Source organism: Pipistrellus hanaki (assembly GCF_964339955.1).
Source record: "Pipistrellus hanaki genome assembly, chromosome: 18".
Classification (NCBI taxonomy): Eukaryota; Metazoa; Chordata; class Mammalia; order Chiroptera; family Vespertilionidae; genus Pipistrellus; species Pipistrellus hanaki.
In genome coordinates, this window is record NC_140520.1 from 11,903,938 (window position 1) to 12,012,671 (window position 108,734).

General features: G+C 45.0%; 9 protein-coding genes and 2 pseudogenes across 17 annotated transcripts; 2 read left to right on the forward strand and 9 right to left on the reverse strand.

The window, feature by feature from the left end:
- Positions 1-3,274: 3,274 nt before the first annotated feature.
- PRPF3 (pre-mRNA processing factor 3) lies at positions 3,275-26,180 on the reverse strand. The gene is made up of 16 exons (XM_084866116.1): positions 26,050-26,180; positions 21,996-22,185; positions 21,010-21,140; positions 18,926-19,072; positions 16,814-16,897; positions 16,410-16,630; positions 15,451-15,757; positions 14,696-14,862; positions 13,580-13,659; positions 11,618-11,761; positions 10,743-10,842; positions 10,460-10,573; positions 9,141-9,259; positions 8,776-8,859; positions 5,886-5,947; positions 3,275-3,638 (listed from the first exon to the last, which is right to left on the reverse strand). The coding sequence occupies exons 2-16, from the start codon at positions 22,138-22,140 to the stop codon at positions 3,492-3,494; spliced, it is 2,052 nt and encodes a 683-aa protein (XP_084722242.1). The 5' UTR covers positions 22,141-22,185; positions 26,050-26,180; the 3' UTR covers positions 3,275-3,491.
- On the reverse strand, positions 22,829-23,814 carry LOC311612833 (large ribosomal subunit protein uL6-like; annotated as a pseudogene). Its single transcript has one exon. The product of its transcript is annotated as a large ribosomal subunit protein uL6-like (transcript).
- A 3,509-nt stretch (positions 26,181-29,689) lies between the features above and the next one.
- Positions 29,690-36,394, reverse strand: MRPS21 (mitochondrial ribosomal protein S21). 2 transcript variants are annotated; one of them, XM_084866661.1, is made up of 3 exons: positions 36,248-36,394; positions 34,986-35,107; positions 29,690-29,985 (listed from the first exon to the last, which is right to left on the reverse strand). In XM_084866661.1, the coding sequence occupies exons 2-3, from the start codon at positions 35,066-35,068 to the stop codon at positions 29,805-29,807; spliced, it is 264 nt and encodes an 87-aa protein (XP_084722787.1). In that variant the 5' UTR covers positions 35,069-35,107; positions 36,248-36,394; the 3' UTR covers positions 29,690-29,804. The 2 variants fall into 2 exon arrangements, with proteins under 2 accessions (XP_084722787.1, XP_084722788.1); XM_084866662.1 differs by lacking the exon at positions 36,248-36,394 and adding an exon at positions 35,575-35,598.
- A 3,352-nt stretch (positions 36,395-39,746) lies between these two features.
- Positions 39,747-44,664, reverse strand: CIART (circadian associated repressor of transcription). 3 transcript variants are annotated; one of them, XM_084865437.1, is made up of 6 exons: positions 44,324-44,664; positions 42,860-43,290; positions 42,614-42,689; positions 42,291-42,369; positions 42,064-42,172; positions 39,747-40,391 (listed from the first exon to the last, which is right to left on the reverse strand). In XM_084865437.1, the coding sequence occupies exons 2-6, from the start codon at positions 43,226-43,228 to the stop codon at positions 39,867-39,869; spliced, it is 1,158 nt and encodes a 385-aa protein (XP_084721563.1). In that variant the 5' UTR covers positions 43,229-43,290; positions 44,324-44,664; the 3' UTR covers positions 39,747-39,866. The 3 variants fall into 3 exon arrangements, with proteins under 3 accessions (XP_084721563.1, XP_084721562.1, XP_084721561.1); XM_084865436.1 differs by lacking the exon at positions 44,324-44,664 and adding an exon at positions 43,917-44,021; XM_084865435.1 differs by lacking the exon at positions 44,324-44,664 and adding an exon at positions 43,560-43,920.
- A 1,325-nt stretch (positions 44,665-45,989) lies between these two features.
- Positions 45,990-52,386, reverse strand: LOC311613150 (uncharacterized protein C1orf54 homolog). Of its 2 annotated transcripts, none has more exons than XM_084866650.1 (6): positions 52,255-52,386; positions 50,942-51,028; positions 50,218-50,276; positions 49,638-49,823; positions 46,766-46,867; positions 45,990-46,085 (listed from the first exon to the last, which is right to left on the reverse strand). In XM_084866650.1, the coding sequence occupies exons 1-5, from the start codon at positions 52,298-52,300 to the stop codon at positions 46,769-46,771; spliced, it is 477 nt and encodes a 158-aa protein (XP_084722776.1). In that variant the 5' UTR covers positions 52,301-52,386; the 3' UTR covers positions 45,990-46,085; positions 46,766-46,768. The 2 variants fall into 2 exon arrangements, with proteins under 2 accessions (XP_084722776.1, XP_084722777.1); XM_084866651.1 differs by having other exon boundaries at positions 49,623-49,823; positions 52,255-52,385.
- Positions 52,387-54,752: 2,366 nt separating this feature from the next.
- On the forward strand, positions 54,753-57,931 carry APH1A (aph-1 homolog A, gamma-secretase subunit). Its single transcript, XM_084866649.1, has 7 exons — positions 54,753-55,106; positions 55,660-55,830; positions 56,002-56,075; positions 56,311-56,433; positions 56,586-56,713; positions 57,119-57,242; positions 57,573-57,931. The coding sequence occupies exons 1-7, from the start codon at positions 54,994-54,996 to the stop codon at positions 57,635-57,637; spliced, it is 798 nt and encodes a 265-aa protein (XP_084722775.1). The 5' UTR covers positions 54,753-54,993; the 3' UTR covers positions 57,638-57,931.
- On the reverse strand, positions 57,910-70,053 carry CA14 (carbonic anhydrase 14). Its single transcript, XM_084866648.1, has 11 exons — positions 64,717-70,053; positions 62,803-62,823; positions 61,512-61,691; positions 60,994-61,136; positions 60,677-60,772; positions 60,432-60,498; positions 60,073-60,230; positions 59,860-59,980; positions 59,616-59,636; positions 59,438-59,522; positions 57,910-59,113 (listed from the first exon to the last, which is right to left on the reverse strand). Exons 1-11 carry the CDS (start codon positions 64,766-64,768, stop codon positions 59,050-59,052), a joined length of 1,008 nt encoding a protein of 335 aa, XP_084722774.1. The 5' UTR covers positions 64,769-70,053; the 3' UTR covers positions 57,910-59,049.
- Positions 70,054-71,326: 1,273 nt separating this feature from the next.
- Positions 71,327-72,092, reverse strand: LOC311613152 (large ribosomal subunit protein P1-like). Its single transcript, XM_084866653.1, has one exon. The coding sequence runs from the start codon at positions 71,744-71,746 to the stop codon at positions 71,402-71,404; it is 345 nt and encodes a 114-aa protein (XP_084722779.1). The 5' UTR covers positions 71,747-72,092; the 3' UTR covers positions 71,327-71,401.
- Positions 72,093-75,978: 3,886 nt separating this feature from the next.
- ANP32E (acidic nuclear phosphoprotein 32 family member E) lies at positions 75,979-96,106 on the forward strand. Of its 3 annotated transcripts, none has more exons than XM_084866646.1 (7): positions 75,979-76,395; positions 83,397-83,546; positions 84,994-85,116; positions 86,181-86,346; positions 87,034-87,197; positions 90,945-91,014; positions 93,808-96,106. In XM_084866646.1, the coding sequence occupies exons 1-7, from the start codon at positions 76,342-76,344 to the stop codon at positions 93,873-93,875; spliced, it is 795 nt and encodes a 264-aa protein (XP_084722772.1). In that variant the 5' UTR covers positions 75,979-76,341; the 3' UTR covers positions 93,876-96,106. The 3 variants fall into 3 exon arrangements, with proteins under 3 accessions (XP_084722772.1, XP_084722771.1, XP_084722770.1); XM_084866645.1 differs by lacking the exon at positions 75,979-76,395 and adding an exon at positions 77,353-77,698 and having other exon boundaries at positions 93,811-96,106; XM_084866644.1 differs by lacking the exon at positions 75,979-76,395 and adding an exon at positions 77,361-77,698.
- Positions 96,107-104,450: 8,344 nt separating this feature from the next.
- Positions 104,451-105,030, reverse strand: LOC311613139 (small ribosomal subunit protein eS25-like; annotated as a pseudogene). The gene has a single exon. The product of its transcript is annotated as a small ribosomal subunit protein eS25-like (transcript).
- A 1,937-nt stretch (positions 105,031-106,967) lies between these two features.
- On the reverse strand, positions 106,968-107,941 carry LOC311612507 (14-3-3 protein theta-like). Its single transcript, XM_084865495.1, has one exon. It carries the CDS (start codon positions 107,898-107,900, stop codon positions 107,166-107,168), a length of 735 nt encoding a protein of 244 aa, XP_084721621.1. The 5' UTR covers positions 107,901-107,941; the 3' UTR covers positions 106,968-107,165.
- Positions 107,942-108,734: the final 793 nt, after the last annotated feature.

Here is a 108,734-nt window from a genome sequence, read left to right on the forward strand (position 1 = left end):
GAAAGAAAAAAACATCAATGATGAAAGAGAATCATGATCGGCTTCTTCCTGCATGTCCCACAGTGGGGATGGAATTGGCAACCCAGGCATCTTCACCAGGAATGAGCTGTGACCTTTTTTAAAATATATATATTTTTTGATTTTTTTACAGAGAGGAAGGGAAGAAAGGGATAGGAAGTTAGAAACATGGGGATGTGCCCGCAACCAAGGTACATGCCCTTGACTGGAATTGAAGCTGGGACCCTTCAGTCTGCAGGTCAACACTCTATCCACTGAGCCAAACTGGTCAGGGCGAGCTGTGACCTTCTGGTTATATAGATCTATGCTCAACCATTGAGCCACGTGGGCCAGGCTCCCCGTAAAATTTTCAAGACCAGGAAAGGTTAACTTATCTCACCTTGGTCAGTTAAGACAACCTCACAATTGCATAGTACATTATAATTTACAGGAGCCTTGGATAACTAGTACATTGATTAGCACCACCTAGATTAACCATTCTATCTCATCTGCCATGTAAGTCCTCTGAGCAGATTTGGAGGCTTCTGTGTCCTACTGAACAAACACAATTATTATATTTTAATTATTTTATGTCTCCCTAGTAGACTTAGGTTTCTTGATGCAGGGAACCTATTTTGTCAAACTCATATCTAGTATTCATTAATTCAACAAAAAGTTGTTGAACATGTGGAATGAATAATTCTAGATGTTAGAGAGTAACAGCAAAACAGACAAAAATTCCTTCCCTCTGGGGCTTAATGTCAGGATACCACAAGCAAATATGTATCAGGGGGTAGTAAGAAGTTCTAAGAAGTATGAAGCAGGTAAAGAGAGGCAGAGGGTATAGAATGAGTGATCCTGTAGGGCACAGGAATGGTGGTTTGATGAGTCAGGAAGGAAGTGACCCTTGCTCTTGTTAAACAAATATTTTAACTTTCACAACTGAAAGTCTTTAAAATAAAAGGTTGATTAGGCCATTGCCACAAAAAAGAAGACTAATTCTTGGGGTGTGAGCCTAACCACCACCACCATGTAAGAAAAACATGTCTAATGTCCTTTGGTTTTGCAAGCATTTTTTTTTTTATCCTTACCTGAGGACATGCTTATTAATTTTAGAGAGGAAGGGAGAAAGAGAAAAACATCGATGTGAGAGAAACATCAATCAGTTGCCTTCCCATAGGCACCCGACCAGGCATGAAACCTGCAACCTAGGTATGTACCGTGACTGGAAATCAAATCCAAAGTGTATGGGACAACACTCCAATCAACTGGCCCACACTGGCCAGGTATGCAAGCATTATACAGTACAGGAAGTAGGGGGAGTAGGATACATATCCTTCTTAAATAGTTTATGTTATTTAAGAAGGATATGTATGGGAGGTGAAGCTGGGATAGGAGCAGCAGTCCATAAGAATCTGTAAAACTCATGTGTAAACAAGAAGCAGACACTCCTAGGGTTCAAAATTGGGGAGGGGAAGGTAAGAAATTGGTCAAACTAGCTGTTCTCTCTTTTTAGATAATCTGGAAATAGTCACCTGGAAGTTAATAAGTCCCAAATACACTGAGTGCAAGCAGTCTTTTGTTAGTTTTGCACTACTGATGTTAACTGCTTAACCTCTGATTGTCTCTTCCTTCCACCCTCTGGCCTCCTGGAGTTTAATTTAGGTTACCTCATAATTTTCTCCTTGTAAATATGAACATTGAGAACAAGATAACAAAGCAGATATGGGGGGAGGGCAGAAAGAACAGCAAGTGCAGAGGCACTAAAATAGGAATGTCTTGACATATTAGAGAAAGAACAAGAAGGCTAGAAAAGGGTAGGAGAAGGGATAAGTGGTAGTGGTCTAAGAGGTCACTGTTGGGCCCTAGCCGATTTGGCTCAGTGGATAGAGCAGCCTGCCACTGAAGGGTCCTGGGTTCAATTCCAGTCAAGGGCATGTACCTCAATTGCAAGCTCCTCCCTGGCCTGGGCCCTGGATGGAGCAAGAGCAGGAGGCAACCAATTGATGTGTCTCTCTCATGTCGATGTTTCTCTATCTATCCCCCTCCCACCCTCCAAAAAAAAAAAAAAAAAAAAATCACATTGGTTGCTGTTAAAAATAGACTTCAGAAGAAAAAGAAAATAGATCTCAGAGCCCTGGTCAGCATGGCTCAATGGTTAGAGTGTCTGCCTGTGCACCAGATGCTCATGGGTTCAATCCCAGGTCAAGGGCAAGTGCTTGAGTTGCAGGTTCGTTCCCTGATCCCTGCCCTCAGTGGGGGCAAATGGGTGAGGCAACCAATCAACGTATTTCTCTCACAATGATGTTTCTTTCTCTCTTCATCCCAAATGAATCTTCCATTCCTCTCTCTAAGAATCAATGGAAAAAATATCTGCACTCCTTGGGTGAGGATTAAAAAAACAAGACTTCATAAACATTTAGTTAAGGAGGCTGTTGGAATAATCCAGATAAGGAAATGATGGAGGAGAAGCCACAGGCCCTGGAGGGGAAAAGCGGGGGTAGTCATAGGCCCACTAGAGAGAAACAAAAACAGAAGAGCTTTCAGGGCAAATGCTGGAATCGAAGAACACTGCAAATGAGTTTGAAGTTCATGCTAGTCAAGGGGAGAATAATGAGCTATAAATCTTGAAGATGTAGGTTTGTACTCCTAGAAGTCTTAGAACATAAGCCCCAAAGGGTGCGGTGTGTATACTGGGACAAGGACCACCACCTCCGTGTTACCTTCTTGGTCCCAGTAGGTGATAGGTCTTTGTGTGCAGCTCAGGAAGACCTAAGCTGAAGGGCAGCTATAGGGCCCAGACAACCAATAAAGAACTGAATGAACTTAGAGAAAATATGTATGAACTAGAAGAATGAAGTGGCCATTTTCTCACATGAACCAGGGGAGGAAAAAGGGAAAGGAGCAGTCATATGAAAAACGAGTAGGAATCAGGATTTCAGGTATGGACATCTTGAGTTTGAGGTATCAGACATAAATGACATTAAATATGTAAGTATGAAATTCATGAGAGGTCTAGGTAGAAAATATCAATTTAAAATTTTTCAATATATAGATGATCTTAAAATGATGAGATGGATGAGGTTGCCCAGGAAGTGAGGTTCTAGACAGAACTGTTGTGGAGATATATCTCTGACCAGAAATCGAATCCACAACCTAAAGCTTCAAGGATAAAATTTTCTTTTTTCGAAGCAATTGCTAGGAGTCTGGAGAAAAGATCACCTGAAGAGCCAAACTCCAATCAACACCTATGAGTGTATGAAAAAAATCATACAAATTTTAAAAATAACTCTTTAATCATATACACATAAGGGCAGTAAAGGGCAGCACCAGGCCGACAGGGAAGAGAGCAATGTGTTCTCCCTTTGTCCCGATGTCAGCTGGGCACAGTTCTGCGATCACACACACACAAATGGGCTGGGCTGGGAAGTAAAATAAGGGAGAGGACTGAAGAGACATAGGCAAGAGGGTGGAGGCAAGGGCTTGCAGTAGTCTCAGTCAGCAGACTCCAACACAGATTCACTTAGCGCAAGGTCCCAGTAGTGTTCAGCCCCATGCTTTTTGAAATGCTCCCGGGCCATGTTCTCTGTAGGGCACTGTTTGAACTTCATATCCCCAAAGCTCCGGTCTTTGGCTGTACCCTGAGAAAGAGACAAAATATGGAATGACACTGCAATTTCTAGTTTAAATCAGATATTCTTTTATAAAACCTAGTAACACTTGTGTAGCAATGTGCTTAGCTGAATATGATTTTATGGTAAAAAGGAATTCTAATCTCCACCTCCTTGGATGTTGCATGAGTTTTCATGAATTTACGCATAAGGCTTTGTTGGTCTTTTTTTACTGAGTGAAAAAAGAGGAGTTCTGTGCTCTGGTGCCTGGGTGGAAGAGCAAGACTGGAAGGACTATGGATGGTGAGATGGGTGAACTTGTCTCCCACCAGGCCTCAAAGACTAAATTTGGTCTTTTCAGGAGAAAGGTGTTAGAGAACCAGAGGCTGAAAAGACTCTTTTCACAAGACTTAGTGAGACCCTGTGTACAAGGAGGCTTTGGGGCGCAGTGACGAAGAATACAGGGACAAGGGGGAGAGGGAAATGGGAGCCAGGGGGACGACCTCCAGAACTGCAATAGAAAGAGATACTAGGTGGAAGCGCCTTCTCAAAAAAGGCACCAGCAGCTACAACAGCCATAAAGTGCTACCTCAAGAGGCTTCCAGGGATCAGACTCCAATAAGGAGGCTAGAGCAGAAATTGGCTTGTTTTTGAACCTGAGATATAATTCCGGAGGACATTAGATAAATGGAAGAGATGAAGAGGCTGGGATATTAAATATGCAGGTGGGGACTTATGAGACAAAAACAAAAAACAAGAAAGAAGTATACATAAAAAAACAATTGCCTATAAGAGTGGTCTTAAAGAATCAGGGAATCAAAAGAGAACTATTTCAGTAAATGCTTTTCTTTGTTGTTAGAATTTATTTTAGTAAGCATTCACTGCTTTTATAGAACATTACTTTTATAATGAACTAGTTACTAAACATGAGCACATTTTAAAAATTGCAACAGCTCAGTGGATAGAGTGTTGGCCTGCAGACAGAAGGGTCCCAAGTTTAATTCCAGTCAAGGGCACATGCCAGATTGCAGGCTTGATCCCCATTGTGGGGCATGCAGGAGGCAGCCAATCAATGATTCTCTCTAGTGGTTGATGTTTCCAGCTTTCTCTCCCTCTCCCTTCTTCTTTGAAATCAATAAAAATATATTAAAAAATAAAAATAAAATAAAAAATAGAAGGTACACATGAACTCAATACAGAAAAACAAAATGAAAACAATAATCGCAAAGGTAAAAATATTTACAATGTATAAAGTGTATGCTGGAGTGGGAATAAAAGGATTATTGTACTATATCAGGACACAGATAGCTACTGAGAAAAAAAACTTTCAATGTTTCCTAGAGAAATCGGGTATTTTATGCTTCAAAAAGGGAGAACAATGCTTACTTCACAAATTGGTCTGAACAAGCATATCCATTCATTCATTCATTCATTCATTCTTCGGAATACTACTTCATTAAGATTTCAGGAATGAAAAAATTATATAATCATAAGAAAGTTCCATTTGAAGAGTGATTTCATTACACTGTACAAAGTACAATTACACAATAATCTAATTAGTTTACCAAACAAAAAAAAAACCTGACAAAAGGGAGGGAAAATTATATTTACATTTTATAGACAAAACAAGAGTATTGGATGTTAAACATGCCTCGCCCATTTGCACAGTTAATAAGTAGTACTGCCCAGATTCCCAACTTTATATTAAGTTTAGTATTTCTCTTACTATATCCAGACAAAGAAAAATCCAACAATTAATTTCCCTCTTTACAGGCCTCATCTATGACTATGAAATAGCTCAATCAAGAATTTGTGATCTTGCCACCAGTTTTCCATATTCTTTTTCCAGATGGCAGATACTAACATGCTCTTTAATTTAACTGAAATCTAATGAGGAAGAATTTGCTGCCAAACATTTAATAATAAATTCCCTCCCCCTCACGCCTCCTAAAAGCAAGAAACCACAAATTACTTAAGGCTTGCAGGGGTCTTCAAACTACGGCCCTCGGGCCACATGCGGCCCGCAGAGGAGTCTGATCCTGCCCGCCAGGTTTTTTGGGCAGTGAGCGCAGCCGAGGTGTTACAGTAGGAATTAGTTCATATAGTCCGGCCCTCCAGCTCTCTGAGGGACCGTGATCTGGCCCCCACTTTAAAAAGTTTGAGGACCCCTGGCTTAAGGGATTAGTCATTGTTTAGTTTTACCAGTCCATCACTTCATTTGAATAGTATAAACAATCAGAATTATTCTACTTCAGTGATTAATGAGGAATCACCTACCTCCCAGACTAGTACACATTTGTTGGTTTTCTTCACAGCTTCCTCATCGGATTCCTCATCATCTGGAAAAGACAATATAGCTAAATCTTTCTCTAGATATAAACTAGAGACCAAAATTTAGGCTCTACACAATGTTCAAATCTACCCAAATTATTTTAAATGTTGTCAATCATGAGTTGAGATAAAATATCTTCTGTTTCTCTTTACCCCAAATTAGACTGAAAGCTTTAAATAGGCAGGAAAATTTGTTAATTCAACAAACATTTATTGAGCACCTACTATGTGTCAAGAGTTGTGCCAGATACTGGGAATAAGTAGATAAATAAAACCATTAAAAATAAAAACTTGATATGAGCACTTTGAGAGCCAGGCTTCATATGCCAACATAAGAGTCCATTCTCAAGGAGGTTTTAGTCTAATGGAGGAGGAGGGCAGATATATCAAATGAAAATAGGAACACAAAACAAAATATAGGTAAATTATAGTAAAAAATATACTTTGTGCCCCGCCACCATGGCTCAATGATTGAGAATCGACCTATGAATCAGCAGGTCATGGTTCAATTCCCAGTCAGGGCACATGCCAGGTTGCAGGCTCAGTCCCCAATAGGGGCTGTGTAGGAGGCAGCAGAACCATGATTTTCTCTCATTATTGATGTTTCTTTTTTTTCTTTTTTTCTTTTTTTTATAGAAAGAGAGAGAGAGAGAGAAGTAAAAACATCGATGAGAGAGAAACATCGACCAGCTGCCTCCCGCACACCCCCCCACTGGGGATGTGCCCGCAACCAAGGAACATGCCCTTGACCGGAATCGAACCTGGGACCTTTCAGTCTGCAGGCCAACGCTCTATCCACTGAGCCAAACAGGCTTTGGCTCTCATTATTGATGTTTCTCTCTCTCTCCCACTCCTTCTGTAAAACCAATAAAAATATATTTTTTAAAAATGTTTGTAAGGATAAAAAATACTTTAAGACCAAAATATTAGGTAAAATTAAGTAAAAAAAAAAAATAAAAATAAAAATAAGGCTCCCAGTATATGTTAAATGCCAACAGAAGTTTTCAAAGAAAATACTGAATACTGATGGAAGAATGGTGGCCAGGAGGATTTCAAATATTTGATAATATATTTAATAAGATAAAATTGAGCAAATAAATGAAAAGTACATTTTCTTAAAGCAGGAAGTTAATTTAATCTGAAAATCTTTTGTGTGTTTTTTTACCTTCAACCCCTTAAAAATTTTTTATCAAAAAATAATACATGCCAGCCGAAACTGGTTTGGCTCAGTGGATAGAGCGTCGGCTTGGGGACTGAAGGGACCCGGGTTCGATTCCGGTCAAGGGCATGTACCTTCGTTGCGGGCACATCCCCAGTGGGGGGTATGCAGGGGGCAGCTGATCGATGACTCTCTCTCATCGATGTTTCTAGCTCTCTATCTCTCTCCCTTCCTCTCTGTACAAAATTAATTAAAAAAAAAAAGATATAAAAAAATAATAATAATACATGCCAAAACTGGTTTGCTCAGTGGATAGAGCATCAGCCTGCGGACTGAAAGGTCCTAGGTTCGATTCCAGTCAAGGGCATGTACCTTGGTTGTGGGCACATCCCCAGTAGCGGGTGTGTAGGAGGCAGCTGATCGATGTTTCTAACTCTCTATCCCTCTCCCTTCCTCTCTGTATAAAATCAATAAAAAATATATTAAAAAAAAAAAAAATACAGCCATAGCTGGGTGGCTCAGTTGGTTGGAGCATTGTCCCATATACCAAAAAGTTCCAAGTTCAATTCCTGGTTAGGGCATGTAAGAAAGGCAACTGATCAGAAATATTGATTGAATATTTCTTTCACATTGATGTTTCTCTCTCAAATTAAAAACACACACACAAAAAAACCAAAACAAACAAACAAAAAAAAACACACACACACAGATAAGGCCCTGGCTGGGCAGCTTAGTAGGTTAGAGCATCATTCAAGGTTACAGGTTTGATCCCTAGTCAGGGCACATACAAAAATCAACCAATGAATGCATAAATAAATGGAACAAGAAATCAATGTTTCTCTCTCTTCCTCCCTCTCGCTTTTCTCCCCCCTCTTAAAAAAAAAAAAAAAAAAAAATTTAAAAAAAGCCCTGGCTGAGTGGCTCAGTCAGTTGAGCATGGTCCCACACACCAAAAGGTTGTGGGTTTGACTTCTAGTCAGGGCACATGCCTAAATGTTGGTTCAGTCTCAAACAGGAGCAACCAATGGATGTTTCTTCCTCTCTATAAAATCAATAATAAATCCTTAGGTGAGGCCCTGGCTGGTTTGGCTCAATGGACAGAGCGTCTGCCTGTGGACTGAAGGGTCCCAGGTTCGATTCTGGCCAGGGGCACATACCTGGGTTGCGGGCTTGATCCCCAGTAGGGGGCGTGCAGGAGGCAGCCGATTGATGATTTTCTCTCATCATTGATGTTTCTCCCATCCAAGTACTAACCAGGCCCGACCCTGCTTAGCTTCCGAGATCAGACGAGATCGGGCGCGTTCAGGGTGGTATGGCCATAGACTCATCATTGATGTTTCTATCTCTCTCTCCCTTCCTCTCTAAAATCAATAAAATATTTTTCAAAAAAAATCCTCACATGAGGATTTAAAGAAAAAGGGTAATATAGACAATGCACACATGACAGGGAAACTGGTAGAAAGAGGTAAAAAGGCTTAATGGACAGGTAGAATAACTAACACTCATGCACATGACCATGCCATAAATACTGTATGAGTGTCTAGCATATTCATAGTCCAAATGGGCCTTTCTAAAATTCCTGAACATTATCCAGTATTAGCAAGAATTTCAGGAGACTTGATGAATGGACACAATACCAGCCCACCTCCCACTTAATTCCCTCTAACCCCCATTCACCATCTCCTTTTGTGTTGGATGTCTGTTCATCCCACTTTATCCGATGCAGCATAAGACGCTTAAATTTCTTCTGGGATTTGGGGCCTGGAAACAGAAAAGGAGAACTTTGCCAGAATTGTGGAAGGCGGTGGGGTAGAAAATAACCTTTGAGCTCATTCAATGCTGACATTAATATGGTAGCTGAAGCAATCCCAGGAACCATATCTTAGGTCCTTTTACTCCAATAAACACGAAGCAGAGGCCCAGGATATCATAGCCAGGTATGGTTTTAAAATAGTATCTTTTTCTCCTTTCTCCCACCACGCTAATCACTTCAAGGCATAGGGTTGCCTGGGGACAACCTCCCTCAATTTTTTCAGACTCACCCCCTTCCACTACTACCACGTTGACATCCTTGTGCAGTACCACCACCCCTGTCAGGTACAGCTGCCCAGCATTGGCCTCAATCTTGAACTTCTTGGCTGGGTTGCTCAAATTTCGAACTCTGGAGAAGGGAAAGTTTAGTTATGGCTTTCATTTTAGCTTCGGTAGCTGCCTGAATGGAATGGCAAATAAAAAAGATGAATCCAAAATGATTTTCTGTCTAAAAACGAAGGTCTTTGGAGTAAGCAAATATACTAATGCCTAAAAGCAAATATACTAATGCCTAAAAGGTAGAGATGATGAGTTTAGATATATTTCTACTGTTTCACACTTCTCCAAAGTCTAGCACTCCACCTTAAAACAAATAACAGGTAATCAAATTTACTCTAGATGCTTAGGATGTAGTTACAATGCTATCCATAAAAAGTTTCTAGGACACCTGAAAAACTGTTAATATCAATGAGCTATAGTGAGTGGTCCTACGGGATAGAGAACAGCAAGGAGACTTCCCCTTAAGTGCCTTTCTGTATTGTTAGAATCTTTTTTCTAATCTTAACAAAGATTCACTACTGTTAATAAATGTATCACTTTTATAATAAAGAACTAGTTACTACATTTAAAAAATAGAAGACACACAGGTACTCAACATAAGAGAATAAAAACATTAAATCAACACAAAGTTAAAAAATATTTACACTATATAAATTGCATTTTGGAGTGGGAACACCGGTAAAAGGTTACTGCAATACATCAGGATATAATTACTGAAGAAACTTTTAATGCTTCCTGGAGAAATAGGATATTTTATGCTTCAAAAATCATAGATGATCTTTAGTTCACATCTTGGCCTGAACAAATATACGCATTCATTCATTCTTCAGAACTATTACTGGTTCACTAAGAAGCCTCAGACATAGAAGAGTAAGCCTTTAGCCGAAACCGGTTTGGCTCAGTGGCTAGAGCATCGGCCTGCGGACTGAAGGGTCCCAGGTTCAGTTCTGGTTAAGGGCATGTACCTTGGTTGTGGGCACATCCCCAGTAGGGGGTGTGCAGGAGGCAGCTGATTGATGTTTCTAACTCTCTACCTCTCTCTCTTTCTCTCTGTAAAAAAAAAAAAAAAAGCTATAAAATATATTTAAAAAGAAAGAAGAGTAAGCCTTTAACCCTCACCATTGTAAAATATTTACTAACTCCTCTTTACACTTAGGTCATTTAAGGAGAGTAGGGGCTGATGTTAGTTAGGTATGCTTTTGGACTACAGTGATTCTGCCTCAAGGACTTAGAAAATGTTCTGGGAAAGGCTGCCAGTTTGAACACCTACCTATATACAGATATGTGTACCCCCTGAGAAATGTCTTCTTTAAGCTTTTTAATTTTCTTGACCTTTCTCTGTTCTGCTGTAAGTTTCCGGGCAGCGTTGGCCTCTTCATGCGCTCTGTCGTGACAGGAAGGACATCCACAAGTGAGAAAGGCATTGAAGATCAGAGGCAGGGCTGAGGGAGAGAGAGAGCAACGGAGGACTCTCCCCTCCCTTCAATGTGGGTCCCCCAGAATGCTGGGGAAAATACTTGCCCTGGGTTTCCCCCCACTCCCATGGCACTTACTTCTGTCTTTTTGCCATCTGAGCTCTGACATGGGCTTCTACCTTCGTGGGGTCTTGAACAGCTTCTGTTCCTAATACTCGCATCAAATTAGAAATTCTCACTGCAATGAAAAAGAGGACAGAAATCAATCTCCCAAATCACTTCTCCAGCTGAGATAACCTATCCTTTCTTCTCTACCAACTCATATTGTTTACATATTTCAAATCTGCTGAAAACTAACTTCTTCTAGGAACTTTTACCTTGAAAAGACCATACAATTAACTCAGTATTTGTGGATGTTCACACAGTTAATCTACATAGTTGACATACATTAAATTTATAAAAGGTAAGGAATTTAATTTTTTTAAATGTAATTATTATTTTTATTTATTACTATTTTATTTTTAAAGAAACTTACAGGGAATCGAACCCGAAACCTTGGCTTATCAGGACAACACTCTACCAACTGAGCTACCCAGCCAGTTTCTGTCTCACTGTCCCTCTCTCCCTTCTTCTCTGAAATCCATAAAATATTTTTTAAAATTACATAGGTTTCAAGTGTACAATTCTACAATACATTATCTGCACACTGTATTGTGCACTCATCATCCAAAGTCTAGTTAAGTCTCCTTCCATCACCATTTATCCCCCATTAACTCTCTTTCACTTTGGGAACTTAATTTCTTTGGTAATTTCACTCTGATAACAGCATTTAGTGAAAGATCCTATACATAACAGTGCTCTATTTAAATAAGGAAAGATGACAGAAATTTTGGAAAAGAAAGAAGAGCCAATAAATGATTCTCAGAAACAGAATACAGAGAGATGCTAAAGTTCCTCTGGAATTGCAGAGATCAACATTGCCACCCTTTCATCCCTGCTTTTCAAAGATGTACCTTTGGGTTCCGGAGGAGGCATCAGGCCCAGCCTGACTTTCTCTTGTAGCTCCTTCTGTGCTTCCCTCCTTGTTTGCCTTCGAAGTTTCTTCTGTTCCTTCTTTGTAAGATATACTCCCAGAGTAACTGGTGTGTCGTTGTCGACTGTTAGAGAAATGAATTTACTAAAGCAATAAGCATGTTAGAGGAACATAGGTGTTATATCAATCACATTAAAAGAATCTTTAGTTTACCCCTAGATGGTTTGGGTCAGTGGATAGAACATTGGCACGTAGACTGAAGGGTTTAACTCCAGTCAAGGGCATTTACCTAGGTTGCAGTCAGTATGCATGCGGGAGGCAACCAATCGATGTGAGAGACACATCAAAGTTTCTCTCTGTCTCTCCCCCTCCCTTCCACTCTCTAAAAATCAATGGAAAAATGTCCTTAGGTAAAGATTATAAACAAAAACAACAAACAAATCAGAACCTTTAATTGTTTTGGTTACTTTTAGGTAGTAAGGTTATATTTTTTAAGAGCATTCTTAACAGCATAGTGTTCTAACATGATTTTTTTTTTTTTTTTTTAAAGCAATTGAACCCTTTAGCAACTGAAATGCAGCAAATAGAGAAAACAAAATTAGAGCTACTCTGGTCCCTGCTTGAGGATTTTGAGTAGGTGGGGGGTATCTAGAATCCCATTTGGATACCACCTGATGAACCTCAATGTTTCTATGTAATACAATTTGAAAACCACTGCCCAAGATGATAAAACTTATAATTTTAGAGTTATAGGGACTGGAAAAAAATCATCTGGATCCCCGAATCAGGTTTAAATAACTTTTTAAAACAATGCCCCCCACACACACATTTTTCTAATGATTCACATTGATGACAGCTAAGTAGAGTAGATTTTGATAAAATAAAATTCAATATTATATCTTGTTTTAGAGCTCAATCTTTTTTTCTGAATTTACTAGAGATACTGACAGGCAAATTTACTGACTGAGGTATTATCTCTTCTGTTCATCTCTAACCTGGTGAAAACATTAAAGTCTTTTATAATCCACACTAGAGGCCTGATGCACAAAATTCATGCAAGAGGCTGTCTTCACAGCCCTGGCTGCCTCGGCCTGCCCTTACAGCCCCGGCTGACCCTCGCAGCCCCAGCTTTGTCTGGAAGGTCATCCGGATGGTCATTCTACTGTTTGGTCTAATTAGCATATTAGCTCTTTATTATATAGGATAACTTTTTTTGTTGTTAATCCTCACTTGAGGATATTTTTTCCATTGACTTTTACAGCAGTGGAAGGAGGAAGGGAGAAAGGGAAGGGAAGGAATAGAGGAGGGAGGGAGGGAGAAAGAAAAGGAAACATCAATGTGAAGGAGACATATTGATTGGTGGCCTCCTGCACAATTGGTAGCCTCCCACACATGCCCCCACTGGGGCCTGGGATCAAACCTATAATCCAGGTATGTGCCCTTGATTGGGAATGGAATCCACAACTCTGCGGTCCAGGGGCTGATGCTCTAACCACTGAGAAACTGGCCAGGGCTGAGCTAATAAAACCTTTGCTACAATAATGATAAAAAGAAAGGCTAAAGACAAAAATTGAAGGTCAGGAATTTAGAGTTGCTGTACAAGACTGGAGTTGGGAGTCAACACTATGGCAAAAGCCCAACTTGTATTATACATCAGTAAGGTTCTCTTTAGATTAGGCCTCAGTGCTCTAAAGCTGCAGTAATACTGTAGCTACTAGCCACATGTGCCATTTAAATGTAAACTAATTAAAACAGAATAAAATTAAAAATTCAATCTCTTAGTTACTTTAGTGCAACTCAGTTTTCAAGTGCTCAACAGTCACATGTGGACAGTGGCTACTATACAGACAATACAGATAGAGAACATGTCCATTATCACATAAAGCATAAAGTTCTATTGGTTAGTACTTCTTTAGTCTTGACTGAGAAACCTATATATTACCTGGAGGGTTGAGCTGGGCTGGGTGTTCAACAAGATTTGTGATTCCAAAATAATCTTCCCTCTTGGGATTTTGCTCTGTACTAAAATTGGAGGAAGAAGGGAAAACAGGATATGTGGGTAGAGATGATTCCGAGAGGGGGAGTTTTTTTCAGAAACACAATTAAAAATCCCACTCTCTATAATGCACTCAAGCACTTTTTAGCATTTGCATATCTATATAATATGTAATTACATTACACATAATTTTCATGATGAGAAAACTGGGTTCCACTAAGGTTTGATGCACTCTCCATACCAGTTATTCTCGACCTTTTTTCTACTCTAACACCCTGATAGATACCACATACTCTCATTAGTAACAGTAATTGGTGGACAAGTAAAGGGTAAGGAAAGGCTGAAATACAGTCTCCTAAAGCCATGAATCAGGATGATGAAGCAGATATAATTAATGCTCTCCATTTTTATTAATGCTCTCCAAATTTTATTTCCCAGCATGTCTCTGCCGCTGGGAAGGGGCAATTGAAACTCAGGGGTCAAAAAAGATATTGCATTCCATGTCTTCTGATGGCTTTTCTTTAAGCCGTTGCTTGAATTGTTCCCTTAAATTTATTGGGGCGACACTGGTTAATAAGATTCTATAGGTTTCAAGTGTGTATCTCCATAACACACAATTTGCATATAGCATTGTGTGCCCCCCATCCAGTCAAATCATCCTGTTACTATAATATATATTTGGCTCCCTTTTCCATTTTCCAAATGTTCCTCTATGCTTTATTTACCATTCTCTCTCCCGTCAACTAAGAATCCTTGCTCTACTCTAGAACTGGATCTATTATAAGCAACAAAAATATAAGAAATAAATATGCTAAAAACAAGTAGCAATATATAACAAAAGCAAATAATTTATAGATCTGCTCTTTTAGATTGATTGTGCCCATTTCTCCTACATTAACAAAAACACACACACAAAAATAACTCATATAACATATTCTTTACAAGTATATGAGCTTGTATACAGTTACCTATTTCTCTTGTATTTTAAATATTTACTTAATGCATAAGAGTCATCTCTCCCATTAAAACTACAGTCTTATTAAAAGGAACTAACAAACTCACAGGTCGAAGCCATTGGGGATGATATAAGAATCCCACCACTCAATTTCAGGAATATCTCCTTCCCTTAACTCCTTCTTAGGAGCAATGAGAGCCAGCCTCGTTGAAGTATGGATGCCTGTTTTTCGAGCTGCTTGTGAGATCTCTGCCTGCAGCTTTTCCAGTTGAGCCTAAGGACAAGATAAACCGAGAAAGGAAGATAAAACATGGAGTGGTAGAATCCCAAGTTTTAAAATACTTCCCTGTTAAACTCTTTATACTTGATGTAACTAGTTCATAATTTCTGAAAGCTTAGGAAAAAGAGCTGTCCTGCTTTATTTTATCTTTTACTTAATACATCTCACCCTCATCATTACTCTTTTACCCAATGTGTGCCTGCAGCAGATGTGCAGAAATTGAATGTTATGAAAACCTCGTCTGAGAAGATAAAAACAAGGCAAAAGTCATTGAATATACAGTCAATTCAACTCTCCAAGTGTGCAGATTGTCTGCAGCAAATTTTAACACCAGGATAGCTTTCCTCAATCACCCAAATGGTTTTCTGAATTGTCTCCCTGTTATTTGGATGTGGAGAATTTTCAACTCAATTTTATTTCCACCTAAATAGAATGTAATTAAGAAGACAAATCAGCTAAAAATCAAGTCTAATTGCCTAAAACACAGAGAAATGAGGTGACAGTATTTTAAGACTCTATTCAATGTCCTTTGTCGCCTTTCTAACTTTTTGGAAATTCTAGGTTATATTCTTATCCAGATACCTTTGTCCGTAACCGCTGGGCAATCTTCTCAAATTTGCCCTTGTCATGGAATTTAAAAGTGCGTCTCTGCCGCTGGGAAGGGGCAATTGAAACTCGGGGATCAAAAAAGGTATTGGATTCCAAGTCTTCTGATGGCTTTTCTTTAAGCTGTTGTTTGAATTGTTCCCTCTTCACCGCACGAATATTGGCCTTTAGAGTAGGCATTCGGTGTGTCAGCTCAATCTCCTTGCCTGTTGCATCTACAGTGCGACCTTGCTCATCGAGAATGAGTGGTGTAGGTTTAGTTTGATCTTTTAATTCAACCTTCCTGAAAAATAGCCCACAAAGAAATAAATTGCATATGGAACAGTAAGGCAAACAAAAAACAAACAAAAAATAAAACAAATCAAAACCTAATAAATACAACCAGGTTACCCAATTCTAGGGAACATAAACCCATAGGTGAGTAATAATATTTTGATTGACTTTTTCAAGTAATTTATTTGACTATAAAGTATAATCAGATTAAACAAACTGATAGATTACATTGATATGAATTTGCAATCCTATCTTTCTTTACTCCTGAATTCTTCGGTTAGTAAGGGATGCCATACCAATCGTAGATGCTAAAGATGACGTTTATCATCTTTCCCCAGTTATAGAGAACTCTCAGATATGGTCTCACCTAATGTGGTTTATTGGATAGAGCTGAGTTAGGAACCAGGAGATCTGATTCTATTTCTAGCTTCAATATTAGATGAATAATCTTAACCTTAGTCCTACCAATTATAGAAATATTATAAACTCTGCAACAGGGAAGCCAAAAGAATAAATTCAACTGGTATTTACTGAGTTTATTAAGAAATATTTAACTGTGAGAAATAATTTAGGTTCCTTTGAAGAAGAGGATTAATAACATGCAAAGACATTTATTGCTTCTCAAGCTTCAGAATGAAGGAATCCATGAAATAGATACTCACGGGGGAGCAATGCCCATGGCATGAAGATTGGCCAGGCCCACCATATTGGCATTGCCAATGAGCCCAGGTTTCAGTGCCAGCTGGGCTTGGATACGGGCTTGTAGTTCAGCTGCTTTCCTTGCCTTCTCAATGGCATCATTCATGAAAGTGGCAGCCTGGGAGGGCTGAATAGTGTTGCCAATTGGAAGTCGCTCTGGTTGGGAGGAAGAAGGAGTCTTTGGCTGTGAGATGGGTAAAAAGAAGTCAGAATTAGATGGATTAGGCAGGCAGGTAGGTACGTGCGCGCAGGCGTGCGCACAAACACACACACAGTGGTAGACTGGAATGAAACATGCAGTCACTTCTAGACTCATTTGAATGGATGACAAGAAATTACTTTTTTCAGAGTAATCTGGATATAATACCTGAGGTGTAGGGGGGCTGATGAAACTCAGTTGTTTTTTCCTCTCCTCGATTTGTCGTGTTGCTGCCTCCATCATCTGTTTGATCTGCTCTCGGGAATAGGGGAGAGTTGAAAAGCTGTTAATGTCTCTTTTATTTCTCCCATACAGGCTCCTAAATCCAAAGGGCTTTCAGGTCTAGAGGCTAAACATTTTTTGAATGACATCACATTCTGCCTGTATCATAGGATAGAAAATTTAGTGAAGATGAACCTACATAGCTAAGCACTAGAATTTTTCAACGTATCTTCCCAAGGCAGGACTGGTATGTTAGGTAATAACACAGCTTGATGACTAAGACTTTGGAGTCAGAGAAACATGAGTTTGAATCTTAACTCTGTTACTTAACGCTGTGTGACCTTGGACATCGTATTTAATCCCTAAACCTCCAAGTGGCTAAAAGGGATAAAACAGTAGCATCTACCTTACCAAAGCTATTGTGAGCATTTAAATAACATATGCAAAACTCATAACAGAACTTCTACTCCTAGAATAGAAATCATTAGGTTTTGTTTTGTTTTTTAATCATGTTAATGGTCCCTGAATTATTTGTTTGGGTAACCAGAGATGACAATACAAAGACCTGCTTCGTAGTCTCTGTAAACTCCTTGAGGATACAATCAAATAAACTCTTCTTGCCGAGGCCGGTTTGGCTCAGTGGTAGAGCGTCGGTCTGCGGACTGAAAGGTCCCGGGTTCGATTCCGGTCAAGGGCATGTACCTTGGTTGCAGGCACATCCCCGGTGGGGGGTGTGCAGGAGGCAGCTGGTCGATGTTTCTCTCTCATCGATGTTTCTAGCTCTCTATCTCTCTCCCTTTCTCTCTGTTGAAAATGAATAAAATATATTTTTTTAAAAACTAAAAAATAAAAAAATAAAAATAAACTCTTCTTAAATTTTCCAAGAGAACTGGTGTCAAGGGGCTCAAGATACATACATACATACATACATACATACATATATATATATATATGTGTGTGTGTGTGTGTGTGTGTGTGTGTATGTATAAGTGTATGTGTGTATGTGTATATGTATATGTATATATTTGTGTGTGTATATAGAATTTTATTGATTTATATTCAGAGAGAGAAGGAAGGGTGGAATGAGGGGACTGGGGAGGGGGGAAGAGAGAGAAACTGACTTGTTGTTCCACTTATTTATGCATTCATCAGTTGCTTCTTATTATGTGTCCTGACAGGAGATCAAACCTGCAACCTTGGAGTATTGGAACAACTTTCTAACCAATTGAGCTATCTGGCCAGGATGCTCCATGATATTTTTAAAAATTTATTTTTAGCCAAAACCGGTTTGGCGCAGTGGTAGAACTTCGGTCTGCGGACTGAAAGGTCCCAGGTTCAATTCTGATCAGGGGCATGTACATTGGTTGCGGGCACATCCCCAATGGGGGGTGTTCAAGAGGCAGCTGGTCGATGTTTCTCTCTCATCGTCGTTTCTAGCTCTCAATCTCTCTCCCTTCCTCCTCTCTGTAAAATAAAAAAATAAAACTATTTTTAAAATTTTTTGTTGTTAATCCTTACCCAAGGACATTCTCACCCGCCTCCCCAACCCCCTGTCTCGTCCCCACCTAGCCAATTGATTTTTAGAGAAAGTGGAAAGGCGGGGGAGAGACAAAAAAACAAAACAAAACAAAAAAACACATCAATGTGAGAGAGACATATTGATTGGTTGCCTCCCACAGGAGCCCAGACTGGGGCCAGGTACTGAAGCTGCAACCGAGGTACATGCCCTTGCCCGGGAATCAAACCAAGACTTTGGTTCTCTGGCTGACGCTCTAACCACTGAGCAAACAGGCCAGGGGTGTTTCCATTTTAAAAATATATATATATTTTATTGATATTTTACAGAGAGGAAGGGAAAGGGATAGAGAGTTAGAAACATTGATGAGAGAGAAAGAAACATGGATCAGCTGCCTCCTGTACACCCCCTTCTAGGGATGTGCCCTCAACCAAGATACATGCTCTTGACCGGAATCAAACCTGGGACCTTTCAGTCCGCAGGCCAATGCTCTATCCACTGAGCCAAACCGGTTAGGGCTCTTTCCATTTCTTAATACAAACCTGGAGCTTAGTCAGCATGCCAGGGCTCTCTGAAGGAGGCCCAGGGATCACTTCTGGCTCCTCTTCTACCTCCTCAAAACGGGGTATCCGTCGCTTCTTTACTCCTGATGATTCCTTGGAGATCTCAGAGTCATCACCAAACACTTCCTAAGGGAACCCAAGATGAAAGAAGAGTTGTTTCCCTGCCCATGGGAGAAGAGAAGAATCATCCTAGTTCCTATCGACATTTTGTGGCATTTCCCAGAGTCTTCTAGACCCTCCACCAAATGGACCATCTCACCCAACTTCATCATTCACCCAATCCAGTCAAGCAAATGTCATCCCGTGTCCTTATCAACATGCTCCTCTCAAGGTCTTTGCAAATGCTACTGCCCATATGTGTAATGATCTCCCTCAACTTTTCCACAACCCCTGTTCCAAATCCTGCCTAAAACTCACCTCTCCCAGCAAGTTTTCCTCATTAATAATCTCATCCCTACTGATCAAACTGTTGTTTCACCTCCTCTTAGCACGTAATAGTTTGGTTTATACTATGTAAAATTACATTCTTCTTGCCAAGTGTTACATCTTTCAATGTTAGTTCTTTCTCCCAACTAGAATCTAAGCTCTTCCAGGACAGGGGCTTTCTCTTTCTTCTTCAGTACTCCCCAGTAACACTTTGTTCTTATCAAACAATGGGAACTCATTGATGACTAACTTACAAGGTGAATTTAACAGGACCAAGAATGGCCAACTGGAAGGGACAATGGGAAAAAGCAAATGTACACACCGGTGGTAGGCTTTGGGTGACATCCCCTCTTCACTAGGAGGGCTCGTGTTTTGCAAGGACATATCCTCGGCCAGGGGTGAGCGCTTCCTGGAACTCCTACAGTTCAAGAAAAAGGACTCTCCCATAATATATAGTGTGGGGTTGGGACGTGAATGGACCAAAAAAGGACCCTTATCCCAAGGCTATCTAGATACCTTCTTCAAGAATCCCACCTAAGCACTTTAACAGCATCATGCCCTGTCATAACTAATGTTCACTCTACATATATGTGTATACTGTATATCAAGCATTCCCCTTTTAGCATAAAATTCTACAGTCAACCCTAAAATTTACATGAAATTGCTACTCATACTTTATAATTTGTGATTATTTAGTTTGCTCCCCCAACCCTCAACCCTTAAATAGAAAATTCCTTTAAGGCAAGGACTAGCTCTCATTCCGCTGATCACCCTCCAATGCCCTAAACACAGAGTGCACGAATGTTTGTTTCTCTTAGCTCCACAGCCTGGCCAGGGACCAAGCAGTCATTGCTTATTTTCCCTTTGTGCCTCAGGAAAAGCAGTAAGATAGCCAAAGTATCAAAAGCACTTTGGAAGGTTTGATAGAAGTCACAGAAAGATTTTCTTTAAAGATAGAGACAGAGAGCAAAGATATGTAGAGATCAGCTACTTGATACTGCAAATATTCAAAGAGGCCATGACCAATCAGCAATCACAGAATAAAAAGTGAAGTAGGTAAGGGAGTAATGATGGTCCCATTAAGCACTCTACTCATGGGGCCAGATGGCCAGTAAGAAGCTATATAGAAAAATGGCAGGCTCTCCAGACAAATAGTAACTATTGTTAGGTCCACTGCAGAGAAACCTCTAAAAAGGAGCAACAAAGAGGTCTACACTCAGTAGCAGTGGAATCACATTCTGAAGCAATCTATTAGGCATCAAGCAAATCGAAACATAAAATCTTAGATCAATCAATTTTTAGGTAGTGGTAGAGGTGGGGGGAGGAGGAGAAAGAAACAGAGAAACATGAGAACCAAAATCCTTAACTGTATATGAAAATAGGACAAATTTATCAATTGTTTCCTTGGAATATTTTTCAACTCATGAACTTAGGTATTTCATTACCATAAGATGTGATAATTCAAGTTCACTCCCTCCACTTTAAGGTCTAAGTAAGTACCTCTCTTGAATATAGGTGTTCTAATAGTGGATATCTATTAGAATAGTGGATATCTATTACACGACCCACGTAAGCTCAGCAACTTTGTTACCATTCAAAATACTCCCAAGTTCATCAGATAGTTAACTGTAACCTACCTTTAGCTCTCGTTTTCTGCTCCTGTCACTGCTAGACTTGGAATGTCTAGAGCTTCGGCCTTCCTCTACAGCCTCAAACAGTTTGTCCACAAATCGGAGAGTAGAATCATCAAGAAAAGGTTTCAGATGATCTGAAAGGAAAAAAAGAGGTGGCAGGGTTGAAAAGGTAAGAGTACTTACTTTAGTGTAATACTAGGCATATAACAGACACCAACACTGGAAATTTATCTAGGGGGAGGAAAATATTTCCAGTTCTTTGTAGGATTCCCATAAATCCTCTTACACCGGGTAACTTAGCCCTGTGAGGTAAAATTACTGTTATAATTCTTTAGAGTAGAAAGTAGCATAGACAGAGTAAGCTACTTAAGTTGAGCATCAAACTTTGGGATGAAAAAAATCTCCCTAACTCTTCCCCAAATAGTAGAGATCATTAACAAAATCTACCTCCCTCAACTTTTTCATAACAACTTCTATATATTTAGATGTCAACTTGAATCAATGTATCCACCTCACTTTAACATATTTCCTAAGTAAATTTAACTTAGGTAACTCAGGAGAGTGGTCAAGGGAAGTCAGTATGAGATTCAAAATGTCATAAAAATAAAAAATAAGAGAAAAATGCCAAAACCGGTTTGGCTCAGTGGATAGAGCATTGGCTTGCGGACTGAAAAGTCCCGGGTTCGATTCTGGTCAAGGGCATGTACCTTGGTTGCAGGCACATCCTCAGTAGGGGGTGTGCAAGAGGCAGCTGATCGATGATTCTCTCTCATCGATGTTTCTAACTCTCTATCCCTCTCTCTTCCTCTCTGTAAAAAAATCAATAAAATATATTAAAAATAAATAAATAAGAGAAAAAGCAAAACCAGTTATTTGAGGTATTTTCATTATAATGCAAGAAAAAAAATGTAGCCCGATCCTTTTGGGAAAGTTCAAAGCAGTCTTTGGGGCCCTCTCATGGTAAGTCAGAAGAGTCAGAAAGTACATACCAGCTGCTTTCTTCTTGTCCATGCCCTTCCCCACACAGTTCAGTGCTGCTGTGACCACTGTGGGCTCTGAGAAACCCAGGACCCTCTTCACTGTCTTCTCTACCCATGGTTTTAGCTCGTCCAGCTCCCTCTTAGACAGTGCCATTTTTCAGGAAAAGGAGGATAGCTCAAACGAAGTTCTATATTGCACCTAAAAAGAAATCAGGAAAGACTTAAGTTAGAGGATAAGAAAAGACCAAACTGATTTCAGGCAATGGTTAGTACATCATTATGCTTAGGCAGTTTCTCCACTTCATTCCAAGCCAAATACCTTACCTAAAACGCATACTTCATAGCAGAAAGAGCTACATCCTGTTTGATTTTTAACCCTAACTCAGTATCAGTGGGACAATGAAATTTGTGGACTAAATAAAACAACCCTGGGAATTATCTAGTCTGAGAAATGAGTTTTAGCTCTGGCTGGTATGGTTCAGTTGGTTGGGTGTCCTCCTGACACGGAAAGGTTGCCATTTCAATTTCTGATCAAGGCACATGCCTGGGTTGTGGGCTTGATCCCCACTTGGGTGTATGCAGGAGGCAGTTGATCGATGTTTCTCTCTCGTGCTTCCCCTCTCTCAGAAAAATCAATCAATCAATCAATAGTTCTAGCTTCTTTTTCGAACCTGTCATATCAACAAGGACTTGTTTTAATAACATGAAAACAAGACTGAAAAAGCCCACCCAGAGTTTATTTTTTCTACTTCTAAACAAGCATTTCTTAACCTATAGGTTACCTATCTTTTAAGGGTTGCAAGTAAGGGAGGGCTTGTCCAGGTCAGTTTATCCTATATTAAAGCTCATAATCATTAAGACTATTTGGTCACATTTCTTTTTTCCTTTTTTATTGTACATTTTTATAATTTCACAAACAAGTGTGACAAATCCTTCAGCATCTCAGGTGTTTCTATAGTTGGACAACTTAGATCTTATTCATCAGCCTGTTGAAGTGTTCCTTTTTCAAAAACTTAAAGTACCATCCAAAATTTTTCTGACATCCTTATTTTTAACTGTTGTGGCTTGCTGAATTAAAGCAGCTGAATTTGATACAAGTTCAATGTCATTTCCTTCAAGAATCAACTCATCTTTTTGGACTCGAGATACTGAAAAAGCAATGCCTGACCTCATCCAAACTCTGTGGACGTATTTTTCACCCAAGAAATTTCTAATTTCAACAAGAGAACCATTCTCCTGAATAACAAGATGGGGAAGTGATGCATACACATCTTGTAATGGAAGCCCAGTAACACCCTTGATCATGTTCTGTACATGACTGCAGCTAGTATGAACTGTGGCCAGCTCCTTTCTATTTCCCCACCATTTGTCAACCCAGAGCCTCTTTTTTTTTCCTTTCCAAGAAGACTGAGCTCTACATTGATGTGGTTGAAGTCCCTCCAAACGGTGCCTCTGGGGCCCTTCACAATAACTGTGCGTCCCTTCAGGGCAATGTCCACATTTTCTGGGATGCCCACAGTCTGATTGCTGAGAATGGTCTTCATCCTCACAGTAGATGCAGCAAAGAGCTGGTCCCATTTCTTTGAACTCATATTCATCCCAGTGAGAATTCTATACCCAGATAATTTTCTCTCATGCCCTACAGCAAGCATGTCAAACTCTCGGCCCTCGGGCTGCATGTGGTCCACAATTATTTTTGTGTCCCAGCCAATATAACAAACAGTATGTAAGAAACTTTTTAATAAAAATTTCATAACTTAAATTTTACAATACTGTTATACATCATTATTAACAAAGAACTACATTCACTAATGACTGATTACTATCATCGAGTTGCATTCATTTCCCTATGCGCCTTATGTGCAGGTGCACCATTTCTCTCCACTAATACTAGCAGTGAATATTTTAGCAGCTGATTGCCACATCATTAGTCTTGTACTGACTTGTTTGTGTGCGCAACAGGAAATATTTTACTTTCAGAGAACAAGAAAAATAGGTTTATTTGTGTTACACTTATTAATTTGTGCAGTTATTCAGTGTCTGGTAAGTTAATGTTCATGAGAATATTAATTTTTATTAAAATGTTCTATTATTTTATGTTAACGATGACTTGTTTATTTCAGCCTTTTGTATCAGCATGTCTCTATTGAAATAAATCTACATTTCTATGAAAGTTGAAGCTTTTTTTAAATTTTTCTTTTTTCTTTTTTTTCTGCTCACATAAACTTAAACCTTGTTTATTTGGCCTGTGTTAGCCTTTGAGTTTGACATGCTTGTTCTACAGGTCTCTGTCAGTTGACTTGATCTGAGTAAATCCCTCAGCTCAGAAAAAAATACCCTCATTTGGACATTCTAGCTCTTTGCCTTTTAACCTTTATTCTATTTTTTAGCTTAGATAGAGACAACAGTATCATAAAGGACACTCTACAACAAATCCTTGTTACTTAATGTAAGCTGGTATAATTCTTAAATATTACTCATGTTTACATTATCATCTCCTACCTAAATCTCAACTGAAAACTCCTCATGAGCCTGGCCAGTGTGGCTCAGTGGTTGAGCATTGACCTATGAGCCAGGAGGTCAGGTTTCCATTCCTGGTCAGGACAGAGGCCCCGGCTGCAGGTTTAATCCCCAGTGCAGGAGAGAGCTGATCAGTGATTCTTCTCACTGATGTTTCTATCTCCCTCTCCCTCCCACTCTCTCTCTAAAAATTAAAAGATATGTTAAAATAAACTCATAAGCATAGAGAACATCTTATTTCCCTGATTTTCTCCATAATGCCTAAAAGTCAATTACTGCACTGACCTCAATTTCCAAACTAACCTCCCAGCAGTGCAACATATCAAGGTCTAACCTAGGAGTCAAATCTTTCAAGATGTGTTAAGGTATCTTTTCTCCTAAAAGACAGTCTGATTAACTTCTACATTCTTGGCAGGTTTGTCCTCTTTAAGATCTGTTGCTAAACAGTGTATTTAATTTTGGTATAACCATAAGCAGCTAGTAGATGAAAGTCATGAAAGTAGGAGTGAAAAGAGTTTTATGCCTCAGTGACACATTAAAGTTCTCTATTCACCCATCATGAAATAGCAGTATAACCTATCAATCTCTACGCATTAAGTGTGTACTGCTCAAAAGCAGCATATTCAGATATCGAAGTGAAGAAAGAGCTCACAATGAACAGTTGCAACACCAAGCTCTACTGTTTAGCAGCCTTTCGGCAAGTGACTCCTCTTGAACCTCAGTTTACTCACCTTATAAAACAAACAAACAAAAAAGCAAATGAAGACAACTGCCATGCCTACATTGTGCTTAATCCACTCAATAAATACGTGTTGTGCCAAGCAATATACTGGGTGCTGAGGATATATGTAATAGTGAACAAACCCGAGAAGAATTCTAGCCTTAAGAGTTTTATATTCCAGTAAAGGTGAATCACAAGCAATTTGAACATCCAAAGCAGTAAATGAGCTACCGCTCTATGGGACGAAAGGTATGCCCAAGCGCTCTACTAACAGGTGTATTCAAGACCATGAAGGATAATGTGCAAACTGAACAGGCAGTGGGCAACAATCACAAGTTTCAAACAGTCGCTAGCTTTGACACTCATCAAATGTGGAATAACCTAGTGGGGCGGGGCGGGGTGTTTGCTATGAGGAGGAAGGAGAGGAAGGCGGAATGATGTCTGAATGAGCAGGTAGCAGAATCCAGGCTTCTGAAGGCTTCCCTTACGCCTGGCTCTTCTTCACTACAACCCGTCACCCGCCCGACCCCAACCCCCAGCCCCATCCTTCTCCCTCCGTCCCTCCCGTCGGTCCCCGTCCCAGCTGGTTCTGCCCACACCCCTTATTCCTGAGCTAGTCTCCCCAGCCCGTCTCCTTCCCGCCCCCGCCCTTTCCCCCAACAATCCCATTCTAGCCCGTTCTCCCGCACAGCCCGGCTCTTCTCTCAGCTGCCTTCCCTCGGAACCTTCCCGCTTCGTTCCTCCTCTCGGACTGAGCCCGGGCCCCCGGCGCTCGGACTGGGGCGGGGGGACAACCCCTCTGGGCCCGGGGCCACTACTCACCTCACAAACTTCAGCCCCTGAGACGGAGCCCGAACGTTACACCGGAACCGGAAACCCTCCGACTGCCCGACGTTCTGCCGTCGCTACCACCGCCGGGGCCTCCACGCCGCGGTCCTCCACCACGTGACGGGGGAGGGCCGGCCTTCCCCTCGCGCAGCCGCAGTAGCCACCGGCCCCGGCGGCGGGGCGCACGCGCAGTGGAGCCCTGAAGGTGCGCCGCGCCGAGTCCCAGCCCCGCCAACTCCATTAAAGTGGATTACTGGCAGGTTCATTTTGCCGAAAGCAGAAATTGGGCCGCTCGCAGCATTCCTGGGGTGGAGAATAAGTCAAGTTATGCTAGAACTAAAAGCCTTTCTGGTAGAAAGTCAACTCCTGGGAAGAAGAGAGTCGACATGACTAGTGTTAGCTACGTCTCCTTAAGCTTTCTCTCTTGGTTAGATTAACAGCGGCACCAGAGACCAACCACCCAGGGGGGAAAAGGCGAGTATAGGACTCTGAAGAGAGTAGCGCCACCACATTTTATTATTTCTTTCATTCATTGATGGGGCAAATAATTATGGACTGCCTACTAGAAGGTGCCGGGAATCCTCTGAGAATCATCAAGATTGCTTAACGGTTAAGGAAGACATGAGCTTTAAAGCTCGACTACTTAGATTCGTATTCCAGTTCCCCCACTCATTAGTTGTGACATTAGGCAAACTACTTAAGCCCTCTACTATTTCCTCACCTGTAAAAAAAAAAAAATCCATCTCATTGGGCTGCTGTGAGTGACTAAGAAAAATGTACTTAAAACAGTGCTTCTCAAGAAAGCTACATGATACATAACATACATGCGTAATAGACATGTTATAGATGTTTTATATATTACTTATATCTACTATATAGCTGTAAACAATTTCTACAATGAAAACTAAATTGATTCCTCCCCCCCAAAAAAGAAAAGACACTCCAGCTCCCAATACCGTCTTCCTCATCTCAGTTTAGTGGCAACTCTATTCTTTTTTTTAATTAAATATATTTTATTGATTTTTTACAGAGAGGAAGGAAGAGGGATAGTTAGAAACATCCATGAGAGAAAAACATTAATCAGCTGCCTCCTGCACACCCCCTTCTGGGAATGTGCACCCAACCAATGTACATGCCCTTGACCAGAACCGAACCTGGGACCCTTCAGTTTAAAGACCGATCCTCTATCCACTGAGCCAAACCGGTTTCGGCCTACATTGCTTTTCATCTAGATATTTATATAGCTTGGTCTCTCATCTCTTCAGCATTTTATTCAAATGTAACTGCAGGGATGGCTTCCCTAATCACCCTATTTAATTCTGAAGACTGTTTGGCACTTTTTATTCTTTAATACTTTTATTGATTTCAGAGAGGGAGAGAGAGACAGAAACGTCAATGATGAGAGAGAATCATCTATTAGCTGTCTCCTGCACACCCCCACTTGGAATCAAGCCCACAACCCAGGTAGGTGCCTGGACCAGAATTGAATCCTGACTTCCTGATTCATAAATCAACACTGAACCACTGAGCCACGCTGGCCAGGCCTGTCCTGTTTGGCACTCTTGAATCTGTACACTCCCTCTGGGGATGTGCCTACAACCAAGGTACATGCTCTTGACTGGAATTAAACCTGGGACCATTCAGTCCACAGACTGACACTCTATCCACTGAGCCTACCCGGTTAGGGCCATAAAACCTTTAGAAGAAAATCTTCATGACATTGAATTTGGCAAGAATTTCTTGGATGTGACACCAAAATTACAACAAAAGAAAAATAGATAAATTAGCTCAGCTGTCATGGCTCAGTGGTTGACCTATGAACCAGGAGATCACCGTTCAATTCCTGGTTAGGGCATATGTCTGCCTTGCAGACTCATTCCCCAGTGTGGAGTGTGCAGGAGATAGCCTATCAATGATTCTCTCTCATCATTAATGTTTCTACCTCTCTCCCTCCCCTTCCTCTCTGAAATCAATAAAAAATAAAATAATAAACATTCCACCCCTCAACTTCTGCAGTATTTAAAAAAAAAAAAAAAGGTAAATTGGACTTCATCTAAATTAAAAACTTTTGTGCATCAAAGGACACTACTTTTTTTATATATATATATTTTATTATTTTGTACAGAGAGGAAGGGAGAGATATAGTTAGAAACATCGATGAGAGAGAGTCATCGACCAGCTGCCTCTTGCACACCCCCCACTGGGGACACGCCCGCAACCAAGGCACATGCCCCTGACCGGAATCAAACCCGGGACCTTTCAGTCCCCAAGCCGACGCTCTATCCATTGAGCCAAACTGGTCTCGGCTCAAAGGACACTATTAAAAGAGTAAAAAGACAATCCACAGGATGGGAGAAAATACTTGCAAGTCATACATATATCCTATATAATAAAAGGCTAATATGCAAATTGTCCCCTCAACCAGTAGGCAGGCCAGCCAATCACCCATGTCCCTTCTCCCTGGCCAGGCTGGCTGGACCCCACCCATGCACGAATTCATGCACTGGGCCTCTAATATGCATATACATATATATGTACATATATACATATACATATACACATACACATATACATATACACACACACACAAAGTGGTGGCTAAGTTGTTATGCGTTCAGAGATCATAATAATCTGGCCACTCAGTGTAATCAAGCCTTAAAAGGCAAGGAACAATGACTTCAGCATATCTTCTAGCAGGCCTGCTTAATCAATACGTGTGGTATTTGTGAAAGGGAGAAAAGATAGTGAAAAGAAAATTAAGGTCAGAGCAAAAACCGGTTTGGCTCAATGGATGGAGCGTCAGCCTTCGGACTGAAGGGTCCCAGGTTCTATTCTGGTCAAGGGCATGTACCTTGGGGCACATCCCCAGTAGTGGGTGTGCAAGAGGCAGCTGGTCGATGATTCTCTCTCACTGATGTTTCTAACTCTCTATCTCTCTCTCATCCTCTCTGTAAAAAATCAGTAAAATATATTTTTTTTAAAAAATTAAGGTCAGAAATCTGAAGCCTACACTACACCACCACCAGGGGGCAATGTTTGAACACTAGCAATATGGAGAGGTGTGTGTAGAAGGGTGGTGGGGAAGAGCCTTGGCAATCTGCTGTTAACTTTTTTTTTAAACACCATGTTGAGAGCTGCCACTTGGTTGAGATGAGGCGAGCTTCTGCCTACCCTCTACTGTTCTCCTACAAGGGGTTGGCATCAACTCTCCTTGTATCAGCAGCATGGATGTCAGGGGAACAAGACAAGAGGGAATACACAGGAGAGGAAGCAGAGTAGCTAGTTTTCCCAGGGATCAGATACCCCATGCCCTATTAACTGAAAATCCGTTCTTTTTGTCATTCTGCAATATGCATTACCTCATCTCTAATTCAGGGTGTCTTACATACTTCAATCCCCCTTTCTACCCCAAAATCTCTCCTGTATGCAGGATTATGTAACTATGCAACCACCATCCATCTCCAGAACTTTTTCATCTTCCCAAATTCAAACTTTTTTCCCATTGAACAAAAACTCTTCAATCCCCACTCCCAACACCTCTATTCCTATACTACTTTTTGACTCCGTTTCTCTTTCACTTAATAGAAGAGAGGGTCCATTGCTGACTAGAGGATTATTTCAATATACACAGGCCTTCTTGTATATATATATATAATTGAGTTTATTGCAAGAAATAGGGTTGCAGAAAGAAAAGAGATGGAGATACAACCAGACAGGTATTTTCCCACTGGGCCTACTATCCACAGGCCTTAGCAGCCTTGCCATGGATCTGCCCGATTCTTTCGCATCAAAAAGTTGATCTTGCGGGTCATTTCCATGTTGTAGATCCTCCGGCAGGTTTCATAGCTCTCCCTCTGTCGTCTGCGGCAAGGCTTCTCATAGTACCGGCGTCGCTTGATATCCTCAATGAGCCCATCCATGGAGAGGATTCTGTATTAAGGCAGGCAATGAAGTTAGAAGCTTGGACTCTTATTCCTTTTCAATTTTACAGAGGCCAGAAGTCAAATGACCAAACAACTGATGTCTGTAAAAAATTAGGGCCCAGCCGGTGTGGGCCAGTGTTTGGGCATCGACCCATGAACCAAGAGGTCACCGTTCGATTCCCGGTCAGGGCACATGCCTGGATTGTGGGCTCGATCCCTAGTGGGGGGAGTGCAGGAGGCAGCCGCTCAATGTTTCTCTCTCATCAATGTTTCTATCTCTCTATCCCTCTCCCTTCTTCTCTAACAAAAAATTAGGGTGTAAAATGATGGCAATACAGCATTAACCGCCTACATATAGAGACCCCATCAATAGGAATTTAGAGGAATAAAAAAGCAATTAATTACACAATCATTTACTTTTTTGAAGATCTATTTAGCAACTATTTCATTCTGTCCTTCCATTAGTTACTTATACAAAATATTTCCCTTATTAGACTGAAAATCCTCAAAAGTAGAAACCACATTTTATTAATCTCTAAATGTCCATAAAACTGAGCTTAAGCTGTTCCCCTTCCTCTCCATCCCCCAGGATTCCTTGCAATGCAGCTTCTCCTGCTGGATTTATAACATGCCTAACTCAAACTCACCTCTTTGTTTGCACTGAGCCTAGAAGACATGGGGCTTTATTCTATAACCTACCTAACCCTATGCTCCTGAGAGCTCAAGCTGTAATTTGTGTCTCCCTCTCAACCCATCATCAGTTGATCCTGAGGAGACCCGGAGGCACCTGCTGCTGTTGCCCTCCATTCCTGGCATTGTTTGAATGGTTCCATTCCTGCCTTCCCTGCTCTTTCATTACATGTAAGAAGTCATAAACACAATTGAGACATGGCTACTATAATTAGAAGAAGGAGGGCCCAGGAAGAAGTTAGTAAGAATAAGAGAAACCACCAGATACTCTGGCAGTGGGAAACCCTATTTACTGCTGCTATGTTATATTACAAAACCCAATATAACAATTGATTGAACAGGAGCTTGAAAAGACTTGAGCTTTGGGTAAATTACAAATGTGAATAGATATGAGAACCACTGTACCTATGGGATCCTTTCCTCGTGCTGTTTAATATCGAGAAAGATTTGTAGACTAGTAGAGAATCATATTTGGATTGCAAGTTCAATCCCAGGCCCCAGTGGGGGTGAATGCAGGAGGCAACCAATCAATGTGTCTTTCCTACATCGATGTTTCTCTCTCTCTAAAATCAATCAATAAATGTTAAAAATCTCTCCTAGTATACAATAGCTTAAGCCAGGGGTTCCCAGTTTTGTCTGCATATTATAATCACCTGGGGATATTTTCTTTTATTTTTTAAAATGTTTTTATTTACTTGAGACAGAGAGGAAGGGAGAGTGAGAGAGAGAGAGAGAAATATCAGCTGGTTGCTTCCCATAACCCACACCAACTGGGAACTAAACCTGCCACCTGGGCATGTGCCCTGACTGGGCATCGAACCAGTGACCTTTCAGTGCATGGGACAATACTCAACCAACTAAGGCCATACCAGACAGGGCCACCTGGGGATATTTTTATTTTATTTTATTTTTATTTTATTTAATATATTTTTTATTGATTTTTTTACAGAAAGGAAGGGAGAGAGATAGAGAGCTAGAAACGTCGATGAGAGAGAAACATCGACCAGTTGCCTCTTGCACACCCCCTACTGGGGATGTGCCCGCAACCAAGGTAGATGACTTTGACCAGGATCGAACCTGGGACAATTCAGTCTGCAGGCCGACGCTCTATCCACTGAGCCAAACTTATTTCGGCATGTTGTTATTTTGTTATCAACTCTCTTACTGGTTTGTGTGCTTCTTAAGGTTAAGGATTAAGCCTTTATCAGTAAATATGACAAAAATGAATCCTCTAGGCCCGTGGTTGACAAACTGCGGCTCACTAGCCACATGCGGCTCTTTGGCCCCTTGAGTGTGGCTCTTCCACAAAATACCACAGCCTGGGCGAGTCTATTTTTAAGAAGTGGTGTTAGAAGAAGTTTAAGTTTAAAAAATTTGGCTCTCAAAAGAAATTTCAATCGTTGTCCTGTTGGTATTTGGCTCTGTTGACTAATGAGTTTGCCGACCACTGGCCTAGGTGACTGACAAATGTCCACAGCTCAAGGGATTGACTTTATAATAGACACAGTTCTTGGAAATGTTGACTCAGAAAGCCTCAATGATATTGTATTTTCGTTGCTAAGACAGCACATGAGATTTTAGATAACGGAAGTTCAGAGAGGCTAATCTGCCCAAAGATCACAGGATACACCTACAAGTGAATTCAGTCTGTAGTGCTGTGCTCCACAACAGCATTCTGCTTCTCAAGCAAAAACCACTGAGGTTCAGGAGACAAGCTGCGGCAGTGCTCATGAGCAAAGGAAAGAAGGAAGGAGGAAAGAGCTGGGCTAGCTCCTTAATTGAAGAGATGTAAGCCAGGGCACGGCACACTGAGGGAAAGGAATGATGGCAATACCTAAGCATGACTTCGTTTTTTACTGCCGTTTGATGAAGGCCGCTTTTTTGACTAGGCACTAGTATATTAGAGGGGAGAAAACAGGAAGAAGTCCCCGAGAGAAACAACTAGAGATATAATATAAAAAGGATAAGGAGACTGGATTTGAAGATAGACTATAAGAAGAACAGGGACCCCTGGATATGATTTCACCTTGGAAGAGAACCTTATTGGAATGACAGTTTAAAAGGAGGGTGGAAGCCGAAGCCGGTTTGGCTCAGTGGTAGAGCGTCGGTCTGCGGACTGAGGGATCCCAGGTTCGATTTCGGGCAAGGGCATGTATTGTACATTGGTTGCGGGCACATCCCTGGTGGGGGGGGGGGGGGGTGTGCAGGAGGCAGCTGGTCAATGTTTCTCTCTCATCGACATTTCTGGCTCTCTGTCTCTCTCCCTTCCTCTCTGTAGGAAATCAATAGAATGTATTTAAAAAATAAATAGATAAATAAAAAATAAAATAAAAGGAGGGTGGAAGAAAATGGGAAAGGGAGGAGAGAGTTTAGACACACTCGGGTATCCTACCGGAGTTTCAAAAGGGGTTTGAAACCGAAGTGGCCATCTTGCCAAGTAAATGCCTGTGTGGTGAGGCCAAAAAGTGAGACATAAAGGAAACTAACAGAAGAATATGAGGATGGGGGAGGGGCAAGAACAAAAAGCTCGGTGGCCCACAACATAATTAGGGGATTGCTAATGGTTTTCCCGGGACTCTTCTAATTCCTGAACACAGACCAAATAAGTCCCAAGATTCCAGGTGCAGATTCCCTCCCTTACTCTGTACTTTTCAGTTATCGTAAAAAAAAGGTACAGATTATCTTCAAATGGTCCCGAGTCCCTACCATAGAGGCATCTACTCAACTTATTTCTACCAGAAAGGATACAGGAAGAGTTTGGCAGAACTCATGGAGTAAAGAGACGGTGTTACTGAAGGCGTTTCTGCTTCCAGAGGTAGGTCAAGGACTAGAAGACCAACAGCTTTAGTGTAAACAGATCGGCCTTGAGTTCAGGCGCCTGCCAACCTAATGCTGAAGGAGAAATCAGCTGCCAGTTTTAGTGAAATTCAAGGGATTATGTAAAAGGAGCTGGGGGGGAGGGGAGGGCTGGAAGTGGCAGACTCACATGTCCATGTAGCTAGCCTACGTCAGGACCGAAGTGTATGCAGAAGGACTCAATAGGCCCAAAAACTTGCCCACCAGAAATAAAAGGGGTCATCTGGGCATGTGTCCAATGTGCTTGCCTCTCCTCGCTTGGGGTCAGCCAATCAATCAGGGCTTCCTAGCAACCCCCACTCTCTATCTCCTCATCCCAGGGCACCCATGAGGGCCCTTGGTTATATAATTAACATTTACTGAGGTCTAACGAGGCTGACACATAGGCTGTTTCCTTTGTAAGACCGCTTCTACAAAACATGCCAAATTTAATCACCTCCCTCTCCTCTTGTTTGCTCCCCATCTACTGTTGTAATTAGACCATAGGACATGCAACTTATTTTTAAACAACCAACTATCAGAAAGCTGAGAGAGATAAGAAGCCTGGGATGTAATAGATATATATATATATATATATATAGAAAAGGTGGCCAGAGAGAGAATATTTGGGGGGGGGGGGGGGAGAGAAAAAGAAGAGTGTATCAGCCAAAACCGGTTTGGCTCAGTGGATAGAGCATCAGCCTGCAGACTGAAGGGTCCCGGGTTCGATTCTGGTCAAGGGCATGTACCTTAGTTGCAAGCACATCTCCAGTAGGGGGTGTGTGTGTGTGTGTGTGTGTGTGTGTGTGTGTGTGCAGGAGGCAGCTGGTCGATGTTCCTCTCTCATCAATGTTTCTAACTCTATCCCTCTCTCTTCCTTTCTGTAAAAAACCAATAAAATATTTTTTTTTTTTTAAAAAGAGAAGAGTGTATCAGAAAACACTATGTCTCACAGAGAGAAGACTGCGACACTCCAGTACCAGCTAGCTCAGATCTGCATGCTTAAAACACTTTGCCTAGAAAATTATTCTAAGAACAAAATAATATAAAGAATCACTATTTCTTGAGGCTAAAATGCAATTATGGGATATATATCTAACACTTCACGGTAAAAAGAGAAATGCAGCTTCCTAAAATCTAAAGTGACAAAATAACACTTTTCATCTCTTGCTTGCTTCTCCAAGATCCCACCTCTGACTTCATCTTTTCCATTAGCTTTGTCGCACACCGTTCCCTCCCTAGCGTTCTATAAATCATGTACTATCTTCCTGCTTCCCGGAAACTTTATAACTTGATGTTCCCTTTGGGCTGTGTTTGAGGTCTTGGATAGAATTCCGGTTCGGAGGGGCTGGGAAGTTTCAGACTGTGAACACCTGGGCTGGCACTGGGCTGAGAACAATGTGTGACATGGGAAGGGAAAGGACAACCACGGCACGTCTCCCAGGAGTCGGTCTGGGCATGATGCTGTCCTTTAACACTTACCTGTTTAGGGTCCTGTAGGCACCTTCCACGTTCCCTTCCTGCACCATCACAGTCCTGGCAATGAACTTCAAGTGTCTTGCCATGACCTTGGAATTAAGCCTTCACTCTCTGGGACCTACAGGCTGATGGAAAAAAAGGGGAAGAAAATATAGATACCAGGGATGCCGAGACCGGTTTGGCTCGGTGAATAGAGCATCAGCCTGCAGACGGAAAGGTCCCAGGTTCGATTCCGGTCAAGGGCATGTACTTTGGTTGTGGGCACATCCCCCACTAGGGGGTGTGCAGGAGGCAGCTGATCGATGATTCTCTCTCATCGATGTTTCTAACTCTCTATCCCTCTCCCTTCCTCTCTGTTAAAAATCAATAAAATACATATTTTAGATAGATAGATAGATAGATAGATAGATAGATAGATGGATACCAGGGAAGAGAAACACAACAGAATGCACGCTCTACCGCATGGCTTATTCAGGGTCTGGATATGCCACGCTCAAGAATAAATGAGAGCCCAAACCCGTTTGGCTCAGTGGTAGAGCGTCAGCCTGCCGACTGAAAGGTCCCAGGTTTGATTCCGGTCAAGGGCATGTACCTTGGTTGCGGGCACATCCCCAGTAGGGGTTGTGCAAAAGGCAGCTGATCGATGATCCTCTCTCATCGATGTTTCCAGCTCTCTATCCCTCTCCCTTCCTCTCTGTAAAAAAAATCAATAAAATATATTTTTTTTTAAAAAGAAGAAGCAAGAGAGGGCACATGCAAGTTCTCCTAGTTTACAAATGAACGCGAGTGCTTATCAAGTCTCCCTCGTTCTGCCCTGGCCAGTTTGGCTCCCAGGATTGGTTTGGGTCAAGGGCATGTACCTTGGTTGAGGGCACGTCCCCAGTGGGGGGGTGTGCATGAGGCAGCTAACTGACCTTTCTCGCTCATCAATATTCCTATCCCTCTCACTTATTCTCTGTGAAAAATCAATAATATATCTATATATATAATTTTTTTAAAGACTCCCTCGTTCTTTCTGCCAATACAAACACAGGGAAGCAAAGCGATGGTAGCTAGGCGTCACCACGGAGATTTACGTGGCCCGTTACCAGAGGACACCCCGCGCCGCACACGCCACCCGCACACACGCCCGCCCGCGGCTCCGGGGGGCTGGGATGGACTGCGCTGGGGCCTCTCCCGGTCTTTGTCAGGAAAGGGGTCCGCCGCGCGCCCACGTGCCTCCCCGCCCCCGCCTTCCGGCCCCACGCCCAGCACGGAGTCCTCACCCCGCGCCCACGGGACCCAGCCGACGCGAGCCGATCGTAACCGGAAGCGGAAGTGCGTAATCCCGGCGCCGCGCAAAGAAACCGAGGCCGAAAGGCGGGGCGGGGAAATGTACGCGGAAACCATGGCAACGTTCTCTCGCCTGGGTGGCGGGTCTCTCCTGAGGTCTCTCTCTCTCTCTCTCTCTCTCTCTCTCTCTCTCCCCCCCTCCCTCTCTCCCCCCCCCCCTTTTCCCTTCCTCCCTCCCTCCCTCCCTCTACTCTACCCTCTCCGGATGAAAAACAGCGTCCCACCCCTCATCTGCCTAAAAGCCGGTCTGAAAAGAAGCGAAATGAACATATCAGGAGTTTCCTATAGCATCATCTTGCCAGCCGCGTCACTAAATAAAGAACTGGGTGGAAGACTTTTTTTAAAAAAATATATATTTTATTGATATTTTTTACAGAGAGAGATAGAAACATCGATGAATGAATCATCAACCAGCTGCCTCTTGCACACCCCCTACTGGGGATGCGCCCGCAACCAAGATACATGCCCTTGACCAGAATCGAACCTGGGACCCTTCAGTCCACAGGCTGACGCTCTATCCAGAGCCAAACCGGTTTCAGCAGAACAGAATATTTTTAAAGAAAATATAATATTTGTATTGGTGAGCATTAGAAAAAAACACCAGACTATAAACCAATTGCACCTGAATTTTTTTTTATCTATAAAACGAAGGGGTTTGATCAGATACAGATGGTACCTCTTGGATATAAAATGCTGAAATGTTTAATAAGTTTTAAGTGTTAGTAATATGTAAATAGAATTCGCCAGCAGGAACGTAGACATTCATTATGTCATCTCTCAGGCGAAAGATTGAGGCTGGAGATGAAGTTTTTGCAGTCTTCTAAAATCGAGGCAATACTTACAGCCACAAAGAAGAAACTTTAGTGAAAGGATGTTGTCAGAGAAGAATAAAGAGCCCATGTGTGAGCCTAGGAGAACACCCACACTCTGGAATTGGCAGAAGTGGCGCCATTTAGAGTTATAGAAGTTGTTGCCAGATAGGTAAGAGGAGAATCAGGCTAGTGTGCTGTCATGGGATCTGAGGGAGGAGGGTTTCAGTAGACAGCATCAAGAGTGTCAAATGCTACGGGGAGCATGAGCTACATAGCCTTTGTAAAGGCCCCCTGAATCCAGCTATTGATTGGGTGGAAGCTGCACTGTAATACCCTGGTTCTGTGTGCTCATTAGTGACTTGGGAAGGTGCAGTAGAGTGTTAGTGGAAGCTAGCCTACAAGAGGTTAAGGACTGAGTGGTAGGAGGGGGTCAGAAAGTATGATTAGACTACTCTGTCAAGATGTATGGGGGCCAAAACCGGTTTGGCCCAGTGGATAGAGCGTCAGCCTGCGGACTGAAAGGTCCCAGGTTTGATTCCGGTCAAGGCCATGTACCTTGGTTGCGGGCACATCCCCAGCAGGGAGAGTGCAAGAGGCAGCTGATCGATGATTCTCTCTCATCGATGTTTCTAACACTCTATCCCTCTCTTGTCCTCTCTGTAAAAAATATGCTAAAAAAAAAAAAAGAAAAAAAAAAAGAAAGAAAAAAGATGTATGGGGAAGCCCTAATCGTTTTGGTTTGGTGGATGGAGCGTCGGCCTGCTGACTCGGGGGTCCCAGGTTTGATTTCGGTCAAGAGCATATACCTTGGTTGTGGGCACATCCCCAGTGGGGAGTTTATAGGAAGCAGCTGATGGATATTTCTCTCACTGATGTCTCTGGCTCTCTATCCCTTCCTCTCTGTAAAATATTTAAAAAATAATTTTAAAAAAAAGTATGAGGGGAAAAACACAAGACAATCAGGCTCGAGAGTTTTTCAAGAAGGGGCAACCTGATCAAGCTTATAAGAGAGTCTGGCCAGTGTGGCACAGTGGATTGAGCGTTGCCCCATGTACCAAGGAGTCACAAGTCGATCCCCAGTGGGAGGAGGGGGCATGTGGGAGGCAGCTGATTGATGTATCTCTCTCACTGATGTTTCTCTCTCTCTCTCTCTCTCTCTCTCTCTCTTCTAAAATCAAAGAAAAACATTTAAAAAAAAAAAACAACAAAACACCAAAACCTTGCAGGATAAAAAATAAATAATTCAATAACAAATTGAAGTTACAAGAGAAAAAGATTAGAATAAGTGATACAGCAAACGTTCCAAAAGTGAAAGGTAACCAAAAGCACAAATGGAGAGGTTTGCTTTAGAAAGGTCATGTTCTCTGAAATAAAAGGAAATGATTATTCACTGAGAAAAGGACTTGAGACACATGTAGGGGAAAGATATATAACTAGCTGTGAGGAACATACCCAGTAGCCAATAAACAATAACTAAGATGACGGTGCAGTCAATATACTGTCCAGACTTATATGGGAGAGGATATGGTTTTGGTGGAAAGTGAGACAAATTAGGAAGAGCACTATACAGAGGAGTAGATACATAGGCAACATCACGGACTTCATTTTTGCCACCTGATAACACTGGGGAGGTAGCCTTCCTTACTCCAACATTCAGAGGTGGGCAAGAGTAGATTGATACTTGTTTATAATAGAAGAATTAATAATAATACAATAAACTATTTCCCATACTTACAATTGTAAACCTACTTTTGCCCACCCCTTTACATTTAGCAGCTGCAGCTTTTTAAAGACTAGAGGCCCAATGCACAAAATTCGTGGGGCGGGGGGGGGGGGGGGGGGGGCGGGGAGCGCGGTCCTCCTTAGCCCAGCCTGCACCCTCTCCAATCCAGGACTGGCTCCTAATTGCTCACCAGATTGCCTGATTGCCTCTAACTGCCCCCCCTGCTGACCTGGTCACTCCCAATCTCCTTTCCCCCCCCCCCACTAGCCTAGTCACCTCAACTGCCCCCCTGCTGGCCTGGTTACCCCCAACTGTCTCCCCTACCCACCTGGTCACACCCACACCTGTTTGTTTATTTGGTTGTGATGGTTGCTTAGGCTTTTATATATATAGATGAGGCCCAGTGTCTCAGGGGATTCCCCATTCTAACAACTCTAGGGCACTCCTCTTCAAAACTGGCAATCACAGTGCCTGTTCCGGTTCTATGTCCCGCCTCTGGCAGCAGATTACATATCATTTATCCACAAGAATCAACAGCTCCCATCAAGGCAAAGAGCTATTGCAAAGCAGAAGAACCTGCTAATCTGGGCCAGCTGGATGATTACAAGAGGGAAAGACACAAAGGGAAAGGTACTATTCTTTGAGCCTGAATGAAAGGAAAAAAAAGCCAACTCTGAGCCCTGTAACTGTCTCCAGGCCGTTCCCCAGGAAGCCAGCAGCAGAGACCCTCCTCCTTTCCCACAGGACTTGCATTGTCCCATCCAAACTTCCCACTTGGTGGAGCTCAACTTCACAAACCTGCTGATCCCCTTTGTTCTTTTCTGCAGCATTGAGGATAAACATTGGTATTTGAAACAGAAGGTTTCATTCTCCCCCTCCCCCCCAATCAGCAAACTGTTTAGGTACAAAATGTCTTTAATCAGAAAGGATTTCTCTTTCCTCAACACAAACACACACATGAAAAGTAACACACACATACACACACACACATTAGAAACTACAGTTTCAAGTCTTGGATTAGGGGTTGAGAGGATGAACATCAGGAACAACTGGAGGGTGGCTTCTCGTCTGTTCTAGGTGTCCCACAGTCTTTTCCCTGGCCATGGTGGGAAGATCACGAGGGGACAGGGGACAGCTCCAGTCTGATTGCAGGGTCACTGGCAAACTTTGGCAACGAGGTCTCTCTCCAGACAGTTTCTTAGGATAGCCGGGGACGGCAGGAGATGCGGCAGCAGGTGGAGCTGGACTGGTCGGGGCAGAGTGGGTAAAAGGCTGCTCCCCGTGCTGAAGGAAAAAGATGACACCGATGCTGGTTCCAGCGCCCAAAGGACCGTGGCTAAAGGAGACAGTACTTGGAGCACTGAGAGGGGGGTTGCAAATTGGAGTGGTGTGGATCCAAGTGAGGTTCATAGCTGGCCACTGAGCGAGGTGCCAAGGCTGCTTTGGTTTTAACGCTAGATGTCCTGGTTGTGTCTGTTCCATCTTTTCCAAGGAAGGTGCAGGAGAGGAAGCAGCTGGATAACCGTGGTGGCTTAGAAAATGCTAGGGAAGGGGAGGGGGGAAAAAAAAGAGATTATGAGAAAACTTTCAGATGAACTCTACCTGGTTACTTAAACCTTTGCTTTCCTTAGGAAGTGTTTGCAAAGCAAACGTACCTTGTTTTGTGCAACAGATAATTTCCTGCCAGGTCATAATTAAGTAAAAGTTTTAGTAATCAAATTATATTTTCATTTATTCAACAAATACTTGAGGGCCCACACACTATATCAGGCACAGAATATTCAGACATATACAAAATAAAAGTTCTATGGGTTCTTATTACTTATAATTCATTTTTTAATTTCTTTTCATTGGAATCATCATTTCCCATTTCTGTATTTTAAATTCTAATGTCTTATGTTGAGTGCCTTAAGAAGTATAAATTAATATGCAAGCAAGATCTTCCTGCTTACTTTTAAAATTTTATTTCTAAATTCCAGTTTACTTTCAATTCTATTTTGTATTAGTTTTAGGTGTATTACGTTACATAGTTACAGTTATTGCAATATTATTGGCTATATTCCCTATGCTGTACTTCACATGTCCTAGACTATTTCATAACTCCCCATGTGTACTTCTTAATCCCTTCACCTTTTCATCCAGTTCTCCAGCCCTTTCCCCTCCGGCAACCATTGGTTTGTCCTCTGTCTCTATGAGCCTGTTTCTGTTTTGTTTGTTAATTTCATTCTTTAGATTACACATATAAGTGAAATCCTATAGTGTTTGTCTTTCTCTGAATGATTTATTTCACTTAGCATAATACCCTTTAGGGCCATCCATACTGTTGGAAATGGTAAGATTTCATTGCTTTCCTCCCAGCTGTTCTTAATAGTTTTTAAAATTTAATTGATTTTAGAGAGAGGAAGGGAATGAGAAAGAGAAAGAGAGAAACATCAATTTGTTGCTCCACTTATTTATGCATTCATTGGTTGATTCTTATGTGCCCTGACCAGGGATCAAACTTGCAACTTTGGCATATTGGGACAATGCACTAACCAACTGAACTATCCAGTGGCTTATTTTAAAATTGATTATTCTCACAGTGATAACTGTGGTTGATTGAAAACAAGGTTTACTATCTATAGGAAACTTTCTCCTTCCTATCATTCGAGTGCCCCTAAATACCCTATTATTTGAAGGCCCAGAAAATAGTTCACTTCCACACTAGGTCTAATGCACTAACAACACCCCGTGAGTGCACCAGGGCTGCCCTCCTCTCTCCTAGTGATGTCCTCATGACCAGTCCATTAAACCCATGCTTCCAGAGGGTCTGGTATGACCATACTTGGGTAGGAATAAAAAGGAGAAGGAAAGCATTTTAGGGGCAGCAGAGGAAAAAGATTTGCAGAGAGAAAGGTTTTGGGTTCAGGGAGCGAGACACCTTCCTGCCTGAATCTTTGGCCAGGTAAAAAGCCTCTACATCTATGCAAAAGGCAGATAAGCTGCCATCTGGGGATTAGAATTAAACTTCATGGAGTTCTTTGCAGTGACAGAACAAAAATCACATCTAGGAATCAAGACAATAAAGGAGGTTTCATTTTCCCCTTCCCTGAAAGGGAACTTGTCGAAAGATAAAAGAGACCCGGAAAGAAACGGAAGAGGGAGCCATTTCTAATTGTACACTTCATTTCCCTGGATATCTTCCCACCTCTTCCTCAGGTTTATAAATTCTTACCTTGGTCAGCTGGTGCCTGCTACTACGCGATGACTTCTGGGCAGCTATGTGAGGAAACCAAGTCTTTAGCATGCCTTCGACCTGTAGCAGGGTTCTCAGATACCGCTCCCTGTGAAAAAGAAATTACAAACAAAAGCATATAATTAAGTGTGAAAGAAGCAACATGACAGGGCTGAAAATATCTCCTTTTTTAATGATGTACTGAGGAAAGAACCAGAAGAACTCACCCCATCTGTGGCTTCTGCAAAACACCTATGATACGCTGGATCCTGTCCATTGCCACACTCTGCTGGAAGCTGCTCAATCCTGGGTTCAGGGAGTGAGAAAGATTTCGAGGATTGGAATTTAAGAATTTAGTCAGGTAAAGAAAAGGAGGACAGAAGGGAGTTAAAATGGATTCACCCAAAGAAATTAAGTCACCGAAAAATAGAAATAATCAAGACCCAAACAAAGACTTACAAGAAACACACATTTAAAACATATTTTAGAAGAGAGAGAGGAGAGAGGAAAAAACGGGAGATGTGATCTAGCTCAGATAAATGCAACTAACCTCTTTCAAAGCGACCCATCTTCAGCCCATTCAGTAGGTCTGTGAGAGGACGTATGAATCCCTGGAGCTCTTTACACTGTAGAAAAACGGGACAGAGGCTATGAGAAGGCCATGCATTGCTGACACCCGTACTGATTCTTCTTCCACCTCCAAATCTGGGAGCCAATACTATCCCCACAGGGTCCTTACCAGCAGCAGGGGGCTAAGACGCCCCAGTAGTATCTTGTTTCCCCAGCTTTCTCTTACCTTCTGAGCAAAGAGCAGGTCTCCTTCTGTGGTTGTACCACGGATGTTTGGACTGGTCTTCAAATCACGATCTCTTCTTGATCTTTTGATCCCTGACCCTGCCATAGGAGAAGCCAAGTCCCGCTGTTCCAAGTGAGATGCTGTATGTTGGTTCTTGGAAACCTTGGGTCGTCGCCTGCAGCGGATAGGACCGGGGCTGGGCCCAGAACCTCCCCTCTGCCCAGCAGTGTCCGGCCTGGGGCCTGGGGCCCCCTTCTCCTCCCCCTCACTATCCGAGGGGAAGCCAAAGTCACTGTTCACTGGGGAGGTGGAAAAAGAGGAAGGGGGAGAGGAGGAGGAATAGGAAGAAACGCTAGATGGAGAATCCATAGGTTCGGAAGCAGGGGCTGGAGAGCAGGTCCCGGAGTACCCCAAGAAGATCGGACCTGCAACTGAAGAGCAAAAGCAAAGGAGTTGGAACCAGAATCCGAGAATCAGGAAATGGACTGGGAGACTGGGGCGTACTGTACGGGATAATCATCTCTCTTCTCTCCCCGGCCAACATTGCCTGTCTGTCTCTGGGACAATAGTAAAAGCCATCTCCCCAGCCTCCATTAGGAAGAACCCGAACTGCCTGCCAGCCTGCCTCTCCGGCCTCGGGAGAGCAGCGCCTGGCCGGACAGACTTCTGTATTTCCTGCCCTCATTTCAAGAGTCAATACCTGACTGAACACCTTCCCCAGTCCGGCCCATTGTCCGCCCGATCGGTTCCGAGCCCGATTCCGCATCCAGCCTCTCAATCTGAAGTCACGCCACCCGCGAGCGTTCAATCTCCGGCACCGGAACCCACCTAGTGCCTCTGCAGGAACCCCTCCCATGGAGACATCCCTCCCCCCTCCCCCACCTGCCTCTTCTCCCCAATCTTTCCCATCAGGTCTCCTACTCCGGACCCTCTCGGGTCCCTCTGCCACGTGATACGATCCCTCCCAATACCAAGAGGTTCCCTAAAACCTGCTCTCTCTCGGGCTGATCCCCCCGCGCAGACCACAGACTGCCCCCCGGCCTCCGGGTCCCCTCACCTGTGTCGGTCGGCTCAGCCCCGGCTGCCTCCGGCTCCTCCACTCACTCCAGGTCGCAGCTACCCACCTCCGCCTCCCTCCCCGGGGCCCCGCCCCTCGCCCCTCCCAGACACGTGCAGTTCCGCACGTGCCTTCCCCCCTGCGTACACAGACCTCGCCCCCTCATTGGCCTGCGAGCCGGGGACACGTGACCACGGTTACTGACACTCTTATCCCATTGGCTACAGCCTGCAGGGGCTCGGCCAATAGGAAGGCAGCCTGGTGACGATTGGCTGGGAGGGCGGCATTCCGCGCTCCGCCCCTACATGCGGCTCGGGGAGAGGACCCGGTGATGAGCCCGGGAGGAGGATGGAAAAAAGAGTGGAAAAGGAGGGAGGGGCGGGAGAGGGCGGAAGCCGTGGCCTTACATAGGATGGTGGTGCGCCGGAAACGCGTGGCTGGAGCGTGCTGAATGGTGGTGTGGCCCGGATCGCACGCCTCGAGATATAGGACTCGCGGCTCCTCCTCGGGATCCGACCCGTCGGCCCCCTCCCTGAGCGCCTCCGCTCACGAGGGAAGCACGTGGAGCCAACAGCGACCGGCATCCACAATGTGTGTTTTAGTGGATGCGTGCCGCCGTGTGGCCTCTCCCCCTTCCGGCTGTCCAGCCCTCTTGTTCCGCAGCCTGTTTCTCCTACAAGTCGGGTGCCTCTTGCCCTGCTGGGTGAGGAGGGTGGGGACTGCCGCCGAGAACACCGCGTTCCCTCTCGGGCTCCCGCTGGGGCGGCTCCTCCCTTACATAACCCGTCGTGCACGTTACTAGCACGGATGCCAGCCCGCCACGACTCTAGAGGTCAAAGCCGAATCCGATTGTTCCTGGCTCCCCTACCCGGGCCCCGCCGGCTCTGCGCCCCGAATTCTGTGATTCCTAGCGCTGGAACGTGGCTGGGGGAGGTCCCTGATCTTCTAGGTTATGGGTTCGTCTAACTTGAGTTTCTTCATTTGTTCCCTGGAGAAATTCGAAAGGCTTTGAAGGAGGGAAGGTGACAGGTCCGGGGTTCGCTGCCCCTCGCAGTATGGAGACGGTATGGTGGAAAGAGAAAGGGATAGGGACTCAGGGGCTGTAAGCAGATGGAAGCTGTAACATAGGAGAGGCCGCAAGGGGGCAGCCCAGTCTTGATTAGGGTCCCGAGGATAGAGAGGGGGAAAAAAAAAGTAAAGTCCCTGCCTGCCCTAATTACTAATTGGAAAAGGCACATTGTTGGGGGGTGGGAGGAATGGAGGAGGATGTGAAATTTTATCTATTCTAAGTAGTTCCTTATATTTTACATATGTTTGAGCTTATTTATAAAAAGAAAACAAGGGTTCTAGAACTTATTTCAACTATCCCCAAACACAGTTTTAATACCATCTATAATCAAATAAAGCAATAGAATCAGAATCATAGTCTGTGAATAAGCCTGTTGTCTGAGGGTGCTTTTCTCCATTCTTCCCAAAACTTCAGGTTTATTCAGTCCTAATATTATTGTCACCGAATGCCCTTTAATCTCTTTTTTTAAAAACTATGTTTTCAGCCGAATCCGGTTTGGCTCAATGGATAGAGCGTCGGCTTGGGGACTGAAGGGTCCCAGGTTCGATTCCGGTCAAGGGCATGTACCTTGGTTGTGGGCATATCCCCAGTAGGGGGTGTGCAAGAGGCAGCTGATCGATGACTCTTTCTCATCGATGTTTCTAACTCTCTATCTCTCTCCCTTCCTCTCTGTACAAAATCAATAAAATATATTTAAAAAACAAAACAAAAAACAACAACTATGTTTTCAGAGAGGAATGGAGAAAAGGAGAGATATAGAAACATCAATGATGAGAGAGAATCATTGACCAGCTGCCTCCTGCATATCCCCTACTGGAGATGGAGCCCACAACCCTGGCATGTGCCCTGACCAGGAATCCAACTCTGACCTCTTGGTTCATGGGTCCATGCTCAACCACTGAGCCACACCTGCGGGGCAACCTAACTCACTCAGTCTACACTTCCCACCCCCATATCCTGGTGCTTTCTTTAGTATTGTGGCTTTAGAACAGACCCTCATGAAGGAGTAGAGATTAACCAGATTATTTCATGTATTTATTTTATTTTCCAATTTTCTCTTCCCAAATCCCCATCCAAAGAGTCATAACAGCATTTTCATCCTAAAAAGACAAAAAAAAAAAAAAAAAAGGAAAACAATAACAACCAGGTTCAGGGGACTCAGGAAACCCCTCCATGCCCCCACCTCTATGAAAACTCCCCAAATTTCATGTTGTGAGCTGTATTTCTCCATGACACCTCCTGGAAGATGTGTCACCTTCCCTTTTCACCCATTCCTTCTGCTAAATCTCTTCATGCCCATAGCTATTTAGAATCCCAACCGAAATCCCTCCCTTATAATACAGGTTTCTATTTCCTCCTCCTTTCCCCCACCACCTCTGCCCTACATTAGGGAACTGCCATCCCTTCTGCCTCTGAACTTTGCCTCTTGACGCTACCAGGTTATGGGGCCCCTCCCATTTTGCCCTCTGGCTCTTAAACTACCATCGCGCTGGAACCACCTTTAATAACTCAAGGCAGACTGGGAACAGACTGGGAACCAAGGGAGGTTTCTTCTCCATTCCACCTGCTTCTGCTCTAGGAGGCCCTGAAATCCTCCCAGTTCAAAAAAAGTCATTATTCTTATTACAAAAGTCTTGGCCTCGACATCTCCTAAGGTTTTTCTAAATGTAATCCCTCTGCTTTTATGCATTTGAAAATGGACCAGGCTGGAAACACTAGGCAGAGATAGCGATAAAAACTGCTTCACAGACTTCATCAAGGCCAGTGGCTGCCCTCTCACCTTCTACATGAAATACATCCACTCGTGAAGGAGGGTCCAGGACAGGAGAAGGGAAACAGGACTTTGCAGACTGGAGACAGCATGGTTCATATCTGGACTCCGCTAAAAGAGAGATATCACGCCATAGTGAGTCAGTATCCTCCTTCCTACTACTCCCTCACCATCTGGAAAGATAGCCATCTCTTCCTACCAGCTTTTGTCTTCCTTTCCTCTGAGCATACCTTCCTCCCCAGCACCGTAAAGAATTCTTTCCTCTGTGCCTCTCACCCATTCCTGACCATACCAGGGCGGTTCTACTCAATTCCATATGTATTTTTATTTATGTGCTGGTCCCTGTGCTACATGCTATAGGAGGGAGATAAATGTGGTTAAGCCATGGCTCCTACTCAAGGAGTTTCTAATCTAAAGGAAGCCTGTTATATACTTGAAAAGGTTTATCTGTCCTTGTCATCAATCAGAACTTTCCATTCCTCCCATCTGTGTTCAACTGTATTCAGGCTGTACTTTGATCCTGCTGCTTCTCTTTATTTCACTGCCAATTGTCACAAATGGTTGGTCTATGCTCTTCCTTACAATGTACTCCCTCTCGGATTCCACAAAATCTAGCTTTTGCTCCAACCACTCACTTAAAACTGCTTTTTGGGGGGTTATGAATAATCTTCTCCTTGGCCTCTTGGTAGCTTTTCATTGATTATATTAAACTTCTCTTCTAGACTCTATTAGCTATCTGCATTTCTCTTTCCCCTTCTACAGGCACAGGCATTGGCCTTTTGGTCTCCTGTGTGTACTGAGCTTTCTGCTTTCGTAACTGTGATTTTGCACTTAGAACTGCAGTCCTGGCCTAATTCCTCAACCTTTTTTTCCTTTTAATTCCTCTACCTTCATGACAGCCTCATAGGGCTGACAACATGAGTTCAGCTTGGCCAATACCACATTTATAACCACTTCTAAAACCCTCTGGTCTCCCACTTCTCATTTTGGTTAACCATTCCCTGATATCCATGTTTAAAATATGTTATTTTAACTCTCCAGTCATCTGGTGCTCATATGAAATTATCACTGAAACAAGATTTTTTTCTTCAAAATATTTTTTTTTCTCTTCTCCATTCAAAATGCCACTGCCTTCCTTAGTCCAAGACTTTAATGGATTGTTTTGGGAATGATAGAAATCTCATGAATCTCTTTTCACTCCATTGCATCCTGTGTACAACAAGACAAATAGTTTTTCTAAAAATACTGCTTTTATTGTGTCTTTACTACCCTGAAGAACTTACTAGGCTCCCTATTTCTTGTGAGTTCAAACTTCTTTTATTTTAAAAAAATAAAGCCTGCCGAAACTGGTTTGGCTCAGGGGATAGAGCATCAGTCTGCAGACTGAAAGGTCCCAGGTTCGATTCCGGTCAAGGGCATGTACATTGGTTGCAGGCACATCCCCAATAGGGGGTGTGCAGGCGGGAGCTGGTTGATGTTTCTCTCTCTTCGATGTTTCTGGCTCTCTATCCTTCTCCCTTCCTTTCTGTGAAAAATCAATAAAACACATTTAAAAAAATAAATAAAGTCTGACACTTCATATTTTCTAGTATTTTGTCCATTGTTCCCATTTGTGAAATTACTGAACAAATATTAAGAGTCTTATATTGATAAATTTTATTTTTTCTTAATTTCCTACTGCTCCTTTCCATATACTCTCTCATTCAATCATAGCTCCTCTACAAAACATGTCATGCTTGTTCTATCCCCATAGTTAATGCAGCTCTTCCGTTCTTCTAATAACTATCCTTCCTAATTGCTTTCATCCTTTTATAATGTACCACCAACCAAAAGCTCACCTATTCTTCAAAGTGTATCTCAGCATAATCACCTTCTAAAAGTCTTCAACTCCTGTCCTGATCTCTCTCTCCTTCCACTGCCTAAAGCACTTGTCTATGTCACATGCTGTCAAACTTGTATGTAATTTAACATTGTTATAAATGTTTTCATTTTGTTCTAAATATTTCTTAAGTGTAAACTTGGGCATCAAAATACTTTGAGGACAATAACGACATCATAGATTTATTTTTCATCATTGGCAGCATCCTTAGCTGCTTTAGGCATGGGTTACATAAACATAGGTTACATACATTACATGTCCAACTGAAATCTAACTGCACCAAATATTCCCAGGGTTCTGTATACACTGAGTGGCCAGATTATTATGATCTCTGAACACATAATAATCTAGCCACTCAGTGTATATCCTATATAATAAAAGGCTAATATGCAAATTATCCCCTCCACCAGGAGTTCGACCAACAGGCAGGCCGGCCAACCTCCCCCTGGCCAGGCTGACCAGACCCCACTCATGCACGAATTCATACACGGGGCCTCGAATATATATATTAGAGATCATAATAATCTGGCCACTCAGTGTACAGAGTTAGTATTAAATCTCAGTGAAAGAAATGATGGCGAACCGAAACCGGTTTGGCTCAGTGGTAGAGTGTCGGTCTGTGGACTGAAAGGTCCCAGGTTCGATTCCTGTCAAGGGCATGTACCTGAGTTGCGGGTACATCCCCGGTAGGGGTGTGCAAGAGGCAGCTGGTCGATGTTTCTCTCTCATCGATGTTTCTAGCTCTCTATATCTCTCCCTTCCTCTCTGTAAAAAATCAATAAAATATATTTTTTTAAAAAAAGAAGAAGAAAAGAAATGATGGCGAAGCTGAGATGAACACCTGCATTGCAATACTAGTCATTTGTTTTCCCCATCCACCAAATCCTGATATTCCATTCCTATCTCTGTTCCATGTTACCAGCCCAGGGATCTCTCCAAGGTAAGGGATGTCTCATGTCCCTCCCATCTTATCCCCACTTAACTCACTGGTTCCATTGTCACCGGTTCCATTGTCACTGATTCCATTGTCACTGATTCCATTGTCATTGGTTCCATTGTCATTGGTTCCATTGTCACTGGTTTCACTGTCACTGATTTCACTGTTACAGGCTTCTGATGGTCTACATGTTCTGTTTCACGAATAATGGTTGTTTCTTCTGCTTCCATTACCTCCTTATCCAACCTGTTCTATCCTCAGTAGGATTAGGAAACTAAGAGTTATCACCTCCATCCAATACCCTCATCGAGTTCACCTCTCCTTCACCTCTCCTGTCCCCAGCCCCATCCTGCTCACCCTCCAAGACGTAAGCTCGGGGACCCTCCTTACCTTGCATTTGCATGGATTGTGTACCCATCCCATTCACCAATTCCCTGCACTCAAGGGCTACTCCTCCCTCTTACATGACTTAACCTACTGGGTTCTGGCTTCTCTTCCCCAGCTATGACAACATCTCTGTTTTGTATCCACTACCCAGTTTCACTTCACCTAACTCATTTTCATTTCTGTTAATAATTTTCATTTCAACATTGTTCAGTTTCTTTTTAACTGTTACCTATCCTGATCCTCTTAGATGTCACTCACCAGTCTGTCCTCTGACTCAAACATGGAATAATCAACAGTGAAATTTGCACCAAAATAATCTGGGGAGGAGAAAACAATAAGTAATAAGAAAAGAAAAAGGCAGTAGTACCTCTAGAAATGAAAAGGGGAAGAAATTGCTCTGAACACTTCAACTTTCAACTTGTTCAAGTTGTAAAATTTACTGGTATAATCTAATCCTAGAATTCTAGTAAACTTTTAATGTGAGAAATGTCTGTGAATATGTTTATATTTTCTTTCTTCTTCCTTCCTTTATTCTTTTTTTTTTTTTTTTTTTTTTTTTTTTTTAGAGTGAGAGAGAAACATTGATGTGAGAGAGAAACATTCATTGGTTGTCTCCTGTATGCATCCCAATTGATGATCAAACCCATAACTCGTGCATGTATCCTGATCAGGAAACAAACCCACCACCTTTCAGTGGATGGATCAATGCTCTAACCAATTGAGCCATACTAGCATTTATATTTTCAATCTAACATCTAAAATAATTTACAAATTAGAAACATTTCAAATTGTTCAACCCGTTCCAAAGAATTGAAAATTGCTATCTTGAGAAATAACATCATGAGCTTTGATAGTCTGCTCATAGCAACCTTTCTCTGACCCAGTTGCTCTTTTGCAAGGGGAAAGACAAAGTCTCAGAACTAAGTCTCCCCCAAACCTCTCTCTCCATCCAGCTAAGGGTCAGAGCCTTCTAAATACTCACCATAATTGGGGGTGACTGTGTAATTATAGAATACTTGATAATAATAATCCTCTTCCAGTACTTCTTCATCATTCTCATACATTTGTCCTAAGGGGACAAGGACTATGGTCAAGGGGTATCTGGGACTTTTTAGCAACAGAAAGACACTTGAAGTTTATCTCAGCTCTATCCTTTTGACCTCACCTCCAAGGGTAAGACTATCTCCCTGACTCTGCACCTCTCAACCCTTCTCCGTCTTCTGGGCTTCATATCAGGATGAGGCTTGTTCCTCTGTGCCCTTTCAATCCAGGAAATCCCACAACACAAAACAGATCCCTTCACATACTGTAAACCAAAAACAAAAACTAAACCTACAAAAAAGGCAGGAAGCAGAGAGAGAGAGAGAGAGAGAGAGAGAGGGAGACCAGAAATGAAGAACTCCAAATCTACAATGCAGTATGCTCCCGGCTGTCCTGTGTGTCTGTTATCACAAATAATGAACACACATACCGTTAGACTTGGATTTTTATTTTAGTTCCATTGCTGACAGGATAACTTTGAACAAGCTGTTTAACATCCGTTTTCTTAAAATGAGTCAGCTGGAGTAAACGACCCATCTGCATTCATTTTTCTTCCTCCCCCAGACTGAAAACATGTAGCTTTGACATGATTGGATCAAGAACTTCTAGGCCTCCTGCTAAAACACTTCCCTAAGCCCCTTGGAGTCCTGAACCACAAGCAATGACACAAGAATCTGGAGGAAAAGGAAGCAGTCAGAGCACCTGGCCAGACTGGGAACAAAGGAGGGAAGGAGCCAAGCTCCTTTCAGACCCTGTCCCTGAAGGCACCCAGTTCTTCACTCCCCTAAAGGTCACCCCCATTTCTATTTCTTTACAAGTTTCCCCCCCCCCTCCAACATCCTGGGGAAGAAGACAGACTGGCTCCCCTCACTAGTTTCAAACTTCCCACCTTCGGAGTCCACGGCTCTCCTTCACTCTCATTAGTCCCTCTCATCTTGTTCAATTCTGTAGTGATGGAGAGCCGAGTTCACGCTTGTGAGGACCTCCACAGTTCTGGGGCTTCATCCTCATCATCTGTCTCTTCTTTGACAGGACTCTGCTTTCCTCCCCCTTTCCTGGCTGTGTTTCCCGGATCCCCCGCCACCCCCAACACTGGACTGTAGCGCAGATGAGAGAGTGTTTATCACTCCCCATTGAATTGCATCTCTCAACTGCTCCTCTCCCTCTCCCCCTTCCCCCCGCCCCCCTGCCTCCTCCCATTCCATTTACGGTAGAAAACCTGGCCCGAAAGCTCAGGGAGAGAAGTGAACTTACCCAGGATCAGTGGCATAGCAAGGATGGCTACAAAGAGGACATCCATTCTGGATGCTGCACTACTCCTGTGAAAGTTACAAAGGAAATCGCAGCGTTTCCCACCAAGCTTACCCCGCCTCCGGCCCTCCTCCAGAGCCGGGAGGGAGCTGCAACTCTTCTCTCAGGGGGGGAATTCCCCTCCTACTTGCTGACGGACTAGATCCTCAGTTACCGCCGGTCCTGTCCTCAGTCACAGCTGCCCCTGTGAAGGAAAGGGAAGTGGGCTACGAGGGAACGTGTTCATTGAGCTCCCCCAGGCCTAGATTAGGTCCACTTAGGGTTCCTGCCGCCACTAACAAAAACTACAAAACACAAAACCACCCCCACTCCCACTACTAGGAAGCTTCTCTTAGTAAGCCCTCTCCCTTCCTCTCCTTCCCTCTCTCTCAGTCCCCACAAAAAGTTCACCGTCCTAAGTTACCATCACCCTCCAGAGTTGCCCTTCTCTCTGAGGCTTTATCACAATCTTTCTTCACAGTTGGCACGCTCTGAGAAGGGATGAGCATTTTGTAGCTGAAAAGAGTCCCTCTTTTCTGCCTGCCTTGGACAGTGAAGGATGGGAGCAATATCAGCATCATTGTCTGACTCTCAAAGCACCTGCTACATTGCTTTTGATAAAAATCTCCCAGCCAGGGCCAGTTATTTCCTCTCTCGCAAGTACTGACCTCACCTCACCTCTTTCTTAACTTGCTGAAGACAGGATGGAAGGGAGAAAGCAGAGAGTCTCTTTCCCTGCGAAGGTGCCACACCTCTTCCACTTTCAGTCACTTGGTGTATTCCTTTCATCCCAGCCTTCCGGGGGTAGAGTTTATCTTATCCTTTTCTCTACTTTTCTGTTTTCCATTTTTATTGAATTCTATTCAGAAACATTTAGTAGTATGCATGCTAGGCACAATGTGATAGCTGAGTCTGATAGGCAATTCAGGTTCACAGGCAATGGAATAAGAAAAAAAATTCAGCCGGGACCGGTTTGGCTCAGTGGATAGAGAGTCGGACTGAAAGGTCCCAGGTTCGATTCTGGTCAAGGGCATGTACCTTGGTTGTGGGCACATCCCCAGTAGGGGGTGTGCAAGAGGCAGCTGGCCGATGTTTCTAGCTCTCTATCCCTCTCTCCTCCTCTCTGAAAAAAATCAATAAAATATATTTGAAAAAAAAGAGAAAAAAATTCAGTGTGTGTGTGTGTGTGTGTGTGCGTGTGTGTGTGTGTGTGTGTGTGTGTTTTAAAGGCGTTAATACATGTTTTTCAATATCTACTATGAGCCAGGCACTTGCAAATCTCTGTGGAACCACACGTGAACAAGATAGCTTTGGCACCTGCCCTCCTCTCTTAGGAGATGCTGTGGTAGCAGTTCAAAGGAGATAGAGGAAGGGTTGTCTTATCCCCACACCTTCCCCTGACTCAGCCTGATAGACTCAGATGCAAGGCACCCTGGAATTTTGAGCACTAGCCAGGGTGCTCCCTTCCTCTCGGCCTTATGGGAGAGGATTTGCTGGTGACTTTCCATGTAAGTGTATACAATCTATTCCTTCAGCTCCTTTCCAGAATTTCCTGAAAAAGGAAAAATGTAAAAACACTTATGTGGATATATATGCATTAAAACATAAATCCCTCCCAGGAAGGAAAGGAAGCCTGGTTCTCCTTGAACAACCTCCTGCTACTTTTGCCTAAACACTAAGGACTAACCCCACCCATCCAAATGAGGGTATAACCCCCTCTTCTCTTACTCTTTCTCTCTCTAATGTGGAACCACTGCCCTGTCCTCCAGCCTGAGAAAAAGACACCACCAAGGTTCATTTCAGGAAAAAGAGGAAATATGACATCAGAGGAACTGAGTGACTGGGATGGGGGGTGGGGAGGAAGTAACTTTCCTTCAACCCCACCGCTCTAATTGCTTTTGACAATTTTAACTATGGATCCCTTCTGGCCTTCTTAATATTGCTCTCCAAGCTCCTTTTCCTTCTATTTCTCTTGTCATTACCGATGAAGGCTTCACTAGCGACATACTACACTGTACTGCATGTTTCCTATACTGGCCTGTTGGAAGAGCTCCTACTTTTAAGTCTAACTTTCATCTCTAGCCCATTTCCTCTCATTCAAGTCAGAACAATACCCATGCCTATCTCCTTGCAACCTCTATCCTGTGCTTTTTTTCGTATTTGTCCCTTAGGTTCCTACAGGATCTTCCCCCCTCGGCAGCTCTTCAAGGAGAGGTAGGATGGCTACCACCCTTTTCCACAAAATAACTAAAGGAAGTCGCAGCCAGGGCACAATCCAACTCTTCAGCCCATGCCCCGCCCAGGCCCAGTCTCTGGCCAATTCCCTTTGTGACTTGGGCCACGCCCAGCACCGAAGTTGAGAGCTTAAAGGGGCGGGAGAACTACAACTCCCAGCAGGCCTTGCAACACGCCCCCGCCCCTCCGATTTTCCATTGGCCGGGGGGCGGGGCGAGGATCAGATGGGTGGTGACCAAGGGGCTGCGGCAGGGGTTTGTCCCCTCCTCGGCTTCCGTAGAGGAAGTCGCGCGGACCTGTATTTGGGGTTTCGGTGCCCCCCCTTCCCCTTCCCCGGGGCCCGGGGGTGACATTGCACCGCGCCCCTTACGGGGTCGCGACGCCACCCCACGCGGACTCTCTAGCGGGTGTGCTCCTCCCATTTGCCTCTCTCGGCCGGGCCTCCACCCCGCCCCCAGCTGACCAGCCATGGGGGCCGCCGTGTTTTTCGGGTGCACTTTCGTCGCTTTCGGCCCGGCCTTTGCGCTTTTCCTGATCACTGTGGCTGGGGACCCGCTTCGGGTCATCATCCTGGTCGCAGGGTGAGTAGGGATCGGGGAGACTCGGGAGGGCGCCCAGGGGAGAGATCGGGAAGGGGCTGGAGGAAGCGGGGTTAGCCCGGGAGCCGGAGTTGTGGGGAGACAAGTCGGAGGTGAAGATCGGAAAGGGTTGAGTCGGGGGTTTGGGCGATTTCCCCTTCCCGCAGTTGGTTTCCGCCTTCCAGGGATCGCACAGATTCCTTCTCTACTTCTTCCGGCGACGTCAGAGGAGGCCGAGGCCGAGGCTCGGGAGGGGCGGTGGGGACTTCGGGCGGCCCTACGGGAGGATCCAGGAATGGATACCTCGCCCTACTGTGCTCATACACCCCGACTCTCATTGGTCTGAAGGCTCTTGAATCCATTTCTACCCCATCCCCTGCGTCCGGAACCCTAGAGACTCCCTGGGTGGAAACACCTATCTTATCGGTTCCCTGTCTCCCTGACCATCCGGAAGTCTCACTTCCACTTTTCATGTTGCAGCTTTGGTTGGTTCCCTTCCTTGATTTCTATGGCTGCCTCTCCCCTTGCCTGTCTGATTGCCCCCGTTTTCCCTCAGGGCGTTTTTCTGGCTGGTCTCCCTGCTCATGGCGTCGGTGGTCTGGTTCATCTTGGTCCATGTGACCGACCAGTCAGATGCCCGGCTCCAGTATGGCCTCCTGATTTTTGGTGCTGCGGTCTCTGTCCTTCTGCAGGAGATGTTCCGCTTTGCCTACTACAAGCTGCTGAAGTAAGAAGAGGGGTGGTCAGGAGGGGAGAAGGGCAGAGGATGGCCCCATCAACAGCGGGGCAGCCCTGGGTGGTGGTGTGGAAGGAGAGCTCTAAGGGAGGATATTAGAGGGAAAGGAGCATCCTGCCTTCCCTCATGTGTCCCCACCCCGCCCCACCCACCCCATCCCAGGAAGGCAGATGAGGGGTTAGCATCGCTGAGTGAGGACGGAAGATCACCCATCTCCATCCGCCAGATGGCCTATGGTGAGCCGAGGGAGATGGGCCGGAGGAGGGCACTGGACACCTCCCTCTCTCAGGGAAGTCGCTAAACATCCACCTGTTCTCAGTGGCTCCTTGTTTTCCTTCATGTCTGACTTCCAAGGAGCGGTGGTCTGGAGGGAGAGTAGGTGTTGGGGGAGTGTGACTGGAAATGGGGAGGGATCACTGGTAATCAGGCCATGACGATCCCTGACATTGATGACGCCCTCCCTCCCCCCAGTTTCTGGTCTTTCTTTCGGTATCATCAGTGGTGTCTTCTCTGTTATCAATATTTTGGCTGATGCACTTGGGCCAGGTGTGGTTGGGATCCATGGAGATTCACCCTATTACTTCTTGACATCAGGTAAGACCCACTTTGTATCTTGACCTCATGCCCCATCCATCCTGGCCCTGACTTTATTGATCGGCCCTCCCGGGGAGACTTCTGTGGCCCCACCTCTCGGGAGGCTGGGAGAAGGTGAAGGATGTGTCCCCTCCCCCTCTCGCTCCCTGCAGCTTTCCTGACAGCAGCCATCATCCTGCTTCACACCTTCTGGGGAGTTGTGTTCTTTGATGCCTGTGAGAGGAGGCGGTACTGGACGTTGGGCCTGGTGGTGGGAAGTCACCTACTGACCTCAGGACTGGTAAGTCAGAGACAGGGGCCTAAGTCAGAAACACATTTGATGGTGGGCTGTCAGGAGGGGAACCTTATCTTCACTTCTGGGCAGTTTAAAACTTATCCTGGGAGAAGGCAGAAAAGTGAATCTTCAGCATCAATTAAGTAACCTTCTCCAGGATGCTCTGGGGAGGAGTTTGAATGGATGGGTCAAGCTGCAATGCAGATGGCCTGAGGGGAGCAGGAGCGCAGAAACCTCTGAGAAAGCTGAGAGTCAAAGTCTCTTTAACCACAAGATGTTGGTGCGGAAGGGAAGGCCGGGGGCATTTGAGTGAGCTATCTGGGAGAGGTTTGGGTCAAAGGCACAGAGAGCACATGGCAATTAGGCAGAGGGAGAATCTAACCTTTTTTCTACTCTCACTCCCATCCCCAGACATTCCTGAACCCCTGGTACGAGGCCAGCCTGCTGCCCATCTATGCAGTCACTGTTTCCATGGGGCTCTGGGCCTTTATTACAGCCGGAGGGTCCCTCCGAAGTATCCAGCGCAGTTTCTCGTGTAAGGACTGACTACCTGGACTGATCACCTGACAGATCCCACCTGTCTGCCCACTGCCCATGACCGAGCCCAGCCCCAGCCCCGGTCCGTGGTTCACCATTCTCTGTCTCCTTCTCGTCGGTCTGCCCCGCCACCTTCAGGGTCTTTCTGTGTCCATTGGTGACCTTTAGGCTTTCCCAGGAGCAGCCTGGGTTCGGCCAGTCCGTGACTGGTGGGTTTGAATCTGCATTTATCCCCACCCTCTGGGGACCCCTTTGTTATCCAGGACTTTCCATGTGTCAGTGATCTGCTTTCGCCCTGCCCCGGACTCACCTCCCTTCCCCTCTGCAGGCCGACGGCAGGAGGACAGTCAGGTGATGGTGTATTCTGCCCTGCGCATCCCACCCGAGGATTGAGGGAACCTTGGGGGGGAACCCCTGTGCCTGGGGTGCTCCCCTGTTCTCCTCGCTCTGTATCTCTCCATCTCCAGTTCTGGACAGTGCAGGTTGCCAAGAAAAGGGGCCTAGCTTAGCCATTGCCGTGAAGGTGAAAGGAATGGCGGCTCAAGGTTAGATGAGCTCTGAGTGTCCCAGGACCCCCTCCCCAGACTGGACTTCTTGGTCTTTTTCTCAGGTCTGAGGGGAACCATTTTTGGTGTGATAAAGACCCAAAACTGGCTTTTTCTCCCCCCCCCCCCTTTTTTTTTTTTTTGACAAGGAAAAGGGAGAAGGTATGTTGGACTTCTCCTAACCTCCTCACATTGCTCCTTATGGCTTGGGCTCCTATCTATGCCCCACGGTCCCGGGCCTTGGGGGGACAGGAAGGAAATGCATGTGTGGGAACTGGCATTACTGGAACTGATGTTTTCACCTCCTTGAGCACCAGCATCCCTCCTCTCCCCGAGGTGAAGTGGAGGGTGCTGGGCGCACTGGCCCCCTCCAGAGCCGCAGTGCCGCGGAGAAGCCAGCCTGCCATGACATCGCAGGGAGGAGGGGAGATTTTTTTCTAGTTTTTAATTGGGACTGTCTGGGGGTGGGGTGGGGAGGTTTTCTATAAACTGTATCATTTTCTGCCGAGGATGGCGCGTCCCATCCTTTTAATCAAGGTGACTGTGATTTTGACTAATAAAAAGGACTTTATAATTGTGGGGGAATGCGCCTTTTAAGGAAGGGGATGATGTCAGTTGAGGTTCCTGCCCGCTCACACCTCTCAGGCAACTTTCTTCCTAAGGTGGCACCTCTGATCCCCTCCCACCCTAGGTTTGGTGCAAGGACAGAAATGTGGGCTGCTGGTCCTATGTGTCAGAAACTTCGGGTTAAGCATTTTCTAGGGCCTCTCCGAGGGTTGGTGTAAAAGAAGTTACTCACACATGCTTCTTTTTCCCGATCCTCTGCCTACCTCTGCCACCCGAGGGATTAAGGAACTCTCTCACACTCAGGAGCCCCAAAGGTAAAGCCAGAGGTGGGTCAGAAACCTTAATTTTCAAATATATTGAGCAAAAATATAACCCCCACAACAGCAGCCCTTCTTCCTGAGGGGCTATCCTGCCCAGATCTAGGGAAAGAGCCATAAAGGGGGTGGCGGTGGGGGGACTGTGGGTCACATTCCCAACTTCTACAACCAAACACAGTTTGCCCTCTGCATTGTCAATGTACGGGTTGCCTCAGCTCCTGTATGTTTTGAGAGCCTGCCATTCTTTCTTGACTGAGGGCCAGTCCATGACTGTCTGGAGGAAGGAGGGGTTGGTATTTCTGGCCAGTCCCTATCCGCCATTCTAGAAGCTCCCTAACAGATCCTATTTGGGCTTCCGTGATGTTCGAGATGGAGTTTATTCCATGGTGGCTTGTACTGAGGTGAATCCCACACTCTTCTCGTGTCTCGACCTCTTCTTCCTGGAACGGGGAATGGTTCATGGACATGACTGGTGTCCTAAGAGAGACAGCTAAGTAGTGGTCGGCAAACTGCGGCTCTCGAGCCACATGCGGCTCTTTGGCCCCTTGAGTGTGGCTCTTCCATAAAATACCACGGCCTGGGCAAGTCTATTTGGAGGAAGTGGCGTTAGAAGAAGTTGAAAAAATTTGGCTCTCCAAAGAAATTTCAATCGTTGTACTGTTGATATTTGGCTCAGTTGACTAGTGAGTTTGCCGACCACTGACCTAGGAGAATGCTTTTCATTGGGAAAGAAGGGACTAGAGGAACGGGAAGTAGGGCCTCACCGAGTTCTCTTAGCGATGGAATAAATAACCAGCAGAAGGCAGGCGCTGCCAAACAAGATTCCCAGTCCTAGGCTCACCATTTCACCTGGGAGAGAGATGGAAGGTGTCAGCCTAAGACTGACCTAGACATCGAGCCCTTCCCCAGCCCTGTCCCCGATAACGGTGGGGGGGGCCTTACCTCTGGTATAGGAGGATTCGTCTGTAAGGGAAGGAAACGGGTCAGCGGGGCATCCGATCCCATCCCAGCTTGCCCCTGCACTTGGGGAAGTCACCTGGCCACTGAGGGTTGGGCAGTGGTTCCAAGTCCAAGTAAGTCCTGGAAACCCTCACCCTCTTAGCCATCCTTTCCTCCCAGGGGGCCCCTAGTTCCTGCCACGGAGAACCCCCGTTTCCCATCCCCTTCTCCGGGCTCTGTCAGTCACCTTGGTTGAAAGAAGCAAGGACTGTCCGCTGGTTGAGAGGCTGGGGGACTCGGTAGTTCTGTTCCAGAGGGTGAGAGGGCTCCTCCTCCGTAGAGAATAGCGTCTCCTGAAGCTTTTCCAGCTACAAGAGTGGGGTTCGAGGAGAGTCACAGGTGTGGGAGAGGGTCTGGGGTTACCGCTATGTCTTTGCTGCCTGATCTCCCCACCACTCACCTGCTCCTTTGAAATCTGGACCTTTTGACTGAAGACTGTCCAGAGCACACTCTGGGAGCAGGGGGGTGTGGTGAGCGAGCCGTTGTAGCGGAAATACTGGGCCAGCTCTTCAGGGAGCAGCTCTTTCACGCTGAAGGGAGGCACTGCGGTCGCCTGGCCTGGGGGAGAACGGACTGGGATCATCCCCGCACCCAGCTCCCCTTGGTAGGGCTCCCGGAAGCAGAATTCCTGCTGCTGCTTCGCTTCCTCATCTCCAGCCTCTTGGTATTTTTCTTCTTTTTTGGCAGTGGGAGTGGGGAGGGGGAGATTTCCCTGAAGTCTAATCTCACCTTGTCCTAAAATAGACCTTTAGGGCTCACCTTTATACCTGATTTCATGCAAGTGACTCAGAATGTGTTCATAAGCCGGATTCTCAGTCTCACCCACCTGGAAAGGGAGAGTGTGGCCTGAGTCCATGCTCGGAGTAAGACATTCGTTAGAAAATAAATGGTCAGAGGGGTTGCTGACTTGCCTTGGGAGGGAGACTAACAACAGACATGGGCAGAGTAGGACTGAGGGGTGCGGAGGGAGTGAAGAGACCTAGAAGGACGTGGGGGCCACTCACCTCAATGAGGATGCCCAGGACAGCCAGGCCCTCGGCGCTCTGAGCAGCCTCACCGAAGCTGTTGTAGGAATCCGAATCGTAATGCACAATGTGGAGCTGAGGGGAGAAGGAATCGCGTCATTTCACATTCCTCCACTCCCCCCTCCCGAAGGCTCTGACGCCAGCCGCCATCACCCCCACTTTCAGCAGGCCCCAAATCTCTCCCACAAGCGTTGGCATTATCCTCCACGTATGACTTTTCCAGTTTCCAGATCCTCCTTTTCCCGGGGCCCACCCTGCCCTCACCACGTGCTAGGCCAAGCCTCGCTCTCGGGTACCTCTGCCGCTGTGGCTTCGCTGTTGATCTGGTGCTCTGACCCCGTCAGGGATCCTTTCTGACCCCAGTGCAGGTGGAGCTGGACAGCTACGTATTTCCGGGGAAGGCCCTCCAGATACAGGGTAGGGGACAGAGAGAGCTGCACTGGGGAAGAGAGAGCGAGCTAGGGTTGATAGATAATGGGGACACTTCCCCACACCTGGGTTGCCACCAACTCTTGCGAGACTTGGCCCGCCTTCTCGGTCTTCCTTCACCAATAGCACCCAGTTCTTCCCATGGGCCCCTGCTCTTCCAGCACTTCTTTCTCGCTGAAGACCAAGGCGATGGAGTTACACTAATCCACCCAGGGAGCTTGAGCATAGACATTCAGTTCCCACTTTTGCTACGGGAGCCTCATCCCCATGCTCACATCTAGTTTATAGAAGAAGCCCCAGGATTTAGAAGTTATAGGAGAATGCTGCTCCCCCTGACGTAAGGTTGGGGTACAGCTTTCCCTTGCCGAGAGCCAGGGCTTTTTACCTGTGTGGCCATTATTGCGCAGCTCCAGAGGCTTGGTGCCAGGCTGGTCATATCCGCGGGGCTGCAGAGCGGGCAACTTGGAGTCAAAAGTCACACTGCTTGTCTGGATATCGATGGGGGACTGGGCAGTGCCTCCACACTCGGGGAAGGAGGCTGGCCAGTGGTCTTGACCATGTGGGCCTGGCGGAAGTTACCACAGATACCTGTTCTGCCCTCCCGCAATCAGCCCACCGGGCTACACATCTGTGTAGAGGTAGGACCGCTCATCCCCTCCCCCCCCCCCCAGGTGAGGACCCCAGTTGTGTTCAGCTGGTGAGGTAGGCCCTGCTGGACCGGATGCTTCCATTTCTTCCACCTGCCCCACGGCAGGGGTGACCCCCGGCTTTGCTGATAAATGGGGGTAGTGGGTTCTACTTACCTGCAGGCTGAGGACAAGAAAGCTCACAGAGGAAGAGGGGCTAGATAAAACCCTGCATACCCAGCCCGGGGGAGGGGAGGAGCAGGAAAGCTGGGGAAATGCAGGGTCCCGGAGAGGCAGGCTCTCCAGGGCTTTCCCTCATTTGCTTTTGCTCTCACCCTGGGCCTTGCATTGACTCTGGACGTCAGCTAAGGTATTAATCAGAAGTTCAAAGGAATTGAGTTCCACCTCCGTCAGGATCACAAACAATCCTGCCATTCAGTGCCTCACCCCTGACCTCAAGTTCTGTCCCAATTCCAGGGGCAGGTTGGGGGTGGAATCGATTAGGATAGAAAAAGAGGCAGGAGGTGAATGTGCAAATAAGCTCATAGTTCATTTTCCCTAGTCCCGTGGTCGGCAAACTATGGCTTGCGAGCCACATGTGGCTCTTTGGCCCCTTGAGTATGGCTCTTCCACAAAATACCACAGCCTGGGCAAGTCTATTTTGAAGAAGGGGTGTTAGAAGAAGTTGAAGTTTAAAAAATGTGGCTCTCCAAAGAAATTTCAATCGTCGTACTGTTGATATTTGGCTCTGCTGACTAATGGGTTTGCCGACCACTGCCCTAGCCACTATTCTTTCCACTCCAATTCCCTCATCCCACAAACTGAGGACATAACGGGCTCTTCTGCTGAGCCAGGAGGCGTGGGATTTGATGATTAGAACAAGGTCTAGGAGTCACATATCCCAAACCTAGGACACAGGGCGATGGGGAAGGGAAGAAGCTAGGGCGGAAAGCTAAAGGGTGCCATACGACATAACTCTTCCTGCCAGGTGAAGAGGTCCCAGTGTGAAAGGAGAGGTCAGTGTAGGTAGGCCTTGGAGTCAGCTCTCACCCTCATATGTCCAGTGATCATCTGCAAGGCAGAGGAATTTGAGTTACCGCCTGGGGCAGGGCCCTCGGGGAGTCTGTACCCTCCACCTCCCTCTCTGCTTGTGCGCACTCTCCTCCCTCCGCTCCAGCACTTCCCAAAGGAAGCCCTGAAACTGGACACCTCAGTGGAAAGGTCGGAGAGGTCGGGGGCCTATTTAAAATCGCCAGCCAGGCTGTGCCTGTGCCTGCTGCGGAAAGGGGGAGGAGAAATGAAAAGAGATAAAGGCCGGAGACTAAAATTAACCTGGACCCAAACGCGCAGTCCACCCAACCCTCACTTTCTCCAGCCTGTGCCAAGCCAATCGAACACCGAGAACATCCGGGGTGAGAAGGGGGTGTGGGCAGGGGGTCTGGAGGAGAGAGATGAACAGGGAGGGGAGAGGAGTTCAGAGTAGGGGACAGTGATACTGAGGGGAGAAGGGCGATTATTCCTTTGCCCCGAAGCACTGCTCTGAGCTGGAAGCGAACATTTAACTTCGTCCCCTGGTCCCAGTAACTCGAAAGGAAACGTCCCCCGTCCCCCGGAGCCTCTGCTCCCCGGATTCCCAGATGGCTAGGGGAGGCGGGAGGCAGGCCAGAGTCCACTCCACATGCAGGGTGGTGGGTGGGCACAGGCAGCCCGGCTGGCAGGCACAGGATGAAAGTGAAGCATTGTGTGCGGAAAAGAGAGCTGCCAGCTGGGTCACATGCCAGGCTCCCGTGCAGTCCGTCCGGGGCCGACAGGCAGGGGGTCTGCTGGTGCACCCCTCACCTCACCCAGGGCCCAACTGCTTCAGGGGAACAGCCAGCCCTTCTGCATTATTCAAATTGCTAGAAACTTGGGAGAAAAACCCTCAATTCCTTCCTTTCTCTCTCTCATTCCCTTAAATTCCTCAGACTTCTAAGATATCCTTGATCTCAGGCTTGGGTTCTTCCGCTGGCCCATCCCTTGGTTCAGACAACAGTGAAAAGCCGCCCACCTAGCGGCTAGAGGAGCCTCCATTCACCCGCTCAGTGGGGCATCCTAACAACTCGAACCCTGGCTCTGGGCAGGGGGGGCCTGGCCCTTCCCCGCCACCGAATCCTCCGCACACTCATTTCACATGGCTTCCAGGGGGCTGCCCCCATTCTCTTCTTCTCAGATGCCTCAGCTGCTCTTCTTTTGGCTCCCACCGCCCTCTCTGTCCCACTGTGCTCTGTAGACAACCCCCTTCACCGCGCTCTTCCAGCGGCTCTTAATCCACACCTGCTGGGTGCTGGGCACTGCGGGAGCGCGGGAAACACAAAAATGAGGGGTGGGGTGCTGGGGACGCCCCCCGAAGCACCTCAGCCTGTCCTCTGAAAGGCCTTTGGCAACTGTAAAGGGCCCAACCGTGTTGAATATTATTGCTGCTTCCTTCTAGGGAAAAACTGGGAAACCAGTCATTCCGTAGACTCAAAGGGACCCTGGGCCGCGGCGTGCATAGTCCGGCATCGGGGTGTGAGTGTACCCCGGTATACTCAGTATACATACCCCTCCCTGACATCAGTTTTTCATTTTCTCACTCCAGGGCCCTCTGACCCCCTAATTGGAGGAGTTAGTAGATGACACAGGCCAGGAGGGCTGCCTGGGACTAGGGCAGTGGGGGGAAGAGCTCTGGAGAGAATCTGTAGGTTCCAGAATGTGTTTCCATATCCTGGGCCCCCCTCCTCCCCACCACCCCAGCTTCCCCCATCCTCACTAACAGCAGGGCTGGACAGGCGAAGGGAAGAGAAGGAAAGTGATCCTCTCCCACCCCTCACTTTCCCCCTAATCACTGAGACTGTTTTTCTGGCCCCCAGGCTCCCTTCACCACTCTCCTCCCGCCAAGCCTGGGTAAGGACCCCAGCACCGACCCCGACACTCAGGTGTACCTACCCCCGAGGGCAGCCAGGATCCAGGTCACCTGCAGCAGGAGCGTGAGGAGCATGGTGGTATCCTCGGAAGGAGCACAAGGTACTGGGAGTTTGGAGGCTGGAGGACCAGATGGGAGAGAGGGAGGGAGAGAGAGAGTCCTGAAGGTGAATGGATTCCTTCGCTGTCTCTGTCTCTGAGCTTCCAGGGTGGTTGGAGCTCAGGAGGCCACTGTTGGTTTCGAGGTCCCCAGGACAAATCCCGCTGCCTTCCCTCCGGGCCCTCTCTCTTTTATCTCCCTCTGCAGTCTTCACTCCACTTGCTGGCCAGCGACTTCACAATTGCCTTCTGCTTTTAAGGTGGCTCTGGATGGGCATAGGTAGGGAGCTGGGCTGCCTGGGTTGCCGGCCAACAGCTCCTTAAATAGCCGATTAGGCATGCAGGATGGCCCCGCTCGGAGCCGGAGCCCGCTGAGTGCACCCTGGGTGCTCCCTGGGTTCCGCCGGAGACCTGGCCCCGGCTCAGGAGCCCAGCTGGGTGAGCTCTCCCCTCCTCCCTTCACACAGACACTGTTCGGATGGTGTCCCCTGGAGGGGGAGCGGGAGGGGGCAGGGCAGGAGGGCTTCAGGGTCCAATCCAGCCCACTCAGGGGGACACCGGGTTCTCATTCCCCGGCTGGCTGCACCGAGGAGCAGCTCCCTGGGTGGTGTGGGGCAGATGGGGGAGGAATTTGAACTGCGCTGGGCTAGGAAGAGTCCAGAGTCAGAGACAGGTAGCCAGCCGGGAGGAGCTGGGAGACTGGGGGTAGGAAGTCAAGGACTAAAACCCGAGTTGTGGGGAATAAAGAAGAGAAGCGAGGCGAAGAGAACTTGTCCCGAGTGCCTGTCACCACCCCCTTCCCACGGTGAGGCTGGCTCCACGTGCCTGGGTGGCCTGGGTGGGGGCTGGGGGTTTTGTTTGCTGGATAAAGCCCATTTGTATGCCCAGCGGGGGAGGGGCCCGGGCAGCACCATGGGGAGACAGCGGCTCCAACTGCCAGGCCCGGGCACCTCCCTCCCCAGGGAGGCCAGATCTGGGGCAGGCTTTTGTCCCTGAAAGGACACTAACCCTGGCAGGGCGGCCAGGCCAGGAGGGAGACGGGGAGACCTTAGTTAGGACAATCCCTACCATCACCAAAAAAGGCGGGCTCCAGAGAAAGGGAGGGAGGGAGCGCAGAGAGACCATGTGATCCAGCTGGGAGAGGGGCCGGGGTCTTCCCTCCGGCCGACAAAGGGCCGAGCGGGACACGTGGGGCCCGGGAAACCTGCCTCCGGGCGAAACCTGCCACCGGCGCTGGGCGCGGGGCTGTGTCAGGAATGTGGGCTGCTGCTTGCTCCCCCACGGGACTGGAAATCCCGGTCGGAATGTACACCCGAAGTCCTTCGTTAGAGAACGGGAAACCCTCAGATCCTTTATACCAGACGCTGCAGTCTCTTCCTCCCTCTTCCCCTTCCTCAGTCACCAGCCAGGCGGATGCTCCCCCGGAGCTCCCTCTGCCCTCCCTCCTGCTCCTCTAAGCAGAACAAACAGCCCAGACAAAGGGAGCGGAAGCTGAATGAGGGAGCGGGATGGAAGCCGAACAGAGTGAAGCTGCGCAGGATCAGCAGCACCTGCAGAGGCAGCAGCCCCCAGGCTTTCTGGATGGATCTGCAAAGCCAAGCCATTCTGCAGATGTCACTTCCTTTCTAATTCTCTCATCAGCCTCCATATGGTTTTTCCCTGACAGGACAGTTGTTGTTGTTGTTGGTAATCCTCACCCAAGGATATATTTTTCTATTGATTTTTTTTTTTAGAGGACGTGGAAGGGAGTGAGGGAGAAAGAGAGAGAAGCATTGATGTGAGAGAGATATATGATTGGTTGCCTCCCACATGCTCCCCAGCTGGTCTGGGCTCAAACCTGCAACGCTGGTACATGCCCTTCACAGAGAGTTGAATCCTCAACCCCTTGTGCATGGGCTGATGCTCTATCCATTGAGCAACACCAGCCAAGACACTTACAGGAAAGTTTTGTTTTGAGGTTCCCATAAAGTCCACACATCTCATCTGAGAAGAATGGATGGTAAAGTGTCCATTAGACTTCCTGGGAATGAGGATGGGTATCACAGAGGACCAAGAGGGGAAAAAGAAAAGAAAAAATCGGAGCCCTGGCTCGTGTTGGCCTGTGCACCGAAGGGTCTCGGATCCCATTCCCAGTCAAGGGCAGGTACTTGAGTTCAGATTCACTCTCTGCCCCCTGGTCGGGTCGTGTGTGCGAGGCTACCAGTAGATGTGTCTCTCTCACATTGATGTTTCTCTCTTCCTCCCTTCCCTCCCTCCGTCCTTTCCACTCTCTCTGAAAAGCAATGGAAAAAAATATTCTCTGGTGAGGATTAACGAAAATAAAATAAAGCAAAGAAAGCAGAGGCGTCTTTTGCTTGGCACTGAAGAAGGGGCCTGATCAGAATGACCTCAGAGTTCCCGGGGAGCGCCTGGGGCTGTGGTTCCACCTCCGGAGGCAGAGAGCGTGTCTTGCCAGGCGCCACCTCCTGGTTGTCTGCGAATTTTTTTAAAAAAACTTTAATTTTTAGAATTTTAATTTAAAATGTTTTGTGAGTGATTCCTCTGGGAAGCGTTTCACTGCCGGTGGGCTTTGGGCTTTTGTCTGCACAGTTGAGCACTGTTTCACAAAAAAAAGCCTTCGCCCCAGCTCAGCATTTTCCCACTTCCGTGTGAGCAGCTCAGCGAGGCCCTCATGCTTCCCAACAGGACAAAGGGCCTGGCTTCCGGAAGAGAGCAGCCGTCTCGGAGACTTGTCTTTATTTTGATCTTTGGCTCCCATGTGGATATTTCTGATTCACCAGGCTGCTTTGGGATAGATGGCAAGAGAAGCCTTATATGTTTAAGAAAAAAAGCCTCGCCCTAACCGGCTTGGCTCAGTGGATCGAGCATCCCAGGTTCGATTCCGGTCAAGGGCAACCTTGGTTGTGAGCACATCCCCAGTAGGGGGTGTGCATGGATGCTTCTCCCTCATCAGTGTTTCTAACTCTCCCTCTCCCTTCTTCTCTGTAAAAAAATCAATAAAATACCCTGTTTCCCCGAAAATAAGACAGTGTCTTATATTAATTTTTGCTCCCAAAGATGCACTAGGTCTTATATTCAGGGGATGTCTCATTTTTCCATGAAGAAGAATACGGTACACATTTATTGTTAAATGAAAATAAAGGAAATTTATTACCTGTATACGGTACGGTAGTACAGTAGTTGTCAACACAAACCAGACAAACTGTGAATCCTACAGTATCAAGAATTTACTCATTTATTCATCTTCTGGAACATCATCATAACAATCCAATTCCTGAATTTCCTGGTGAATTTCTTGTGACTCCATTTCTTTCAGAATCAGTGGACCAAATCTCTCATGTTTAGCAATAGCATTCTGAGAGAGAGCCTGGGGGGGGGGGGCTTATTTTCGGGGGGATGCCTTATATTTCACTCAGAAGGAAACCTGTAAGTGGGTCTTATTTTCGGAGGATGTCTTATTTTCGGGGAAACACGGCATGTTAAAGAAAAGAAAAAAAGCCATCCCACTCCCACCCCACCCTCACCCTCACCCCCTTAGGTGCCACTCAGACTCCGACACCTTTGTCTTCATTCCACTTTTCCCTTTCTAGCCCTTGGCTTACACCGGGTTTGGCTGAAAAACCAAGGCACTCCGCTGCCTCTGGCGCCATCTGCTGACCTTTCAAAAGTAGTGACATGTGAACAGGTCAGAATCAAAGGCATCCAATGTGTCGAGTTTTTGGTTTGATTTTCCTTCAAAGGCCCTTTTAAAAAAAAAGGGATATTTAAACTTACTAAATATCCCAACTAGTCTAAAACACCTTACAGGAACCCACCAGGTTCTCTGAGCGTGTATGAAGAGTATGTGAGAGTTCAGAGAGGAAGGGAGACAGATCAAAAGGAACTTCCTCAGGCAGTATTAATTTCTGAGCACAGAGAATCAATGCGGAGACAGAATTGGGTAGCATCTGATTTCCTAAAATGCAAGCAACTGTGTTCCGTCAAGTAATACAGATCCAGAAATGGTCCAACTTGATAGATAATCACATTTATTATCACACCCTTGTCTTCTAACCCATTGGTACTGAAGCCCCTTAGGTGAACACAAAAGTTTCCAAGAATTAAAGTAATTTGGGGGAGGGGTGGGTCACGTTCTCAGTTTCCCAGTTCTCATGCAGGACAGATACAGTATAAGAATCTTTTTAAAAAAATAAATCTTTATTGTTCATTTTATTACAAATGTTCCTCATTTTTCCCCCCTCTCCATTGCTCCCCTCCACCAGGTTCCCATCCCACCCTCTGCCCTTTCCCCATCCTCCATTGTCCTCATCCATAGGTGCACAGTTTATGTTCAGTCTCTTCCCACACTCCCCTCTCCCCTTTTCCCTGAGAACCATCAGTCCACTACCCTTCCATACCTCTGATTCTATTATATTCACCAGTTAATATTGTTCATCATGTTTTTTACTTCCCTTGGTTTTTACAATAGATTCACTTGTTGATAGTTATGTATTTTTTGTTCATAATTTTTATCTTTATTTTCTTTCTCTTCCGAAAGAACCCCCTTCAGCAATTCATATAATTCTGGTTTGGTGGTGATGAACTCCTTTAGCTTTTTTTTTTTATTATTTGTGAAGCTCTTTATCTGGCCTTTGATTCTGAGTGATAACTTTGCTGGATAGATTATCTTTGGCTGTAGGTTCTTGTTACATCACCTTGAATATTTCTTGCCATTCCCGTCTGGCCTGCATTGTTTCTGTTGAGAAATCAGCTGACAATCGTATGGGTGCGCCTTTATAGGTAACTACCTGCTTTTCTCTTGCTGCTTTTAATATTCTCTCTTTGTCTTTTGCTCTTGGAATTTTAATTATGATGTGTCTTGGTGTGGTCCTCTTTGGATTCCTTTTGTTTGGGGTTCTGTGCACTTCCTGGACTTGAAAGTCTATTTCTTTCACCAGGTGGGGGAAGTTTTCTGTCACTATTTCTTTCAATATGTTTTCGGTATCTTGCTCTCTGTCTGGGACGCCCATAGTTCTGATGTTGGTTTGCTTGAAGTTGTCCCAGAGGTTTCTTACACTAACTTCAACTTTGTGGATTCTCTTGTCTTCTTGCTTCTGCGGAGGAGTGTCCTCTGGCTCTTTGTGTTCCAAATCTTTGACATGATTCTTGCAATCTTCCATTCTGTTTTTAGGACTTTGTATAATATTTTTTATTTCAGAGAATGTAAACTTTATTTCTAGTTGATCCTTTATTATTTCTAGTTGATCCCTTTTCTTTTTTTTTCTTTTAAAAAAATATATTTTATTGATTTTGTACAGAGAGGAAGGGAGAGAGATAGTTAGAAACATTGATGAGAGAGAGTCATCGATCAGCTGCCTCCTGCACACCCCCTACTGGGGATATGCCCGCAACCAAGGTACATGCCCTTGACCGGAATTGAACCTGGGACCCTTCAGTCCCCAAGCTGACGCTCTATCCACTGAGCCAAACCGGTTTCGGCTAGTTGATCCCTTTTCATATCTTCATAGGTCTTGTTTATTTTATCAGCCTTTTCTAGGAGATTCTTGAAAAACCTTATAAGTGTGGTTTTGAACTCTATATCCAGTCGCTTTTTGTCCTCCATTTCTTTCGTTTGTGATCTGTTTCCTTGTCTCAGCATTTTCGCTACTTCCCTGAGTTGGTAGGGTGGGAGGATCAGCTGTGTCTATGCCAGGAGACAGCCTTATTCGACTAGACTTGGAAAACTGCAAGAGCCTCTGTGCTCAGCTTGGATGGGGCGGAGTTTCAGGGTGGAGCCTACAGCCTTGGCTTCCGGTTAGCCCCGCCCTATGAGGTTCCTGAGTCTCAGTGTCCCTCAGTGTCATTTGGTACTCACTGCAAGCACCTCTGGGAGAAAGGTGCCCTAGAGTTTCGTCCGCTACCAGACAGTCTAGTCTCTCCCCCAACGAGCCCGCAGCTGGGGTTCAGTGCAGTTGGAAGTGGGGTTAAGAGCAGTCCAGAGCTTTTTTTTCCTTCCCACTAGGGCAATCTAGCAGCTCAGTCAACAGTCTATCCTCTGCGCGCAATGTGCGCGACTCCTGGGTTCTGCCTTTCGCCACTCCCCTGAGCTTCCGCCTTACAGCTCAGATTCCCTCTGTATGAGCCTGGGACCCCAAGGTCTCGCCCAGAACTGGGGTTCAGTGCTATCGGAATTGGGGTTCAGTCCGGAGCTTTTATCTCCTTCCCACTAGGGAACGCCAGCCAGGCACTCAGCCGCCCCTCCTTTCCGGCTCTGTCCTGGCCCCACGCGCGCACCGTGTCTCTGTACCTTAGGCTTTTACAGCTCCTCTGATTTTCCTTCTGGTTATCTCTTTCCTTCTAGTTGTAGAATTTCCAGTCAGTCAACTTCCCTGTAGTTCTGAATAATGTCCACTTTATATTTTAGTTGTATTTTTTGAAATTGTTGTGTGAGGCTGCAGTTAGGCGTTTACCTATGCCACCATCTTGGTTTCTCCCCCAGTATAAGAATCTTGGAGAGAGAGGACACGTAAGAATTTGTGGTCTGAAATGTTGCAAATTTATTTATTTATTTATTTATTTATTTTTTTAACAGAGGTCAGCTTTTATTGACTGTGTTACAAAAAGAGCCAGTTTAGTCAAAAAGACCAAAGCCCATGTCATCATCAGACTCCTCAGATTCTTCTTTCTTTGCTTCCACTTTCTTCTCAGCTGGGGCAGCAGCAGTGGAGGCGGCAGGACCTCCTGCCGGTGCAGCACTAGCTGCAGGGGCAGGTCCACCAGCCCCTACATTGCAGAGGAGACTCCCAATGTTGACATTGGCCAGAGCCTTTGCAAACAAGCCTGGCCAGAAATGCTCACCATGTACACCAGCTGCTTTACTGAGGGCATTGATCTTATCCTCCGTCACTGTCACTTCATCGTCCTCGTGCAGGACGAGGGCCGAGTAGATGCAGGCGAGCTCCGACACGGAGGCCATGGCGAGGGTGGGTGCTGGGCGAGCGCTGCCGGGAACGGTGCTAGTCGCGGGATGAAGTGAGGGCCTCACCCCAACTCGGCCTTAGCTTCCTCGGAAGAACCGAGCACCTTACCGGCAGCTGGGGAAAGGGCTGAAATGGTGCAACTTTAATTAAAAAGGAGTAATTTTGCTGAGACCGGTTTGGCTCAATGGATAGAGCATCGGCTTAGGGACTGGGGGGGTCCCGGGTTCGATTCCGGTCAAGGGCATGTACTTTGGTTGCGGGCATATCCCCAGTAGGGGGTGTGCAAGAGGCAGCTGATCGATGACTCTCTCTCATCGATGTTTCTAACTCTCTATCTCTCTCCCTTCCTCTCTGTACAAAATCAATAAAATATATTTAAAAAAAAAAAAAAAAAAGGAGTAATTTTGTGTCATGCATTGATTCTATGCCCAGAACACTGCCTGGTACATAAATATTTGCTGAGTGAATGAATGAATCTAGTCATGGGACATTAATTTACCTTTTTTTTCCTTCTTTTTTTACCTTTGGTATTTCGCAGAATTTTAGACCAGAAGGATCCTCAGGAATCATTCCAACTTCCTTATTTACCTTGTAAAGGCTGAGTTTTGAGGGATTTAGGGATTTTCCTGTGGTTTGTCACATAGCTGCTAAGCTGAACCAGAGCAAGGACGTAGGTCCCACTGAACTTTCTCCTGTACCACTGCTTCTCAGAGGACAGTGTGCATCAGAATCATATGGAAAGCTTAGTAAAGTACATATTTCTGCCCTAACCGGTTTGGCTCAGCGGATGGAGGGATCCCAGGTTTGATTCTGATCAAGGGCATGTACCTTGGTTGTGGGCACCTCCCAGTGGGGAGTGTGCAGAAGGCAGCTGGTCGATGTTTCTCTCTCATTGGTGTTTCTGGCTCTCTATCCTTCTCCCTTCCTCTCTGTAAAAAATCAATGAAATATATATATTTTAAAAGTACACATTACTGGGCCTCTCCCTTTCACAGTTTCTGGTTCCATAGTTTGGGGTATGTCCAGAAATTTGCATTTCTGACAGGTTTCAGTGTGATGCTGAGGCTGCTGGTCAGAGGCACCAAACAAGAGTGAATGCCCTGCACCAACTGGAGAAGCAGAGGCAGTAGGGGAGTTGCATTCTTTGTGGGGTTCCAGCCATCTGGAATTGTTCTTTAAAGCCACTTTTGTAGGGTTTAGCAACAATACCTTCGTTAGTTATAAAAATGTATGGAATGCTTCTAGGCGCTAGGCATCATGCCAGACCCTAAAAATAAAAAATTAGTAAGATGTAATCTCTGCCCTTAAGAACTTCTTAGGGGCCCTAGCTGGTTTGGCTCAGTGGATAGATCATTGACCTGCCGACTAAAGGGTCCCGAGTTTGATTCTGGTCAAGGGCACATGCCTGGGTTGTGAGCTTGATCCCCAGTAGGGAGCATGCAAGAGGCAACCAATCAATGATTCTCTCTCATTGATGTTTCTCTGTCTCTCTGCCTCTCTCTCTCTCTCTCTCTCTCTCTCTCTCTCTCTCTCTCTCTCCCCCTCTCCCTTACTCTCTGAAATCAATAAAAAAATATTTTTTAAAAAGAACTTCTTAGGGGATGCAGATACCTTACCCAATTCCTGGAATACAATGGTGACAAGTTCTAATTAGTGACAGAGCCAAGTGTTTATGGGAACCAAGGCGGATGGACAATGAGCAGTGAGAGTTTCATTATCTAATGTCAACACTCTTTCCACAGGATGGGAGCATCACCAGGTTCTATAGGTACATGTGAGGTCATAAAAATTGCTACTCCAAGGAAGGCAGAAACATGCTTCACTGTCTCTGAGTGTGACACCATGATAGGTTAGACCAAGGCAGGATTCCCTTAATATGGCTAATAAACTGCCCCCTTTGCAAGGAGGAAGAAAGAGGGTATCATGGTGCCCTAGAATTGTGATTATTGGTTCCATCTGCTTCGGTGGCCACCTCATTCTGCTCCCTTTTCTTCTTCTCTTCCATTCATCTCACTCAAATAATGACTGTGTACCAACCCAAGCAAAAAGACAAACACTTCTAGCACTTCCTTTTTGTAGAGGGCCCTTGGGAATGCACATGGATGACCTGTAATTATCATCAGCTGAACTCGAGGTGTAGGCAGAGCCACTCCCCGGGAACAGGTTTCCCCAAAATGTTGGTTATCAGTACCGGTTATCAGTACCGATTTCTTATCTTTATCCATGTGCGTGGAATGAGGAATGAATAGGACCTTGATTTACCCAGGTCCTGATATGCTAAATCCCAGGAATGAGGATATGCTAAATCCCAGGCACACCCAAAACTCCTTTGATTCTAAGCTTTTCAGGGAAACCTCTCGTTGCTTTTGGAAATAAATAAATGTGCTGTGTTGTCTGTGGTGGGTGTTGACTGTCTCTCCATCAGAGTGACAGCCCCCCAATCCGGGTCCCTGCTTGATGAATCTATTTCTGCCTCTTGGTCTCTTTTTTCCTTTAATTTCTTTTTTTAAAAATATTTTTATTGATTTTTTTTTTTTTTTTTTTTTTTTTTTTTTTTTTTTTATAGAGAGGAAGGGAGAGAGATAGAGAGAAACATCGATCAGCTGCCTTCTACACAACCCCCACTGGAACCTGGGTCGCAGGCTCCTCCCGGGTCCAGGACCCTGGTCTGGGATTTTTGCAGGAGGCAGCCAATCAATGATTCTCTCTCATCACTGATGTTTCTATCTCTCTTTCCCTCTCCCTTCCTCTCTGAAATCAATGAAGATTAAAAACAAATGTTCAGATTCATTCCTTTTTTTAAAAAAAAATAAAGTTTATGGAGGTATAAATTACATACAGTAAAATCCACCCTTTTTACTGTACAGTTCTATGATTTCTGACAAATGCATACAATTGTGTGACACCATCATAATCAAGATGTAGAGCAGTTCATCACCCCTGACACCCTCCCTGCCATAACTCCTTTGGGCCCCTTCCTAGTCGGCTTCTCTTCCCACACTCATCCTTTGGTCACTACTGATCTGTTTTCTGACCCTATAATTTTGCCCTTTCCAGAAAGTCTATATATTATACTGTGGTCCTTTTTGTTGTTGTTACTTCTCACTTGAGGATATTTTTTTAAATATTCATTTTTTAATTAAAAATTTTATTAAAAATATTTTTATTGATTTCAGAGAGAGACAGAAATATCATGATGAGAGAATCATTGATCAGCTACCTCCTGCAAGCCTCACCCTGGGATCAAGTCTGCAATCCCGGCATATGCCCTGACCGGGAATTGAACCTGGTTCCTGGTTCATAGGTCGACACTCAACCACGGAGCCAGGCTGCCCAGGCTATTTTTGTTGATTTTTAGAGAGAGGAAGGGAGGGAGAGATATATAAACATCTTTGTGATGAGACAGGATCTCAGGGAATTATCAGGGTGACGCCAGCAGAGTTTATCAGGCCCAATCATAGTGGAAGTTAAAATACCATTTTTAATTGATTTCAGAGAGGAAGGAAGAGGGAGAGACAGAAACATCAATGATGAGAGAAACTCATTGATCGCTGCCTCCTGCACGCTCTCCACTGGGGATCCAGCCTGCAACCCAGGCATGTGCCCTTGACCGGAATCGAACCTGGGACCCTTCAGTTCGCAGGCTGATGCTCTATCCACTGAGCAAAACCAGCTAGGTTTAAAATACCGTTTTTATCCCCGCCTCTGATTCTGCACCAGAAGCCTGACCCAGCAGGACAGTGCCAGGAATGCATGCTATGTGATATGCACGCATGTTGCTGCGGCACCTTGCCTACAAAGCAGGAGCTGTGCTTTCAAATAGCCAAGAGCCTGTGCGCGTTGTGGTGAAGAGCCAATCTCGCAACTTGGGCACGTAAGGAGGATGCCTTCTCTCTCCCTTTAACACCAAGAACATAAAGAAGGAAACAAAACAAAAACACCCAAACAAACCCGACAAGCCTCAGCAACCGCCGGAGAGCCTAGAGAAAGCGCGCCAATCGCACAAAGAAAAGTAGGGGGGCTGGTGGGATTCAAAATAGTTCCCCAGGACGAACACCCGCCTGGACCTATCGGAGTTAACTGCGCGCTCGGTTGTAGCTAATGGACGCGGCACTGCAGGCTCGAGCCCGCCCTCGAGGCTGATTGACGTTTGCTCCGCCCAATGGGATGGCGCGATGCTGAAGCACCAGCCAATACATTCGGGAGGTGGGCGGAGCGTGGGCCAGGGGGTTGGCGGTGTCGTGTCATGGAGGCTCAGTCTCTCCGCAGCCATTGAAGGGGACGGAACTGCGGGAGTGTGTGTATGTGTGTGCGCGTGTGTGTGTGCATGTGAGCGCGCGCGCCAGTGTGTGGACAAGGAGGTGTTGGCAGCCGAGTTAGAGTCCCAACTCCTTGGACTCCATTTGGCATTCTTTTCTCTCTCCCTCCCCCCCCCCCCCACTCCCCCACAACCTATCTGCTGGTGGTGGGCGTTTGTGTTTGCGTTTCTTTTCATTCATTTCCAAATCTTTCACATTTGAGGGGTGGGGGTTAGTGGGGAAGGCAGGACCGGGTAACGGAGGAGAGGAGGCGCCGAAGACCGGAGGAGGACATGGAGATGAAGACGAAGATTAACCAGGAGTTAAGGAACCGAGCCCCGGAGGAGGTGAGATGACTCAGCCCCCTCCCCTTCCCACCAGCCCGGATTCGGGGGATCGGGTGGTGGTGGGGGCGCCTGGGTGGGTGTGTGGGGACGGGTAATGCATTAACCCCAACCCCAGGAAGTATTTAATTTGAAGTTTAAATCATTAATATCTTTTACTTAAAATGGCGAAGGGTTTAAGTTTCTAGGGGCTTTTTTGTGTGTGTGTGTGTGTGTGCGTGCATGGGGGCTTAGTCCCATTCTCCTTTCAGGCGTCCTGCCCTCGTGGGGGGCGGGAAGTAGGGTGTCGGGGGGGTGGCCGCTCGGCTCCCCTCCTCCCGGGGGACAGGCGGCGTGGGCGCGACCCCGGGTCCCGCTCGCCCCCCTGCCGCAGCCATCGTCGCCCGAGAAGTTAGTCCAACTTTTCTTCGGGGCTGTGCCCTCTCTCCTTGGGGGGAGGGGCGGCCGGCCTGGGGGCCCCCGGGCGTCCGCAGAGGCCGCGCCGCGCAGGCTGGGGTCGCCCCGGAGGCCGGCGCCCACCCGCCCGCGGCGCCCACTCCCCGGGGCAGCGCGCGCCGGCCGCGCGGGCGGAATCTGGGGCAGCGGCCGCCTCTCCGGCCGCCGGCAAGTTTTGGGGACTCGTCGCTGCGATCGGCGGCGGGGAGGGCGCTCGAGGGGTGATCTCCTTCCCCGCGGCGGCCGGCTGGTCAGGTCGCGGCGGCCGCAGCTCCGGACGCGGCCCCCGGAGACGGTCCTCGCGCCCGGCCCCGGGCGGAGGGCTTTGTGCCTCCCCGGACGGCGCGGCGGCGGCTCTGGGCGCTGCGCGCTCCCCGCGGCCGCCTTAAAGGGCCGGGGCTGGGAGGGGCCACGCGAGGCGGGGTTGCGGTCAACTTTTGGGGGGTCGGGCGGGAGGCGTTTCCGCCCCCTTTCCGAGGGCGCCTCTCCGGCTTCAGGCCCACCCCGCCCAGCCCGTCCCATCCCGCCGGGCGCGGAGGCGGTCCTGGGAGGCGACCCCGTTTTTCCGGGGGGACTCCCCGCCCCTCGTGGGGTTTCCGCGGGGCGGAGAGGCAGGTATCAGAGTGGGCCGGTGACCGGAGGGGAACCTCTCACTCCTGATCAGAGGGAAGCCTTAACCGCCGCCTCTGAGCTCCGTGCGGGCGTTGGGGATTTGGGGTATAATTTGCTCGGCGGCTGGAGGCGGGGCCCTGCACCCCGCGTACGGGACGGGGAGGGTCTGTCCGGCGGCGGCGTGCACTTTTCAAAGAAGTTTGTTTCCCTGGGATTGGCAGGTGGCAGGGCAGAGGAAACAGCCGTTATTATCTCAGAGGTAACTGGAAGTTTTCCAGCACCTGCTCTTTGGGGGCTGCAGAAAGAAAGAAAAAAATTTTTTTAAAGCTGCCTCTCAGAAGCACACGTTTAGAATGCTTTTCTATGGCTTGGGGTGGAAAAGTGGATTTATACCCCTCCCCCCCCATTCTTTTACCTTCCCTATCGCAGGAACTCCTGCCCCACACTCTTTTACCCAGAGCTACGGAAGGAATACCCTTTCCAGTTTGGGCGAGTGCTTAGCCTCTCCTTCCTCCCCCTGGTGTAATAACGGTCGTGTATTTGCATAGCTTTTCCCAGTTTACAAAGCACCGTCCTCTTTGCTCTCCACTGACTCCTTCAGACACACCGGCGAGGTAGACCCGGTCGGTGGAGGCCCAGGACCGCGCAGTTACTCAGGTGGAGGCCCTGGTGAGCTGACACCAGGCGGGCCATTCTCACCCTCTGGGGTTTGGCTTCCTCCTCTCTAAGCAGATCACGATGCCTTCTCCGCTCACTGAAGTAATTATGTCGAAGACACTTTGGCGCAGAGAAGGTGGCACTCCTTGTTGCTAACTGGAGCACTCCCAATACCTGGGACAGGGCAGGAAGGGAGCGCCGGGGTCTTCTGCCTCCTGAGAGGAAGTCCGTCTAGCCCACATCAGAAAGCTTTGTGTGTTTTTTCCACATCAGAAAGTTTTGTTCTACGACTCTGACCTAATGGAGGATCCAGCCACCACCTGCCCCCTCACAAAAATGGGGAGAAAGTCACAAAAGTGCTACCAAGATGGCAGGGAGAAATAAACGTTTTGTCAACGATGTATCATTCTGGCTGGTATTGTTTGGCCTTGATGTTAGAACAAATAACATCCAAAAGCTGGGTTGTCTCGGTAGGAGCTTTCTTTTCTTTTTAAAAAAAATATATTTTCATTTCAAAGAGGAAGGGAGAGGGAGAGAGAGAGAAACATCAATAATGGGAATCATTGATCGGCTGCCTCCTGCACGCCCCCTACTGGGTGAGGATTGAGCCCTCAACCCAAGCACATGCTCTTGAACGGAATCGACCCCGGACCTTCCAGTCCACAATCATATGCTCTAACTACTGAGCCAAACCAGATAGGGCAGGAGGAGCTAACATTTCTTTGAGGGTAATAAGGTATTTTTGAGTTTTGGTGGCATTTATCAACCAAAGATAAGGGGGATTAAACTGAAAAAAGAATTTCCTTTCTTCTCTCTACTGTTTGCAGGCAGCGCACTCGCATCCTCTCCAGTAGCCTCGGTGTCCCCTCCCGCATAGACATAGGCCCTGGTGTTGAGAGTTCTCATCAGAGGTGGAAAAAGTTTCACCTGGGACCCTTCTTCAAATGTGTTCTTATTTTTATTTTTTTTTATTTATTTATTTATTTTATTTTTTTTTTTAAATATATTTTATTGATTTTTTACAGAGAGGAAGGGAGAGGGATAGAGAGCCAGAAACATCGATGAGAGAGAAACATCGACCAGCTGCCTCCTGCACACCCCCTACCAGGGACGTGCCCGCAACCAAGGTACATGCCCTTGACCGGAATCGAACCCGGGACCTTTCAGTCCGCAGACCGACGCTCTACCACTGAGCCAAACCGGCTTTGGCTGTGTTCTTATTTTTTTTTTTTTTTTTTTTTTTTTAAATCAATCTTTATTGTTCATATTATTACAAAGGTTCCTCATTTCTTCCCCCCTCCACCAGGTTCCCACCCCACCCTCTGCCCCCTCCCCATCCCCCATTGTCCTCATCCATAGGTGCACAGTTTATGTTCAGTCTCTTCCTCCCTCCCTTTCCCCGATAGTAAATCCCTTTTCAGATAGTAAATCTGTTACTTAGCATTTTCTCATATCAATAATACCTCCACATGCCCAATGATACACTTCACACAAAAGACATTTTCAAATAGGTCAACCATCCTCATCCAGGCCCCACCCAAGGCACTCACAGATCAACACCCCAGCGCTATACTAACTCAACACATCCAGATCTAAGCCTTCATCACTTGATTCAGCAGACCCTCAAGTTCCCGCAAAAGTTTCCAGCCATGTCTGAGAGGCAGCCGTGGGCAGGTACAGGCGAGGAGTGAGCTGTTTCGGGCCTGGCTGCTCCGGGCCTGGCCTCTGTTGCTCTGGTTCGTTCCACAACCAGCTGCTCCTGGTCTGGTCACTGCCGCTCCCGACCTAGTTGCTCTGGACTTGGCTGTTGCTGCTACCGGCCTGGCCGCACCCGACCCGGCTGCTCTGGGACCGGTTGCTCCGGTCCCGGCCGCTCCGGGCCTGGCCGCTCCCAGCCTGTCAGCCGCTGCTCCGGGCCTGGCTGCTCCCAGCCTGGCAGCCACTGCTCCTGGCCTGGCCGCACCAGACCCGGCTGCTCCGGGCCTGGCCACTCCCAGCCTGGCAGCTGCTGCTCCGGGCCTTGCCGCACCAGACCCGGCTGCTCCGGGCCTGGCCGCTCCCAGCCTGGCAGTCGCTGCTCTGGGCCTGGCCGCACCAGACCCGGCTGCTCCGGGCCTGGCCGCTCCCAGCCTGGCAGCTGCTGCTCCGAGCCTGGCCGCTCCCAGCCTGGCAGCCGCTGCTCCTGGCCTGGCCGCACCAGGCCAGGCTGCTCCGGGCCTGGCCGCTCCCAGCCTGGCAGCCGCTGCTCCGGGCCTGGCCACACCAGTCCCGGCTGCTCCGGGCCTGGCCGCTCCCAGCCTGGCAGCCGCTTCTCCAGGCCTGGCCACTCCCAGCCTGGCAGCCACTGCTCCGGGCCTGGCCGCACCAGACCCGGCTGCTCCGGGCCTGGCAGCTGCTGCTCCGGGCCTGGCCGCTCCCAGCCTGGCAGCTGCTGCTCTGGGCCTGGCCGCACCAGACCCGGCTGCTCCGGGCCTGGCCGCTCCCAGCCTGGCAGTCGCTGCTCCGGGCCTGGCCGCACCAGACCCGGCTGCTCCGGGCCTGGCCGCTCCCAGCCTGGCAGCTGTTGCTCTGGGCCTGGCCGCTCCCAGCCTGGCAGCCGCTGCTCCGGGCCTGGCCGCACCAGACCCGGCTGCTCCGGGCCTGGCCGCTCCCAGCCTGGCAGCCGCTGCTCCGGGCCTGGCCGCACCAGACCCGGCTGCTCCGGGCCTGGCCGCTCCCAGCCTGGCAGCCGCTGCTCCGGGCCTGGCCGCACCAGACCCGGCTGCTCCGGGCCTGGCCGCTCCCAGCCTGGCAGCCGCTGCTCCGGGCCTGGCCGCACCAGTCCCGGCTGCTCCGGGCCTGGCCGCTCCCAGCCTGGCAGCCACTGCTCCGGGCCTGGCCGCACCAGACCCGGCTGCTCCGGGCCTGGCAGCTGCTGCTCCGGGCCTGGCCGCTCCCAGCCTGGCAGCTGCTGCTCCGGGCCTAGCCGCTCCCAGCCTGGCAGCCGCTGCTCCTGGCCTGGCCGCTCCCAGCCTGGCAGTCGCTGCTCCAGGCCTGGCCGCACCAGACCCGGCTGCTCCGGGCCTGGCCACTCCCAGCCTGGCAGCTGTTGCTCTGGGCCTGGCCGCTCCCAGCCTGGCAGCCGCTGCTCCGGGCCTGGCCACACCAGACCCGGCTGCTCTGGACCTGGCTGCTCCCAGCCTGGTAGCTGCTGCTCCGGGCCTGGCCGCTCCTAGCCTGGCAGCCGCTGCTCCAGGCCTGGCCACACCAGACCCAGCTGCTCCGGGCCTGGCCGCTCCCAGCCTGGCCGCCGCTGCTCCGGGCCTGGCCGCACCCGACCCAGCTGCTCCGAGCCTGGCCGCTCCCAGCCTGGATGCTCCATTCTTGGCTACTGCTGTTCTGGGCCTGGCTGCTCCCAACCCGGCTGCTCTGGACCGGGCTTCTCCGGGCCCAGCCACTCCGTGTCTGGGTGTTCCTGGACTGGCCACCCTGGGCTTGGCCGCCTCTGCCTCAGGCCTGGCTGCCACTGCCCCAGGTCTGGCTGCTCCAGTGCTGGCCGTTGATGCTCTTGTTCTGGCTGCTGCTGCTCTGGGGCCTGGCCACTGCTGCTCCGGGCCCAGCTGCCACTGCCTTGTGCCTGGCCACTCTAGGCCTGGTCGCCGCTGTTCCAACATTCTGTCCCTTTTTTCTCTCTTTTTTTTTTTTCTTTTTTTAAAAAAAACAAAACGCATTTATGTTGCAATGTTGGCTGGTGCGTTGAGTTCTGACTTAGTCTTTGATTTTTCAAGATCTTCTTTGTATTCTTTCTTAAGTAATTTTACTATCATTTGCTCTCACTTGATTTCTTCACATTGAGAACTTCTTTGGTTTCTTCCTCCTTGTCCTGGGAGATCAGCAGGTTGGCCTGTGGCACCCCTTTGTTCTCCGCGGGCTCCCACGCTGCTCCAGCCTGTTGCCGGGGTTGGCGCCGCCCAGGAAGCAGCCCCCGTCCTTGGCTCCGTTGCCAGCGCTCAGCAGTCGAAGGCTCAGGGGCACCCCCCCCACTGGGGGCCCAGTCGCCCGGCTCCTTGCTGGCGCCCGGCTGGCCGGTGTCCGGCAGGGGCTCCTGTTCCTCGTGGCGTTCCTCCAGTCTGGAGCTTTCTTTCTCCCTCCCACTAGGGGAGTCCAGGATCAGAGTCAACAGACTGTCCTCTGCGCACAGTGTGCGCGACTCCGGGGGCTCGGCCTTTCGCCGCGCTCCCAGGACTCCACCTCACAGCTCCGTCTCCCCCTGCCCGAGCCTGGGTCCCCAGGGACTGGCCCAGACCTGGAGTTCTGGGCGGTCTGGACTGAGGCTCAGAGCTGCCACCGGAGGCTTTGTTTCTTCCGGCTAGGGTAATCCAGCATTAGAGTCAACATTCAGTCCTCTGCGCGCCATGTGCGCGCGACTCCGGGGGCCCCGCATTTCGCTGTCCCCCGGGATTGTCTCCCCCTGCCGGAGCCTGGGTCCCCAGGGTCTGGCACATAACTTGGGGCTCAGCGCTGCCGGTTCGGGGGTTCAGCCCAGGCTGGGGGTTCTATTTCCTTCCTGCTAGGGAACGCCAGGCAGCACCCAGCCCTCTCCTCCTCTCCGGCTGCGACCTCTCCGCGCGGGCGTGCGTGCGAGCGCGCAGCATGTCTCCGTACCTTAGGCTTTTTTTCAGCTCCTCTGATTTTCCTTCCGGTTTTCTCCCTCCTTCCTATTGTAGAGTTTTCAGTCAGTCGACTACCTGTAGCTCTGGGCAATGTCCACTCTACATTTTAGTTGTATTCCCTTGAAATTGTTGTGAGCTGCTGCGGCTAGGTGTATACCCGAGCAGCCATCTTGGATCCTCCTTGTGTTCTTATTTTTATTTTTTTAATATATTTTATTGATTTTTCACAGAGAGGAAGAGAGAGGGACAGAGAGTTAGAAACATTGGTGAGAGAGAATCATCGATCAGCTGCCTCTTGCACACCCCCTACTAGAGATGTGCCCGCAACTAAGGTACATGCCCTTGACCGGAATCGAACCTGGGACCTTTCAGTCCGCAGGCCGACGCTCTATCCACTGAGCCAAACCGGTTTCGGCTCAAATGTGTTTTTAGTTCATCAGTGATTGGAAGCAGGCATCAAACTTCTGAGTCCAAGTTTAAATGTAAAGGGTTAACTTACAGTGATGACTGGTAGACTGTATTTCAGTATTTTTGGAGAATGATGAGATGGATCGGTGGTTTTAACATTCACTTTTCCAGAGTGTCTGGACCCCAGGTCTTCTGCTAAAAGACTGCCAACTAAAGAATCATTCTTGTTCTCTCTTACAGCTGACACAGTTAATCCTTGATAATTGCCATTGTGTCAATGGGGAAATTGAGGGCCTGAATGATACTTTTAAAAAACTAGAGTTTCTGAGTATGATTAATGTGGAACTAAGTTCACTGGCCCGGCTTCCCAACTTAAATAAACTTCGAAAGGTAAGTTGACCTTAGGCATTAAAGCATCACGATTTGAATGCGGAGGACTATTCTTGTTTTTGGGTTTTTTGTTTTTTTTACCAAATGGAATGACTATTCTGCTTTATTATTTTTTTACTATTCTGCCTTTTAACTAAAAGGTTCTAAGTTTCTAGAGGTAAGCAAAAGGGCTATGTAGAATTTTGGAATCAGCTGTAATAATTGCTTTTATAAATTTATTTTATTTAATATATATTTTAATATATTTTGATTTCAGAAAAGAATCGAGGAGAGGGAGAGAGAGATAGAAACATCAGTGATGAGAGAGAATCATTGATCAGCTGCACACCCTACAATGGGAATCCATCCCGCAACCCAGGCATGTGCCCTGATGGGAAATTAAACCATGACCTCCTGGTTCATGGGTTGACACTCAGCCACTGAGCCATGCCATCTGGGCTTGCTTTTAGAAATTTATATTTAATAATGAATTGCTTTATGGTATGAATTTCAACTTAACATTTTCAACTTAAAGTTTTCCTCTGAAACATAAAATCTAACTATTAAACAATTGGAACCAAACCTACATTAGGAGACATTATACCAACAGTCCCCGGCTTACAGTGGTTTGACTTACAACTTTTTGACTTAATGATGGTGTGAAAGCAATATGCATTAAGTAGAAACTGCACTACAGTTTTGAATTTTGATCTGTTACCGGGCTAGCAATATGGGGTGTGTTATTCTCTCGTGAAGCTGGGCAGTGGCAATGAGGCAAGCTCCCAGTCAGACACCAGATCGTGAGGGTAAACAACTGATATCCTACAGTGTATATGTTCATTGTATTAGATGATTTTGTCCAACTGTTTGCTAATTAACGTAAGTATGTTATAGGCTAGGCATAAGCTATGATATTGCTAGGTTAGCTATATTGAATGCATTTTTTAAAATCCTTATGTGAGGATATTTCCCCATTCATTTTTTGGAGAGAATGGAAGGGAGGGAAAGGGGAGAGAGAGGAGGGGAGAGAGAGAAACATCTATGTGACAGAGACACATGAATTGGTTGCCTGCCGCATGCACCCTGACCTGGGCTGGGGATTGAGCCCCAACCGAGGAATGTGCCCTTGACTGGGAATCGAACCTGTGACCCTTTGGTCTGCAGGCCAATGCTCTAACCACGGAACAACCAGCTGGGGCATTAAATGCATTTTTGATTTGCAATATTTTTGACTTACAATGGTGGGTTTATCTGGATATAACCCATTATAAATCAAGCATCCATTCATAGAGGAATTTTAACATACTACTTGGTGGTTGTAGGTGGAATTTGGAAATTAATTACTTTTGACAGTCTTGAAGCCAGAGAGAATAACAAATGCTTTCTGTCAAACTGATGTATTTTTAAAATCTTTGATCTATCCTAAGTCTTAACCATTTTTTGTTTCTTCCCCATGTTGAATATATAGTTGGAACTTAGTAACAATAAAATTTCTGGAGGGTTGGAAGTCCTGGCAGAGAAATGTCCTAATCTTACCCACCTCAATCTGAGTGGAAACAAAATAAAAGATCTCAGTGCACTAGAAGCTCTGGTAAGTGGAAAGATTTGTCTCTGGGCTTGCTTTTTTTGGTTGAATTTTCTGAGATTTGCATATATAGGGTATCTAAGAAAATATACACACACTTAAAAAGTATACACACACTTAATTATAAAGGCTGTGTTTATTAAAACACATTTTATTTTCAGAATTGAGCTATCAGCTGTTAAAGTATATATACATTTTTTGGGATACTATATATTATATATATATATATTAGCAGGAACAGAAAAATATTGCTCATTTATTTAGATAAATATTATTCATTAGTAAAATACAAGAATATAAGTAAGGCCCTAGCTGGTTTGGCTCAGTGGATAAAGTATCAGCCTTCGGACTGACGTTTTCCGGGTTCAATTCCAGTCAAGGGCACGTGCCTGGGTTGCAGGCTTGATCCCCAGTAGGGGGTGTGCAGGAGGCAGCTGATCAGTAATTCTCTCTCATCATTGATGTTTCTATCTCTCTATCCCTCTGTCTTCCTCTCTGTAAGAAAAAAATCAATAAAATATAAAAAAAAAAAAAAAAGAGTTGAATATCTGTTCTGAAAATTTCTAGTATTTTCTTAAATTCTATTCCTTTTCCTTTCTTCTGGACTTTTTAAAAGTTATTTCATTATTTGCTCATTTGTTTCCTAGTATGAGGAAAGGAAAAGATAAAGTGAAAAATTGTTGCTCCGATTTTTAAAAAGTTTGTGAAGAGGTTGAAATTGTTGAAAGTAAGTTTGTGGATTTAAACTAAACATGTTGTTATTGTTGCCTATTTGTGCGTAGATTCGCTCAACAAATATACTGAGTGCCTTTTATAAGTAAGACACTAAGCCAGGTGCTGGAGACACAGTAGTTGAACACAACCAAGTTCCTACTTCTGTGGAGTTAGCATGCCAGCACTTCATTAAGAGAACTGGCTGTGTTTGGTATAATAACACTTCATTATAAAATTCTAAAGGTTCAAAAATCATCCTCTTGATTTCAAGTATATGTTTTCTGGCTCATGAGTTAAAAGAAAATAACAAGATATTTTACATCTTGATTGTAAGTTTTAACTTCTTATTTTTCCAGCAAAATCTTAAAAATTTGAAAAGTCTTGACTTGTTTAACTGTGAGATCACAACCCTAGAAGATTACAGAGAGAGTATTTTTGAACTGCTGCAGCAAATCACCTACTTAGATGGATTTGATCAGGAGGATAACGAAGCACCAGACTCAGGAGCAGAGGAAGATGAAGGTAATCATTCATAATACTCATAAATGTGCCACAGTTAATAGCCTGCACTCTAACCAGGCAAATTAGAATGGGCATGGATATTTAGGTGTAGGGAAAAAAAGATGTTAGTAAGACAAACATTTAGAAACCCATAGCCCTAGTACTGTATTCTTTGAGATTTCTGATAACTTTTGGGGCATTTAATAATTATTATATCAGGCTCTGTGAAATTTTATATATCTGTTATAAGTCACCCAGTAAAAGTGGCAATATTTATTTATTTATTTATTTTTGTTATGTTGTTTTTAAAAAAATATATATTTTATTGATTTTTTACAGAGAGGAAGAGAGAGGGATAGAGAGAAACATCAGTGAGAGAGAATCGTCAATCAGCTGCCTCTTGCACAACCCCTACTGGGGATGTGCCCGCAACCAAGGTACATGCCCTTGACCGGAATCGAACCTGGGACCCTTCAGTCCGACGCTCTATCCACTGAGCCAAACCAGTCTCGGCTAGAAACTATTTTTCAAGTAGTAAATATGGGTGTTATAAAGAGGACATTTTAAGAAATAAAATAAAATCACTGAGATACCTCCCACCTATTTGCTTAAGAGTTTGAAGTGATTGGGGCAAGGGTTAAAAGAATCAATATATTATCAATAAACATTTGCCCAGCCATTTGCCTACCTCTGAAAATATTTTTAAAGATGGAGATGAAGATGACGAAGAGGAAGATGAAGCAGGTCCACCTGAAGGATATGAGGAAGAGGAGGAGGAGGAAGAAGAGGAGGAGGACGATGAAGCAGGCTCAGAACTGGGAGAGGGAGAAGAGGAAGTGGGCCTCTCATACTTAATGAGAGAAGAAATTCAGGTGAACAGACCCTTCTTACCTGCACTGAAAATTAGTTATTTAGGCATAGAGATAAGTACTATAAGAAGTAAGATGTGTAGAAATCTGAGTTATTTCTAACCTATGGGGGTGCATGTGTCTGTCTGCCTGTCATTTTTCTCCCCTACTCCCCTCAGTTCATACCATATCCAGATAATCATAAACATCTATTGATTTTTGTCTCCCAGATACCTTCCAAATCCATTCTGCACTCAGCAGCATGGTGTGATGGAAACATTTTACAACTGTTTCTGAGTATCAGTTTGTGCATTTATAAAACTTAGATTATACCAATCTCGTAGGATTGTTTTAAGGATTTAACAAAAAATACCTATGAAGTATCTAGTGCTTAGCACATTGTAGGCACTCACAAAAACTCTTCTTTACCCTGATTATTTGCTTATGCTTTTTTTTTCAACCTCTACTCTACCCAAGGACCTGCTTGGGGAGAGGAAGGAGGAATGGATAAGAGAGAGAGAGACAGAGACAGAGACAGAGAGAGAGAGAGAGAGAGAGAGACATTGATGGGCCATCCTCCTTTCCCTCCTGACCAAGTATCAAACCCCCAACCCAGGTACTCCACCCGACTGAGAATCAAACTGGCAACCTTTTGGTGCCTGGGATGATGCCCAACCAACCAAGTTACTGGGGCCGGTTTCTTGCTGTGCGTTGTAGCTTTCTAAATGCTCTCTCTGAACACAGCATCACGTGAAGGTGTAGCCCTCCCAGTGCTTGCCTATGTGTTCCGAATGCAAATACCAGCCTGCCTGAAACCCTTTAATGTGTCCCTGTTGCCACCAAGACAAACAAGGCCCTTCATTATCTAGCCCCTGCTTCCTTCCCTGGCTTTGTCTCCCTCAATACCAAATTAAATTGTCACACGGAGCTATTTCTTGCCTTCCTGTCTGTATATAACGTGAGTATTCTATTAATATGACTTTGTACCCATGTCCTCTGATGAATTTTCTTTTTTTGAGATAAACATAAATAGAGCAAAGCATGTAAAGTACACTGATTTTATGGACAAGTCCACGAAATTGTTTTTAATTCTCACCTAAGGATATGTTTTTTCAAAATTGATTTAAAAAAATATATTGTATATTTTATTGATTTTTTACAGAGAGGAAGTGAGAGAGATAGAGTTAGAAACATTGATGAGCCGAAAACCGGTTTGGCTCAGTGGTAGAGGGTCGGTCTGCGGACTGAAAGGTCCCGGGTTCGATTCCGGTCAAGGGCATGTACCTTGGTTGCGGGCACATCCCCAGTAGGGGGTGTGCAAGAGGCAGCTGGTTGATGTTTCTCTCTCATCGACGTTTCTAGCTCTCTATCTCTCTCCCTTCCTCTCTGTAAAAAATCAATAAAATATATTAACCAAAAAAAAAGAAAAAAGAAAAAGAAACATTGATGAAAGAGAAACATTGACCAGCTGCCTCTTGCACACCCCCTACTGGGGATGTGCCCGCAACCAAGGTACATGCCCTTGACCAGAATCGAACCTGGGACCTTTCAGTATGCAGGCTGACGCTCTATCCACTGAGCCAAACTGGTTTTGGCTCAAAATTGATTTTTATAGAGAGTGGAAGGGAGAGAGTGAGAGAGACAGAAACATAGATGAGAGAGAAACAGGATCCCTGCAACCTAGGTATGTGCCCTGACTGGGAATTGAACCAACGGCCTTTCCATATATGGGACAATGCTCCAAGCCACCAACTCACACCAGCCAGGGCAAATCTACAGGATTTTACATATGTTTATACTTGTGTAACACCACACAAATCATGCCTTGTGAACTGTTATCTTTAAAAATTCAACTCTGGCCCAGCCTGTTTGACTTAGTGGTTGAATGTCAAGAGATCATGATTCAGTTCCCCTTCAGGGTACACGCCCAGATTGCGGGCTCCATCATTAGACTGGTTGTGCAGGAGGCAGCCCATCGATGATGTTTCTACCTCTCTATCCCTCTCCCTTCCTCTCTCTCTAAAAAATCGATGAAAGTATTTTTTTTAAAAGGCTCTACTTTATAAAAAACAAAACAAAACACAAACTCTCAGCTCTGGAGTTGCCTCATTGAAGCTTTTTGTAATTTTTTTTATGGACAATCACTCCTTTCTTTGTTACCTTTGAAACTTGATTAGACTTCTGTTATTACCTGTAGTCATTTTTGTAAAAACTTGTTTATTTGGCAACTTTCTGCTAGATGGTGAAATCTTTAAGGGAGGGAGTTTCTCCTATTGTTAATTTATTGTTTCATTTTCATAATTCATAATTTAAAACAAGTTTTTATCATTAAAAATATCTTACAATAGAAATTGTTAGTATTCTCATGTTTTCCTAATGACTTACATTGGTTAGATAGATGATATCACTGATTAATGGTAATTTTTCTCTGATACTTTTTTTTTTTTAATATATTTTATTGATTTTTTTTTTTACAGAGGGGAAGAGAGAGGAATAGAGAGTTAGAAACATCGATGAGAGAGAATCATCGATCAGTTGCCTCTTGCACACCCCCTACTGGGGATGTGCCCGCAACCCAGGTACATGCCCTTGACTGGAATCGAACCTACGACCTCTCAGTCTGCAGACTGACGCTCTACCACTGAGCCAAATGGTTTCGGCTCTCTGATACTCTTTTAAATATAAAACTAGGATGAGGAAAAATAGGACTCAAACTTGTTTGGGCCCTTAGTGAGTTAGGAGCTATAGAATCATGAAGAACTTTTAAGTATTTTATGTATTCATAGAGAAAGGCAACCTGTTTAATTTGAATCCTTCTGCAACTTGAGTGTTTTCCCCCTAAGTTTTAATTTATTTAGTAAAATAATGAACTCATGTTATTTTTGTCTTTGGCTTTTTATTTTCTCTGTCAATCATTCTTTTTAAGTCCAGATAGTATTAAGTAATTTAAAAATGACCTTTAGCTAACTGCAAATGTTTTATGTGTATCATTCCACTGAACATTGGGAAATATTAACTAAAATTGAATGGTCAAGTATAGAGCAAAAATCTCTAAGATAATACATACAACATTAAGTCAGTGTAGTATCCAGGTAGCAGGGACTAGAAGTGTTCCATTATGATGAGAAAATTTGGGTGTTTAAAATGAGGTCTTGTTTTTAGAAACTAAGAACCAGTGGAAGGGAGTGTCAGAGTACTGAGATTTAAAAAGAAAGTAGAAGGAAATAGAAATGGTATTTTATTAGGTATTTTTTGTTTGAGTCTTTTTTTAATTTTCACCTTAGGATATGTTTTTTATTGATTTTTGAGAGAGAGGAAGGGAGAAATATAGAAAGAAACATCAATGTGAGATAGAAACATCTATCAGTTGCCTCCCATATGTGCCTTGACTGAGGATCGAACCCCTAACCCAGGTATGTGCCCTGACGGAATCAAATTGAAACCTTTTGATATACCGGATGATAATGCCCCAACTAACTGAGCCACCCGGCCAGGGCAGTTTGAGTCTTATTTCTATTTCAGCTGCTCTTCAAAAGTAAGGAATTAATATGTATAAAGAAGGACTTTATGTAGGACTTACAATACGCATTGTAATCATATTTTCTTTAAAACAAATTCCAGACAAGTAATTAACCTTTTAAACTTGGGCTTTTCTAAATTATCAAGGGATAATGTGATGAGTATCTCATGTGTTTTTAAAATTGTGAGTATCAAACTGGAAAATCTGTGTCATGGCTCATTTATTCTCAAACTGAATATTTGAATTTCAAGGATGAAGAAGATGATGATGACTATGTTGAAGGGGAAGAAGAAGAAGAAGAAGATGAAGAAGAAGAAGAGGGTGAGTTATATTAGCCATAAAAGTATTCTAAAATTAGAGGGGGAGGGTCAATATGGCGGCATAGGTAAACGCAGTATTTGCCTCCTGCCACAACCACATCAAAATTACAACTAAACCACAGAACCACCACCATTCGGAACCACCTGAAATCTTGGCAGAACAGAAGCCCTACAACTAGAGAATTAAAGAAGCCACAGTGAGACTGGTATGAGGGGCAGAGGTGTGGAATGGGCTGTGTGATGGTTAAAAATCGGAAGGGATATCTTGGCTGCAGAACTCCCCCTGTTAGGAGCAAGACTATCCCAACTCCACACCAGACTCCTCAACCCAAGGTTCCAGTGCCAGGAAGAAAAGTCCCTGTAACTTCGGGTTGTAAAAACCAGTGGGGATTGTGGCTGAGTGACACAGAGGCTGCTGTGTCAGGAGTCCCAGGCAGTTTCTCTTAAAGGGCCCACACACAGACTTACTCAGACTCACTCCCTCTGAGCTACAGCATTGGGGCAGCAACTTGAAAGGATCCAGTAAGAGGTGCTCAGGAGGCAGCTGATCAGTGAATCTCTCTTATCATTGATATTTCTCTTTCTCCCTTCCTCTCTGAAATCAATAAATATGTGTTTTTTTTTAAAAAGAACTAATTGAAACGGAAGCAGGAAAATTACCAGAGTTCCAAACAATGGTTTTAAGGATGCTCAAGGGACTTAAGAACTCCAAGGACATACAAAAGGAAGTCAGAAATGAAGGATACACTAAATGAAATGAAGAATAATTTACAGGGTATCAACAGTAGAGTAGAGGATGCCAAGAATCAAATAGACGATTTGGAATATGAGTAAGCAAAAAACACCCAATCAGAATAGCAAAAGGAAAAAAATAACCCAAAAATATAAAGATATATAAGGAGCCTCCGGGACAACTTCAAGCATACCAACATTCATCTCTTAGGGGTACCAGAAGGAGAAGAGAGGGAGCAAAAAATTTAAAACCTGTTTGAAAAAATAACAAAGAAAACTTACCCTACCTGGTGAAAGAAATAGACTTACAAGTGCAGGAAGTACAGGATGAACCCAAAGAGGCCCACATCCAGACACCTCATAATTAAAATGCCAAAGGTTAAACACAAAGAGATTCTTAAAAGCTGCAAAAGAAAAGCAGTTAGTTACCTACAAGGGGAGCGCCCATATAACTCTCAGCCAATTTCTCGACAGAAATTTTGCAGGTCAGAAGGGAGTGGCAAGAAATATTCAAAGTGATAAAAAAACAAGGACCGATAACCAAGACTATATGCTTACCCATGGACACAAACAATAGGGTGGTGAAGGCCTGGGGTGGGGCAGGATCCAGATGGAAGAGAGCAATGGGAGCGGGGAGACATCTGTAATACTCAATGATAAAGATTAAAAAGAGAAGAAAAAGATATCCTAAAATTAAAGTTACAGCTATTAAAAATAAATAAATAAATAAATAAATAAATAAATAAATAAATAAATAAATAAATAAATAAAGTTACAGCTATTCATGGACTTTAAAGATTGACTCTATAATTCAAAATTACTACTGATTTTTTGATTTTGGCAACATGTGATAGAATTCTCTTGAAAGGTATAAAACCTTTTTCCCCCTCAGGGTATTTATTAATTCCAATTGAAAAACAGCTTATAACATTTATTTTCAAAGTAGGAATAAAGAGATAATGGATTTCTTTTTAAAAAATATATATATATTATTGATTTTTTACAGAGAGGAAGAGAGGGATAGAGAGTTAGAAACATCGATGAGAGAGAAACACCGATCAGCTGCCTACTGGGGATGTGCTAGCAACCAAGGTACATGCCCTTGAGCAGAATCGAACCTGGGACCTTTCAGTCCGCAGGTTGACACTCTATCCATTGAGCCAAACCGGTTTCGGCGATAATGGATTTCTTTTTAAAAATATATTTTTGTTGATTTCAGAGAGGACAGGGGAAAGGGAGAAATAGAAACATTAATGATGAGAAAAAATCATTGCTTGGCTACCTCCTGCACCCTGCCTACTGAGGTTTGAGCCTGAAACCTGGGCATGTGCCCTGTCTGGGAACCAAACTATGACCTCCTGTTCATAGGTTGATGCTCAACCACTGAGTCACACTGACCAGTCAAGATCATGGGTATTTGAGTTCAGTTTATTATTTTCTTTTCAGGGTCTTACATTTTGGAGAGGATGAAGGCTTCTCTAGAAGGGAAGAACAGTTGAACTCGATAATACCCTTTTTAGATTTGCTCTCTGGTACTCTACCTAGGCCTTTCCAAATAAATTTTAAAATTCACTAATAAGTCCCATTATATCAAGCTCTTAATTTCTTGACCTGTACTTAACGATTTGGCCACAAGGGTGCAGAGCAAGCTGCCATTATTTATGGATTTCTAAGTCTTAAGTTCTTTCAACTGAAGTTGAAAGGAAATTCACAGAGGACACTTAACTTATAATTTTTTAAAAATATATATATTTTATTGATTTTGTACAGAGGGAAAGGGAGAGAGAGAGTTAGAAACATCAATGAGAATCATCGATCAGCTGCCTCTTGCACACCTCCTACTGGGGATATGCCCACAACCAAGGTACATGCCCTTGACCGGAATCGAATCCGGGACCCTTCAGTCCCCAAGGCGACACTCTATCCATTGAGCCAAACCGGTCTTGGCTAACCTATAATTTTTTACACCATCAACTTTTCAAGGATCCAAACTTTGAAATTTAACAAATATTTATTTGCTAAAATTAAGTATTTTATACGTTTCCTTTCACTCTTCTTTCAGAAGAAGGTCTTCGAGGGGAAAAGCGAAAACGAGATGCTGAAGATGATGGAGAGGAAGAAGATGACTAGATCATTCTAAGACCAGTTTCCCTAAATTCCTGGGTGTGCAATAGAGTGGTCACATCTTGTTTCTTCATGTATAATAGTTATCCCTACAATAAGATAATGTGTAACTTTTTATAGGAAAAGTGTGGTTTTACTATTTTTGCCTTATCATTCCAAATAAGATTTACTAGTCTGCTAATGATCATATTATATGTAGAGAAAATTTTTCATTGACCCCATTGTGAAATTCCCTAGCAGTTTATTTAGAATCTTAATTTTTCTAATACAAGTTTACTTATTAGTCATTTTAGCCCATAATTAAAACATGATGACTTTTGCACAGGTATAGTGTGCATTTCATTCATAAGGTTTTAAAGTTATTTATGAATTAACAAATTACAGTCAGCTGGAATATGAAATGAAAATAATCTCTTGAATGATAAGTTGGTTATTTTTTTAGAGGTGACCCAGAGATCTTCATTTGGAAGGCAATGCCCTTTTTTGGCTAAGGGATTTTGGGTGCTCTTTTGTCACGTGAGTAACTTGGGAAGTAGGAGCAGAATAATAAAGGTTCTATTCAGCAATATAGTTCCTGGCTTTGGGGCAGGCTTCTGAAACCTTTAAGCCAGGTGGCTAGTAAGATTTTATTTTTGAAGGAAAAATTGCTTACAGTAAGTTCAGAGACATGCAGAGAAGCCCTTTGTTCCGAGCTGAATGAAGAGCATGACATGCTGATGGTTGGTTTTTGTTTTGTTTTTAAGTGAGCATTTTTCATTTTCCTTTCAACGATTCCTTTATGATCACCTTCCTTTCTTGTTTCACTCTCCTCAAAAAACAAAACAAACAAACAAAAATGGGGGGAAAACTTATGAATACCCAGGAAAACCTTTATTCTTATACCTCAACTACCTTTTCAGACCTGTCTCAGTTTATAAAAAGCTAAGTGAAACAAACTGAGTATTTTCTGAGATATGAATATTATTATCTATGCAGTTTTATGCAACAGACTCTGCTTACTGGAAATCTTTCTCAGTTGAAAAGATGTACAGACTAGAAGGATGAAGAAAGAAAAGAAGCAGATGGTTTTTCTGGAAGCAAAACTAGTGTTCCTCAAAAGTCAGAATAATTGCCTGTTGGTAATTAATGAGACATTCAAATCAAATTATAAGTTAGCTTCCCAATAACTTAGCTACCACTCTGCAAGCATTTCTAATTTTTTCTGAGTAGGACCTTTAATTATTCTTTCTATAGTTTTAAAGCATTATCAGATACAGCATTTGATTGGAATATATTAGGCAATGGAAAAATATTTGAAACTAAATCCATATTAAAATTAAGATTTGTTTTCAAGTGGATGTCCATTAAAAAGTAGAAAAATATCTGGGAAAAGTGCGAGTGTGTTTTCTTATATGGCTACTGATTGTAATATGAGTAAATAAGTTCATCTCCCTTTTTGTTATGGAGGCTCCGTGTTCAAGGCAATTGCTTTTTAAATCTTGGCTCTAAATGTTTTCCCCTTTTGAATATTTGCAAGTTTTTTTGTTAGTGTCAGCAAATTAACTGAAGTTATACTTTCATGCTGGGACACATCTAAATTACTGAGTATAGTACTGCTTCTTTTTTAGTTTAAGCTAAAAACGTGGCACAAAATGACTGAATTAAAACTCTTAGGATAAGTTTAGTGGGGAGGATTTGAATATCCAAATAGCTAACATTTTATTCCTTTTTAACAATTGAAATCCCTTGTTTTAGTCCCTAAGAATTCTCATCACATTGTTTGCCAGATTATAAAATACTTATTTTTAAAATTAAACTTATATATTGACTTTCTTATCAATCATTTTATCGTGCAATCAATATTATTGTTCCTTGGATTGTAAACAATACTTAAGAGCCTCCAAATAACTTTTAAGACTTATTTAGCTTTGTGGGTGATATTTTCATGCAAATAAGGGTGGGTTTTATATTTTGTAGGAGTTTTTGGTCCTATTTTAATGCTTCTTTGTATGGCAGTGTGTATATAGTGTGTTAAATTCCTCAAAACTCTCAAAAATCTTTGAAGTTAATACTTTTGTGCAACTGTGTTTTGAATAAAAGCCATGACAGTGTTAAGACAAAAAAAAAAAAAAAAAAAATGCAGTACTTCTGAGTATTCTTTTATTGTTTCTGACTGTTCCCTGTTTTTTTCTGAGACTGCTGTAACTTAAAATTTTTGAAACTGAATTGCTTCAAATAAATTGAAGATTTGTTGTTAATGATTAGTTTCAGTGTATGATATTCACTTTTGAACACCACCATTGGGGGTGTTGAAGATCTTTTTAAAGAACTGAGAAACAGCTTGGAAGTTAACTCATTTAAACACTTGGGTGTGATATGAGGCATTGCAATTTAATAATTAACTCATGATCTACCTTCTTTTTTCCCCCAGAAGCAGAAAAAATTCTGGATTTTCTTAATTTTTCTCTTGGAGTTGCAAATTGATCCAGTACTTTTATGTATTTTGATTTGAAGTAATAAATCTATTATCTACAGTTGAATTATTATTTATAGTTAACTAATGTTGTTATAAACTTGTTGTACATCAACAGTTTTGTAAGAGGGGTCCAAACTCTCCATTTATATTGTATGTTTAGGACCCTTCGATAATCTCAATACAAACATACATAATTCTTGCATGTTTACCTTGAGCAAATCAAACCTGAACCAAACAATGTTTTTTTCTGCTCTCTTGGTTTTCTTGTGATAAGTAGTTTTTAAAAATATATATATATTATTGATTTTTTACAGAGAGAAAGGGAGAGGGATAGAGAGCTAGAAACATCGGTGAGATAGAAACATCGACCAGCTGCCTCCTGCACACCCCCCACCAGGGATGTGCCCGCAACCAATGTACATGCCCTTGACCGGAATCGAACCTGGGACCTTTCAGCCGGCAGACCAATGCTCTACCACTGAGCCAAACCGGTTTTGGCATTGTGATAAGTAGTTTTAAAAATATTTCATTTTAGGCAACTCTGGAATGTATTTTATAAAATCCAGGTACAAGTATAATGTTAGGTAATGTTTTTGTGATTGTCTTACAGTTTCATATTGAAAAGGTATTTTAATTATGCAACTCTGCTTCCTGAAGAGTTGGAAAATATTGAAGCATATTTTAACTACAGGAATTGTTTACTGAATTAGTAGGGTATCTTTTTTTGCGTGTTACATCTTTAAAACATTAAAAGCCTTTCCCCTCTTGGTTAAAGGAAATGTCAGAACTACTAAAAGTTTTTGGTATTAGATAATGAAGCAATTCTGAGAGATTGTAATTCAAAACACTTGTATTGTTTATTCCTTGTCGTTAAAGAGAGGCTTTTCACAGGACATTTATTTTCCCAATTGCTGAAAATGTCCTCTCTCTTCTTCCTAGGACTGGGTGTAATCATATTTTGCTGTTGCTTAATAGTATTCGGCTGCATTCCTTATTCATGTATTAATCAGCCTAAGATTTGAGAGCCTGGCTTGGGTAATTTGCCCCCAGGTAGCTACTTGGGTTACTAGTCTATTGAACAGCCCTAACTTGAAGGAGAAGAGGTTATACCACAAAATGGAAATTACAAAATGAGTTAATCTCCAAGAGAATCTCTGAAAAGACTATATATTAGTAAAATATTTTTATTTCATACAAATCTAACCACTTTTTTTGGGTGATAAGATCCTGAAGCAGGTTTTAATCAATTCTGATTAAGAGAAAGTGAAGCAAGTTTGAAGTTTTAAATTTTGTGAATGTTTACTCATTTACATTTTTGTTAAGGCATCATTTGGACCTGGCCACTTATGCAATGGACACATCCATATTACTGAGCAATACGGGACACAAGCCACTGAACAGGCACACGACACTGGTGAAAACCTATTTTAGCTCTTTAAGAAGTTACTTTGTGCCCTACCCGGTTTTGCTCAGTGGATAGAGCATTAGCCTGAGGATTGAAGGGTCCTAATTCAATTCAGGTCAAGGGCACATGCTCAGATTTCGAGTTCCATCCCCAGTAGGGGGCATGCAGGAGGCAGCAGATCAATGATTCTTATCATTGATGTTTCTATCTCTCCCTCTCCCTTCCTCTCTGAAATAAAAAAATATTTTTAAAAAAGAGAAAGAACAACAAAAAAGAAGTTACTTCGACACTATAAATGCTTCCCTATACCTCTGATTACCCTATTAAATACTCAGACGGTACCATCTTGTAGAAGGCCCTGCATGATCTGTTCCCTCCACTATATTTTTATTTCGTTAATCCTCACCGGAGGATAATTTTCCATTGGTTTTTAGGGAAACTGGAAGAGAGAGGGAAAGACAGAGAGGAACATCAAGGTGAAATGTGAGAGAAACACGTCAATTGGTTGCCTCCTGTAGGAGCCATGACCAGGGCCCAGGCTGGGGAGGAGCCTGCAACCAAGGTACATGCCCTTGACCGGAGAACCAGGACTCTTTGGTCTGAAGGCGGAGCGCTATCCGCTGAGCCAAACAGGCTAGGGCTGTGCCCTACACTTCAGCTGTGACTTTCCTGGAATAGCTCACAGCCCCAGAATTAACTCACAGCGGCCATACTCGGTTTCTCCACTTGGAGGCATTTTCTCCTGTCAGCAGAGTCCTGTTCTTTTGCCATGGAGAGGCCAGTAACAGGCTCAGGGGAACTCAGTGTTATTTATACAGATACGGTAGCTGAGGCTGACTGAGGAATGCTGGGATTGGTAGAAGAATCTGTAAGTGTCATGGAAGGAACTACAGCTGAAGCAACTAAACTTAACCCATGGCAGCTGCACCAGAGGAAACTGTCTGCCAGGGAAGCGCAATTAACCAGTGCACTTCCGGCAAGGAAACCAGTGCAGGTCCAGGGCTTTTAGCTGTGCACACACTCCCCTCTGGTTTTCTTTTTTATTTTAAAAATATATCATTGATTTTTTACAAAAAGGAAAGGAGAAGGATAGAGAGTTAGAAACATCGGTCAGCTACTTCCTGCACACTCCCTACTGGGTATGTGCCCGCAACCAAGGTACGTGCCCCTGACCAGAATGGAACCAGGGACCCTTGAGTCGGCAGGCTGACGTTCTACCCACTGAGCCAAACCGGTAGGGCTCCCTCTGGTTTTCTGAGAACACTCTGAGTTAAGAACATCTGCAATGTTGAGGATTTTATATTTGTAGGAAATAAGTGAAATCTTTCTGAATAGGATTCCAGGTAAGGGGCTTATTTATTTTGTCCCAAGCTATCTATATTGGGATATGTGGAGGTAAATTCCCTTTTTTTTTTTAATTTTTATTGTTTTGACATATTTGGCATTTTATCCTTTTGCACTACTGCTTGCTTCCCCATTGCCACGGTTCCTAGGCTGTATAGCCTCAGGTGTGTGGATTAGAACTCTAGAATTAAGCCTCATCTGTTTTGCTTTTACCCCATTTCCTTTTCATTTCAAGGACTCCGGCCTGAAGACTGAGTTTCTCCAAGTCCTTTCATTCTGTCATACTCCTCTGGAGCGAACCCACCACATCATTCAGGTAAGACATCACTACTTCAGATTAAAAAAAAAATGATTTCAGAGAGCGAGGGAGAGGGAGAGAGAGAAACATCAAAGATGAGAATTATTGATCGGCTACTTCCTGCACGCCCCCTACTGGATGGGGCATGTGCCCTTGACCGGAATGGACCCCGGGACCCTTCAGTCCACAGGCTGACACTCTATCCACTGAGCCAAACCCATTAGGGCACTACTTCAGATTCTTGACAGAAGGCTTGAATAAACAGATTGGGAGAGTTTATTGAAATGTTCAAATGTTTAGATGCTTAAATGGGAATAAAGTGCTCTTCTGGGATACGAGTTTCGAGGTAAATTATGTGTCCTAGTGTTATGGGATACTCGTCTTTCTAAATTTTTACCTTCATTTCCCCAAACCCTCAACCCCCCCACCCTTTTTTTTTTTTTTTTTTTTTTTTTTTGTGGTTACAAAATTTTATGTGATATAAGTCCCTTCGGAGGTTTCAGAGTCCACACTCTGTACAGGGGGATACAAGGGACTGGCTCAGGGGCAAACCCTCAACCCTTGAGCTATCAAGCAGTTTTTCCTTTTCTAAGGGTACTATTTTTACAACAGGGTGCACTACACGGTAGATACTAGAGTCTAAGCAGTAGGAACAGGATTTGATCGCCTTGGGGGAGAGTAACAGAACTTCAAATTGGAGCAATGGCCCTCTAGCTATGGAGGAAAAGATATAAAAAGTACCACTCTAGCTTGTGCCCCTAATTAAAAAAAAAAAAAAAAATTGTGACCTTGGACACATTTTCAGCTTCTCAGACTGTTTGCTCACTCACCATCGTGACCGGAAGTCCCCTGATGTGCCCCTAATTTGATTCGGTGGACATATGGTAAAAAGGTCTGCCAAACCAGAACCTTAGATTCAAGAGCAGAGACGAGAGGCGGGGAGACTAGAAAGGGGCCAGGCCTGCGGACAAGCTCAGGCGAACCAAACGGCTCCGCACCGAAGCCTCGGCTTGGGCCGGAAGAGCTGCAGCCCCGGGTCACGTGCTCTCGCCCCACCCTCCCGGCCCCGGATCAGCGAGGGCGGGCGCCCCCCCCCCCCCCCCGACGCTGACTTCGTGAGTTGCGCATGCGCAACGAGGTTAGCCGTCTCCCCCGAACCTCGGGCGCCTGAGGTCGGCAGAAGGTGTCCGTGTCTCCCTTCCGTTTCCCTCTTTCTCCTTCCAGCTACTGAACATTCAAACTTACTAAACATTCAAACTCGCCTGTTCAGGGCCTTGGAGCCTTCCTTTTCTTCATGCAACCGTCGCTTATGATTTCGTTTCTGGTTTCTTTTTAATTCCAAATATTGGATTATTCTTAGTTCCACATTCATGAATACCATTCAATGTAGCGACTATGAGCGGCAGTGTGTATGTACCTTTTCAAGGTCAGGTGGAAAGGTCATTGGCCTGAGGCCCTTTGCTTCTCAATCTCTTGTTTGTCCGGGTTTTGGTTCAGGATGGCACTTGGGTGACCTTTGCTTCTTGTCCGAAGCCTGCTGTTCCTCGTCGTTTCTATACCCTGTCTTAAAGCCAGAATGGCTGGATTGATCTGAGTCTCAATAGTTAGTCAAGTCGTATCCAAGGACGAATCAATTATGGAAAAACACATAGAGCAACCACACCATCAGAAAATGACGTGCAGCCCACATGTCAAATGATAAAGTACTTTAACATGTGGGATCTTTTTCTTTGCTGGAAGGAAAGAATGGTTTCATTGCAGGGATTTTGTAGAGGTCAGCTTGCAGACTTAGGATTTTTTTCTCCTTTTAGTTAGGGCAACTGAATTGTAGTTTGGTAGAAGTGTCTCAAATGATTGAAGCAGAACTGTCATCAACTGACATTTTTTATTGAAATCAGTAAGTCACCTTTTAGAGAATATTGGCTTCAGTTTGTCTTGTACACCAGAAAAGTTTCTTTGGAGATGTGGAAGGTGGAGAAGACAATTGAATTCTTGTTTAAACAATTTTTAGAAAAATATTAAAGTATGGATTGATGATTTTATTGAATTAGCAACTGTAAATATTTAACTTTAGTAAAACTAATAGCCTCTCAGGCATTTTCAATGGCTTTTACAAACCAGTCACAAAATTGGGTAAAACAAAGGCCATTTACTTCATTTAAAATAAGAAATGAGAACATATCTGTATTTTGAGAAGCCAAGGTTTTCTGTTGGATAACATCATTTTTCAGAAAAGAATTTTCCTTTGAACAGAGTAAACATGACCCTACCCTGATCCACAGTAGAATTTATTTATTTATTTATTTATTTATTTATTTATTTATTAAATATATCTTATTGATTTTTTTACAGAGAGGAGGAGAGAGGGATAGAGAGCTAGAAACGTCGATGAGAGAAAAACATCGACCAGCTGCCTCTTGCACACCCCCTACCGGGGATGCGCCCGCAACCAATGTACACCGAATCGAACCCAGGATCTTTCATTCCCAGACCGACGCTCTACCACTGAGCCAAACCGGTTTTGGCACAAATCCTTTTTAAAGTAAGGAGGCCTATAGCTACTGGTCAACGCCATAAAATGTGGAAGAACATACACTTAATAGACTTTTGTAATATTTTTGCTTGAGGCACGTAGGTGCTAGGAAAACAAAGATGAATAATGCTCAACTCAATCCCTTGAAGAAAACAGTCTAAACATGAGATTATGAGTCAGGAGAGAGAATGATGGAAGGTAGATAGCTTGTTCCCAGGAAGTTCGGAGGGTGCCAGAACCTTGAGTTGTGCACTTCCGGGAAGGTCTGACCTTCAGCAGAGCTTGACTTTGTCAGTGTAAAGTTGATCAGTTTCTGAGGGACAGCCCTCTGCCTGTCTAAAGCAGCAGTATCAATCAATGTAAAAGTTCAAAGGGAAGTTGTATATTTACATTGACTGCAGTCTTGTTCAATATATTAGATCAGTGATCTCCAATAGAAATATAATACTATCCATAAATATGAGCTACAGAAGTAATTAAAAAATTTCCAGCAGCCATACTAAGATAAGTAAAAAGAAACAGGTAAAATTAGTTTCAATAATACATTTTATTTAAACCAGTATATCCAAAATTTTTAACATTTCAACATGTAATCAATATAACTATTACTGAGATGTTTTCCAAAGTCTTCAATATATATATATAAATTCTATGTATTACATTCTATATATTACAAAGCTTCAAAATCTGGGGTGGATATACAGCACATCTCAATTGAGATTAGCTACATTTCAAGTACTTATGTGGTACATGGAGGTCTAGGATATCTCCTTATGAGAAAAAAGGTAAATAGGAGGGAAAGCTACTAATCAGAAGGCTCTCTGGTGAACATAGAATCAGAATACAGGAAGCTAGATGGTCTTGAAGGATATTGGCCACACAAACATGATGACCCTATGCTGATCCACAGTAGGGTATACCATTTAAAAATATATATATTTTATTGATTTTTGTACAGAGTGGAAGGGAGAGAGAGAATTTGAAACATCAATGAGAGAGAGAGTCATCGATTAGCTGCCTCTTGCACACCCCCTACTGGGGATATGCCCGCAACCAAGGTACATGCCCTTGACCGAAATCGAACCCGGGGCCCTTCAGTCCCCAAGCCGACGCTCCATCCATTGAGCCAAACCGGTCCCGGCTAAAAATATATATATTTTTATTGATCTTTTTATTTTTATTTTATTATATATATATATTTAAATATATATATTTTATTGATTTTGTACAGAGAGGAAGGGAGAGAGATAGAGAGCTAGAAACATCGATGAGAGAGAGTCATCGATCAGCTGCCTCTTGCACACCCCTTACTGGGGATATGCCCTCAACCAAGGTACATGCCCTTGACCAGGATCGAACCCAGGTCCCTTCGGTCCCCAAGCCGACGCTCTATCCATTGAGCCAAACCAGTCTCGGCTTTTTTTTTTTTTTTTAGAAAGATAGGAACGGGGATAGGGTGGGGGTGGGAGGGAGAGACATCGATGTGAGATAGAAACATCCATTGGCTGCCTATTGCAGGCACTGAGAATTGTGCTCTGACAGGGAATTGAACCCGTGACCTTTCAGTGCACAGGACCACACCCAACCAACTGAGCCATACTGGCCAGCGCTAGGTTTCGATGTTTGCTGTATTTAGCATGTCTTGTCTCAGAGGTACTAGACTAATACCATCACATTTTTTCTTTTGATTCTGTGTAAACTGCTGTTTTCTACTAACGTACTTAGATCTCTTGATATAGGTGGTATCTTCTGAGCTTCCTCATGGTAAAGATAGTCTTCTCTTTGTCATAAGTTTTTATTTTATTTTATCATATTCCTCATAAACTTTCAGTTTGTTTATATCTATATGCGTTCATTGTTCTCTATTTTAGCCAATGAGTTAGTAGATCCTTATGTAGGTGTTCAATCTGTCTTCAGATTTTCCCATTGGAATTGCTTCAAACTAAGCTCCTGTGTTCATTCAACAGGCCCCTGTCTTTCTTTCAGCACGTCCTTACTTTCTGCCACTCCAAGATGTCTCCACTTAGCTCGTCCTTTCCTGCCCCAGCCCTGGAATCAGCCATTTCTCCAAGGAGCCCTTGAGAATGGGTGTGAGGTATGCCATTGCTCCTCCCAGACCTCTCAATGAACAGAGAATACAGGGGGGGACAAAAGTAGGGTGATAGTTATTCGTATGGAAAAAGACAGGCAGGTTATGATTATTACAATAGCTTTATTAACTCTGTGTTTCATGTACTCACAACTGTAAACCTGTTTTTGCCCCCTCCCCTGTATGTGTGTATGTGTATACACATTTCCATATACAGATACACAAACAATATACACATATATTTGTTCATATCTATATTGAAAACCATTTTTCATGGTTTGTCAAGCTCAGTTCTCTCCGACAATGACTTCATTTGTTGTTTATAACAACTGCTAAAAAGGTCAGCTTTCTTTAAAGTCGCATTGTTAATTTTGCCATTTTTTTTTCTTTTTTCTTTAATAAAGTGTCCCCCCCCCCCCCCCCAAATGTACAGCCGGTGAGATCTATGATCTATTGTTCATGCATCTTCTCCAGCAGCTGGGGCGTCCCTGCCTTTGGTGTTTCTGGTGTAAATCACGTGAGCTCCGTGCTTTGAGACTAGTTTAATAAGTTTACTAACTAGTTTAATAAGTCCTTTCCTGAGGGCTCCTGAAGGGCTGCCCTGGCCAAGGAGCCGGGAATCTTCAGCCGCTCGGAGACCACCGCTGGGGTATCAGCTTGTAGTTGGGATCTTCCTTCCAGAGCTTGTCCTGCATGGCTTTGTCAAACAAGACCAGGTTATTGAGCTGTCCTGGGCCACTTCTGCTTTTTAGCCCCCCCTCCCCCCCCCCGACTTGTTCACTGGGTCTTCGCCGTCCTTGGCCGACTTTCCAGCATCTTTCTTCTTCTTGTCGTCCTTGGGCGGCATCGCGGGACTCGGAGAGCAGGGATGCGCTGCTGCCTCGCCAAGATGTCGGCCCGACACCATTTTTTTCTTTTGAGGTCAGATTCTATTTTCTGAATCAAATTTCAAATTGTTGTATGTTTGGTCCACTGGAGTTACTTTGTTTCTTGACATTTTATAGGTAGCCATTGCCACACACTTAATAGAGTGCCATGTCCACTATATATCTCTTCCCGAGCTAGAGTAGCTCCTCATTGTGGTGTATTAGCCTCCAGGTTTTAATCTTGGGATATATTATTTACTTAAAGGTAAATAGCAAATCTATTTTAGTGGAAAAGAGAACATGTTTTTAATTAAGTCTCACTAGAGGATATTTTTTCCATTAAATTATAGATTGGAAGGGAGGGGAAGAGAGAAACATCGATGTGAGAGAGAAACAGATTGGTTGCCTCTCCTGCAAGCACCCTGATCAAACATGCAACTCAGGGAGGTGTCCTTGACCGGGACATGGACTTCTGAGGAGGGGTGAGGCAAGTAATCTGCCTACAGTTCCTTTAAATCAAAACCTAAAGAAACATTTTTTTAATTTATTTTTTATTTTATTTTATTATTATTATTATTTTTTGCTGAGGAGTTTAAAGTGCTATGAAATTAGCAATGCATACATAAACTAATTTCTGGAATAATCTGCTTTGTGTTTTTTAAAAATATATTTTTATTAATTTCGGAGAGGAAGGGAGGGCGATAGAGAGATAGAAACATCAGTGATGAGAGAGAATCATTGGTTGGCTGCCTCCTGCATGCCCCACGCCAGGGACTGAGCCTGCAACCTGGGTATTTGCCCTGAATGGGAATAAAACTGTGACCTCCTGTTTCCTAGGTCAATGCTCAACCACTGAGCCACACTAGCCAGGCTGGAATAATTTGCTTTTAAAAAAGTTTTTGGATGCTTTAAAATAATTGTATATTACAGAGCAGCCTGAAATTTTTGTATAACTATAAAAAGTTATGCAAAATAACTCTCAAATAATATCACTGGGTCACATACATTTCTCCTCTCTGATCTGATTGATATCTTTCCAGGTTTTGTGTTTTCCTTTAGCTTTTTTTCTTTAATCTGGGTGGTTGTAACTTTTCTGTGTTATATAGTTTTAAATATACATTCAAAGCATTACAATGCCCCTGGCAAGATCAAATCCTAAAACCCATTTGTGCCTTGCTTCATTATATGATTAAAGGACTTTATAACTGAATTTAATTAGAGAGACTCGGATAAAACCAATATAAACAGAGCAAGTAAAGCAACAGGCTCTAAAAGGAGGTCAGGGAGTGACCACAACTGCTCTGTACAGCTAAAATGGATTTCCATAGCGAGGTTCTGCTAGTAAGAGCTTGGCGATTGTAGAGCTGTAATCTTTTCAATTTCTTTATATATATATAACATATATACATATGTATTTTAAAATATATTTTTATTGATTTCAGAAAGGAAGGGAGAGGGGGAGAGAGAGAGAGAAACATCAACGATGAGAGAGAATCGTTGATCGGCTGCCTCCTGCAGGCCCCACACTGGGAATTGAGCTGAAACCTGGGCATGCGCCCTTGACCAGAATGGAACTCAGCTTTTCGGTTCGCAGGCTGACACTCTATTCACTGAGCCAAACCAGCTAGAGTTCTTTTTTTTTGTAAGTGAGTTTTTATTAGGAAAGGAAGTTGTCAACTGAAACAGCAGCAAATGAAGAGTGACTAAGGAAACCCCCTGTTGCAGCAGAGACTTCCACCATATGTGACATAGTAGGCACTTCAACTGGTGACCCGCAGCCCAGAATTGCCAAATACCTTCCCATTCCATCTAGTACATCCAGATTCCTGCCAAAAAGGAACACATTAAGAACATGGAAACTTGTTCACCGAAAGGAATCCCCCCAAAGAAGAGTAAGGAAGGGAATGTAGAAATTAAGAAGTTATGTAAAACCCTCTTTCAATTGTAATCAACTCCATTTTGAGATCTTCACAGTAATACAAAACACGGTCACTTGCAGAACTGGTTCCGATTCCTTAAATACCAAATACATTTTTAGTCTTTTATGTAAGCGTTTGGAAGTTACTTGTGTTTATGTGAAATGGAGCCATTCATACTTTCTACAGCGGTAAGCGCACGCCGGGAAGGCCAAGACAAACGCAGATCAAGGAACGGAATTTTCCCACAGCCGCAGTGTGAAAAGTCTACACACCGTTGAGTCCATACACATGAATGGCTTCCTTTGCTCTAGGAAACCCACATGGAGCCCGGGATGGAGATGTGCACAAAGGCTTCTGGAGGGAGGGAGGATGGCACTCTGTCTGCGGTTAGTTTTTGGCTCCTTCAGCCGCATCACCTTCTTCTCCTGCACCGTTTGGTGTCCATAGTATGAGGTTGTCTCTAAGCAACTGCAAGATGAGGATGCTGTCCTTGGGCGGGTCTTTCAGCTTATGGAGCTCTGCCACCGCCTCACCAAAAGCCGTCTTGGCCAGTGCGCAGGCAAGCGGGGCGTCATTAAGGATCTCATAGTAAAAGATAGAGAAGTTACGAGCCAGCCCCAGGTGGATGGGGTGTGCGGGCTGCAACTCTTTCTTGCTTATGTCCATAGCCTCTTGGTAAGCTCCTTGGGTATGATCTATCATCTGTTTCCGGTCATCCCCAGGTGCAACTTCGGCAAGGTACCGGAAGTAATCTCCCTTCATTTTCAGATAGAAGACCTTACTCTCCGGATTCGTCGCGTGGGCTAGTAAATACTGATCCAGCAGTTCCAGGACCGCGGTGCAGATGCCCCTCAGCTCGGACTCCACCGTCTCCCGGTAGTCCTTGGTCACTCGCAGCTGCCGGTCGGAGGCGTCGGTCTCCTGCTCGATGCTGGAGATGACCCTCCAGGCGGCCCTGCGGCTCGCGACCACGCGCCTGTAGGCCTCCCAGAGCAGGCTGCGCTCCTCCTCCGACAGCGCGGCGCCCTGCTCCGTCGCGGCCTTCATGAAGGTGGCCATGTCCTCGTAGCGCTGGGCCTGCTTGGCCAGCTTCGCCTTCTGGATCAGCTCCGTCCTCGACATGGGGACAGGGAGGAGAGCGAGGGCGATCACCGGCCGGGACTGGAGGCGAGCCCGGGACTGGAGGCGTGCAGAAGGTCTGCTGCAAGGAGCGGTCAGACAGCCACCTGCCGCCTGGCCGCCCGCCGTCCCTTTTGTCTGTCCCTGCAGCGCCGCCCCCGCTCGCGCTCCGCCCATTCGGCTTCTCCTGCCCCGCCCACACCCGCCCACTTTACCTTCGCTCCTGAGTCCATGCTCCCTGCCGAGGCCTCTTATTTTTCTCTTTTTAGTGGAATCAGGTAAGTTAGTGAGAAATGTGATGAAGGGAGGAAGTTACGTTCGGTGCCAGTGCAAACGACTTAAAACATTTTTTTTTAAAATCCCTGGCCGGTTTGGCTCAGTGGATAAAGCGTTGACCTGCAGACAGAAGGGTCCCAGGTTCGATTCCGGCCACGGGCACCTGCGGGAGGTTGCTGCAGGGGGCGTGCAGGAGGCAGCCGATCAATGATTCTCATCATTGATGTTTCTCTCTCAGTCCTGGTCTCCCATCCTCTCTGAAATCAATAAAGAAATATATATAAAAAATTTTTTTCTAAACATCAATTCCTCAGTGATTTGTAAGTTTTAAAATGGACAGAATCAGGATTTATAAGCATAATGTGTTTACATGAGTAATATTCATAGCAGATCCGCATAAACCCTCCTAATATACCTTCCTAAAGTCCAGATTTGAAACATCTTATACCATGTTTACACCTTACAGATTCTTGATTGCCCATATTGTTCATGCTGAATACAGTTGTGCTAGGATATAGTACAAACATTCATATTACCCCCTACCCTTTCCCTACCGAATTA

What these genes read in the sequence shown, in the direction of transcription:
- PRPF3 (XM_084866116.1), bottom strand. Translation starts at nt 22,140, where the DNA reads ATGGCACTGTCTAAGAGGGAGCTGGACGAGCTAAAACCATGGGTAGAG. An exon ending in GCAGAAAACGAGAGCTAAAG is followed by an intron (nt 19,073 to 21,009) that starts GTAGGTTACAGT and finishes GGGTTCCCTTAG; the next exon opens with GAAGTGTTTGGTGATGACTC. An exon ending in AGCCCAGCTCAACCCTCCAG is followed by an intron (nt 11,762 to 13,579) that starts GTAATATATAGG and finishes TTTCTCTAACAG; the next exon opens with TCGACAACGACACACCAGTT.
- MRPS21 (XM_084866661.1), bottom strand. Translation starts at nt 35,068, where the DNA reads ATGGCAAGACACTTGAAGTTCATTGCCAGGACTGTGATGGTGCAGGAA. An exon ending in GCCTACAGGACCCTAAACAG is followed by an intron (nt 29,986 to 34,985) that starts GTAAGTGTTAAA and finishes GCCTTAATACAG; the next exon opens with AATCCTCTCCATGGATGGGC.
- CIART (XM_084865435.1), bottom strand. Translation starts at nt 43,590, where the DNA reads ATGGGCCGGACTGGGGAAGGTGTTCAGTCAG. An exon ending in TGGGGAAGGTGTTCAGTCAG is followed by an intron (nt 43,291 to 43,559) that starts GTATTGACTCTT and finishes TTTGCTCTTCAG; the next exon opens with TTGCAGGTCCGATCTTCTTG. An exon ending in GATGGGTCGCTTTGAAAGAG is followed by an intron (nt 42,370 to 42,613) that starts GTTAGTTGCATT and finishes CCCTGAACCCAG; the next exon opens with GATTGAGCAGCTTCCAGCAG.
- LOC311613150 (XM_084866651.1), bottom strand. Translation starts at nt 52,300, where the DNA reads ATGGATGTCCTCTTTGTAGCCATCCTTGCTATGCCACTGATCCTGG. An exon ending in CACAGTCACCCCCAATTATG is followed by an intron (nt 50,277 to 50,941) that starts GTGAGTATTTAG and finishes TCTCCTCCCCAG; the next exon opens with ATTATTTTGGTGCAAATTTC. An exon ending in TTGAGTCAGAGGACAGACTG is followed by an intron (nt 49,824 to 50,217) that starts GTGAGTGACATC and finishes TACTGAGGATAG; the next exon opens with AACAGGTTGGATAAGGAGGT.
- APH1A (XM_084866649.1), top strand. Translation starts at nt 54,994, where the DNA reads ATGGGGGCCGCCGTGTTTTTCGGGTGCACTTTCGTCGCTTTCGGCCCG. An exon ending in CATCCGCCAGATGGCCTATG is followed by an intron (nt 56,076 to 56,310) that starts GTGAGCCGAGGG and finishes CCCTCCCCCCAG; the next exon opens with TTTCTGGTCTTTCTTTCGGT. An exon ending in TATCCAGCGCAGTTTCTCGT is followed by an intron (nt 57,243 to 57,572) that starts GTAAGGACTGAC and finishes TCCCCTCTGCAG; the next exon opens with GCCGACGGCAGGAGGACAGT.
- CA14 (XM_084866648.1), bottom strand. Translation starts at nt 64,768, where the DNA reads ATGCTCCTCACGCTCCTGCTGCAGGTGACCTGGATCCTGGCTGCCCTC. An exon ending in TCCAGATTTCAAAGGAGCAG is followed by an intron (nt 59,981 to 60,072) that starts GTGAGTGGTGGG and finishes CCACTCTTGTAG; the next exon opens with CTGGAAAAGCTTCAGGAGAC. An exon ending in CCTTGCTTCTTTCAACCAAG is followed by an intron (nt 59,637 to 59,859) that starts GTGACTGACAGA and finishes CTTCCCTTACAG; the next exon opens with ACGAATCCTCCTATACCAGA.
- LOC311613152 (XM_084866653.1), bottom strand. Translation starts at nt 71,746, where the DNA reads ATGGCCTCCGTGTCGGAGCTCGCCTGCATCTACTCGGCCCTCGTCCTG.
- ANP32E (XM_084866646.1), top strand. Translation starts at nt 76,342, where the DNA reads ATGGAGATGAAGACGAAGATTAACCAGGAGTTAAGGAACCGAGCCCCG. An exon ending in TAATGAGAGAAGAAATTCAG is followed by an intron (nt 87,198 to 90,944) that starts GTGAACAGACCC and finishes TTGAATTTCAAG; the next exon opens with GATGAAGAAGATGATGATGA. An exon ending in AGATGAAGAAGAAGAAGAGG is followed by an intron (nt 91,015 to 93,807) that starts GTGAGTTATATT and finishes CTCTTCTTTCAG; the next exon opens with AAGAAGGTCTTCGAGGGGAA.
- LOC311612507 (XM_084865495.1), bottom strand. Translation starts at nt 107,900, where the DNA reads ATGTCGAGGACGGAGCTGATCCAGAAGGCGAAGCTGGCCAAGCAGGCC.